Source organism: Peromyscus eremicus, chromosome 8b, assembly GCF_949786415.1.
Source record: "Peromyscus eremicus chromosome 8b, PerEre_H2_v1, whole genome shotgun sequence".
NCBI lineage: Eukaryota > Metazoa > Chordata > Mammalia > Rodentia > Cricetidae > Peromyscus > Peromyscus eremicus.
Window position 1 is genome coordinate 10,424,822 of NC_081424.1, and position 130,872 is coordinate 10,555,693.

The 130,872-nt window shown below is 47.7% G+C and overlaps 1 protein-coding gene across 1 annotated transcript; it reads left to right on the forward strand.

Annotated features, from left to right (window-relative positions):
* Positions 1–22,567: 22,567 nt before the first annotated feature.
* On the forward strand, positions 22,568–120,774 carry Foxo3 (forkhead box O3). Its single transcript, XM_059272466.1, has 3 exons — positions 22,568–23,186; positions 103,184–104,621; positions 117,733–120,774. The coding sequence occupies exons 1-2, from the start codon at positions 22,569–22,571 to the stop codon at positions 104,585–104,587; spliced, it is 2,022 nt and encodes a 673-aa protein (XP_059128449.1). The 5' UTR covers position 22,568; the 3' UTR covers positions 104,588–104,621; positions 117,733–120,774.
* Positions 120,775–130,872: the final 10,098 nt, after the last annotated feature.

The window sequence follows — 130,872 nt, forward strand, 5'->3', positions numbered from 1 at the left end:
AGTCAACATCAAACTAAATGAAGAAGAACTTACTGTAATTCCATTAAAATCAAGAACAAGACAAGGCTGTCCACTCTCTCCATATCTATTCAATACAGCACATGAAGTTTTAGCTAGAACAATAAGACAACTGAAGGAGATCAAAGGGATATAAATTGGAAAGGAAGAAGTAAAAGTATTATTAGTTGCAGATGATATGATAACATACATAAATGACCCCAAAAGTTCTACCAGGGAACTCCTACAGCTGATAAACACCTTTAGTGAAGTGGCTGGATACAAGATTAACTAAAAAAAAAAAAAATCAGAAGCCCTCCTGTATACACACGGTAAATGGGATGAGAAAGAATGTATGGTAACAACACCCTTCACAATAGCCACAAATAATATAATATATCTTGGGGGTAACTCTAACCAAGCAAATGAAAGACCTGTATGACAAGAACTTCAAATCTTTGAAGAAAGAAATTGAAGGAGATATCAGAAGATGGAAAGATCTCCTATGCTCATGGATCAGTAAGATTAATATAGTAAAAATGGCAATCTTACCAAAAGCAATCCACAGATTCAATGCAATCCCCATCAAAATCTTTTACAAACCTTGGAAGAACAATACTCAACTTCATATGGAAAAACAAAAAACCCAGGATAGCTAAAACAATCCTGTACCATAAAAGAACTCCCAGAGGTATCACCATCCCTGATCTCAAGCTCTACTACAGAGCCACAGTAAAAACAAAACAAAACAAAACAAAACAAAACCCTGCATGGTATTGGCATAAAAACAGACAGGTACATCAGTGGAACCTAATTGAAGACCCAGATATAAATCCACACACATATGGACACCTGATTATTGATTAAAAAAAAAACCAAAAAACCCAAAATTGTACAATGGAAAAAAGAAAGCATCTTCAACAAATGGTGCTGGCCTAACTGGATGTCACCATGTAGAAGGCTGCAAATAGATCCATATCTGTCACCGTGCACAAAACTCAAGTCCAAGTGGATCAAAGACCTCAACATGGATCCAGTTACACGGAACCTGATAGAAGAGAATGTAGGAAGTATCCTTGAATGCATTGACATAGGAGACCGCCTCCTGAGCATAACATTGATAGCACAGGTACTAAGATCAACAAGTACTAAGTGGGTCCTCATGAAACTGAAAAGCTTCTATAAGACAAAGGACACCATCAAAAGGACAAAATGGCAGCCTACAGAATGGAAAAAGATCTTCACCAACCTCACATATGACAGAGGGCTGATTTCCAAAATATATAATGAAATCAAGAAATTAGACATCGGGGTCAAGGTTAGGGGGATTAGGCGGGGGTAGAAGGAAGAGGAGGAGGGATGAGAGGGGAATCTGTGGTTGGTATGTAAAATGAATAAAAAAAATTTAAATAAAAAAGAAATTAGACATCAAAAAACAAATAATCCAATTTTAAAATGGGGTACAAATCTAAACAGAGAATTCTCAACAGAAGGATCTCAAATGGCTGAGATACACTTAAAGAAATGTTCAACATCCTTAGCCATCACGGAAATGCAAATCAAAATGACTCTGAGATTCCACCTTACAGTTGTCAGAATGGCTAAAATCAAAACACAAGTGACAGCTCATGCTGGTGAGGACATGGAGTGAGAAGAACCCTCCTCCACTGACAGTGAGAGTGCAAACTCGTACAGCCACTTTGGAAATAATTATGGCAGTTTCTCAGAAAATTGGGATTTGACCTACCTCAAGACCCAGCTACATTTCTCTTGGGCATATATCCAAAGGATTCTCCATCGTACCACAAGGACACTTGCTCACCTATGCTCATAGCAGCTTTATTTGTAATAGCCAGAAACTGAAAACAACCTAGATGTCCCTCAACAAAGGAATGGATAAAGAAAATGTGGTACAGTTACACAATGGAGTACTACTCAGCTGTTAAAAACAAGGACATCATGAAATTTGAAGGCAAATGGATGGATCTAGAAAAAGATCATCCTGAGTGAGGTAACCCGGACCCAGAAAGTCAAACATGGTATATACTCACTTATAGGTGGGTATTAGATGTAAAGTAAAGGATAATCATGCTAGAATGCACAGACCCAGAGAAGCTTAGTAACAAGAAAGGCTCAAGGTGGGGACACATGAATATCACTGTGAAAGCAAAATGGAATAGAAGTCACAGGTGGATGAGGAAGGGGTCTGGATGGGGGGGTGGGCATGGGAACAGGAGGGATCAGGTGAGGGGGGAATGGAGGTAGAGAGTACTGGGAAAGACAACTGGAATCAGGGGCATCTCTGGGATGAGCTAAAAGGCTAGTGCAATGGAAACTCCCAGAAATCTATGAGGGGGACCCTAGCTAAGACTTAGCAATAGGGGATATGGGGCCTGAACCGGCCATCTCCTGTAACCAGACAGGACTTCCAGTGGAGGGGCTGGGACCCCAACCCAGCCACATAACCTCTGACCTACAATTTGCTCTGCCTATAAGATCCACTGGGGTAAAGGTGGTGCAGAAATTATGGGAGTGGCCAACCAATGACTGGTCCAGCTTGAGACCTATACCATGAGAGGGAGCCTGACATTGCCTGGAGGGCCAGGACCCAGAGGCTGAACAGCCCAGAGACCTGGGATAGAACCAAACCTGGCTGGCAACAGAAAAGTCAATGGAATGATTCCTAATGATATTCTGCTGTACTCATAGACTGTTGCCTAACCCAATGATCCTCAGAGAGGCTTCACACAGCAACTGGTGGAAACAGATGCAGAGACCCACAAGCCAAACATTAGGTAGAGCTCTGTGGGAATCCTGTGGAAGAGGAGGAATGATCATAGGAGCCAGAGGGGCCAAGGACACCACAAGAAAACCCACAGAATCAACTAACCTGGGCTCATAGGAGCTCACAGAGACTGAACCAACAGCCAAGGAGCCTGCGTAGGACTGACCCAGGCTCTCTGCATATATGTTACAGTTGTGTAACTTGGTCTTCCTATGAGGCTCCTAACAGAGGGAGCAGGGGCTCCCTGACTCTGTTACCTGCTTTTGGGACCCTTCCCTCCTGCAGGGCTGCCTCGTCCAGCCTCAATAGGAGAGGAGGTGCCTAGTCTCACTGCACCTTGATATGCCGTGGCTGGCTGATGTACATGGGAGACCTGCCCTTTTCTGAAGAGAAAGGGGTGGATGGGGGGCAGAGGTTGAGGGAAGGGACTGGGAAAAGAGGAGGGAGGGAGGGAGGGAGGGAGGGAGGGAGGGAGGGAGGGAGGGAGGGGAAAACATGATCAGGATGGGAAAAATTAACTAATTAGTTAAAAAAAATGTTGTACCATTCTTAGTTCTCACTCTCAGCTTCCTGCCTTCAGCTTACAAGATCTCTGTTTGCCACAGTAGTCACCAATGCTGGCCGCCACACTTCTCTGCCACGATGGTGATGGACCCGTCACAACCATCTGGAACAGTAAGCCCAAATCCGTCTGTCCTTCTTTAAGTTGACGTGGTCACAGTGTTTGATCATGGCAGCAGACGAGTCACTAAGACAGAAAGAACTGTTGAGTACGGTGGCTGAGCCGGTGTTAACATCCCGGTGCTAAGGTGCTATCTTTCCCAAGATGCCAGCACTAGGGAAACTAGGTAAACTCAGACAAGCTCTCACAGCATTATCCGTCCTGTTGTACACCAACGAACACATCCCAAGAGTTTAATTTTAAAAATTATATTTAAAACAAATGTTTTCTAAAAGCCATATTTGAAACAGAAATGTTTGGTTCAGGAAGGTTTTGGGCCAGGCATAGTGGCACTCACATTTAATCCCATCACTCATGAGGCAGAGGCAGGAAGGTCTCTGTGAGTTCAAGGCCAGCTTGGTTTATGTAGAGAGTTCCAGGCCAGCCAGGGCTACATGGTGAGACCCTGTCTCCAAGAGTTGGGCTGGAAGAAGAAAACACGTTTTGTAGGTGTGTGGGGGTGTCAGTATAGGTGAATGAATTTTTGGTCCTGCTACAGACAGGGGAGATTGAGTGTGGAAATGCTAAGTTGTTTTGAAACAAGATCTCCTATTAGACGGGCTGGCCTGGACCTCTTCTTTCTCTTGCCTTGGCCTCTCCAGTGGTGCCAGCATTACAGGTGTGCGGTACCATGCCTATCAATTGATTCCTTGGGTTTGGGGGATAATAGTAATAGTAATGGGACATTATTGTAATCGGTAAAGTGCTTTGTTAACGTAGAGCCCTGGGTTCAATCCCCAGCACCAGAGACATGAGCAGTCTGGAGGTGGAGGCAGAAGGATCACAAGTTCAAGGTCATCCTCCACTGCATAGCTAGTCAACCCTCCTGGGGGACATAACACTCTGTCGATAATGATAGTGATAATAATAATAATAATAATAATATGATGATGATGATGATGATATGATGATGATATGATAAGCAATGTACATTTCAAAGTGAGTATTTCTGAGTGTGATGGCTTACACCTGTAACCCCAACACTGAGGAGGATGAATCAGGAGGATTGTTGTGAGTTCAAGGCCAGCTTGGACTATATGAGAAAACCCTGTCAATACACACACACACACACACACACACACACACACACACACACACACACACACATACATACTAATATTGATATATCTCTCTAGAGTGGTGGACAGGAGAGCCACAGGACTGCCACAAGAGCAGGAGTTTTCTCTCCCCTGCCTCTCCCTCTTTCCCACTTCCGGCATCAGGCCTTGCAAATCCCAGAGGCGGGGAGCTGAAAGCCGCACGCGATTGCTCGGCTCCCAGCCACAAGATGGCAGAAGCAGATCAGAAATTCAGGCCCGGACTCTCTCCTTGAGGAAACCTGTCCCAGCTAGCTACCTCGCCTGCTCGCTCTCCAGAGGGGCATTACCGTGTAGGAGACCTTCTCTCTTTTTCTGGCTTTCTTGGAAAAAGCCATCCGAGGTGCAGGCTAACGCGAGTGGGGCTGCGAAGGTGGATCATGGAAGCTGCGGACAGGAAACGGGCACCGTGTGGCCCTTCTCTGTCACTCTGCTGTGACCGGCCTCACTGTGATAAAGCCTGAGCCCGGCAGCTGTGTGTTTCTAGAAAGGCATGTCGTGTGCCATGCTGCCTGTCCCCACCCGCTACCACAGATGCAGGTGCCCTGGGATCTCAGTAGCTGTGACCTTGGGAGGAGTGCCAAGCATTCTTGGAATCCCAATGTCATCCCTAGCTGGTAACCCAGTGTCAACACTCAGACAAAGCCAGCCCTTGGCAGGTGCCAGTCAATTAAAAAACCTGCTTTCCAGGGAGAGCCATTGAGACCGGGGTGTGTGGCTGAGATTCCAGAGTGGCTTCCACCGAGCCTGGTCATCCGGACCTCTCCACTTCAGCCAGAAACAAGGCAACACCCACCTGGAGGACACACAGGCCGTGGGTTGGAGGGAGAAGCAGCTATTCGTCTGAGGGGACTTTCACATCATTATGTGGAAATAATGGGCTCCTTCACCCTGGTCCACTGGGATAAATTTAGTCCTGAGTATGTCTTGTGTGTCTCAGGGAGAGTTAGGGGTCCTGTTTTAGAGGCTACCCATTGCACCAGCAGGCGCTGAGAGGTGCTGCCTCTGGCTTTGACCTCCGTAACACGTGTCGTGGTTCCGTGGTGTCTTGAGCTATGCGGCGTAGCTGTATGTCTTCCTTTTAATCAGGCCGTTCTTGAGACTTCCCCAAAGGTCTTTCAGGACCCCCCACCCCCACCCCCGGCCCCTCTCAGGGCTTCATCGGTGGTGGGTAGGAGGTAGAAAACCATAGGAGCCCCTGCTTACCAGGATGGCACTAGAGAGGAGACAGAGTGCTCAGGGTTGATCTGGGGGATCCGGTGCTCCAGGGGCAGCCACGGTGTGGTCTCAGATGACTCTAGGACAGAGTACAAAACCCTGGACCGCCATCTGGGCTGTGTCTGTGGGCGCGGTTTCTGGAATGGGCATCTTGGGCGAGCCCAAGCTTTACAAGAAAAGGATTTGAGAACGAAAGAAGACAGCCACTGGCACAGCACTTTGGGACAAGTGCGGCATGTTCTGGAAGGCTGCAATCAAATGCAGAGAGACAGCACAGGCTGGTGGCCTGGACGTGTGGCTGAGTGTACACAGAGATCCCCTCGATGTTGGCCGTTTTACGAAGATCCAGAGGGTAGCGGCACTTGACGATCCACACGCACACAGAGATGGACATCAAGCAGCTCTCTAGAGGTTCCCTGCAAGGACGCCAGGGCCCATCGGCACTGGAAGTTTGAGAATCGCATTAGATGTTCTTGCAAAGCAGACCAACCCACCCTAGTTAATTGTAGGGCTCACGCAGGCAAAACAGCAGGGCAAATGCTTGCTGAGACCTCCACTGGCCGGCTCCGTTTCACCTCCCAAGATGGTTCTGAAGTTTTATGCTTTCTGGAGAAAAAGACCCAAATGGTGAGGCTCATCTGTCCCTGGAGTGAGGCATTGTTCAGTAACTATTCAACTTCTCAGAGTCATGCAAGGTTGGAACAGGGAGGTGGAACTGAGGTATAACCCAGAGTACATATTGGGGACTTCATAAAGCTCATCTGTTTCAAAAGGGCATTCTGCCAGTTGTGGTGGTACATGCCTCTAAGCTTAGAGTTGGAAGGGTGGCCTGAAGGAGGAGACAGCAAGGTGAAGTCAGCTTGGGTTACATAGTGAGACCCTGTCTTCAAAAATCAAAACAAACAAACAAACAAAGAAACAGGGATCTTCTCTAGCTTATTCTTTTTGGTGACAGTGGGTACATTTCAGTTAAGGCAGATGCACGGTGGCCACTGTCCACCTAAGGCTACTGTTCACTAAGGCAGATGCATGGTGGCCTGTGTCTTCTAAGGCTAGTGTCCTCTAAGGCTAGTGTCCCCTAAGGCAGAATTCCTTGCTAGTGAGGAGGTACTGACATTTTTTTCCTTACTTTGTTTCTAATGAAAAGGAAGCAAGGGATGTAGGAACAGAGAGACTTGGCAGTTAGACAGAAAATGACCTTTGGGATTTTTTCTGAGTCTTTTCACATATAAGGATCTCTTTTGGTGTTAAAGGTGCCCGCCACTCTCACAACACTGTTGTTTTACTTTATATCTGTTGAGAGAGGAAAACAAGCTGGGCTGTTAATAGAAGTCACTCCATTGTAACATTTTCTCCCCTCTGCACAGAGGCACACTTGGCATATTTTACCATGGCCGCGATTGCACTAGGCACTTGCAAAGGGCTTCATACAAGTAACACAACTTCCTATCATCTCCCATGACAGCACTAATTTGATAAAAGGTCATAGGGTGCTTTTAGTGCTATCTCTGTGGACTGGGCCCATGGCTTAACAGTGGACAATCTGTGCATCTGGTGATGTCACAGGTGTGGGGAGAGTCCAGGGATCAGCCTTCCCTCCTTTCTTCCCATTCTCCTCCTCTCATACTTACTCTGCACCTGCTGTGTGTGAGCCACACCAGGACAACCACGCACTGTCTCTGGCTGCACAGAGCTTCCAGTCCACAGGGAACAGCAAAGATGGCTCTTATCAAGGAGACCTCAAGGTCCTGATTAGAAACAGCTAAAGTATGAAGAGCCAGCGAGGACCTAGGAGCTTGAAAATGCTTGCTGAAGAAACTGACCAACACAGTCCCAGACTACCAGGGCTGGGATCCTCTAGTCCAGCCCCCACCTTTTTTTTAATCTTAATTTTTGAGAATTTCATACATGTATATTATGAAATCTGATCACATCCATCTTTAATTTCTCCTTGTTTTTTCTTCATTAAATTTGTTTTACTCACAACCACAGTTTCCCCTCCCTCCTTTCCTCTCATTCCCTCCCCTGAACCTCCCCTCTGCCCCCCCCATCCCCACCCATTTCACTCCTCCGTTTCTGTTCAGGAAAGGCAGGCCTCCCGTGGATATCAACAAAACATGGCATATCAAGTTGCAGTATAATACCTCCCCTCGTATTAAGGCCAGGCAAGGCGACCCATTACAAGGACTGGGTTCCCAAAAGCCAGCCAAAGACTTAGAGACAGCCCCTGTTCTCACTGTTAGGGATCCTATAAGAAGACCAATCTACACAGCTGTCACACATATGTAGAGGGCCAAGGTTGGTCTCAAGTAGGCTCCCTGATGTAGTGGGTAGCCATTCCAGCTTTGATCTGGAAGTTCCAACCCCCATTGAGACTTCAGCAACTGTCATGCCTACAAGGCGGGGCCAAGGGAGGCGCCTGGAGACTGGAGAGCTGGATCGGCTGGCTCGCTCTCGGTTCCGGGACCCTGGACGGGAGAGGTGGACCAAATACCGTTGGACTGCAATACACCTTCCCCAGACCCTGAGACCTACCTATCCCTTAATTTGTAAGTTATGCCATTAAATAAATCTTCTTTTAACTACGTGGAGTGGCCTTAATAATTTCACCAATATCTGGCGCCCAACGTGGGGCACGAACCCACGACCCTGGGATTAAGAGTCTCATGCTCTACTGACTGAGCTAGCTGGGCAGCTGAAACATTAGGTGACTGTCCAGGCTGCCAGCTGTCTCGGTCTACTCTTGCAAGATTCCCGAAAGTTGCTTGTATACATCTACTATTTCTCAGGTACCATTATATTCCTTCTCAAGTCTTTGATGGGATTGAAGACTAGCAGTTATAGTTACAACTTAGTAGATAGAACATATTAAGCATTAGATTCAGGTTCTTTAGGATAGGACAACTTTTGGAATGATCTTTGTAACATGCCATTTACCTATGCTCTATACTTCTTAGGATTTTAGTATGTGTTTCTTGCTTGATATTGTTTGCATTGGTTGTAGTTCCATCTTATCTAGGTCATTATCCCTCATTATTCCTGGACAATATTTGATAACCATTCCTTTGTATATAGTCTTGTATTAGGTTAGAACTTTCTTATTTAGACAAAAAGGGGGAGATGTAGTGGGTAGCCATTCCAGCTTTGATCTGGAAGTTCCAACCCCCATTGAGACTTCAGCAACTGTCACGCCTACAAGGCGGGGCCAAGGGAGGCACCTGGAGACTGGAGAGCTGGATCAGCGGGCTCGCTCTCGGTTCTGCAACCCTGGACGGGAGAGGTGGACTAAGCAGAGCTCCAGAGAACACCGCTGGACTGCAATACACCTTCCCCAGACCCTGAGACCTACCTATCCCTTAATTTGTAAGTTATGCCATTAAATAAATCTCCTTTTAACTATGTGGAGTGGCCTTAATAATTTCACCAATACCCTGGTTGTTGGTTCAGACTCTGTGAGCTCCTATGAGCCCAGGTTAGTTGATTCTGTGGGTTTTCTTGTGGTGTTCTTGACCACTCTGGGTCCTACAGTCCTTCCTCCTTCTCTTTAGCAGGATTCCCAAGCTCTACCTAATGTAGAGCTGTGGGTCTCTGCATCTGTTTCCGTCAGTTACTGGATGACAATTGGGCTAGGCACCAATCTATGAGTAGAGTATCATTAGGCATCATTATATTGACATTTTTTTTTCAGTCAGTTTGGTTCTATCCTAGGTCTCTGGGCCATCCAGCTTCTGCATCTTGGCACTCCAGGTAGTGTCAGGGGTGGGCTAACCCTCATGGCACAGGTCTCAGGCTGGACCAGGGTCTCAGGCTAGACCAGGGTCTCAGGCTGGACCAGTCATTAGTTGGCTATTCCCACAATCTCTGTGACACCCTTACCCCAGCACATCCCATAGGCAGGATAGACTGTAGGTTGAAGGTTATGTGGCTGGGTTGGTGTCCCAGTCCCTCCACTGGAAGTCTTGCCTGGTCACAGGCGATGGCCAGTTCAGGTTATGTGTCCACCGTTGCTAGGAGTCTTAGCTAGAGTCATCCTTGTAGATTCCTGGGAGTTTCCCTTGCACCAGGTTTCTAACTGACCCTGAAATGCCTCCCCTTTCTTGTCATCTCTTTCAATACTCTCCCCCTCCACAACACCCCCCAACCTGATCTCTCATGTTCCCTTACCCTCTTGTCCCCAGTCCACCCACAAAAATCTCTCTCATTTCTCCTTCCCAGGAAGATCCGAGCGTCCCCTCTTGAGCCCTCATTACCTAATCTCTCTGGGTCTGTGGACTGAAGCATGGTTATCCTTTACTTTACATCTAATATCCACCTATAAGTGAGTACATACCATGTTTGTCTTTCTGGGTCTGGGTTACCTCACACAGGATGACTTTTTTTCTAGTTCCATCCATTTGCCTGCAAACCTCATGATGTCTTTGTTTTCAACAGCTGAGTGGTACTCCATTGTGTAAATGTACCACATTTTCTTTATCCATTCTTCGTTTGTGGGATATCTAGGTTGTTTCTAGGTTCTGGTTATTACAAATAAAGCTGCTTTGAACATAGTTGAGCAAATGTCCTTGTGGTATGTTGGCGTGTCCTTTGGGTATATGCGCAGGAGTGGTATAGCTGTATCTTCAGGTAGGTAGATTCCCAATTTTCTGAGAAACTGCCATATTGATTACCAAAGTGGCTGTACAAATTTGTACTCCCACTAGCAATGGAGTAGTGTTCCCCCTGCTCCACATCCTCACCAGCATAAGCTGTCATTTGTGTTTTTGATCTTAGCTATTACAACAGCTGTAAGACAGAATCTCAGAATCTTTTTTATTGTAGTTCCCTGATGGCTACAAATGTTGAATATTTTTTAAGTGTATCTCAGCCATTTGAGTTTCTTCTGTTGAGAATTCTGTTCAGATTTGTACCCCATTTTTAATTGGATTATTTGGTTTGTTAATATCTAGTTTCTTCTTTATACATTTTGGAAATCAGTCCTCTATCAGATATGATGTTGGTGAAGACTTTTCTCCATTCTGTAGGCTGCCATTTTGTCCTTTTGATGCAGTCCTTTGCCTTACAGAAGCTTTTCAATTTCATGAGGTCCCATTTATTACTTGTCAATCTCAATGTCTGTGCTACTAGTGTTATACTCAGGAAGTAGTCTCCTGTGCCAATGTGTTGAAGGCCATTTCCCCACTTTTTCTTCTATCAAGTTGAGTATATCTGGATTTATGTTGAGGTCTTTGATCCATTTGGACTTGAGTTTTGTGTAGGGTGATAGATATGGATCGATTTGCAGTCTTCTACATACAGACATCCAGTTAGGCCAGCACTACTTGTTGAAGATGCTTTCTTTTTTCTATTGTATAATTTTGGCTTCTTTGTAAAAAATCAGATGTCCATATATGTGTGGCTTTACATCTGGGTCTTCAATTCAGTTCCATTGATCCACCTGTCTGCTTTTATGCCAATACTATGCAGTTTTTATTACTATAGCTCTGTAGTAGAGCTTGAAATCAGGGATGGTAATACCTCTGGAAGTTCTTTTATTGTACAGGATTGTTTTAGCTATCCTGAGTTTTTGTTTTTCCTGAGTATTGTTCTTTCAAGTTCTGTAAAGAACTGTGTTGGGATTTTAATGGGGATTGCATCTAATATGTAGATTGCTTCTGGTAAGATTGCAATTTTTACTATGTTAATCCTACTTATCCATGAGCATGGGAGATCCTTCCATCTTCTGATCCTTTCAAAGAGGAGGAAATTGAGACCCAGGAAAGGATGGACCAGGTGAGCCCAGGGTGAAGCAGGGTCCCAGCAAGTGTTCTGCTCCAGAGTTCTCTCCTGCAGCGAGGTCTCACATGGCCTCAACAGATGCTTTTAAACAGTGACTGCGAAAGCCATTGGCTTCAGGTAAGCCTGAGTGGGAGAGGGGATGCTGAAGGAGGAGCGGGGCTCTGAGAATAAAACAGAACTGGGTTAAGCACGAGGAAGCCTTTGGGAGAAACCCGTTATGACCAGAGGAGTATGGTGGCCTAGGTTAAGCAGGGTGCATATGAGGCCAGAGCCAGGCCTGGTCCCCAGGAAGGGGCTCGCTGGGCCACAGGCGACATGTTTCTGGCCAGAGGAGGGTGAAGGAAGCTGAAGGCAGGATGTAGCTGTGAGGTGGTGTGAGGAGAACCTTATCTCCTTTACAGGGATATTGGACTTCACCAAGATTGAAAACATACAGACACTTCTACAGGCTGCTTCGGTGCAGGTACTGAACACACGATGCTAAATGTGGAGTGTTTCAACCCATTGTTAGTACAAGAAGAAAATGCCAAAGTGAAACAATGCAATTTTGTGCAGTTTGTGTATGTGTCTGTGAGGTATGAGTGTGTGTGTGCAAATGTGTCTGTGTTTGTGATATGTGGGTTTGTGTGTGTGCAAATGTGTCTGTGTTTGTGATGTGTTTGTGATGTATGAGTGTATGTGTAAATGTGTCTGTGTTTATGATGTGTGTGCATGTGTTGGGTGCATGTGTATATGTGTTTGTGATGTGTGTATATGTTTGTGATGTGTGTGCATGTGTTGAGTGCATGTGTACATGTGTTTGTGATGTGTGTGTATGTTTGTGATGTGTGTGTGTATGTTTGTGATGTGTGTGTATGTTTGTGATGTGTGTGTATGTTTGTGAAGTATGTGGCATGTTTGTGATGTTTGTGTGTATGTTTGTGATGTGTGTGTGTGTTTGTGATGTGTGTGTATGTTTGTGATGTGTGTGGCATGTTTGTGATGTGTGTGTGCATGTGTTGAGTGCATGTGTACATGTGTTTGTGATGTGTGTGTGCATGTTTGTGATGTGTGGTATGCTTGTGATGTGTGTGTGTGTATGTTTGTGACGTGTGTGGATCAGACAACTTGGTGGAACTGGTTCTCTCCTTTCACCTTCCTCCTGAGTCAAGTCCCCAGGCTTTGCAGCAGGTGCCCTTACAAGCCAAGGCCCCCATGGCCCACTCACCTGTTTGCTTTACAGTCATTCATTGAGCTTAGCCACTGGCGTAAACTGAAAACTGGTCTGCAGTTTTCGGTGTGTATGTTATATTTCTTGATAAAAATAGGGGGGAGTATATATTGATGAAGACAAGAGGACCTTCCTCAAATGTAAAAACAAGTAAAAATGCATGTCTTAAAAAATAGCTTGATATCTTTGTTTTCTGTTAAGCCATTATTTAAGGTCAATAAAGTTGATTTATATCTAAGAGAAAGAAATCTCCTTGGGAAAGATGACATTATGGATTTTAGGAGGAATTTTCCAAGCTGCCTCACATTACCATCTATGAGTCTGTCTTGAATGCAGAAGTTAAAAAACATTGATATACCCTTTGGCCTGACCACTTTAATATAAACGTACAATTGTGACAGGGATGACGAGCCTAACTTAACACATATGTAGGCTAGTTTTTATTTTCTTTTGAGAAAGAAGTGCTGTTCTAATTGTTTGTTTGGGGAGTGATCAATTTAGAAGAACAATTTATCAATAGTATCACATTTATGGGGTGGGGAATCAAAGCGGCCATGTGAGTGTGGGCGGATGGGAAACTGTACTTTCATAAAATATCTCCAGTTTGGAGGACTCGACACTTCCTCCTCACGCAGGTCTTACTTGGTGACTGTCACCCATTCCAACGGTAGCTCTTCTCCTCACACTCCTGTGCCAGGGTCTGCTATCACATGGACATGGGGTTTGTCTGGTTAGCCTAACAACTTTAAACTGACGTTAACATCAGCCATACAGACTTGGTCAAACTTCACTTCTCCTCCACCACCTTCCGGTTTCTCAGGCTCACTCCATCTCAAGGTGTGGTTACAGGAGGAGCAACGGCCAGCTTTAATGTCCTCTGAGACTCAAATCACACCCCATGGGGGCTTTAGTCAGACAATTCCAGAAAACATGACATCAGTGCACACACCAAATTGTACCAAAGAGGCACAACTTACCCTGAAGAGCCATGGATATGTCCACATGGCCTTGAATTAAGTAGCACATAAAATCATTTGTATTTAAGGTTCCAATAGCTGGGAATTCTAATAGAGCTAACAAGTGGGCAGGGACACATACTCATTTCTCAAGTTTTCTCAAGAAATGGAATAGAAATGGACCACTTCCTTATAACAGCCCACTGCCTGCTGGTCCGCTCCCGAAACCTCACATTAAGGTTGACTTCACATCTTCTCAGCTCCTATCTTACACTAAGCCTTTTGACATTTACATTTCTAAGATGTACTTACAGACTCCGGATTTCAAAAGAAAACTTGAACACTTCATTTCTTTTCTTTAGTGGTCAGATGGTAACAAAACGTGTCGATCCTGGCTCCCTGTCTTCCAGGATCTAAAATCTAGGTGAGCATGTTGGGGTGTAAACAGCCCACAGTGTCCATTCCAGACTACAACACAACTGCATGAACTGCAATGTACCAAATCCACCCACAGCAGAACTTCAGGTCCAAGCTGGGGCGGGGGAGGGGGAGGGTTAAGTTAAAGCTCAGAGACCAGGGAGGAAAAAGGGCCTGATGAGTGAGCTAGGAAGCAGAGGCGACATGACCGTGGCCATGGGAGAGTAGGATGCTGCTGTTACTACACTTTCTAATAATTCAAGAGTTGTAAATCAGAGGCTACCTAGAAGGGAGGACCCTAGGATGACGGTGGCTTATAAGCTTTGGTTTTGACCAATCACTGGGCAAGCTTTAGTGAAAACATTTCACTATTAGGATAAGAATTTGTACCATATCAAGCTGATGAAAGGATATGCTGGCTGTACTTTCAGGAGGGGAGGCTAAAATCTTTCTAGATTATGGATTAGCCTATAGAAAAATGTCTGCTGTAAACCAAACAGTGAAGGGGAAGATGAATAGGAATCTCACTTACACAACTTAAGTAAAACATAGCTCTCTGAACAGATGAAGATAGGTTTCTTCTGTATCCCAGAATCTAATCAATATTTATATGTATAATTCAGCTATTATTTGGCTTTAAAAGGCTTATTGGGAAATGTTATCATTTTTACTATTTTCTACTGAGAAAATATTTTCCAGTTTCAAATAACCCTGGACTCTTGAATTATAACCTGTTTTTATGTTCAAGCTATCTGTGTATTATTTATCCTGCAGTTGTACATAAAATGTTTTTACATTAAAAAAGAACAAATACTATAGAATTTACATGAAATATATAGAATATACAAATTCATAGACAGAAAAACTAGACGTTATCTCAAGATGGAGAAGAAAGGAATATAGAGCAATGATTTTTTAAGTACAGAGTTTCTGTTTTGTGTGATAAAAAAGCCCCACAAACAGACAGTAGTATCAGGACATAATATCATGAATGTAATAAATCAATACAATAATGTAATTAATGAATATCATAAATATAGTTATTAAATGAATACTGTGAATGTAATCAATGAATATCACAAATGTAATTAATATCGTGAGTGTAATTAATACCATTATTACAATGTAATTCATGCCACTGAATTGTGAACTTAAAAATGGTTACAACTGCAAATATTATGTTCATTTAAAAAAATCAGGTGGAACGTACGTAATCACCATACACTATATGTGTGTGTGAAATTGAAGACAGCGATGTTCTAAAATAGAAAGTGGTGATTGCGTCATGGGCCTATGAGGATGCTGGACTGAAGTCTATCAAATTGTGTAAACAGGCGAATTGTATACTATGTGAATTACTTGTCAATAAAGATTTTATAAAGAGTAAAAAAGAGTTGTAAATCTGTCTTTCAAGTAAAACCTCCTTTCTTTAAAATACTCCAACAGTGTTAGAAAACACTTGAGAGGGCACCACACGGCCACATGGGGGCAGATTTGGTCAGACAACCCACAGCTCTGGGCTGGCTGTGGAAATGCTGGTTGGGAGGATGTCTGTGCTTCCTCCAGCTCCAGCTCCCTCAGTCAAGGCCAAGTGGCTGGGTCCCCCTCCTTTTCTCTGGGCCTGTGACGGGGGAAGCACCGCAAGGCTGAGACAGACCTGCCATGTGTTCCGACAGACACTGAACCAGATTCTGAGGCAGCTACTCACTGTGTGACCTGAGGCAAATTCCTGTAAGATGAGAGGGACATCTCTGTCCAGGCAGGTTGTTCTGGAGACAAACTGAGGTGGTCTGTGTGTGGACCCATCTCCCTGAGTGGAATCAGGTAATAACCCTGTTCTCATGCTTGGTAGGAGCCAGTCACTACGGAGAGTGAACACAGGAGCATGAGGCAGAGTGAGTGGTTCCTGTGTCAGGGGTCTCCAGCATCCCTGCTTTTGATTTGTCTGGCAAATGTTGAAAAAACCTTCAAAACCAGACTCTGCCCTCAGAATGTCAATGTCGTTAGCGTGTGGATACATCTATATGGGGGCACAAGCCTTTCATGGTGGGCATGTGGAGGTCAGAGGTCAGACAACGTGCAGAAGTCAGTTTCCTCTTTGATCACACAGCTCTAAGGGGCCAAAGGTCATCAGACTTGGCAGAAAGCGCCTCTCCAGGCTGAGCCATCTGACTGTGCCATCTTCATGTTACAACACTGCCTTAGTATAGTGTCAATTGAACCCAAACGCTCTTAGTCCATAACGTCATTAGCCCAATCTGAAACTGGGACTCTAGGGAGAAAAACATCCCCAAAGTCAAGAGCTGGCCAATGAAGGAGCCAGGCTGAGCTCCAGAGTTTGGACTCTCAATCGTCGTCTCGTCATTTTAGTGCTATTGAACCCATCTCATACGAACTCCGTGAGGCTTAACCTGCAGAGGAAGTGCTCAGCTCGGGGCCAGAGCACAGTAAGTAACAAATAAAGGTTAGCTGTTGTTACCTCCTAACACCAAAGTGGAATGCAGCTCAATTTATCATCCTCCCAATTTTTATCTAAGGTAGACACTTGCTGATGGTGTCCTGGCTCCCTGGCCCTCTTCTATCCATATCTGCCCTCCAGATGAACTACAGGCAGTCCCAAGCTAGGGAAGCTTTCTAAGGCATGTCATCAGGTCATGCCTGTGGGAGCACATGGGAAGCAAGAGGGCTCTCGGAGAGCAAGTGTTGACAAAGACCTTCTGGAATAACGGGACAACCACTACGTACTTCAGTCCATCTTCAACAACGACATTTCCCTATGACTGGTTTGCTGAGAGAATAGAGGAAGAGACAGGACCAGGGAGCAGCCATACACCTGAATGCTGGGGACTCTCCTTTCGAGCTGGGTCACATATTTGTTGAGATAACACAGAAGCCAACTCAGAAGGAAAGGGAGCACTTTCTGGAGTGCAGCATGCTCAGCACAAGAATTTGGGCTCTGGGGTTAGAGGAGCATCGTGGCCTGCCGACAGAGGACGGTACCAAATGGAAAGCAGGGGACCCCGAGGAAAGCGAGCCTGCACCTCTTCCCAGCCCCCTCACAGCTGGGTGGGTGCGCAAATGCTTTCATTCACCTTACTCAGGTTAAAATGTAAAATGTTCTTCCTCTAGTAGCTGAATTTACAGGAGAGAGGATAATCACCACCTTAAATCATTCACAGAAAGAAATATGAGGTGGGGAAAGTTTTGATTTTTTTTTTAACCTTAGCTGGGTATGGTGGCACATATCTGTAATCACCACTCAGGAGTTCAAGGCCAACCTTAACTACATAGTGAGTTCAAGGCCAGCCTGGACTAAAAGGGACCCTGTCTTAAAAGCAAAAACAGAAGATGTCTACCTTAAAGATAATGCTGGCATTTGACTAGGTCAACATTCACCATACTTCCTCAGCTTTCCTATAATAATAAAGTTTAAATGGAATCAAAGGTCCTTGGAGGAAATGGAGATAGGAGGGTTACAAAGGGCAGGTGAAGGGAAAGGTGTTACATAATATTTAACTATGTAAAGATGTGTTGCATTTGTTTAACTATGTAAAGATGTGTTGCATTTGTTTAACTATGTAAATATGTGTTGCATTTGTTTAACTATGTAAAGATGTGTTGCATTTGTTTCACTATGTAAAGATGTGTTGCATTTGTTTAACTATGTAAAGATGTGTTGCTGTTTCACCTTGCCTGCCTAAGGCACCTCACTGGTCTAATAAAAAGCTGAACAGCCAATGAGAAGGAGGAGGTATAGGCAGAATTTACCGGCAGGGGGAGTAAGTAGGAGGGGAAATTTAGGCTTGCGGAAGAAAAAGAGATGCCAGGGAGACACCAGTGGCCAGTCTGCCAGCCACAGAGGAAGCAGGAAAGTAGGACACATGGAACAAAAGAAAAGGTAAAACATAGAGGAATAGAAACAGGTTAAATTAAGTTAAAGGAGCTAGTGGGAAGCCTAAGCCAAAGCCGAGCATTCATAATTAATAATAATTCTCTGTGTTTTCATTTGGAAACTCGTTGACAGCCCAAAGAAAATTCCAGCTACAGAAAGGCAATACAAGGGAACAATGTCTGAGGTTCAGTGTGTGTGGTCCAAGTTTTTCCCACAGGGATACACTTCAGGGATGAATTCTCTGGGTGAACCACCCATCTGACACCCAACATATATGCTTGCCCTTGAGCTACCTTGCATTGATTCCAAACTCTTGAAATATTTAACATTTCTTATGGCACCAATTAAGACTGTAAGTCTTTGAGACAAATGGCATCGTGTGCCTGGTCCCTATTCCCTGCTCTGTGGGTCCGACTACTCTCAATGAATCCACAGACTCTTATAACATCCTAAAATTTTGGACGCCCTTAGGATATGCACTCTGTAAATGAACACTCAACATGCTTGTAATAAAAATCTAATGGCTCAGAGCCCGGCCAGTGTTAACACATTCTTTTTACTTTTCCAGGTTTGCACTCTAATGGGATGGACAGAAGCATGGATTTCTTTCAGGTTTTTTTTTTTTTTCCCTAATCAGTAAGTGAAATCTTTGGAGTTTGCGCTGTACACTGCAAAGCCGTCGGTGAGCTAACTTCTCCCTGGACCTGGGCAGAGAGCCCAACACCAGACTCTGGGTAATAAACACTAATCTCTCCACAAATCCCCACCTCCCATTTGGAGCACAGGCCCTATAAGCTGAATTTGAGACCCCACATCATTATCTACATTGCCATGCTGTCAATTAAAATCAACTTCGGGGCTTCTTAGTGGGACAGACTGGAAAGGACAGGGACGGATCCCAAGGTAGCTAGCAACCCTAGAAGGCAGAATTCCTTTCTTCAGCTTCCCTTTCGAAAGACAAGCCGAGGGGCGGAAATGCATTTATTTGTACATGAGCGACGCCACGCATTTCCGAAAACCTGCACTTAAAGACTGTGGATTTTCGGAGCAAGAGCACAGAGCACGCAGGGTGTCGGGTCCACCTCGTGGTGCAGGTGTGTGCACCAGTTTGCTCTCGTGAAGACAGGAGCCCGAACAGCACGCAAGGGCGACAGCGTTTCTCGGCTGGCACCCGTCGTCGTCTCCGCAGCTGCTGGGGTAGCGCGCAGACCTCGCCGCCCGGATGCGCGGCCGGAGCCTCTGGCGATGCGGGAAGAGCAAACCGGCCCGCCGGGCTGCCTCGCAAAGCTGCGCCCGCTGGAGGCCGCGGGGCGCGGGCCTCACCGCGTCCCTCCGCCGACGCGGGCGGCCCCACGCGCCAGCCGCGCCGCCAGCGCCACATTCCATTTCCAAAATAACACACACGTGTGCTGGTAAACAAGCGCGCCAGCCGCCGGGGCCGCGCATCGCGGGCGAGCCCGTGCAACGCGCCCCCTCCTCCCGCACGTGCCGCTCGGCTCCGCCTGCCAGCTTCTGCGCAGCTAGGCCCCGCCCCGGCCCCTCAGGCCCCGCCCCCGGCCCCGCCCAGCCCGCCCCTCCCTCCACCGGGGGCCCTAGCGCCCGCCGCGCTGGCAGGCTCTCCTCGCCCAGGTTCTGCAAGTTTCTTGCCCTGGCGGAGCGTGCCGCCCAGGTCCGCCGCGGTCCTCCTCTCCCTCCTCCCCGCACGATCTCCCTCTCGTCCTCTCGCCATCGGCGCGCCGAAGGCTGGCTGTCTCCCGGAGCGCCTTCGCTCTCCCTCTCCTCCCTCCCGCTCCGTCCTTCCGATTTTACTCGATTGTTTATTATTTGCTGGGGGCGGGGGCGAGGGGGGAAGAGAGGGGCGTCTGGGGCCCCCCGGAGACTGGCGGCGGCGGGCCAGTCAGCACGCGGCGTGGCTTGACGAGGAAGCGGCGCAGCGAATGGCGACGCGGCGCAGGGCTCCGGGGTCACGCGCGTGGAGAGACAATGACATCATCTGTTTGTACGCGTCGAACTAGCTTGGTGCAGGGGCGGGGCCGCACGTCACTTGAGTGACGGGTCGCGCGCAAAGCCCGGAGGCCGGAGTTCCAGGGTAGGCTGGCTGCCTTTTTGCAAGGCGCTTCTCCGCTGGTCGTTTGTGTGCACTGGGTTGTTGCGGCGAGCCCCGACTTTTTATCTGCTGTGACTTGAGAGGATTTTGCTTCGAAAGAGACACATGCATCCGAGTGGGTAGACTTTTGGTATGCATGTCGCATGTGGCGCCGGAAAGCACACACGTACGGTCTAGAGGCACGGATCGTGGGCTCAGGGCTCGTGAAGGTGCTATTTGAAGCCTAAAGACTTTAAAAAGTCACGCACGTAGCCAGCTGCTTTATTATAATAAAACTGTAGCCTGCTTCCAGTTCGCTATCTGCTCCCGCTCTTAGGACTGGGGCGCACTGCACTTTTCTTCTGAGTTACACTTTGGGAAATCCGTGAAAAGCTAAGCACGCGTGGGGTTGCGCGTCCCAGGTGAGCGTCCAGGACACACCTTTTGGTGCCTATTGCAAGGCAGCGCTCTCTTCGCTGGCTAGGCTTTCCACGCCAAGGTAACCTTTGTCACCTGCGCTTAGGGTCTTATCTCGGTTGTTACCTGGTGTCTGGTTCTCACCAGGAACCCGATACCAGGGCGGGCTCCTAACCCGGGCGCTCCGAGGCGCAGGCCGGGGACCCGCGAGCCAAACGCTGGCCCTGGAGCGGAGAGGGCACGCGACCGCGCACCGTGGTGCGCTCCAACTCGCCGGGGATCGCCCGTCCGTCCCCGGGCCAGCGTGCTGCTGTGGGTGACCGTTGACATTCCCGGGAGCTCGGAGGACCCCCGGGACCGAGGGCTGCGGGAGCGGGCCGAGTCCCAGCCCGCGGCGCGCACCAGCCCGCCCCCCCCCCCCCCCGCGCTCCGCAGCCCCGCGCAGGCGCGACCGAGCACACACGCGCACTCCCCCACGCACGCACGGCAGCACTCCGGGCCCCCGCCCCAGCCCTCCCCCTGGGCGGGGACCCGCCCCACCGTCAGCCTAGGTTGAGGCGCCCTGCGTGTGTCTATAACTTTGTGCTGCCGCCGCGGCCGCCCTGCTCGTGGAAGGGAGGAGGAGGAGGAGGAGGAATGTGGAAGACGGCGGCGGCGGCGGCGCGCAGGCTGACAGGAGCTTCCTCCGGCGGGCTGCGGCGGCGGCCCGAGCGCCCCCTCGTCGCGGTGCCCCGGGCTCGCTCGGAATCGTGCGTCCTCCCGCCTCGTCCCTGAAGGGAAGGAGCCGAGGTAGGCGCCGGAGCTGTGCCGTGGGCCGGCCGCCTTCCCAGTGACTCCGGATCTGTTTCCGAGCTGGGCCGGGCGCTTCCCTTTCCCTCCCCGTGACTCGGTGCACTCCCCCCCTTCCCTCCCGCTAGTGTCTTTAAAGGACTTGAGGGAAGGGGGGAACTGTCAAGATGGCAGCAGCGGGAGCAAGGAGGTGATGAACGTGCTGGTCCGGGTTTTCTGGCAGCCCGAGAGATTTGGCGCTTCCCGACCTGTTGGAAGATTTATGTTCCCACTTGCTTCCTCCCTCCCGTTTCTGACCGGGAAGGGGGCGGAGGGCCCCACGTCCCCCAGAAAACACACCCCAAGATCCTCTCGGCGGCCGCTCCTGCGGGGTCGGCCCCCTCTCTCTCTCTCTTGTTGGAAGTGACCCTGGCCAGTCTGCGCCCAGAACACCCCCCCCCCCCCCCACGCTCGCCCTGCTGGTCCTCGGGTGGAGAGGAAGAGACGGGAGTTGCCTGCGCCAGCCCTGGGCTCGGGCCACTGGTCTGGGAGGGGTGTGCGGGGGGCGGGGAGGAGGGAGGGGGAGAGTCGCAGGGCCCTGGAAGGACAGAAGAGCCCGGGACTCCGGTGACTTGGGCTGCGCCTCCGCGGGAGGCACTAGGGCGGGCCGGAGCGAAACATAAACAAACGCACGCCCGCCCTCCGCCCGCCGTGCGGCTGGGGTCTGCAGGCTGCCCACGGACGGGCGCGGGCGCCCCTCCCCTCCCCCCGCCCTCCCTCCCTCCCTCCCTCCCTCCCTCCGCCCCGTCCGCCCCCTCCGCCCCGCCACCTAGCCCGGGAGAGACCTGCGGATCTGGCGACGGCCGCGGGGGAGGGGGCTGCCCCGTGCGCGGCCGTCGATTCGCTCGCGTCTCCCGGGCGGCCTGGCCAGGGGGCGGCGTCTGCTGCGCCAGGTTCGCGGGACGCACGTCCCCAGGTCCGCCCGTTCCAGGAGGAGGAGGAGGAGGAGGAGGCGGCGGTGGTAGTGGTGGTGGCGGTGGTGGTGGCGGTGGCGGTGGTGGTGGCGGTGGCGGTGGCGGGCGAGGAGTCTCGGAGGACTAGGCTCCCGCACGGGATAACCAACTCTCTCTTCGCGCTTCCCTAGGCAGCCGGAGCCCGAGCCTTTGCGGCGCCCGGGTCTTCTCCCGCCGCACCCAGCCTGGGCGCGAGAGCCCGAGCCGCGGGCGGAGATGGCAGAGGCACCGGCCTCCCCGGTCCCGCTCTCTCCGCTGGAAGTGGAGCTGGACCCAGAGTTCGAGCCCCAGAGTCGGCCGCGCTCCTGTACGTGGCCCCTGCAGAGGCCGGAGCTGCAGGCGAGCCCGGCCAAGCCCTCGGGGGAGACGGCCGCGGACTCCATGATCCCCGAGGAGGACGACGATGAAGACGACGAGGTCGGCGGCGGCCCGGCCAGCTCGGCCATGGTGATCGGTGGCGGCTTGAGCAGCACGCTGGGCTCTGGGTTGCTCCTCGAGGACTCGGCCAGGCTGCTGGCTCCCGGAGGGCAGGACCTCGGGTCCGGGCCAGCGTCCGCCGCAGGCGCGCTGAGTGGGGGCACGCAGACGCCGCTGCAGCCTCAGCAGCCACTGCCACCGCCGCAGCCGGGGGCGGCTGGGGGCTCCGGGCAGCCGAGAAAATGCTCTTCGCGGCGGAATGCCTGGGGGAACCTGTCCTACGCCGACCTGATCACCCGCGCCATCGAGAGCTCCCCGGACAAACGACTCACTTTGTCCCAGATCTACGAGTGGATGGTGCGCTGTGTGCCCTACTTCAAGGATAAGGGCGACAGCAACAGCTCTGCTGGCTGGAAGGTGCGTACCTACCGGGGGCTGGCGGCCGGACCTGCCAGGCGCGTACTGAAGCGAGCCTTCCGCCCGCGCCCGGAGAGGGTTGGCAGGGAAGCCTCATTTGTAAGGCTTTTTTTTTTTTGGAGGGGAGGGGGGTTCTTTTCACCCCTGGAGGAGGAAAGCTTGGAAATGGTCTCAGAGTGGGAAAAGGAGTGTCCCGAGCAAGCCTTGGGCATGCCTAGGTGAGGAGGCTGTGGGCAGGGGACAGTAACGAGGGAAGGACGGGGACATTTGTATTTGCTGGGTTACCCCGATTGGGGCGAGGAGGTAGGTCCGCGGCCGACTTTGGAATAGAAGTAGGATCCAGCGAGGACAGTGTGGGTGGAGGGAAGGGGCATGTGTGGGGTTGTGTTTGGGACTGCGTTCAAGTCAGTGGCAGGAGCATGATCCTAGCAAACTGAATGTGGATCCTTGGGTCCAACTTGTGCCTGTGGGTGTTGACACTAACAGGCAAATCGATCCCATTAGAAAAAGCAATGATTGTAGACTGTTTCCCGGCCGGCTCTCATGCCTTTCCTGCTCACATACCTTAATTCTTTAGAATTGTCACTCCAGCAAGCCTGCCAGCAGGTAGCCTCTGAAATGCTCTGGGGCTTGGAACAGGCCAGGTTCGTCACCCCAAAGTGTACTGGCTACACCTGCTGTTCCTGTGGAGGCCCATGCTGCTGCAGGCAGTGTTTGAGGCCGGTGTCGAGCCTTGGAGACTGGAGTCTGAGCTTTACCTGTGTGGGAGGGAGGGGAGGGTTGATAGCAGGGTTGGGCCGTAATGGCTTCTACCTGTAAATGAGCCAGAGAGAGACTTCTGTTCCTTTTCGGCCTCTTGGGGCACCCGACACGTGGGAGGGGGAGAGGTGAGGAAAGGCTATGATGTAATGACTTCCTGCGGTTAGGCATCCAAAGAGATTAACTCCTGTTTCCCTGCTGGGCTGCCATGCTCTTCTGGGCACCTCCAGGCCCATTCCCCACGTCACTGGAGATGTCACTTAGCCTTGCTTTTGCTTACAGTTTTCTTCTTTTTCCTTACTTCGCTGTCATTGTGGAGCTCTGTGACTCCTGGGTTCTAGGTTTTTAGGTGTATAAAGTAAGAACAGTTCATCTTTGTGGAGAGCTGAAATAGAGCTTTAAAAGCCTTGCAGCTAAAATGTCTTCCAAAAAGTGACCTGTCCTGAAGAGGCCTTGCTTAGATGGCTTAGAAGCCAGACGTGTGCTTTGATATCATTCCACAAATCTGTCTCATTTCAGATGATTCCAATGCTGATGTTACAAGTCTTATATTTGATCTGATTTTATTGATTTCCGAAGGGATGACATAAGTGTGAGGTGAGGGTTGTTTCCAGAAGGGATGGGGCTTCTGTTTCCAAGTGTTGCAATGTGATAGCTTTGAACAGGGCTCTGGAGTGGATGGCAAGGGTTTATGTCTGTGTACGTTGTCTGGAAGGTGTGTGTGGAATTGGGCAAAGTGCTTTTGGGAGTTTGGAATGTTTCTCAAAAATTTCATACTTGAAATGAAATCCTACATATTTGAATTAGCTGTAGAGAATCTACTAGTTGAAGGTTACTTAACTGTAAAAATTAGCATAGGGTTTTTAACCTTCCTAATGAATGTCTGTATATGTATGTATTATTTACAGTTAGAGTGTGTGTGTGTGTGTGTGTGTGTGTGTGTGAGGGTGAGTGTGTGAGGAGAGAATGTGTGTGTGTGTGTGTGTGTGTGTGTGTGTGTGTCAGAGGCCAGCTCTGGGGAGTGGTTCTCTCCTTTCATCGTTGGGTCCTGGGGTTGAACTCAGGCCATTCGGTTGGTGGCAGGTGACTTCCCCCCTTGATCTGTCTTCACCAGCCCTGTCCACTGACTTTTAGGACTACAAAAGCAGTTTAGTTCCACAATAGTGTTTCTAGCTCTTGTGTCTGTAGAAGTAATACCAGTTTTGTATGTCTGAATTTTATTTTTTTTAGACTTACTTCAGAAAGTGGTTACCAAAAGTAGCCATGAATTGAGTTTGGTCCATATTTTCATAAAGATTTCAGGGTTTCAATAGAGCCAAGGGTGGGGGCATAGCCATGTGTGGTTTTATAACTGTGAATTTGTCTCACAGTCCCCCCTCCCCCACTGCTATCTCCCTCTGACTAAAACCATATGAAATATTGAAAATAGAATATTTCAAGGCTTATTATGTGTTTCAGGGCATATGTTTTCTAGTTATTTGTACTTTAATTCTGTATGTCAAGTAATCCTTGAAGACTGGAAGGAATGTAATTTAGTTGAAGTTTTTGTAAGTTGATCTTCATCAAAAGCAATGGCCAGGCAGGGACGTCCATGTCTTTAATGATGCAGAGAGAAGGCCCTTGACTTGAGGCTGGTTTTATGTACTAGGCAGCCTTGTTTTGTTTGCTGGTTTGGTGGGGCTGGAAGACGAGGTAAAGGGGAGAGAGGTCAGGAGCTAAGTGTGACCCACTTGCATGCATCGGAGTTTAGGAACCCACTCCTGTGATGAATAGTCATTTTGGAAACCTGCACTTTAACCACACTGCTTTCGTTGTGAGTTACTCTTTAGAGTGTTTGGCTTCTAAAATGGTCTAGAATTCAGGTTAACTTGCAGACACTTGCATACAGGGCAGGTATGCAGGGTCTTAAACTTACTTCTTTTGTGGCTTTTGGGGCCACACCATCATGTGACTCTATAACCAGAATTATCACTTTAAGATTACAGAATGAAGCTGGGGCATAATGGCACGTGCCTTTAATCACAGCTCTCGGGAGGCAGAGGCAGGCAGTCTCTGAGTGTGAGGCCAGCCTGGGCTACAGAGTGAGTTCCAGGACTACTTAATAGAAAGACTGTCTCAAAACAAACAAACAAACAAAAACCAAACAAAAACACCCCCCAAATTACAGGATTAAAGAATTAGAAAAGAGCCTTGGAAGCTGGAACGCAGACCAGTCATTTCCAGCACTGGCTGACTTTTTAGAGTCACCTGGGAACAATTGAAAACTACTAGCGCTCAGAGAATTGGATAGAATTTGGCTCATGTGTGACAGCATCAGCGCTTTTGTTTGCTTTGGTTCCTCAGGTGATCCTAATGTATAGACGAAGTTTGCTGATGTAGTTCGATCCTTTCACTGGAGAGGAACCTGGTATTTCCAGAGATTGGGAGCTATCCTCAGATCACAAGGAGTATGAGGCTAATTAGTAGCTACAGGTCTAGAGGTCCTGGTCACTGGGCTTTCTGGCACTGTTTTCTTGAAACTGGTCTTTTAAAAATTTGCTTTCCTGAGAAGCACAATTGCCCCTCCCGCCAGCCTGCAGACACTGGTGGTTATTTCAGCATCAGAAGGACACGGGGGTGGGGGGTGGGGGGTGGGGTGGGAGCAAAAGAGTCGTATTTGGGTAGCTGCATGATCTGTCATCTGTCCATTGCTTAGGAAGCCTGAAGTAGCACAAATGGCAGGAAAGATAGCATTTTAACAAAAGAGGAAGCCCTTGCCCAATGCGTGCTATGCCTAGGGGGATGATGGCTATCTCTCCCAGGCTCCCTTACCTCAGCCGTTACAGTAGAATAACAACCAGATGTAAGGGTAAAGTTCCTTTATTCAGATTAAGTTTACTTGAAGGGCACTGCAGTGAGTTCCCTCAGTTCCCCTTGTGTTGGGAGACCCCAAGGACTCTAGGGTTTACCAGGAACCCCTCTTCATCATTTACTCCCTTATCCAGATCCCCACACACAATCACTTCTCAGGGTTAGGGCAGGGTCATACTAAACAGCCCCGGGTTTCTGTGGGGTACCTACTGTGTGAAGACTTCTGCTCTAGTGCAGAGGGTGAGTCTTCCAAGTCTGAGCCTTTCATGGGAAAGTGTTGCCAAGGTTAAAAAAAAAAAATAAGATGGGTTGACCTGCCCACGGTGCCTCCAGGGAGGAACCCCAGACCTGAGGAGACTTCAACTGTATTTAAAAAAATGTTATTTTAATTTAGTTTTAAATTTCAAAGTGACATAGCCATAATCCCATGTTGGTTTGTAATCTTGGTGTTTGTCCCCTTTCAGCTGCCGAAGGACCAGTTACAGTTGAGTGTGAAGAATCTGTCTTCTGCCTGGCCTGGGTTCTTCTGTAATTTCCTCTGGCAGCGCTCTGTCAGTGATTCTCAATAACACACTTCCTCTTTCTGCAGCAGCCTGCACAGGGGACTGTTTTCCTCTTTTGCAGAGCTGTGTCATTGACCTATGAGTGAAGAAATTGGACCTCTTAGACTTTGATCTTTGAACCTCATGTAACAGAAAGGCACTTCAGAGAGAAGCTAAGTGTGTGTTTTCGTGTGTTTATCTCCTCGGAAAATGAAACTGTAGCGGGCTTATTTTTAGGAGACTTTAGGAGGGTTCTATTTTAGGGAAATGATACCATAGAACATGTTGAAGATAAACTTTTTAGGGCTTGCTTGTGATTTGTGTTTAAACATACCAGATAGTTTTATCTGGAAGATAATGAAAAGGCCTTGTCTACTAAAAAAAAAATCATTTACTTGGACTGGGAAAAAAAAAACCCAAAACTTAGCAGTCACCTTTGATGACAGTGCCAAGGTGAGCCGGGCAGGCCCGTGCATTTGGTGAGTTCCCACTTACCCATGGCTGCTGACCAGAGTGCAGATTTCTAGGGCTGGAGAGAAAATGGAGTTTATTTTGTTCTAATATCTCTTTCCTTTGGGAGACAAACTTGATCCTTTTCCTGATTATGTATTTCCTTTTTATGTGTCACAAACGAGGCGTCTAGGAGCCAGTTTGCCTTATGGCTACTTTCGGAAGAGCTGGGGAGCAGACCTCCACAAGTGTGTGACTTAGTATCCATTGATACGAACGACACTTGGGAGTAAGTGATGGAAGTGGCAGGATGAAAACTCTTCGTGCCCACCTCCATCAGTCCCTGTTTCGTTCATTCAGCATCTGTTTCTTAAAAGCATACTGTACACAGGACATTCTGCCCAGCCCCAGGGATACGGTGGTGGGATACGGCAGATAAAATTCCAGTTCACAGGAGTTTATGTTCTAGAGGGGAGACAGGCTACTTCCAGGAAGGCTGTGCTCTGTGAGTGTGTCCTTACTGTTCATGTGTCCTTACTGCTCTCGCTTGGCATTTTGCACACCTGTTTTTCCACCTCTCCCAGAGCCTCCCCTCTGCTGAATGGCTAGTGCAATGGCCAAGCAGGCATTGCCCTTGGGTTGCAGCCCTGTGGCTCTGGGCAGATGACTTTGAGCTTGCTATGATATGGGAGGCCTCTGCAGCCTGAGGCCTGGAGTTGGAGTGGGTTTGAGAGGAGCCTGAGTTTCCAAAGTCCACCTGTGTGGAGCACTGCACAGAGGTGAGCTCTTCAGTCCTCTGAGGCGCGTGGAACCTGACAGAGCTGAATCATCTGCAGGGCTTTTCATCGACAACGTTCCTAACCAGAGGGGGTCTTAAAAGCTGCGCTTCCATTTTCTGGTGAAGTACGAGGCCAGGGGCACACGCGTGACCGGGTCAGAGCTTCCCGGCCTGCTGGGGTGTGGTTGAAGTGTGTCCACAGGAGTTCAGGGCACCACTGCCAGGCTGTGTCTGCTGATAGCCACTGTGGTTTCGCAGCTGTTCTTGACGTGCAGGTTGCTTCCAGTTCTGCAAGCTCCTACTTCATTTGCTCTGCCTGGCTCCTCCTCCTCCTTCCTCCTCCGGGCTGACTCTCACAGGAGTGCCTGTTTCTTTCCTTCATTCTCCAGCAGCGCTCCAGCGCTCAGTTCGTCCTGCTGACTCTAGAAGTCCTCTAGGCTTCCTTGCCCAGCTCACGCCCCGACTCCTGCCTGGTTCTGACTCTCACACATCCACAGTGTTAGAGACAGGCCCGGATGTGCTGTGACACCAGGAGGTGTTTTTTGGTTCCTTGTGTCCTCGGCCCATGAGGGTGGCCTTCTTCTGAGATTCTTGTTGCTGAAAGTTGAAAGTGTGACTGAGGACCGAGCTGGTGAGGTGACCTGGATGCTTGCAGGTGTGAGGGTTTCAGCAGCCATTGTCCACCTGGCTTCGATGTTGACACGGTGTGAAGGGGAGGATCCCGTACTGTTTGTTCCTTCCTGTTAGAGTCTCGGAAAGCCACAGTTCACACCAGAAGTGGGAGGCAGCGCCATGGACGGCATTTCATTAAGGAAGGGGTGAAGTCAAGGTTGCCCGTCCGAGTACCATGCTGTCTTCAGCATCTGCGCTCTCTGGAGGGTCCCTGAGCAGTGCAAAGTTTCTACCTCTCTCACAGGAGCCAAGCTGGTCAGTGAAATGAGTTGTTTGGAATCTTCCGTATTTGGGGATGTAAGCCTCGGATGTACTTTTCAAGCTTCATATCTGTCTCCTAGGAAATAAGTCACCTGTGAAGGGCGAGGAGCTACCTACCGGTCAGTCCGCATGACCAGCCACGTCAGGGCCAGCCTGTAGCTTTTCTGAGTTGGGGATTTTCTGGAGAGGTGGTTAGGCAGGTGACTTAGATAGAAGACCCAGATTCTGATTACATCACTGCCAGAGAGTCTCGTTAACTTTAGTCCTTGTGTCCGTGACCCTGACCACCTTCATCCCCTTCCCCGCTTAGGAAAACCAAAAGAACCATCTGCACCTGTGGAGGGCTGTGCTGACCCGGCCTGGTCGGTGCAGAGGTGTGACTGGAGGGTAGTGCAAGCTAGGCTGCTTTAGAGTGTAAGTGTCCTATGTCTCAAGGGTGTTTGGGCTTTAATCTTGATCTTTGTTCTTTTTTCCCCTAGTGCCGGGTGGCTGTTAGGACCTAACGCTGCAGAGTGAACACAGACTAACTCCCCGGGTGGCTGTGGCCCCCCCAGCCTTTGTACTTTACCTGGCCTGTGGTGAAGAAGCCAGGAGGAGCCAGGTTATCCTGAGGCTCCCCATACCTGAGTTGTCAGATGCACCCTAGTCCAGTAGTGAGGAGCGATCGCAGGGCAAGAAAGGCGCACGGCACAGTTGGCATGGGCAGGGCCAGGGCAGGGACTCTGCACCCACGGCAACAGCCTGGACATTTGTTTCCCTTCGGAGTGAGCCGGTGACAGAGTCCGTGGGGATGTGTTTGGCAGTTTCTAGTGTGGGTTTTGAAGTGTACCGTTCACTTCTTTGAAGGCCTGTATGTGCGTGTGTAGGGAGAATCCATATTACAGTTCTTCTTGTAGTCTGTGTACCTCTTAAAGTGGTCATTTTGTTCCTGAAGCCGTGGGGAACCCAAGTTCAGAGCCAGCACAGGGAGCGCCCAGGTCCTGAAACTGGTCCTGACCTATCTTCCTCCGTGAAGCTAAGATGTCTTGATTTAAAGAACTCTAGTATATAGTGATTCCCTGACTAAACGTCATCATTTGAAAAGGGTAATTTGAGATGGAGATTAAAGACTAAAAGTAACTTTCTAAAAGAAAGCCTTGGTTTCCTGAGACCCGTGCTCACTTCCTACCTAAAATAGTTAAAATTTTCTGAGAGTCTCGCTTTGTATCCCAGGCTGTCCTTGAACTTGCAGTCTTCCTAACTCAGCTACTGAAGGCTGGGGTCATGTGATACTCCCCACAGGTATGCTTTTAACTGAAAGTGCTCTTGGCTGCCTTTTGTGCTTTAGCATATCTGGTCCTGATATTTGTAGGAATAATTATTTATACCTGACACCAAGGGGCTGGGGAGATGGCTTAATTGGTAAAGTGGTTTACCATGCATGCTCCAAGACTTGAGTTTGAGACCCAGAGTCTGCGGGAAGCTGGCATGGTAGCCTGGGGAGATGGCATGGGGTCATTGCTCTCGAGCGTGAGGATCTGAGTTCAAACCCCGGTAAAAGGCCAGGGCATGGCTGCCTGTGCTCCTAAAACTGTGAGGAGGAAGCAGGATTCCATGAGCTCCCTGGCCAGCTTAGCCCCAAATGGCAAGTGTCTAGTTCAGTGGCAGGCCCTGTCTTGAGGCAGGCAGAGCCGAAGAAAACTGGTACATTCCCCCGGCCTCCGCGTGTGCATTCCCAAGCACACACCCCTGCCCACTGGTGTGTGGTGCACACTGGTGTGTGGTGCACACTAGCAGCCTAGCCCCAATGGGTCAGCCCCAGACCACTGAGAGATCATGTCTCAACAAACAAGATAGGAAAAAGCAGGTAGAGTGCACCTGAAAAGTGACAAACTAATTTGGTTCTGGCCACCACACACACACACACACACACACACACACACACACACACACACACACGCTGAAGATTATAGATTGTGTTAAAATCAGTAGAATATTCTGTTTTAGTACTGTTTGGATTGTGGTCTAGGCCTTCCCCGAGTCCTGTGAGCCTGAACATGATTTCTAGTTGAGTCTTGTTGGCTGGGGATCTGGGGAGACTGTTAACTCTGAACTTCTTACTAAAACTCTGTGGTGCTGCAATCTCTCTTTGTTTTGTTCCCTGCCTTGCGATGATAGTTTTAGTTAGACTTGGTGGTTGTGGTGGGTTGAATCATGCATTTCCACGATTGATTCATGGCTACCTGGAACCTCTGAGTGTGACCTGATTGGAAGCAAGGTAATTGTGACTTGCTTAGCATTTACACTGTGTGGCAACTGCTCAACTATGTGATTTTGTTTTTCGTTTGTTTGTTTATGTTTAACATTGATCCTACAAGGTAAGTAAATCCCAGGAGAAGGAAATGATTTAAGATCACCGAAAGTAATTTGGGATGAAAACATAGCCTGACTCTGGAGCTCTTACCCTTTCTTTTATGCTCTACTGCCTCCTGGAGTGTGTGTGGGATACAGTGATTTAAAATTAAACAGCAGCCACCTAGGGAGTGTCTGCATGCTGTTTGCTGCATTCTTTATGTAGATTCCTAGTGGTGCTCACATTAATCCTGTGGAGTACTGTGGAGTACTGTGGATCTTTGGAGCTGCGGCTGGGGCGGCGTCTCTGAGCTGCTGTCTTAGTGACCAAGACAACTTAGAGAATAAAGCTTTTAATGGCTTACAGTTTCGGAGAGTCAGTCGTCCATGACCAACCTGGCAGGGAGCATGGCAGCAGACCAGAAGGAATGGCGCTGGAGAGCTTGTATCTTGAGACATCACTACAAGACAGAGCTAACTGGGAATGGCATGGGCTTTTGAAGCCTCACAGCCCACCCCAGTGACACACCTTTAGCAAGGCCACACCTCCTAATCCTTCCCCAACAGTTCTGCCAACTGGGAACCAAGCGTTCAAATAATATGTGAGTCTATGGGACCATTCTCATTCAAACCACCACAGTTGAGGAGTGAAATTGGGCCGTGATTTTGCCTCTTTCCCTGGATATTTTCATGGACTGAAGAAAACCAAGGAATCTGTGCACGTCTGGGCCTTTACTGGGAGACTAAGGAACTTGAGACTTATACTTTAAATCTGTAGATTTAGCAGTTCTGCCTTCTGGTTTACTGTGGGTCACATACAGAGTGCACTGTTTAGAAATGATAGAGTAATACGTAGTGTGTAGAAATTCTTTGGGCTGGGCTTTCATCTCTGAGGTGCTTGTGCCTCCCGACAACAGGACATCTGTGCTTTTGCAGCAGGTAGACAGGTAATGGCACAGTCCCAAGAAAAAGTAGGTTTCCAGAAAAAAAAAAAAAAGTTTGCAAGTTCCTGGCATAAGTTTGGCTGCAGAATCAGATTTCATAATTAAAGGTATTAAAAATATTTTTCTGAGGTGGCTGACTCTGTGCAGTGCCGTTCTGAGGTTCAGAGGCAGGCTGCCAAGGCAGAGTCCGAGGTGCCGCATGGCGCACATTGCCAGTCAGGTGAGTGTTCTCTCTACCGCAGAGCTGGCTGCTTTCATCTTCCGGGCCCTATGGCTGAGCAGGTCCCAGAGTGCTAGTTCCAGTTGGCCACAGCCATGGGTTAGCCATGTGCTAATAGAACAGGACGACAAGCAGAATGCTACATATCACATGCCACTCTGTGTGTGCCGGAGAAAACTCAGGCCGTGGCTTTCCTTCCAGTGAAGATAGGTGAGTGGAATCTGGAGACTTTCCAGATGATAGCCTGAGCCCCTTTGATAAGTGTGAGTGTGTGGGTCGGTCCTGCCCGATAACTCAAGCAGCCAGCGTGCAGACAGGGTGGGGTGAAGGGTGGAGGGCAGCTGAGCTGGCAGAACCAGTGCCCACGGTAGCCTTTTAAACGAGGGGACATAAAATCCCATTCCCTGGAGCTTGTTGGTGTCTCCTTGGAAACTGGTGGTGTGGTCCAATGGAGGGTTAGGATCTGGCGGTGCCAGAGTACTTTCCTAGCAGACCCCCAAAAAAAGGGCCTAGTGAAGATATTCATTCAGGTCACTCACATCTCAGAACGGCCTTTTTTCCTGAAGTACGTTTATTAAATTTAAAACTGCTGTTCTTTCATTATAACCTACCCAGATAAATTACCCTGGCTCTGTAGTTCACAGCAAGCTCGTGCTGAGTGATGTTTAAAGCCTCCTGCTTGCCACTTTCTCTTGATTTTTTTCATTTTAGTTCTCCTTAATATTATTTAATATTCCTTAAGTTTATTTAATATTCAGTTAAGTTTCTTTCTTGTTTTAACAGTTTTCCAAAGTAAAACACTTTGTCCTAGATGTCTGCATTTGAACTTTTGGGGTGTGTGTGTGTGTGTGTGTGTGTGTGTGTGTGTGTGTGAGAGAGGAGAGAGAGAGAGAGAGAGAGAGAGAGAGAGAGAGAGAGAGAGAGAGAGAGAGAGAGAAAGAAACAGGGTCTTACTATGTAGTTCAGTCTGGCCCTGAGTTGAGATCCTGCTCCTCCAGCCTCCTGAGTGCTAAGAGCATGGCCTGGTACCACCACTCCCAACTTGTATTTGAACTTTTCATCCCACTCTTTGAGTACATCCACACCGTAAAAATCCCCCAGTTAAAGAGTCAGTGTTGCCGTAAGACCTTTCAGCACTCAGGCCCTTAGCTAGTTGTTCTGGGGCTCTGAGCCAGTGTTCATCTCCAAGTTAATCTGCTTAGTCTCTCTGACTTTTCATACTTTTCAGTGGGTTCTGTGTTTTGTTTCCTCTGGCCGTCGGTTCCTTGGGTCGCTTGAGAAGGGCCGTCTCTCTTTGCTGGTTCTTTTTCTGTATAGCCCCATCAACAGCATTAGCCTGCTGCTGTGCTGATGTGGTATATCAGTGCATGTACTGTACAAATGAGTAGTAGCCCACAGGCTGACATGGTTTGAAGCAAGCCATTTTTGAGTAAAATTGAAGCTGTGAGTTCAAGCATCCATCTGAATTTCTTGAGAAAAGACAAAAAGATCAGACCATCTGCACCATTTATATAACCCATGAGGCAGGCCTGGAAATCTGGAAACAACCTGGTGCTGGTGCGTTTAGCGTGGTCTTCCCGTAGATGCTCTGGGGCGCTGCTTTAGCGTACGGGGGCTCTTAGCTCAGGTAGCTAACTCCCTGGGTGAGCTGGGATACTGTTTCTTGAAATTAGTGTCCTAGATCAGGCCTTCTATCTCCAGCCCCATCCAGCCAAGATAAGTTTACAGCCTCCTGTTTGAATGGGTGCATGTCCTCTGCTGAACTGAACTATCTCAATCAGTCCTAGTTAGTCTCTTCCTTTCCAAGAACGATCCTTACTTCAGATGGAAAGGTGCTGTGATTTTTGCCTGTATTTTTGGCTTTATCACACCCAGTTGCTAAGGTAATATTTGGCCCTCGCCTTGGACAAGGGTTAGTAGTTGTTCTTTGATACGTAGGGAGAGATTTATTCTAATAATCTCAAAAATCAGAGACTGCTTGTGATTAAGGGACATAGTTATGAGTTCAAGAATTTGTCTAGATACCTTTGGGGGGGGGGGATTAGATCAGGTACATCTTTTGTGTAGTTTGGAGAAAGAAGCCTGAATTGACCACCAAAGGTGTCCTTGGCCTGATTGTGAAGGCAGCCTGTGGCAGATGCCAATTCGAAGCTTGTGGGCGCCCTTCCTGACTCAGTGAGGCACTCACTGTGTGTTAAATTAGGGAGGCTATCTTGTGTTAGTGGAAACCATTGACTTCTAAAATAGGCTTAAAAAGATTACCAAGTGAATTTTTAAATAAAAAATTGCAATTCTCATTTGAAGATTTAAAGATGCCTATATTCTATAACCAAATTTTAATTGATCAGCCTGTTTTAGTTTTTCATGAAGTAAAAATATGCCTAGAATTTTGTTAGTGGACTTGGTTTTTGGAGACAGGGTCTATTGGGCTGGCCTTGAACTTGCTGGAGGTCCTTCTGCTTCAGGCTTTCCAAGTGTTGGATACAGGCGTGACCACACCTAGGGTTTTCTCTGTGGGCGTCTCTGGATCTGCCCTATGATCTCCTTCTTTCAGTCGGCCTGGCGTCTTGTTCTCAGAATAACGTTATTTTAGGCACATCATTCTGCCTCAAACAGACCATAAAGCTGACAAAAGACGTTCCCTTGCTTGTTATCTCGTGCATTTTTATTGCTCAAGAAGAAAATCTGTTGATTTTATTGTTTGCATCACATGATTTTACAACTTTGAAAACCTATTTATCAGAGCATTGCTGGATGATCGTTTGAACTACCGAGTGCTTGGAGAAAATCTATCTCCCCCTTAAACAAAACAAAACAGAGCTGTTTTGCTGAGGGAGGAAATTTATCGTTCTGGCACATGGTTTCAAGGTTGAACCTTTAGATAATTTGCAAACAGTTCAAGCTGCCTTGCCTTTAGTTTGTGACTATTAGCTCTTCTGGGGGAAAGTACACTTTGTTATAGAAACGTTTCCTGATAGGCTCTTGGACTGTTACCAAGTCTTTGGCAAATGAGGGCACACTCTAGCTGTGTTTTAGAATCAGGTGGAGAGCCTTAGAAACAACAGTGCTCAAGTCCCACTTAGGACAGGTCTGTAGGGATATCTGGCTGCAGGGCCTCAGCATCTCTCTCTCTCTCTCTCTTTTTTAAGCTTCCCAGGTGGCTATAATGTATAGCCAGAGTTGAGAACCATGGTCTTAGAGAAATGAGAGACACATTGTCTGTGGAAGTCATTGGCTATTTCAGTAATGACTTTTTGGACCCCCTTTACCCTCCCTTCTCTGTGGGAAGATTACAAGGTACAGTTCACCCCCTGGGAGCTCTGAAGGAAGAGAGATGTGGTGAGCTGATCTAAGGCTCTTGAGACAAGACATCATTCCTTAACAAGCTGTGTTTAACTCCACCCTCTTCTCCTTTCTTAGTCCAATTGTAAGTGGTTTATTTAAACTTCCACCTCCCACTTGTTTTCTAGTCTCTGTTGGACCCTACTTAACTTATTTTGAAGCCTGTAGGAACTTGTAAGGAGAGATGGTACTGTTTGGAGACATTGTATAAGACTGGAAAAGTGAGTTAACTTGTTTCTTTGGAGAAGGCTGCTGTGGCATACAGCGTTGGGCTCCGCCATACACTGTCCCTGAGCTCTTGGCGGTGGTAATATACACTCTCAGACCAGCAGTGCTGACGTCACACAGGCACGTGCTGGGACGTGCTGGGAATGCAGCTCCTCAGGCCCATCCCAGACCCACTAAATCAGAAATTCTGGACAGCAAGTCTGTGTTTTAACAAGCCCTCTGGCGGTTCTGCTGCAAGCTGAGGTCTCAGAACTAGACTTTTTTTAAATATGTCTATTTTAAGATTTATTTGTGAATTTTGCTTGTGTGTATATATGGGTACCACCCACGTTTCTGACAGGTGAGGGGGGGTTGTCAAATGCCCTGTAACTGGAGCTATAGACGGACGGCTGTGGGCTGCCAGGCGGGTTCTGGGAGTTGAACCTAGATCCTCTGGAGGAGTAGCCAACTCTATTAACTGCTGAACCATTTCTCCAGCCCCAGAAACAGTCTAAAGTCATTTGCTAAATTCATGGGATGCTTATGATGATTTAAGAAGTCAGAATCCTAGTTCTCATGCCACTTGGTTTATGAATCCTGGCATAGGGAAAAATGAACAGACATACTGTGGTCGAGTCTGTTGAGTGCAGTAAAGTCTGGTTCCCTGAGTATTGTAGACTAATCTTTCTTCCTTGTGTCGCTTTCTGTAAGAGGCTGGGACCAGGCTCCTTCCAGGACAACATTTACGGGAACAAAGGATCCTCCTAGGTTGTATAAGAAAACCTTCGTTCATCCTGAGACACACAACGTGTTCACAGGGCTTGTTCTAGATTGGATTCTTGTTTCATGGTCTTCCCTGTTTGTTTGTTTTCTTGCCTTTGGGGAAATGTCCCCAGTTTGAGGACCAGTATGAGTCCAGGGAGAAGCCTCTGACTCATCCCCAGACAGCCCTGAGATGTGTGGGAGAACGATAAGATTAAAATGTGCTGGGTGTAATCAGAGAGAGAAGGGGAGGAGAGTGGAGCAGCTCTAGCCTAGCCATGAAGTCAGGAGAGTGAGCAGATGACATCTGTCTTGGCTCAGGATCCTAAATGGTGCCTGGCCTACTTCACCACAAGGTGAAGCCAGGGGGAGATGGAGTTATTGCTGCCCGCCGGTATCATTGGATCTGTAGTCCATTAAGCAGGGCTGCCTCCTCGTCGGCCATATCAGAGGTAGCTGATGGCTTTGGGGTATAAATAGAGAACAGCGGGGTAGGCAGTTCATTTCAGGATCTGTTCCTTAGCAGCTGCCTCAGAATGTTGCGTGGCATTCATAAACACTCCATTTGATGCATCATGAGGGAAACGACCTATACTCGTTTGGATTATAAATCCTTCTGTGTTGTAGCACCCCAGGTCTCATAGCCCCGAGGATGCTGACCTTGAGCGCTGGCCTCCGGGGTGGCAGTGTGCTGGGCTCTAAGGGAGTGGGAAGGGCTGGCAGATCACCCCTCATTCCTCAGGGTCCTTGAGAGGGTCAGGAAGATGGCATTAGGTGTTGGAACACCACCAGGAGGGACATGCACAGGAAAGGCTTTCATCTGGGCTAGAGTTCGAGCAGTCTTCAGTAGTCCATTCTGAATCCTGCTGGCAGCATTTACACCTGCCTCCAGGAAAGTCCTGGGGGCGTCTAAAGATCAGAAGTCAGTTGGACATCGCTGGTGGGAACTTGAAGTGCTTGGAACAGTGGAGGCTTTCCTTCCAAAGCTACCACTGCTCACAGAAGAAATGTGTAAACATTGCTTCCATTTGGTTTCCCAAAACACAGACCTCTGTTGGCATGTTTTGAGAACAAGAAAATCAATGTGTTTTGAAAGGTTCTGGCACCAAGGATTCATTTACTGAGGAATTAGATTCCTTCAAAAACACCAGGCTCATAAGAGAACGCCTACCTGGCTGTAGTGTTGGAAGGTTGGCTCCATCCCACTGGGCCCTTGAGACTTTGGTTCCCATGGACTTATCTGAAGATGGCCGTGAGGGAAATTATCTACTCACACCTCTCTCAGAGGTCTCGGAGGAAGCCCTTGGTTTTGAGAGGGTCCCTGAATCCCTATCTCTACATGCTCCAAAGTTGTGGAGAGTCATAGGTGAAAGCTTTTATCTGTCCCCATTAAAAATGGGGGGTAAAACCATTATAAACCTTCAGTCTGAGTTGGTATGAACACGCGGTCACTGCCTTTTAGTTTATCCATCATCTCCATGACTGTAACTCAAAGGATCTGTTATTGAACACCTCATGGTGTTGTGCCCATGTGAAGAGCTTAATAACTCTTCTTCCAGATGAGGACTAAGGGAGAATAGGGACGAGACCAGGAGATGGTTGGAGGTGGGGTCGGCATAGTGTCTTTCTACTTTGATAGAACTCCAAAGTCAATAATTTATCCAAGTTTCAGAGATTTTGATTTCTTAAATATTGATCTCATGGTAACTGCCTGAGACCTCAGTGGGTGATCTTTTCTATCATAATTCTCTGGATAACAAGAAGGGAAAGGAGGGGAGTCTGCGGGGTCTGCTGGGATGGAGACAAATGTCTTCACCCTCAGAACCCGTAAGAAGAGTCTTGAGTGTTAGGGTGTAGACCAGTGTCTGCATGGAACACAAAAGGCTATTCAGGTGTGTCATCTGGTGATGTGTGGTTGATTATTCTTAGGCATGGCATTTTCCAATGTGCCCATTTTTCTTGAGGCTGCAATCCAAATGTAAGCGATGTAAGAAGAGTAGCCTGGTCGTCTCTGCAGGTTCAGAAACGAGGCGCAGAGATACTTTTATTCCAGATTGCATCCGAACTTGCTTTTGGTGGCTTTCTCATTCTCTCCATTTCCTTCATTCTGCGCTTCCTTCTCTCCCTTCCCCTGCTCTTCCCTGTAGCGGAGGCCTGTGTACCATCATTTGATGGTGAGGGGACATTTGGAGCCGTTAGATGTAGCTCTCATTCTTTTCCCTTGGCTCTCCGTCACACTGCAGGTCAGGACATTGTGTGTGGCGACTACAGTGAACGCTGTTGATGGAGGGAGGCCAAGGTGACTCCTGGACAGAAGAAGTCCAGGAGCATGGAAGACTTGGTCCACTATAAATTCCTGAAGAGGTAGAGGCTGAAGGGTTATCGCTGTGTGACTTTAACAAATTGTTAGGGGCAGTGGCTGGGTTTAGGAGAGTTAAACTGTTAGTAATTTCTTCAAAGAACATTGTCAGACAGTACATGTGTACTCATCCTTAGGTGTTAACATTAATGACCCCACTTCGTAACTAAAGTGCTGGTAGAATCCTCAGCCTCAGTGGAATCTTTGAGCCTAGGAGGAATGTGAACCGTTGCACATCTCCCATGGAAAGAAGAGGAAGCTAAGTTAGATTGTGGTTTGGGGAATAAATAGTAATAGTAAGGCCTGTTTTCAGAATTACCTTCCAAGGAGTTGAGAGTCGTGCATCACGCGGGTCATTCTTTGTCAAGGTGGGAGAAGCAGTCTTTGTATAAACTAAATCTCACGAAGTCCTTGGGGCTGGGCGGATGTCAGGACGAGAGGAGGGAAAGGGGATTGTTTGGGCTATCTCCCCCTTCTCATCCTCCCGTGAGGAATGATTGATAGCTTGCTGCCAACACGATGTTCAGAGAACACGCTTGTCTGCTGTTTCTCAGCTGTGTGAAAAATGAAAAGTATCTGTTTTTTCTGGGATTGAAAGAGAACTCTTTCTCAATATAATATATAGGTCCAAAGAAAAGCCCCAAAACAGAGCAAGCTGTTTTGGAGACGTTCTATAAGACTTTCAACAATTATGTGGGGGCAAGTAAATTTTGTAGCACCCCCAACTCTCTCAGGAGAGAGGAGAAATAACTTCTTTTCCCTTTGGGGAAGAGCTTGGGAACAAGCACCTGCCAGCCACCTGTAACTCGGATGCTGGGGTCCTGGCATCTTGCTTTTTTGATGGAGGCAGGCCCCACAAGCTTGAGTGCAGGTGAAGGTGAAGCCTGCACCAGGACACAGTCAGGGTGTCCTGTGAGGACTGCCTGCAGATCTTCATATCTAGTTACAAAATTTAGGAGCATCTTTTTCTCAGTCACAGACTAGTAGCATTTTTAGAAGTGGTTGAACTTTTTAAAATAAAAGGTGTGCTCCTTGTGAGTAAAACAGGAATGCCCCAAAGACCTAAGAGAAAACAAATAACCATTTGTCAAGTAATGCATCCATCCTGCTTTATTCTTTGAGAAGATAGTTTTTAGGGCAGCCTTGGTGTTTTGCTTTCTTCTGATGCCTTACAGCCAAATAGGAGCTAGGGAAGTCCAACCTGACCCAAAAAGGGTCACATTTGGCCAGCCTGCCTTTTAGCTGGCCACACAGATCAGGGTTAGATGTGAGGTTAGTATCATTCTCCTGACTCTTAGGGAACAAGCTTCTTCACACCTTGTGTTCCTGACACCCCATCCGTCCCACCTGGCCCTGTCCTGAGAGGGTTTCTGGGAGGACTGATCTGAGAATCAAATGATATTAAATTAATGATGAACCCCCTGAGCTGTGGCATGGGTGCCATCAACTTGCCCCCCCCCCCCCCATTAGGAAATTAAAGCTCACAGATGTGAAGAAGACCTTGTTCGAAACCACACAGTGAGGCTGCCCTTAACTATTCATTGATTAGGTGGGCATCAGCATTTTTATTTATGTGAGATAGTGCCTCACTGTGTATCCCATGGTCTTGAGGAGATAGCCTGCCTGTCTCATAAAGATGTGTAGCATGCCTGTACGTGTCAGGACACCATTCTCCTTGCAGACATCACCCACCGTCCTGTTCCCTAGGGAAGAACAAGACTCTTTTACTGTGCCCAGTGTGGAGGCCCTGTATAAAACGCACCTGAGGGAGACTTTGTCCTGGGGGGGTAACTCTTAAGTGGTGGCTTTAGACCTGTTAGACCCGAGGAATTCTTGCCTGGTATCAACTCTGTCATCCGGGATGAAGGGGCCTGAATTTCTCAAGTGGCTGTATCTTCAGGATTATGACTGAAAGAATTGCTGAGTGTAATGTTTACAAGAGTATCTGTACCCGAGATGTGGGCACAGTGACTTGGATTAATAGCTTTAACTGGTAGCATTTTGCCACAGAGGAAATTTACAGTTCCCCCGGTCTTGGTCCTGGGTAGCCTGTATAGTAAATATTTGGGGGAGACTTGGGTATCTTTGAGAATTTGACCCCCAGAAACAACTTCCTGTAACTTTTTTTTTTTTTTTTTTTTTTTTTTTTTGGTTTTTCGAGCCAGGGTTTCTCCGTGTAGTTTTGGTGCCTGTCCTGGATCTCGCTCTGTAGACCAGGCTGGCCTCCAACTCACAGAGATCCGCCTACCTCTGCCTCCCGAGTGCTGGGATTAAAGGCGTGTGCCACCACCGCCCAGCTAACTTTCTGTAACTCTTAAGTCTGATAAATAATGCTAAGCTATTCTTAGACACTGGGAAGTTTGTAATTTTTTGAACTGAGGGCTTTCTTTTGCGTTTGCTTTTTGCCTGAGAGCAACATTACCACCTCTAGTCAATGTTAGGAGGGATTTTGGTCTCAACACTGGTTATTAAGAGGCTTGTGGCAAACAAGATGTCTAATGCTGTGGTGAATGAACTCTATGTTTGAAGATACAGTGACAACATACCAGATTACCTGGGCTTAATTCCTGTGAATAGTTTTGTCAGTTCCACAGATGGTTAATGTTCTGGTCCCTCAGTAGTAGCTGGTGGCACTGGTGTTGAGTTCGGCAGGCCTGACTCAGGTCAAGGCCAAAGGAAAGTATCCATGTCCAGGGCTCTCGTGAGTTGGTCCTTGGGGACAGGATGGGCCACAGCTGTGGTCATTCACTTACTCACTTACCCCCTTCCTTCGCCTCACAAGCAGGAAGGTGTGGGGTGGGTGCAGACTCAGAAATGGGCACTTCTGGAGATGGGGCCTCTCTGTGTTGTCCAGGCTGTCCTTAACCTCCTGCATTTAAGTGGTGCTCCCACCTCAGCCTCCTGAGTAGCTGGAGCCGCTGTGTTCAGCTTCGCCTCCTTTTAAAATCCAGAATCTCACTACGTAGCCCTGGCTGGCTCGGAACTCACTATATGTAGACCAGGCTAGCCTCACACTCAACAGAGATGGTCTGCCTGCCTCCACTTCCTGAATGCTAGAATTAAAGGTGCGTCCGCTGTACCCAGCCTGCTTTGCGTTCTGACTGGTGCGGTCCTGTGAATGGCGGGTGTGTTGGCAGTTTCTCGGGAGACTGTTCTCACCGTGATTAGAAAGGGCAGTCGTGTTGAGTTTTCCATCGTGGCCTGACTCATTGGCTTCATTCATCATTTTAACCTCTGATAATAAAGTTTCTGACAACACAGTGTAGTGTTTTTCTTTTGTTGTTGAGAGCATTATAGTAATCAGAAAATTCCCACAGAACCTTCACCGCTCCCACGGAAGTGGCAGCAGAGCACAGACCTGCTTGGTAACTGGGGTTCTGGGAGCTGAGGGTTGCCCTCCGTTCACGTTGGCTCTGTAATTGGCTTGTGTAACTGTGAGAGAATCCTGAGTCTGCTTTTTTAAGCAGACATAGCTCATCCCTAACAGACGGTTTATTAGGTGAACCGGACACATCACACCACCAGACACCTTGTAGCATTTGGGAATGTCCACCTGTAGTCTTGCTGTCTGGAAACTTGCATTTATCAGGACACAGAGTCAGTTTTGGGTGATTCCAAGCCCGGTGTATATGTACAATGGTTTAGATTTTTGTCTGCTATAAAACCTAAGAGGCTGTAGGCTAGTAGAAGAATGGTAACTTTCCCAAGGAAGCCTGGCTGGCTGCAGAAGCCCTCCAGTGGGAGGCAGATGACACGGATCTTGCTCTGGTTAGTACAGAAGTTGAAGCATGCTCCCTGCACACAGTCCCTGAGCCAGGCCCTTTGGAAATGAGAAGTTGGGTCCCTGATCTGGGCTGTGGTCCTTGTTTGGCAGTTGTCTTTGCCAGAATGTTCAAACCCTGAAAATCTTGGCTAGATTACTGTCCCAGCTTTTGGAGAACAGAGGTTTTCCCTCTTGGGGGAACCGTTACAACCTAGGCCTCAAAGGTCTCAAAATAACCCTGTGCAGGGGTTTTCAGGCCACTTGATCTGTGCACACGCACACAATGCTGTTTAGAACCAAGTGGCAGTGGGGTCATGACCCCGTCACTCTGCAAGAGACTGTATGCCCCCTCCTTGGCACTTCAGCAGAATGAGGCTGACTGCTCTTCCCGAGACAGCTGGGAGCCTCTCAAGGTGTGCCCTGTGCATTTCTCCATCCAGAGATGTCTTTCACCTCCTATTAGAGTGCTTAGTGGCTATTCAGGCCACATTAAGAAAGGCTATCATTGTTATTCTGTTAGCCTGCAGCATCTCTGGTTTTAGTCCGATGAAAATCCAAACCACTTTAAATACACACTGGGCTCAGTATCATTTAAACTCCAGCGGCTACCGTGGGGGTGGGTGGGGTGGGGTGGGGTGGGGTGATGGCCCAGGCTTCAGTGCCCTTTGTGTGGCTACTGCCCTCAGGTGTCCTGGGGTGTGTAGCAGGAAGTTGAGGGGCAGATGTCTGGCTCTCATCCCCTCCCCATTTTCTTAGCAGCTTGCTTCAAACACTGACAGAGATCTGCCATTCCTGGGTGGATTCATCTGATGAGCAAGCAACGACACTTTTCCAAGGTTGACTTCAAACTTGATTTGTTGATGCTCCTTTGTGTGCCATGGTGGCAGCAGCTTGGACAAGTCTTCGCTGTTCAGTGACCAAGCCGGATAGTTACGGACTACATAGTCTTGAATTAGGCTAACAGGTTTGTCTCTCAGTAACAAAGCAGGATCTACCTGCTTTGAGTGACACGTTTCCCAGTGGCAGCCCAGCCTTCTCTTACAGAGATGTCCCTTGAAGATACCACGAGGAAAACATTGACATTGTAATAGATGCAGTTCTCATTTTAAAAGTTTGGTTTTCTGAGGTAGTGATCCAGTTCATTTGAGCGTTCGTTCCTCTGTGGTTTACATATTTTCCTTGTAATTCCTTTTCTGGCATCCCAAGAATTTGATTGGGTGTGTGTGGATCCGGACATCAGTGCCCAGCTCTTAACAGATGAAGAAGCAGCGTGGATGGGGGTGGGGAGGCTGGGGAGTGCTAATAGATGGGCAGACAGGAGCTGGAAGAGTTTGAGAACACACACACACACACACACACACACACACACACACACACACACACACGCGCGCGCACACATGCGCGCACAGCTGTACATTTGCTCTGACGTGGAGGCTCTGCCCGGCCTGCACTGTGGTTTTTCTCTGTTTTGACTGGAGTGTGTGTCTGCACACAGACGAGGCATTGTCTGTAGTAGTGCACTGTCATCAGAAACCCTTGATGAAACGTCACGTTTCTCTCTGACGTTATCTGTGCTTAGTTGACTTCTGATAGCACTGTGGGTTCTGGAACCTGGAACTTTGCCCTTGCCTACCTGTATTGTACCTGTCCGTGGGGCACTCCTGAGACTTTTATGGAAACCTTGAGGATTCCTGCACTCTGACTGACTCAGACCAGTCTTTCCAAACTCTTACCAGAAGGCCCCCGCTCTCCCTTCCTTCTCTCAGTACAGCTGTCCTTGCTAAGGGCTGCTGCTTACAGTGAGGTCAGGATATGTCTCATAACTTAAGATTTTTAAGCTACTCTGACCGGGAGAAAGGCTTGAAATTCTACCACAGTCGGCTCACCTGTTGCTGTGACCCCATTTAAAAATGAGTTGTAGCCGGGCGGTGGTGGCGCACGCCTTTAATCCCAGCACTCGGGAGGCAGAGCCAGGCGGATCTCTGTGAGTTCGAGGCCAGCCTGGGCTACCAAGTGAGTTCCAGGAAAGGTGCAGAGCTACACAGAGAAACCCTGTCTTGAAAAATCAAAAAAAAAAAAAAATGTGTTGTGTTGCTTTTAAACTGATAATTCAATAAAGGCAAAGAAAATGCCTAAAGAAAATCATTTTAAACTATTAATATTCATTGTATAGTCCATCTGGTGGCCAACATCTCTAACCCAGCACTCAAGAGGCTGAGGCAGAAAGTTTGTGGGTTCAAGGCCAGCCTGGGCTACATAAGTCAATTTCCAGTCAGTCTCGGCTACAGTGTGAGACTTTATCTCAAAGAAAAATGTATTCATTTTGTGAATTTCTCAGCACCTGGCTTGTTCCTTTTGCTAGTTTGTTTATTCATTTGCATTGACTGGATGTAGGTGGGGGGTTTTTGCCCCCATTAAACTATATGAAAAATTAAGATCTACAAAATGATAAATTGAGGTTTTTGAACAATTAGCTGTCTTTAATGAGCTGTTACATTTTATAACTTTTTAATGAATGGGTTAACTTACTATTTCATAAATTCAATTACAGATAACTTTACAAGCAGGAATTTGTTACACACAAAAATGAAGCGTGTGCCTAGACACAGACCATGCCTTCTCCTTTCTTCTTTCGGTCAGTCTGGCTTCTATTTTATATTGCCTGTAGCAGGGCCTCAGATGAAGCTTTGGCTGTCAAGACAAACTCCTCTGTTGGACTCTGCTGCAGCCCCTGGAGGGTGGAGAGGCCCTGCAGCTTGGCTGGGCCTTGCCCTCCCACCAAAGCCTCAGCAGGGTGCAGGGCTTTAGCGGGGCTTTCTGCTCTTCTGGGATTATTTTCTGAGGCTCAGAGGCCTGGGGGAGGGAGGTGAGCAGACTTGCCAGGCTATTCCACTGTGAAGGGATACTCAGCAGGTTTGCGGGGGGCTGACTAAGGTTTCATAGGCAAACAGAGGGTTGTGTGTGCATTGCATGTCCCCCAGGGCCCGCCCTTGGGTCTGCTTTGAGTTTGGGAGGACGGGAGAAGTGGATGGCTTCACGAGGCCGCTGTGGCCCATTCCACAAGGAGCTCTTTCCTCTGATCCAGCTTTGTTTCAGAAAATGGTGGCTTTTAATTTTTTTTTAAAGCCAACTAAATGGCAGAGAGAAATATAGGCTGTACTTTTTGCAATTTTTCTTGGTCACAGGCAGCCCACAGTTGAGAGCTTGGTGATGTAAGCAAGCACTTCTTGCCTCGGTGCTGGAAGTCTTGTCGAGGCCAGGCCTTGGCTGCCCTGGGCTGCATAGACACAGGCATGACCTGGATCTTTGTTTACTTCCTCTCCAAGTGCTGGGGACATTGCGTTCTAAGAAGGACCATGTGCCTGCACGAACACTCCTGCCAGCACCTCCTAGGCCTCGTCCCGCCTGTCTTGGAAAGCACCACATCCCTTAGGCAGTCTCTGCTCTGAGAGTGAGTGCCTTGTTCCCCTGCAGCGTCCTCTGTCCCAGGATTCCAGGGCGGGCTTGCAAGCTTCTCCCTGCTCTGCTCCGCTCCGCTCTGGGCTGGAACCTCCTGGAGCTGGGGAGGAGTCAGGCAGGGATGGGTGGCTGCTCCTCAGTGTGGGCTTCTGTGACTAACGTCTCCTGACGTGCTGGGGAGAGACTTAGAGGGCCCTGGGATTGTGCAGTGGCTGCTTCTCCACAAGGCTCTCCCAGTGGCTGGTGCTGGTGGAATTTAAGAATGATTCTTTGCAATTTCGTGATTAAAACAAAAGCATTGGCTGTTGCCAGGATGCTGTTAGAAAAGCAAGCAGGTTGTTTTTTTTTTTTTTTTTAACTTTCATTCTCTGTTGTGTTATTGGCATTTTGAGTTTTATTCTTTTTGTTTTGTTTTGTTTTCCCAAGACATGGTTTCTCTATGTAGCTTTTGGAGTCTATCCTATAGACCAGACTGGCCTTGAACTGCCTCTGCCTCCCCAGTGCTGGGATTAAAGGCGTGTGCCACCATTGCCTGGCAAGTTTTATTCTTAAAGGCTATCATGTTCTGTACAATGTCATAAGCCTTAAATATTAGTGTTCATACAGAATGGGCACATAGATGCATAAAGTTACTGTGAAGGCCAGGACTCATTATCAGGATTTAATTTAAATTCTTTTTTGAGGAATAATACTCATATTTGGGGAAAAGAAAGAAGGAAATTTATATAGAGAATAAATACAACAGCCAAGAGTTATGAGTGAAGAATCAAGACATATTTTGTCAGAATCTTAGATGTGTTGCTCACAGATTCAAATATGGTTTAAAAACCCTACGGCTTTGTTCAGTTTGGTATTGGAACTGTGGCTCATTTATGAATATCATGTTGCAGTAGTTAGCCTGCCGGGAACCTGGGAACTCAGTCTAACTCAGCCTTCATCGACAGAAGCTGCTGGTGGGCTCAGAAGGGTAGGCTGGCTCCCCGCATAACTGTCAGAAAGGAAGGCCTGCTTGGGTAAGGTTGGGGAAGTGGGCACTGGGGATGAAGACCTCCTTTGAAGCCCGGAGTATTAAATTGTCCTATTTAAAAACCTCAGGGAAGTTGGGACTCATGGTTAGAGTCACTAGGGCTCTTTCAAATAAAATCATTATCTTATTAATGGTGTAATAATTACAAATCAAATAGAAATTACCACTAAAATGTTTGGAGGAGAAAAGGCAAGTGTCACATTAAGTTAAAGGTGGTCCATATCCTTGAGCAGTGGTGCCTGTGTATACAGGCAGCCATCCTAAGACTAAGTATTGTGAGGCATATGGAGTAGCTTCTTCCCTTGGAAATCTTAGAGGTCCTGCGTGATATGGCAGTTAGATTAAACAGATTTACTTGGTTGTTTATTTTCTTTACTAAACAGGACTTCTCAGGGCAGTCCTGACTCAAAAGAAATTCCATCACATCCTTCTGTTGGTAATAAAGGAGTCAGTGAAATCCAAAATCCTGAGGAGTCGGGAAGAGTAGGAGGACCAAAACCCACACTAAACTGAGATCCCCAAGTTCACTTGTCGGTCAGGCATTCAGGGAGCAGCACATGAACATTACTTGGCTACAGTTTCCTCATAGTTCTCCAGCAGCTTGAAATAGCGTCTTGAGTTGGCAGTACACTAAACTTTCAGGTTATCGAGGTTTTTCCCATGATTGAGCAGATTATTCTTTAGGGAGGCGAAGCAAAACCAAACTCTGTTCCCAAAGCCCAGGTTTGAATTTGTGGTTGTGCAGAGTTACTTTTGGCTTCGGTTACCTTGAAAGAAAAACATAATGGTATCCTTAGAAACTGGTATGTACACCTTCTAAAGCACTGTCTTCTTTTTATTTAAAAAAAAAAAAAAGTTTGGGGAAATTATGGTTTGTTAATATTAAGAGAAGAGTTCTCAGCAGAGGAATAAAGGAACAAGCCACCGATGCGGAACATGGACAGATCTCAGAAATGTGCTCAGAGAGATGCCTCAGAGGGTGAAACACATGTTGCTGGGTCTTTTCCTGTGAGCTTCTAGAAAGGCAACACTAACCATGGTGAGGGCAGAGCTCAGTGACAGCCAGAGGTTGGGGTGGGGGATGGCTGGTTGCAGAAAAGGCGTTTTTGTGGGGAGACACGCAACTCTCGTGTGTTGTGGTGGGGGTAGCCGCCCTGACGTGTGTACACCTGCTGCCATTGTCTACAGGCCTACAGTGCGTTTCTGTTCATCTAAGTTATACTCCATAAAGCCAATTTAAAATGGAAAAAAGTTTAGAAGTGGAGCTTCTTTGTGTAACTTAAGAAAGAGCATGTTTTAGAACCGCGTTACAGCAAGGTCCTCAACACTTTGCTGCAGGGTCAGCTCGCTTGTGCCCGAAGTTCTGTTCTTCCTTTGTGATCATGAGACACTCTTTCCACCTTTTCCCTTCGTCTTCATTCCGTGACTTAAATAGTAGAAGTCTTTGCTGCGTACATTTACAGTCCTTAGTAGTAGGCAAGAATGTAGCTTACTGTAAATTGACACACACACACCCTTTGTTTAAGGATGGGGTTCTGATAGTGTTGGGGATTTTCTGGAGAGGACATGTAGTGCAAAGAGTGTGTGTTTTTCGGATCTCGGTGCTGTGGTCGCACACCTGTCTAAGCAACTGTGCATAGTGATAGAAAGTGTCGTGAGCTCAGCTGCTGGCACTTGTGTGCCACAGCTGGGGCCTCCGTTGCGCCCTGGCTGCGTGTGGTCTCCGTCTTGGAGAAGCCGTTTGTTGAAAGGCGTGGAGTATGACTGGCGTGGCGGCCGCTGGGGGAGCAGGAGGTGGTGGATTGCTCGTGCACGAGGCTCCCTCGTGCCTGGCCTCCATCTTTATGCCATTAGACTTCAGAGTCGTTCTGCAGTGCATCCACAGAGATGGATGTGTGCGGAGGAATGTATAATTTAGCGACCAATTTGAACATCCAGGTATTGGGAAGATTGTCATTAAGTGTTCATTTTAAAGTTTGGGTCCGCTGTGTCCTGTCAGCAGCAGCCTCCACAGAACCAGCTTGCTCTTAATGGACCGTGCTAGCTGGATCCAGAGCAGTGTGTTTTCTCAGAAGAGAGGATTATACACTCCAGTCACAAGATGTTCTTTTATTTCCTAGTTTATCAAAAGATGTCGATTGTGAAATCGGGTGTGTGGATAATTTAATCTTACTGGTTTTTAAATAGAGGCGAGTGAGGGGAGCTTGTTAGAAGGTTAACTGGCCTTAAGGAAAGTTAAATATTGGCAGGAGGTGGAAAAGTAAACAGTTTTCCCCTGCTGTCTCGTTTCTTCGGCCGTCCCCTGACTCGATTCTTCGTGCTGCTGGAGCTCTGTGGAGAGATGGCAACCCACCCTCCTCTTTCTTGTTCCTTCCTTCCCCGAGGTTGTTGAAAAGGTAGTTTTAAGTGGTGGGTCAGAGGGCAGCTCCTGGTTTCCAGTTGAAGTAGAATATTTGTTTACAAAAAGTTGAAAACAGGTGCAGTTTAAAAGACTTCAGAGAGAGGAAGAGGGAGAGATCTGTCTCTACCTCAGGAGAGCTGTGGAATGTGGGAAACCTCCAAGTAGGGAGACAAGGAAGCTGTAGTTGCTGGGCGCCCCTCCTGCCAGTCGCTGTAGGGGAGGGTCTCAGGGCGAAGGACCTTCCAGCCCCCGGCAGCCCTCCTCACTTGCCTTGCTTGGCCTGCCCCTGGTTTTAGCCCTTTGGGTTTGGGCTGTATTGTTTCTATCTTACTGCTTTTCTGAACTCGAAAGCTATACGTGGAGGATCCTTACTCTGTGTGGCAGCGGTGGGCCTTCCTTGGTCTTCCATGCCCATGAACCTGGCGTGCCTCAGTTGACTAAATTGGGGAGGGGCTAGGGCAGGACGGCCAGGCGCTAGCATGCCTGTTTGTCCCCACGTCAGCCTCTGTTGACTCTGGCAGAACTCTCGCGCTTTCCAAACATGACTGCTGCCAGCCCTATGCTGTGCGATAAGGATTGGCTATACCCGAGCCAAGTTTTGTAGGGCCGGGTTCTCGCCATGTCTTTGTGCCCTTATAAAACCTTCAAAGCATGTGCGTCGGACTCTGTCAGAGGAAGGTGTGGCTTGTTACAGGCACCTGTAATCTAAGGTGTTTTCATGGAGTTCTCCAGACGGCCCTAGCGAGAGCCGAGGGTGCAGCCCATTCCTCTTGATATTTGAAGGTTGTACTCAAGGGCAGACATCTCTTTCCCGGGCCACACCTCTGCCCACCCTCTTCCCCCCATGCAGCTGGGGTTTGCAAACCTTTGTCAAGCCACAAGTTGATGAGTCCAAAATTATTGACCCATTTCTGCTGAATCATGGGAAATGTGAGCACAGTGGTGTTGTAGGTAGAGTTGTGAAACACAGATCGATTTTCAGGAATACAGAAAGTATTTCTAAAGGAGAGTGACAAAATCCCCTTCATTCTAACAGTCACCTCTCCACTCTTGAACTGGAGCTAAACTTAAATCATCATATTTAAAAAGTTGGTGCTTATCATATTGCATTGATTTTTTTTTTTTCCCAAACACATCCATTGTTTCCCATGAAACACAACCCAAGGTTTTGTTTTCGAAGAACCCAACGAAAACCAGTAGGTGCCAGAGACTCCCTCACCCTTTCCCTGAAGCCGCTTACGTATGGCTGGTTGTAGTTCCCCTGACTTTCCCTGTTTGCTGTCGTCCCTTTCTCATGGAAGCGTGTTTTCCTAGAGGAAAAGCAGTTAGCAGTTTACTAGCAAACCCTAACGATGGAGACCCTGCCGCCCTGGGCAAGAGCAGTAACCGTGCAGCCTGAGCCTTCCTGTCTTCTGCAAGTCCACAGCAAAGCTTGTTCTTCTGTCTGAGCTGCGTCCCAGCACTGTCGTGGCCCCCGTTTGCAATGGGTGTGAGTGGTCTTCTAGTGGCCAGACAGCATGCTACTCACTGGCTTATCCCGCTCTCCACCCTGTCCCCACCCCCAGCCCTTGCAGATGGGATCTCTATGTGGCCAAGCTCACCTCAAACTCTTGATCTCCCGCCTCAACCTCCAGAGTGCCAGGATTATAGCCATACCCGACTGTGCTTGGCTTTTGTTGACTGTGCTAGGGATGGGACTCGGAGTCTGCCTCCTGCTGATTTAGAGTGTTAGTGATGAGCATCATCATTTGGCTAGGAATTGGTTGGTTTCGCATTAATGGGTCAAGTACTTGAAGATTCATGTAAGTATTTTTGTGGTGGCTCCTGGTTCCTTTCATGGGTCTGACTGCTTCTCTCTTTTCTGTTGAAGCCTCTCCTGTCCTCATTTTTCTTTCCTGAGATGGTCCTTTGTACTTTGAAGAAGGCCTTCCTAGTTTACAAGGCCAGTTTTAGTCTTTGCATTTCTCCCTTTTCCTCTTAGCCCTCAGCATCAAACTGTTTTATAATGTCATTGTGCTGTTACTTGCCAGTGATTCTGAAGAGTAATGGACCCATTTGAGAAAGTTGTACAGTTTTTAAAAACAAGATGACCACAAGCACGTTTTGTTTATGATTTGCCTATGATTCCAAGGGCTCCTGGTCAGTACATGAAATTTAAAAGAAAAATGTTCAAAGCGAACGCAGGAGTGTGGACTCCTGAACTGTAGTAGAAAATGTCCAGATTACTTGAAAAGTTAGGAGTGGGTGAATGAACAGCCCGTCAAGTATATTTTGTTAGCAGAGAAGAAAAATGTGTTGGCAAAGAGGATTGGAGACAGTGCTAAGAAGGGAGTTCAGAGAAAAGAAAGCTAAATGCGCCGCTTTCTGCAGGTACAGTGATGGAGTAGCACAGTGAGGGGCGCTCTGAGAATACTAGCCCCGTTACACCTTCCATTACAAAGTGATCTGTGTTTGAATGAGTTTGGATTGGAAAATCGCGCCTAGTCATGCTGCAGGAGCTTTGAGATGCGTGACCGCACACGGAAGCAAGTCCTTCAGCAAAGAAGTCTGTCTTTGCAAAATTTAGTGTAGCGTATTCCAGACAGCTTCAGGGATTTGAGGGTGGGTTGGGGCAGAAAAGTAGCAGAACACACTCTGGGAAATGATAACCTAGAGTCCTTTCCAACTGGAAGAGTCTTCCTGAAGTGTGAGTGATGTCCTGACACCACAAGAAGGGAAAAGCCCCAGGACCAGAGAGTGAGAACTCACGCGCATAGTCCTGCAGTTCGGTCTCTTCCTGGCCCCAAAGAGAGAGTGCAGGGATGTGAGTGGTGCCGCTGGGTTATGTAAGTGACCGCTCAGCTTTGGGCGGTGTGAATTTTTACTGTGCACAGAGGTGAAAGAGAACCAGTCCTTAGTGTGTTCCGTTGAGCGCGTAGAAGCCTGGTCAGTTTTCCGTGCCCGTTAAATCCAGAGGTGTAGGCTCTCAAAGCAGCTGTGGCTGAGCTTAGAAAGCACTTTCAGCCATGAGGATGCTCACTTCAGAGAAGTTGCCACCTTAAACAGAATGCTGTGCAGCTGTTAATTGTATGTGAGTTTCCAGGGGCTGCTTTGTGGGGCCCGTAGTCCCTCCGAATAATGGCTGTGTGGCGGTGTGGAGTTCCCAGGTTAAGCTTAAGCTAGCAAGACAAGGCGAAGGGAAGGGGGCTTGGAGTCCATCATGTCTTGTGTCACTAGGCTCCTGAGACCCAAAAGAGTTTTGATTAGGCACCCAATCTTTCATTTATTTGAAGATTTTTTTTTTAATGCAGATATCCTGCTGGGTTTTGTGACTGACACTATAGACCTGTGTGTAGCCCAGTCCAGCTGCAGCAATGTGAGGTAGCCAGTGAGCTATTTCAGGACCCAGCCTCATGTTCCTCTCGTTTTTAATAAGCTCTTAGGGCAGCCTGACTCTTGAGATGTATCCGACTCCATCACGTGCCATCCACTAGGGCACTAAAGAGCGACCAAAATTAGAATTCATACTTTAGTTTTTTTAAATAGTTATTTCTCCTTTGCTGACACTAAGAAGTTTTTTTTTATTAAATAATCTCTCCCAAACTCATCATTGCTAAAGCAAATTTACGAGTATTTAACCTAAAACAAGCCAGATGAATTTACTTAAAAAAATAAAACCCCTGCTGTTTGGTTCGGGGCAGCGCTCCTTACAGGACTCAGTTCTGTCTGGCCAAGGTTCCTGCTTTCTCCCACCTGACTCCCTCTGGATTCTGCCCCAGTGCAGGGTGGGAAACCTCTGCCTTCCTGTCTTAGAACTTCAGAAGCCTGAGTCACCCAGCCGGAGGTCTGGATTGGCCAGATTCTGCCCACACATTGCTACCCAGTTCTGCTGATACATTTGCCGCGTGGGGATGACAGGGGATTACCAAGCAGTTGCTAAGTGATAAACTCAACTGAGCCCCCCCAAAAAGAATGACTGGGACACACTGACCCATTACTCTGCACCAGCTGTCTGTGCTGAGGACTGCTGGAATGTAGGGATAAAAACAAGCTAGAGTTTTCTCCCAAAGTTTAATACAGCATGAGTTAGAAGTATAAGTCCAAAAAGTTTGGGGCTGTACAGATTTGAGGGGTGCACACTCCACATTCTGTGGTGATTGACTTACTGGAAATTCACTATGGAAACAGATTTAGGGAAAGGACTCTAAATGAGTTCTGGGAAGGCTCCCATTTATGGAATTGGTTCCATAGGCACATGGCTTCCAGGAATGCCCAGCTAGATTTATATAGTGAGATGTGGCTGGTTGACCATCTTATCCTGATACTACAGTCTGGGTAGTGGGTGGTGAGGACATAGCCTATGGCAAGCGCTTTCTCACACTGTGCCCGATGGCTGTGTACTCAGCTTGTTATGGTGGCCAGCAAGAGAGAACTCATTCCCATCTGTGTATGCTCTTACTCTCTTTCTGCTTTTCTTCTTCCCTACTCATGGTGCCATGTTAAGAGGGCTCGGGCTGATTTCCAGGAATGGTTATCGCTCTAACAGGAGATGGGAGACTTTAGGGGAGAGTGTGCCAAACTGATCCTATCCTATAACAAAGAAGGACCATTCATTCTTCCAAGTACAGCAACTGGTAGAATCTGGCACTTCCTCTTTCAAGTTTGTCTTTGAGACAGGATCTCAGAGCCCAGTCTGGCCTCAGTCTCCATATGTAGACAGAAAAAAAATGAGCTTAATCCTACCGCCTTTACCTCCCAAGTGGTAGGATTACAAGCACGCACCAGCATACCCTGTTTATGCAGAGCCAGGGATCCAACCCTGAACTGCATGCATACCAGGCACACACTTGACCCACACAGCTACACTCCCAGCTTCCCTTTTAAGGTTTACCCCACACTCTTCATTCCTCCAGCCACTTGGGTACCTTCTGTACATGTAGAGCTAAACACTCCATTGATGGTCGCAGTGACGGGGGCAGATGAAGTGAATCTCACCCTCAAGAACTGTTCCTTTGCTCAGGGACATCGCTTTCAATCTCTCATGACTCTCTTTAATAGCACTGGTTGGTCTGAACATTCTCTCATAGTTTTGGCCCAGAAAAGAAAATATGTATTGCGTATCAGGATGGTCATTCTTGAGTCTGATTTCCAAAACGTAATGTTTGATATGCAGAGGGTGCAGAGAAGAAACCACTGACGGGGAGAGGGATGGCCGTTTTAGCGGTTTCAGATAGTGCATTTTCTGTGAGCCTGGCCTGCATAGTTGGAGAGGGATGGCCGTTTTAGCAGTTTCAGATAGTGCATTTTCTGTGAGCCCGACATGCGTAGTCTTTCTCAGACCAACTGTACAATCACTTCCTTCAGGGCAATAGATGAGCCTTGAATGTTTAACTTTGAGGTTCATGTTTAGTCTCGATTTTGAAATAAAACTTTTCTGTGTTGCACGTTATAGTTTTTAAGTTTTAAAAAGAAGTAATTTTGCAATGGTCTTAAAAATGCCTATGGGTCCAAGAACTAGTTGACAAGACCTTGAGGTGGTAGGGTCTTACGCTGCTCTGGAAGAATGTGGTACCAAGGATGCCTGTGCTGGTTCGGGTCTGTCAACTCGACACAAACCTAGATGTGTCTGAAGAGAGGGAACTACAATTGAGAGAATGCCTCTGTTAGATTGGCCTTTGGGACATTTTCTTAGTGATTGATGTGGGAGGGCCTATCCTATTGTGGGCAGGTTCACCCCAGGGCAGGTGGTCCTGGGTTCTGTAAGAAAGCAGGTGCTAAGCTAGCCGTGAAGAGCAAGCCAGTAAGCAGCACTCCTCCATGGCCTCTGCATCAGCTCCTGCCTCCAGGTTCCTGCCCTGCTTGAGTTCCTGCCCAGCTTCCTTCTGAGATGGATGCTCTTGGTCCTGGTGTGTCCTTCCGGCAGTAGAAACCCTAGTTAAGACAGTATCCAATGGGAGTGAGAGCAGCATTGGAACTGGCTTGTGGATGGATGGTACCTGCCTTGAGTGATCACTAGGGATCAAGTCAGCATCTTGCAGAATTACTTTATTGAGGCAAGGAGGAAAGCTAGAAAAGTACTTTTTCTTTAGGTAAGATTTATTACACATTTTAGGAAAGGTTTGCCCATAAACTAGAAAATTATGATGGATGTTAAGGTTACTGCCTTAGGAGAGAAAGTAAATGTGATGGTATCAAGTCTGTTTCTTGGTGAACAACTGAGGATTGCTTTGCCCTCTGCACAGTGGCAAATGAAGCATCTGTGGGTTCCTATGCCTTTGTGTTCTTTTCTGGGTTTGGATGACATTTAACGGGTATGCTTTTGCTGAAGGGAGCGCGTGTGTTAAAGTGTAGAAACTTCTGTGACTTCTGTAACCATACCCTAAACGTGTATAGACTTTTTTTTCTTGTCAGTTTCCAGGCAGGCCAGTATAAAAACTATTTACATAGCATTTACGGTAGACATAATAAGTAATCTAGAGATGAGTAGCGTATACAGGAGGATGTGTGTAAGGTTACATGTAAATGGAATTTTATGTAAGAGGCTTGAGCATCTGCAGTTTTATTTGCCTGGGAGTGGGGGTCTTAGCTAGAAGGCTGTGTTAACTTTCGCACTGACTTGTTTGTGAACAAGGAATAATCAGTTCAGTTTCATTTCTCATTATTGTGTTTGAACAACAAATAGATGTTACAGTTGTAGAGTCTGTACTAGAACCAAAGTTGAACAACAGCTTTGTACTCATAGCCAAAGCAGCAGCTGCTCCGGCTGCCTTAGGCCCTCCAGGTTTTGAAGGTTGGTGTTGTTGCCATTGTTTCTGCTGGTTTGATCTGAGCGGATTTAGTTCTGGCCCATCCCTATGGAGATGCCCTTGTTGGCCAGATCTTAGTGCCGTGTGTGGGTGGTGTTTTCAGCCCTTTCCCATGTTATACCCGGCTTACCTGTGACTGTGATGGTGTAGTGGGAGAGGGCGAACCACATTCCAGTGGGTGTTCCTGTTTCTGTGGGACTTTCTTACCTTCTTCCACTACCATAACCGTGGCCGCTGCTTTACTAATTAATTAGTTTTTAGCTTGTTTTTGGCCAAAGTAAACTCTTAGTTGAAATCAGTGAAGTTCAGAGTCATATGGTTTATCACGGGATCCTTTGTGTTTATACTTAAAATGGGTTGGGCGCTCCTTTGTCGTTTGCGTATGCTCCGTACGATCCGCACCTTGAGAGCTGCGTGTTTCTCAGAGGAAGAAGCAGGCTTCGAACTCTGACATTTTTGCTTGAGATGATGCTTTGGGTAAATAAGTGTTGGACCACAGGTCAGATTTTTGTTAATTCATACATGGTTCAGAGATAGTTTGGGGCTTTTAGTGAAGGAAATATTGGGGTATGTTCTTTTTTGATTACCTGTCTAAAGTCACAAAGCCCTAAAGAAGGGGGGCTGTTTGTGGGGATGACTCCAAAGGAGGCAGATGAGCATGTGAGCCAGCAAACTAGACAAGAGGAAGGAAGAAGTCACAAGATCAGTGACACTGTGAAAGGAGAGGCCTTTGGGTCAGTTCAGAGACTGCGTGTGCGACACTTGGCAATTTACTGCATTGCAAGTTGTTGTTGGTACAAGAAAATGAAGAAGGTAGTGCCACAAAGAACTTCTTGTGAAGCACAGCAGTCATACATCTGCAAGGGTGGAGTGGGTGAGGAAAGAGCCAGACTGTCCTGCGTGTGAAGACTGGAGTTGTGTGTTACAGGCGCCTCAGCTTCATCCGCGGGTGTCAGTCATGTTCTTGGTGATAACACGTCTTACAGCTGCCTGCCTGCCAGTCCAGAAACTGGAGCTGAGGAATAACCTTCAAAACTCTCCACACCCTCACCTCTGCGTTCACCACTGCACGCTCCGCCTCACCTCTGCGTTCACCACTGCACGCACCGCCTCACCCCTGCGTTCACCACTGCACGCACCGCCTCACCCCTGCGTTCACCACTGCACGCACCGCCTCACCCCTGCGTTCACCACTGCACGCACCGCCTCACCCCTGCGTTCACCACTGCACGCACCGCCTCACCCCTGCGTTCACCACTGCACGCACCGCCTCACCCCTGCGTTCACCACTGCACGCACCGCCTCACCCCTGCGTTCACCACTGCACGCACCGCCTCACCCCTGCGTTCACCACTGCACGCACGGCCTCACCTCTGCGTTCACCACTGCACGCACCGCCTCACCCCTGCGTTCACCACTGCACGCACGGCCTCACCCCTGCGTTCACCACTGCACGCACGGCCTCACCCCTGCGTTCACCACTGCACGCACGGCCTCACCCCTGCGTTCACCACTGCACGCACGGCCTCACCCCTGCGTTCACCACTGCACGCACCCCCTCACCTCTGAGTTCACCACTGCACACTACCCTGGCTCCTCTTGGCAAGGGCAGTTCGTTGGCAAGGCTGTCTGGGAGGGTAGTGTTCTCTGCATAGTAATCAGGCCCCTGCAATTGTGATATTCCTGCCTCTTACCCTCTGGATTCTTGACACATAACGGCGTTGGCACAGGTAGTGCAGCATTCAGGAGAGGAAAGCCGTCTAGAATTTCACCAGCCTGCCCTACTTTAAGGCTTAGTGACCAGCTGCAAATTGAAAATTGTGGAAAAGTGTATTTTAACTACCTCAGCACCTCCGCTGCCTGTCTGGCTGTTGCATACGATTTTCATTTACGATGGGGTTGCGTAGACTTCTGGACTGAAGATGTGGCTCAGTCGGTAGAGGGCTTGGTGACATGCATTAAGCCCTGGGTTTGAGCCACAGCACCACATTAATTTGGGTGTGTTGACACACACTGGGGAGGTAGAGGCAGAAGGATTAGAAATTCAAAGTCACCCTTGGCTATATAGAGACTAGCCTGGACCCAGGAACCTACAGGAGATAAAAGAAAGTTCAAGTCCCCATGGAAGACAGTGCTGATGTTACCAGCAGGTGTCTGTGTTGGTTTTTAAAATTTGTTTTGTTTTGCTGAAAACAAAACAAAACAAAAAAACAGTTGAATCTGGGGCTACTAGAGTTTTCAGAAACCGGGAGGTATCATCATTGGTTCCTGGAATCACAGAACTTAGAATTCATGGATGTTTTTGTCTTTTGTACCTAACAGGGCATAAGGAATGAAGGAATGTCTGTTTTTACTGAATTCCTGCAGGCTGCTGTCTGCCTTCCCTTCCTGAGAAGCGTGCCTTTCTGATACCATTTTTTCTGACTTGTGGAAAGGCTGCACATCTTAAAATCTAGCTTAATATGTCTCTGTTTGGATGCTTAGATGGCTGTGGGCAAACTCTACTCATCTTGTAAAGTACAGGGGTATGGTCTCTTTTTTTTCTATTAACTGACAATAGTGGTATATAAGCACAATCCCTTCAGGACCCATGGATTAAATGTACAGTGCCTCACCTTAGGAGCTAATTAGAAAATGTATTTACTTAATAAATATCTGTTGATAGGCAGGGCGGTGGTGGTGTACGTCTTTAATCCCAGCACTCAGGAGGCAGAGGCAGGCAGATCTGAGTTCTAGGTCAGCCTGGTCTGCAGAGTGAGTTCCAGGACAGCCAGGGCTACACAGAGAAATCCAGTCTCAAAACAAGCAAACAAAAAACCAAAACAGAAATGAGTGAATGAATGAGTGAATGAATGAATGAAAGGGAAGAAAATCTCCTGCCCGCAAGCCCCCAGCACAGTGCGTTGGTTAGTGGAAACAGTTTACAGCTTCTCTTTCAGCTCCAGTGCTTCCATAGGTTTAGCGTTTCTAATAGTGAGCTCTTTGTGGAGAGAAATGGAATCGGCCCCTCCCTCTCATTAATTGCTGGAATAGTTTATGCACAGCAGTATTGAGCATGGCTTTTTTTTTTTTTTTTTTTTTTTTTTTTGTTTTGTTTTTCGAGACAGGGTTTCTCTGTGTAGCTTTGCGCCTTTCCTGGGACTCACTTGGTAGTCCAGGCTGGCCTCGAACTCACAGAGATCCGCCTGGCTCTGCCTCCCGAGTGCTGGGATTAAAGGCGTGCGCCACCACCGCCCGGCTGAGCATGGCTTTTTGTTAAAACTAAGGTAGCCAGGGGTTGGGCAGATGGCTCAGCAGCTGACAGTACTTGTTCTTGCAAAGGACCCAAGTTCAGTTCCCAGCACCCACCCACATGGTGACCCACAACCAGCCGTAACCCAGCGCCTCCTTCGACCTTTGTGGGCACTAGGGATGCACGTGGTGCACATACACACATCTGGGCAGAACACTTGTGTACATAAAATACAATCTGAAACAACATCAGCAGAAGCCTGCCATACAGGCAGTGTGCTGCAGCCATTTCCCAAGGTTTGTTAGCCGGACTTGAGGCTGTGGAGAAATGCCTGGTTGGTTTCACCTTAATCCAAATGCACAGCTACGTGATGCAGAAGAGGTTGCTAGAGATTAGTTCTTAAATGTCTTTAAGATCAGCTCGTGGTCATCCACATTCTATAGGGCTATGCTGATAACTAGTAAGCTGAGTAAATGGATTATCTCTAAGCCTTGCTATTTTTAGCCTTACTCCGCCCAAAATGAGTGATGAATCCTCAAAACACTTCTAAAAGGCGTTTTGGCCCCCAAGTGCCAATTTCGAGGCTGCAAGCTCCCAGGAGTTGTTCCTAGGAGGTGGCAGAGGGTGCAGATGGTTTTGGGGGCCACTGGAGTACTGTCCACCATGGATGGAGAGGCACCAAGAATCTGATGGGTTCTAGTCCAGTTTTAGCTGTTTCATAGCTGGGCGTCCTCGGGCCAAGTTCCAAAGTACTGATCGCCTTAGCTGTTGCTTTTCAAGGTGTGGGTGCAAAGCACAGAGATCACAGGTGATGGTAAGAAGGGAGGTGGCCAGGAGTTCGAGACTTTCCACATCACTGTAGTGCATCACTGCGCAAAGGCATTGGTGTTTCTGGGTCAGCCTCATGGCCAGCGTGGACTCTCTTAAACTGGAATGTAGTTTGATCTTTTCACCTGCTTGCTTCAGGTCACACTTCTCTAGTGGGCATGTCATTTCTGGTCCTTCAGCTGTAACTTTGGGCTTAACAACACACATATGGATATGCTCCTTAACATGATGACTCTAGGGGACTTAGTGTTAACACAGGACTGACTCCTTCTTGGCTAGGTCAGAGTCCTTTCATTAAATTTAGGAGATTGAAATCAATCAATCAATATCTCTCTCTCTCTCTCCCTCCCCCTCTCCCTCTCTCCCTCCCTCCCCCTCTCTCCTAAAAGGAAGTTGAGAAACTTCTTAACTTCCTTGATTTCTTAATTTGTTGAAGGCGGGCTTGTTTGTCTGTACATATTTACTTAGCTGTAGTGAGAGTTTCTGCTCTTTGCTATGTGTCTCTCCCTTATAAAGACAATACTGGATATTTTAAATGAATTGCTGTAGTAGGGCAAGGATTAGATGGATTTGTGATTTATTGGTTATTCTATTGGAGAACTCTATTCTTAAATAATCTTTGCTATCATAGTTAGTATATATACATATATATATACATATATATATATATATATATATATATATATGAGATATCTATATATATCTCATACATACAGTTTTACAGTAGAGGGCTGAATCAAGAGGCCTACTGAGTGACTTTCCTTCTAACTGCTCTCCAGTCCTGGAATTCACAGTGAGTAACCACAGAAAACCTGCCACACAAGAGACTCAATGGAATCAGAAGTGTTCTTGAGTATAAAGGAGAGTCATGAGACCCAGTCTTCTCAGCTTAATGGGCTGAGCCTCCTCACCTTTGTGCTCTGAGTCAGGGGAAAGAATGGGGTCTGTGTGTGGTGGTTTGTTTTGAAAGGAAGAATACATTCTCTGTCTTTGCAAGAAGGTATCAGTTGAGTGACTGCTGAATCCTGTAAGAGCAGTTTCAAGAGCTGGAGAGCAGTCTGGACATGTGTCTAGTGCTCCCTCAAGTCACGGCTTCCCTCCCCCATCTCATGGGAAGGTGAGACTTTTCCTCAACGAGCCTGCTGGATAGTGTTCTGAGATAAAATGGCCTTGCTTTTTAAAGATAATAATCTGTTTGGAAGTCCACCTGTGGCAAAAATTGTAATCAGATTTATTAAGTTGTAATTTGAAAGCAGCCAAGTCAAGGATACAATTTGAGTCTTTTGTCTGTTTTGTTTTTGTTTTTTGAGACAAAGTTTCTCTGTGTGGCTCTGGCTGTCCTGGAACTCTATAGATTATGCTGGCCTGGAACTCAAAGAGATCCCCCTGCCTCTGCCTCCCAAGTGCTGTGCCACCACACCCAGCTACAATGGGAGTTTTTAAGAGCACACAGTGGCGTCACTAAGGGTACAGTTAATGTTATAAACATAGCACACATTTCTGTCTGCCTGGCGTTTGCTGTGAGTCTCTCCTGCTGCTCCCTGACCCTGGCAGCTGCTGAGCTGCTGTGGTGCCTTTCTAGAATTTCACACAAATGGAGTCATACCCTGTGTAGCTGTTTGTGGTAACAGCTTTCACTTAGCACAGAGCTTTTGAGAGTCACCCACGCCTATTATCAGTAGATCACTCTTCTTAATGGCTAAGGAATATGCCATCTTATGGCTGTTCCATTATATAACTCACCACAGTGTTGTGTCCATTCATCAGTAGATGGACACTGGACTGGTCCCTAGCTTTTTATTGTTATGAGTAAGTTGCCACGAATACTTAGGGGTATTTATTCATTTGGGGGGATAAGACTCTAACTGTAAGATTGCTGAGCCATAGGCACAGTGTGTTCTTAAGCTATCACCAGACTCTTCCACAGTGGATGGACTGTCTTACACTTTGACCAGCAATGCAGAGTTCCGTTTACCCTCCATCTTTCCACATTTACCATCCCAATGCAGGCCTTTGTGGAACGGAGTGTTTGAAGTGGTAGATAACCTTGCTGTAGTTTTAGTCTGCATTTGCTTAATGTGTATTAAAGTTAAATATCTTCTACATTTGTTTATTTCTTTGTTTATTGTGTGTGCATTTATGGAAGTCTGAGGACAGTTGGTGGGAATTGGTTCTCTCCTCCTGCGTGGGTTCCGGAGGTCGAATTCAGGTCAACAGCCTTGGCAGCAAGCACCTTTAGCCATGGAGCCATCTCACTGGCCCCCCCCCCCTTCATCCTTATTTGTAATTTATCGATCTCCCTTACAGTGAAGAGGCTGTCGAAGCTTTTTACTTTCTTGTTGTTATTTTGTTTTTGTTTTTTTATGTGCTTTGGTGTTTTGCCTGCATACATGTCCATGTGAGGGTGTCGGATCACTTGAGCTGGATTACAGACAGTCGTGAGCTGCTGTGTGTGCTGGGAAGAGTAGCCAGTGCTCTTAACCCCTGGGCCGTCTCTCCAGACCCTCTTTTGTTATTTTTATAAGGAAGGTCTCACTATGTAGCTCAGACTGATATTGAAATTCAGTCCTCATGCCTCAGCCTCCCAATTGCTTGGATTATGTAAATCTAAAGCCTTTTAAAAATGGTGTTAGTTCACAGGATTTTAGTTATTAGCAATTCTTTATTCCTTATTTTGAACACATTTTTGTCAAAGGTAGGTTTTGTCCTCTTTGGTCTGGATTACCTGTTTTGTTGTTACGGAGTTTGAAATAGGGTCTCATGTAACTCAAGTATCCAGAGAATGGCCTTGAACCTCTGATCCTTCTGCCCCAGCTCCACCTCTCAAGTGCTGGGACTACGGGCTTGTCCATCACACCTGGCCTGCTTGTTCATTTTTAAAAGGGCTTTTTTTGTTTTTGAACAAATTTCGGGTTATGCCACTTTGTCCTTTGCTCTTCTGTTTCCGAAATCTTTGACTAATCTTTGATCACACTTTTATCTTTTTCCTCTGCATCCAGCTCTTGAATGTAAGTCTCTGTCCCACTTAAGCTAACTTTAGTATGTAACTACAAGTACAGATTCACTTAACCAAGGAAACTTTGTTTTTACATGGAGTATAGCTCTTACACATATTTGCTAAGATGTATCCAAAGACTGTTACAATTTTTATTGTTTGTGTGTATGTCGGTGTGGGTGCGGGTGCTCTACAGCACGTGTGAAGGTCAGAGAGTAACTTTTGGGCGTTCCTTCTCCTTCCACCAAGTAGGTCCGGGATGGAACTGGGGTGGGGTGGTGGTGGTGGTGTGTCAGGCTTGGCAGCAGGCACCTTCACCCACGGAACCATCTTACTGGCCCGGAACTTTGTTTACATTTTCGGGCTGTTATACATGCTATTTGAAAATTGTAGTTTCCAGTCATTTAGCTGCTCAGGCAATGTATTTCATAGATAGAGTAGTGAGTGCTGTGTACTTAGTTTCTTTTGTAGTGAATTTTGATAGTTCTCACTTTTAAAGGGATTATTCCATATCATCTGTTACCAAATTTATAAGCATATACAGAGCCTGGCATGGTGGCGCACGCCTTTAATCCCAGCACTTAGGGAGGCAGAGGCAGGCGGATCTCTGAGTTCAAGGCCAGCCTGGTCTACATAGTAAATTCTAGCCAGGATATCTAGGGCTATCCATGTAGAGACCCTGCCTCAATAAATAAGTAAATAAATAAACAAATAAATATGTATGAAGTTTTTAATAGTCCCAAATTACCTTTTTTTCATTTCTCATCTGTAGTGGTTTTACTTTCATTAGTTGATAATTTGGTTTAACTCTTCCACTCCCCTCCCCCTTTTAGTCTGGCTGGTACCTTATAATTTTGCATATCTTCCTTTGAATAAACATTGGTTTTCACTGATTGTTTTCTTTTGTTGCGTTTGTGTTTCTAGTTACATGATTTTATGTACATCATGGTCTCAGTCAGCGTTCTCTTGCTGTGTAGAGACACCATGACCACAGCAACTCTTCTAAAGGAAAGTATTTCATTGGGGGCTGGCTTACAGTTCAAAGGTTTAGTCCATTGTCGTCATGGTGGGAAGCATGGTGGCAGGCAGGCAGATACAGTGCTGGAGAGGGAGCCGAGAGTTCTACATCAGGAGCCACAGGCAGCAGGAAGAGAGAGACACTGGGTTTGGCGGGAGCATTTCAAACTCCAAAGCCCACCCCCAGTGACACACTTCCTTCAACAGGCCACACCTACCCCAACAAGGCCACCCCTCCTAATGCTACACTCCCTAAGCATTCAAATATATGAGCCTGTGGGGGCCATTCTTATTCAAACTACCAGAGTCATCGTCATTAATATTACTGTTATCAGACTGGAACTTATTTTGTAGTTCAGGCTGGCCTTAAACTCGTTCTGGTCCCACCTCAGCCTCCCGGGTGCTAGGACTACAGGTCTGCACCACACCTGCTCGTTGCCATAGGTTTGAAATGCCAGAGGATCCAGCTCAGCCGTCTAAGTGCTGAGCAAGCTCTTTGTCACCCAGCCACACCCTCAGCAAGTTTGGTTTTTTTTTTTTTTTTTTTTTTTTTTTTTTTTTTTTTTTTTTTTTTTTTTTTTTGCATTCAGTTCAAAATTATTTCTAACTTACCTGTGATTTTTTTTTTCTTTAATCCATGAATTTTTCTCAAGTGAATTATTAAATTACTATGTGGAGATTTTTTTCAAATACCTTTTATTTATGTTTTCTAGCTTAATTCTTCTGTGGTTAAAGAACCTATTTATGTGTCATTTCAGTATTTTTGAATTTATGGAGACTTGTTTTGTGGGTTGTGATGTGGTCTGTCATGGTGAATGTTTAGTGTGTCAGGTTGTCCAGGTTCATTTCTGAGACATTTTTCTCTATAACTGCAGGTACCGCTATTTTACCTCTTAGACGTTATCTGTGTGTGTGTCCGTATTTAAAGTGGTGATGGCTGAGTCTACCTGCTTTCATTCTGGCCATATATCCAGTTAGCAATCTCTGCCTGCTTTGAGGGGCTGTACTTTCCAGCTTGATACACTGTAACCGGAGTCTGTCTGGCCCCTGGTTCACCCGCTAGCAGTTACTACTCTCCTTGTCTGTTCTTTGTGTTCTCCCCTCCCTCTTCCTGCTTTCTTTTGAGTTATTTTTGTTTTCTTTCATTTTAGTGAGTCCGTGCTGTCCACCCCGGAACCCCAGCTTTTGATACGTTTCTGTTACTTTTTAAAAGGTTATTCCAAGGTTTACATGTCTTTAACTGATCCTAGTCAATCTTCAAATCCTTGAGACCATATATACGGCTTTCTCTCCCTTTTTTTCTACTATGGGTTTATAACCCAAGTCACTATATTATTTTGTTTTAAATAGTCATCATATCTTCAAAAGGTTAAAAATGAGGAAATGTTTCACTGCCCATGTACTGAATGTTTCTAGTTCTTCATCCCTTTTTTAAAATTTCATGTTGTATTATAGTCTGTCTACTTAATAAGCATTTTTTTCTTTTGGTCTCTTTGAGACAGGGTCTCCTATAGTCCATGCTGGCCTTAAATGTGCCATGTGGCCAAGTCTGGCATTCCTCCTCCTGATCCTCCTGCAGAGTGTTGGGATTATAGCCATGGACGACCCTCCCACCCCCACCCCCGGCACTGAATTCTCAGTTCCGTGTGTCTGAAGGGAGTCTTTTGTGTGTGTGACAGGATCTTGCCTACAGCACAGGCTGGCCTCAGGCTCACTGTGGCCCTCCTCTCTGTGCCCCTGAGCATGGGGATTACATGTGCGATTATCTTCATTTTTGCTTCTTAGCGATGTCTAATTTGATAGCTTAGGGATGTGCTTCTGTTGTCTTTTCAACTCACACACTCTGCTAGTTTGTGTTTTCTGTTGCTTCTATGATAGGCGTCTGTAATTTTCCTTATTTACGTGGGAGTTACTGACTTTTCCTGGATCTGAGCATATATAGTTTTAGCAAAAATTTTAAAATGTAGTCATAATTTAAAATCCATTTTAGGGACTGGAATGATGGCTCAGCAGTTAAGAGTACACATTGCTCTTGCAGAGACCTGGGTCCACTTTCCAGCACCCCCATGATGGCTCACAACCACCCGTAACTCCGGTTCCAGGGGAATCTGATTCCCTCTTCTGGCCTCTTCAAGTACCAGGCATTCACTTAGTGAGTGCACGAGCATACCTACAGGCCAGATACTCATACACATAACATTAATTTTTAAAAGTTTTCTTAAAAATCCATGTTATCAGTTGGTGGACATTTGCACTGTGTCCATGTTTTGACTGTTAATGAATATTATAAACATTTACTACAACTTTGTGTGTATGTGGTTCGTGTCTGTGACTCTTAGGTGGAATTATTGGTTGAGTTCCTCTTCTTGCTGCTGGGGCAAGGCAGTCCATCCCAGCCAGCAGAGGACCTGCTTCATTTGTCCCAGGTCTCTTAGGAATCAGGTTCCACGTTGCCTGATGGACAGTGTAGCAACAATTATTTCGTGTATTTTTATCTCATTTTTCTAACTCGTCCTAAGTGTGAGGCCAGTATTAAATTCTTCAACTATACTAATTCTTCAGGGCAGGAAAAGAGTTCCGGGTTCTGCTTGCATAGCATCACGGTTGGTTTGCTTTCTGACTGAGGGTGTTTGTGATCTGGAGACGCAACACCTTGAGTTTTCAGTATTAATTGTTCCATTCCATTTGTTTAGTCATCCAAGAAATGTTTATTAACTACCCTTGAGTACTTCATGTCCAGGCAAACGGCACTTCTCTTTATTACTGCTTTTTAGCATTTGGAATATGCTAAACAAATACAATAAAAATAGTTTTGCTTTTCTGGTTACAAGGTAGGATTCTTAAATTCTTGGCTCCAGCTCCGACATTCAGAAACAGAAGGTAGAGGACAGAATAAGTTGATCTCGTTTCCCTCACTGGCCCTCTGTTTATTTGTGTTCAAGAATAACAAAACTTGCAGTCACTTGTATTTACAAGCTTTTTGAAAAGTTAAAATTGAAGATTAATTTTTTGTGTGTATGTGTGGGAGTGTGTATGCCATGGTGTGCGTGTACCCATCTGAAGATGGTCTGCGGGAATTGGTTCTCCTACCACGCTGAGTCCTGGAGCCTGAGCTCAGCTCAGGTCAACACTCGATGACAGCAAGTGCCTGTACCTGCCGAGCCGAGCCATCCTGCCAGTCCAGTTTGGTTTTTTTTAATTACTAAAAAGAATTAATGGGCAGAAGCATACTTGCCCCACTTTTGAGATAAATCTTCCTGTAGTCAGTTGCAGTAGGAAGTAATACCCCTGATTAAGAATAAAGAGCTAGACCTACATAAGCATATGCTGTATTGCTATGTCTGAAGTCATGAGGGTGTGATTAATAGTCCGTAAGAGTTTTGTTCGGGCGGGTCTTGCTCTTAGATTCCCCCGAAGATTGGTTTCAAGGCCTGATAAATAGTCTTCTGTGTATGCAAAGCTCAGACATTGGCATTGCTTCTCAAGGCCTCATTTCCTAAACTTGCCTGGGATCTTACAGACTAGAGTCACAGGGTAGGGCTAACTTGCCTTGAGTCAAAGGGAGTCTCCACCAGGCTTTCTTAGTGTCTAGTTAAATAACTCGTGTTGGCTGGGAATGTGTTTCATTCCAAACCATATTTAACAGGGACCCCTGTTAGACCTTTAAGCTAATAACGCCTTTGATTATAAGTTTTGGGTCAGAAAAGCAGACCATTCTTGAATTCAGGAACTCAGACTTATGAACTCAGACTTATCCCTGCCTTAAAGGCCTGTTTCATGGTACCTTTTGATTTATTTTTATATGTGGCATATTGGTCCTTAACATTTTAATAGTGTGTAGTAGTTGTTTTTTTGTTCTTTTACCCTTTTCTTTAAAAAGGAGAATTTCTTCAGAAGTAAAATGTGTTTGTAATGGCGTCATTTAATTCTGTGTTGGATAGAGAGATTTTCCCCTAAAACCTAAAGTTAGCTGCTTTGTGCAAGCTTTCTCCTGTGTGCCTGTGGCCTGCCCTGGTAGGCCTGGACATGAAGAGTCTCAGGACAGTATGGTGTTTGCCGAGTGAGCTGGGTCGTTTATGGTAGGAAACCACACTTCTTTCCGAGTCTGAGAACATCAAGGCATTATTTATTGTGGAAAGAACTAATAATTTGTTTATAGTAATAACAATTTTTTTTCTTTTTCTCAGTCAATAGCAGCTGCTACAGGCGACTTATTGCTAAAAGACTTCAAGTTGTAGTTTTTAATTGGGGTGGGAGTGAAGGAAAGCCAAGTCAATGTTGTGAATGTTTGCACTTGACATAGTAGTTTTATTTGATTCAGGCCTAATCAAATATCCTTATCGTGTGATGCTTTTTTCTGACCCTCAGTACTCTGCCTACAGCCCTCCACAGTGTCTAATATGTGTGTACTTCTTGGATGTTCAAATGAATGACAACCAAAAAGATCAAAATGCCTATTAAAATGTTTTGTTCATATTTCCACCTCCAAAAGGAATTTTGAGGACAACCACTGTTTTAATTGTTAAAGTTGGATTACTTTGTTTGGATAGAGAATCTGTGTTCTTGTGAAATTGGGTTTATGAAATTGGATTGGAAAAAATAGGGTATATAATTGGGCACATCCTGTGCTGCTTAATGAGTCACCAAACTGGTGTATGGCCATTAGCACTTTGGAAGCCAGGCTTGTGTGCCCTTGCTCTGCCTGAAAAACTAGGAGTTGCCCGTGAGGAACAGCAGTTCATCTGGATGCTCGTCACCCGGCGACTCTGGGAGCTCCCTGCTCCTGAGTTGCCATGCTGGCTGCTTGCTGTTTTGTGTCACAGAGGCACCCGATGTCATCAGGTCAAACCAAGGACTCCTTTGGTCATTCTTAAGGCCATGGAGAAGGCACAGTTCAAAATGTGACAAGGCAACCTCCAGAATAGATTTATTGTGCACACAGTCTAGGCTGTGTGCACGTCAGCTCCTGCACTGAAAATTTTCTGGGGTGAATCTTTGATCCCATTGATGAGTTTTCTTCAGCCCAGTACAGACCTCTTAGAAGTAAATTGTAGAATTAAAAATCAGGGGAAAAGTAAAACCTGAACCTAGGGCCAAAGTCGGGGTTCACGTTGGCTCAACCTCATAAAATGTGAAAGTCTTTTAAATGTCCCGAGGAGATGTGGACAGTGCTTAGGGTGTGGATCTGTAGCGTCCTCTGCACTCTAAGCAGAGTCTGTGACTCCTGGAGATGCAGACCTGCTCACAGGAGAGATAAGGTAGCTCAGGGGAGCTCTGCAGAAGGGTGCTGTGCCCTCCTGCTTCACCCCGATCGTTCCAACCGAGTCCCAGTCCCTGAAAGACTCGGATTTCCCTTGTTGGCAGAAATTTTACAGTAGCTGGGTGAGTGGCTCTGGGACAGAGGACCAATTTCTGAACACCTTTTGGCCATAGACACAGTTTGGTTGGTTGGTTGGTTTCTGGTGTTTTGTTTTTGTTTTATTTGAGACAGGGTCTCACCATGTAGCTCACACTGTCCTGGAACTCACTCTGTAGACCAGGTTGGCCTCAAAAATCACCGAGATCACCTGCCTCTGCCTCTCACGTGCTGAGATTAAAGGTGCCCGGCTTCGTGGAAACGCTTGCTTCTCTGCCGATCCCAATCTTTAGTTCTGCTCTGAGGTCCAGCCTCAGCTCTCAGGCGTTTGCACTGTGTCAGCTTTGGTGTGTGTCTCTTATATAATGTTGCCCAGTGGCCGTTGGCATGGAATTAAAGTGCCATTTATCAGCTGTGTGACCTTGGACAAGTCAGTCTCTTTGGCACCTCCTCCCCCTTTAAATAGCACAGGGCGAGAGCTAGCTCCCTCTATTAGGAGGTTGATGGGAGGATTAAAAGAAGATCATGGTTATAAAGTGCATGGTATAAAGCCTGGCAAATTATAACCTTCCCATAAACTTCAGCTGCTGCCATTAGGTGATGAGTGTGTCATTAACCTTTTCTCCTCCAGCTTGATGATCTGCAATCCTGCGATCCAGGGCAGGAATGCCTTAACCCTTTGTGTATCAGCCAGATCTTGAATCATAATTGGCTGGTGCTTTGTAGATGTGATGCCGAGTCCTTACAGGGCTGCCTGCGGAGTCTCTTCCCCTCGGGGTACTGCAAACTTGGTCTAACCCACTCTGGTCTTTCTGTGGGGAACCAGGCTGCTTGGCCAGGGCCAGAAGTGCTGGGATTCTCAGCTTCATCTCAGCTCTGAGGTGCAGTGTGACCCTTTGGCTTCAGGTGTTGGGTGGGTGTGGCATTTGGAGGGTCTGTCAGCTCTGAGTGACAAGTCTCTAGTCGGACTCAGACGGGCTTGGATTCCATTCTCCTTCCCCATAACTGGGGACAGGGGCAGCATCAGGTCTGAGTGGGAGCTGCTGAGTTTACTCCTGTCCCAGGTCTCCATTCTCTTCTCCCACCACAACCCTGCCCAGACAGCAACCTCAGTTTACTCTTGTTCTTGAAGACTGTTCCTTTTTGGAGTATAGATGAATTCACACCAAGACTTACTAGTTAGAAGTACAGGTCTTCCTCCTGTCAGACTCTTACAGAGATGCTGCTGTTCAGGGTCATAAGCCAGCGACTCTCAGGGGACACTGGGCACTTTGTCGGCCACACTAACAAGTGTTGCTGTCACTGAAGTGCCGCGTGGAGAGCCTGGGGTTCCTCTGATGACAGGATCGTCCAACAGCAGAATTACCTGACTCAGCGGTCTGTACATCAGGCTCCAGACCCGCCAAGGCTACATGGTGAGACTGTCTCAAAAATAAACAGACAAACATGGGCAACCTGGTGGCCAGTCTCACAGTATGTGGGGGAGAAAGGAGGGGGTGACTCCTGACTGGCCCTTTGGTGCTTACAGGCAGGCAGTACCTACCAGTGTGCAGTGGAAAGAGCTTCCCCAGAATCTGCCTGCAGGCTTCATGCAGGCTTCATGCGGGCCTGTCTGCTGGGGGCGGCCTGATACAGTTCAGGAGTAAATCACCTGCTCTGTGTTGGCCTTGCAGGTAGATGCTGGGAGATCAGCGGGCTCTCCATAGCCTTCTCTTGGAGAGGAAGCTGTCTGTCCTGTGAGGATGGGGAAGGGAGATAAGACTCCTCCACAGTGGTTTCCCTGGGGATCGCATCAGAGGAAGGAGCCTGTCCCCCGAGAATCATTATGTGGGTGTGCTTGAGCTCAGCTTCAACCCCACCATTTTTTTTCTTTTAACATCTCTGCTCCTTTCGATTTTATATTATCCTGTTGTTCCCTTGCCTCGCTCACTCCTTACCTGTTCCCACACACTAACAGAGCCGAGCAAGGAGGCTCCTTGTCTCCTGCTGCTGGGAGAATCTTAGACACCCAGTTCCCTCCGAGCTCACGCCGATCCTCCGTGTGTCTTACTTGCTTTCTCCAAGCCAGAGTGGCAGTAGCAACAGCAGCAGGCGCAGATTAAATGACTCACGTTGCCTGATGTCTGTGAGCGCAGGGACACCTGTGAGCTGTCGCGCTCTCTCGTGTGGCATTCTTTAGATCCCTTTAACAAGATCGGAAGCGCTGCCCTCCGTGAGTGGCAGTGGCGGCAGCAGGAAGAAGGAAGTACGGAAGCAGTCTAAGTTGAGGGGGGTGTGGTGCGTCTGCCCCAGTTCTGTGGCTGTGTGGATATCCCGGAGGACGGGAGCATGCTCAGAAACCTACCAGAATAGGTTCCAGTTTTGTGTTCGTGTGCGCACTCACGTGTGTGCACGCTGACAGAGGTCAGAAGACAGCGTGACAATTGTTTCTTTCCTCCCCTGTGGGTCCCGGGGATCTGAGTCTGTCAGCCTTAGCAGCCAGGGCCTTTACCCACCGAACCATCTTGCCAGCAGCAGACTCTTTTTAGCCTCTGAGGTTGGGAAGGCTCTGATGGATCTCCAGGGCTAGCTCTTGGGAAGTGGCAGGGCAGACGTGGAAGAGCCCTGCCTGTCTTTGGGGCCTTCTCTGGTGAACTTGTGGGCTGGCCTCCTTTCTTGATTTCTGGGTCATTGGTGACTGGAGTTACAGGATATTTTGTGAGTAAGAAGAAAATGCTTGGGCAGGTTGAGTTTAGGGAGCCCATCTGCACAAGCAAGCCCCCCTTCTTGGTTTCTGACTTCTCCATCTGTCCCTCCACAGTGTCCCAGGCTCAGACCGACAGGCCCTGGCACGACTCCTGGGGGCACTGACTTAGCTCCTTCAGTATCGGAAGAGCTTGTTCTTTCCTGCGGGAAACTTTGTTCTGCTTTTCTGCCCTGGGCCATTTGCTTATGGGTGTCTACTCTACTGAAAGTACACTCTTCCTTTCAGGGAGACAAACAACAACAACAACAACAACAACAACAACAACAAAAATAGATGGCCTATGATCTCTGTGGAAAGTCGTGTCAAAGTAAATGCCATTTATATGTTTGTGTCCCTAAGGAGTAAATCAACTCAACTGTTAGAATGGAAGAGGGGGAAGGGATTGAGCCATGGGTCACAACTGGGCTTCACAGCAAGGGTCTTCCTCTTTGGCTTGATGCCTGTTAATTTCAGTGGTTTCCCTGGGCAGTTGACACGAGAGTTTCTTTCCCCAGTTTAAAAAACAAAGAACCTGGAAGGTTTTGTTCTCTGTTGACTAGATCTGGAAGTGATAGAGAAAAAGAAAATCCCTGTGTGAAAATAGCTGAAGCTGTTGGATAGGTTGGAATAATTGCTAGTACCAGGATTCTGCCATCTGGATTATATACCGACTGATGAGGACGTCATAAAATAGTGTGAGCAGTGGAGATCCATGTTCTCCAAGAGCCCAGTGATGGAGACCCATGTTCTTCATGAACCCAGCTGATGTTTTCAGAATGTTCTAGGGGAGAAATTATTTCACTGCCTTGGTGAGTAAAGTTCAAGTTTGTATACCCAAGCCATGAGGAAGGAGCCAAGCCAGTAAATAGCATCCTTCATGACCTCTGTATCAGCTCCTGCCTCCAGCTTCCTGCCCTGTTTGAGTTCTTGCCCTGACTTCTTCTATGGTGAACAGTGATGTGGAAGTGTAAGCCGAATAATCCCTCTCCTCCCAAGTTGTTTTTGGTCCTGGCATTTCATTGCAGCCGTGGTAACCTAACTACAGGGCCTTTAGGTGAAGAAGGTGGATGAGCTTCGTGGGGTCAGAGATTATGTCTTTATATTGCCCTGTATTTCTAATCCCTAACAAGGAGCCTGGACGTTGGAGGGCATTTAGATATTTGTGAAATAAGGCACAAGAGAGGGAGCTCCAGGTGATAGCAAACAGCGGAAGGCAGAGGGACCCATCCTGAGAAGGTAGACAGGAGTCCGGGTGATAGCAAACAGCGGAAGGCAGAGGAACCCGTCCTGAGAAGGTAGACAGGAGTCCGGGAGAGGTTACCAAGGGCTTGCTCCCTGTTTTGCAGAGCAGCAGTGGTTGCAGATGGCCATGCTTTCTGGTGTGCTGACTGATGAGGGCTCCTCAGGTCCTTCCCAAGCCAAGACCAGGGAGGCCTTGTAGCCTGTGGACACTGGGCAGGGGGTGGAGCAAGGCATGTCTTAGTCTAGTTGCTTTAGGTGCGGTCTGGTGGTCTGGAAATGAAGATCAAAGGAATCTGAACTTCCCGGTAGACGGTTTTCAATCTAGCCGTCTGTCTTCACACGCTCCGACACAGGCATGCCCACTCTGGTCCGTGTTCTCTTGTGGCTCTGCTGTGGTATTGGCTGGTGGCCTGGGCAGAAGAAGCAAGGGTGGACACTGGGTAGTTCATGGAAGCTGGGGCACTAGAGATTTGGGGAAAGGGACCAGGAGCAGATGGACGGTGTCTTGCTATTGAGTTTCTTTGTTTGGTTACACCTCCTTCAAGTCCGTTTGCTGCGTTCAGCCCATGAAGAAGGAGGCTCCATCACCACCATGCTAGGCAGACCAGTGAAGTTGAGTACAGCCCGGGAGGGAGGGGCAGCAGCCTGCTGGGTAGGTGGAAAGGACACCTCTTCCCTCCCTCGCTCGCTTGGCATTGACAGTGAAAGGCAAGACGTGGGACGAGTCTTGGGTTCCAGTGCTCCTCCGGCATCTGGTGGCCTTCGGACTGGGGAAGTCCTTTTGGTGAAGAGTTGGGCTTTGGACTTAGACCTCGTCTGCAGCGTGAACTTGGTACCCTTTAGGGGGACCTTGAACATGTTCTGTGACTTGGCTTCTGCCTCCGTTTCTCACTGGTAACGTCTGAATGAAGGATGGAGTAGAGGTTGTGCACAGTTAGGAAAAGGGCTGTGTAATTTTCTGGTACCTTCTTCCCGCGGGTCTGTTGTTTCTGTTGTAACCGGCACAGGTTGTGCTTTGTTGGATTTGAAAGTCAGAGACCTGAGAGAAGCAAATGCCCGGTCTTTTTGGAAGGTTAGGAGGAAGCAGAAGCTTCAGTTAGGTAATACTTCTCAGAGCAGAACTTCTCTTTTAGGATTATTGTTTCATAATCTTTCAACGCCCCTTCTTTTTGCAGGCGGCATTAAGTAAGTGAGGTATCCACTTTTTAATGTGGTTTGCTCAGCTTTTTTTTTTTTTTTTTTTCTTAATGATTAAAGTAGCACTTGTCTGTAAGTACCTCTGATAGGAATTTAGTTAATAAACTAGCAAAAAGGCTTTCTCATTTGGAATCAGATATATTTTTTTGGGCTATATCCATTCCTCCTCGCCAGTGTCTATATTATATATCAAAGGCCTCTAAGACTGCTAGGGGGGCTCCATAGTCCTTTGAAGATCTTAAATTTTACAAGCATGATCAATTATTTTACATCATATTGCTCTAAACCCTGGCTTCCTTTTCCTCTTCCCTTGCCACCAAAATCGTATTCTTTCTGAAGGAATCTTTACCCAAAACTTGCTAATTGGTTAGAACGCAAAAAGCAATCTTGGCTTGTGTGTGATCTTTTTATGTTTTCATTAGATGGGGGGTTTTGTTGTTGCTTTCACACACACACACACACACACACACACTCACGCACACACAGTCTCTCACACACACAGACACACACTCACACAGTCTCACACACTCACACAGTCTCACACACACACACAGTCTCACACACGCACACTCTTACACACAGACACACTCTTACAAACACACACTCTCTCACACACAGTCTCACACACACAGTCTCTCACACTCACACACTCTCTTACACAGACACACACACACACACACACACACACACACACACACACGGTTAGTTGGTTGGTTGGTTGATTACGGGATCTCATCAAGCAGACCCTCAAATGTCGATCCTCCTGCCTCCATCTCCTGAGGGCTAGAATTACAGGTATGCACCACCATGTCTGGCTTAGACATTTTAATGACATTCTAAAATTATAATACGATAGTGTGACTTCCTTAAAGTAAATCTGCATCCTAGTTTCCTACCATGAGCCTTTTTCTTTTCTGAAGACTGCCTTCAGAATGAGAGTCAAGTTCTCACATCCATCCGTTCTAACCGTGGCTGGCTAGGGTAGAATATCACTTTCTTTAGGACCTTAAAGGGCTTTCCACTTCTGGCTTACAAATGTCCAGCCCCATGAGCCACATGCAGTTTTGGGTTTTGGTTTCTCAGTGGGTTACAGGAGAGGAAGAGACATAGGAAAAGGGCACATGTTGATTAGCATGAAGGTAGGCTGGCCTTAGTCTGGGATATTTGTATGTTTGTAATGCTTATCCTATAATCCTTAAAGGGAATTCTTTCCCCACTCCTGTCAGGAGGCGTGAAATGTGTGGAAAGCCAGTCCTTGTATGTGGCTTCTTCAGGCTTTAAAAACACTAAGTAGCACTTTAATTTTTTTAAAGTAGACACCTTGAAGTGTCTGTAAGAGAAATTCAGATACTCATCCTGTGAAGCGGATGGTCTGCCCAGGGTAAAGAGCCTTCCGGGCCCTCCGGTCCTGCATCTCTCCTTTGCTCTTCTTACAGTATTTTTGGAGGCTTGCCTGAAGGGGCCTGGGCCTACGTGCTGTCCTTCCTGCCGGACTTCTGCAGAATAGCACAGGGCTCTGTGAGAGTGCAGCCCTGCCTTATAGAGTCACTGTTTACCACCGGCCGGCATTATGGACGAGGGCTTGTCCTCGTGAAAAACAGGCAGAAAAGAAAGTTGGATTTTATCGTTCGTCTAGTGAGCTGGCCCTGAAGCAAATATGGTGCCATTTTATCATGACGGTTTTTTAGCAGTGCACCCATCTCCCAGTGCTGACCCGGCTTCGGACAGGCTCTGTGGTCTGCCCGTGTACCGGTCTCTCCTTCCCCAGGTCTCAGAAGCAAGGTGCTACGTACGATGTGAGCTCTTTGCCAGTTTTAACCTACCCCACTGACAAATAGGAGTGTGTGGTCAGCTTTGGAAGAGTGCACTTACTTCGTGCATAAGTATTTTTCGAGCTTCCTTGAAACATTCAAGCGTAATACAAAATCTAACAGCAGTCAAAATTTGGCCCCTTGTGCTTAAATCACCCACCTCTTGTTGTCTTAGCTTTATTGGGGATTTTACAGTAAATGTTAGACAGAGTTACTTCACCCTCTTTTTGTACACCTGAAAAAAACATGGTTGTGTTGTTCAATGGCCACGTCGCCATTGTACAACTAACCATAGTTACTTTTTTTTTATCAGTATAATCTAATACTTAATGTATAATTTTTAAAACTTAAATTTGGGCCAGATATAGTGACACTAGGCACTCAGGAGGCAGAGGCAGGTGGAGCTCTGAGTTCAAGGCCAGTGTGGTCTCTGGTCTACATAGTGAGTTCCAGGACAGCCAGGACTAGATATCGAGACCCTGTCTCAAGCTGTAATTTTTTCACTTGTGTTTTTGAGACAGAGTCTCACTCTATAGCCCTGGTTGTCCTAGAAGTCACTAGACCAGGCTGACCTTGAAATCAGAGATGGACCTCCCTCTGCCTCCCAAGTGCCGGGGTTAAAGGCCTGTGCCACTACACCTGGCCAAGAAATTCTTTAAAAATTTTAAAATCACAGCTGTTTAAAGAAAAAGGATTAATCAAAAGCCACTTTTAGTGTGGGATAGTGCACCTCTTCTAATCAAGAACAATTCCCAGCCACACACATACCCATCTCCTCCTTGCTACTCCATTGACGAGTGTCGGAAACCAGGTGAGTTGTCCTGTAGAATGCCCCACATTCTGGATGTATCTGTTTTCTTGTGGTGATCATGTTTCTCTCTCACCTGAATTTCCTGAAACTGGAAATGGACTCTGGAAGCCTGATTACATTCGAGTTCAGCCTTTTTAATTACAAGTGCTGCATATCCCCCGTCGTATCCCAATAGGAAAAACATCCTTGGTTTACGTAAATAAAAGGAACAAATCTTCCCGAACGCTGAATTTGTAGTCCCGAGTGGAGCACTCGGGACTACAGAGACAAACTATGTAGTCTTAGCTGCCTTGATGGGCCACCTGAGGGACAGAGGGACAGTGAGACAGAGTGGGGCAGTGGCTCAGTAGTTAACCAGGGGACAGGAGCCCTTGGTATCAAGAGTGGTGGCCCAAGAAGCCTTTGGGAAGTTGGCAGTCTGAAAAAGATGGTGTAGACATGCACTTTCCCAGACTGCAGCACGCTGCTGTTTCCCTGCGCCCGGTTTTCTCCCATGCAGCATTTTGTTGAGGAATCCTTCTCTTTTTACCCACTGGGCGTCTCCTAGCTTCAGAGTGGGCCTGCAGAGCTCTGTAGCGTCCTGTGTCTCCTGAGTGAGGCTCCCGGTAGAAGAGGCGGCTGGCACCACTCCTGACCTCGTGACCCTGGTGTCCTGTTTCCCTGACAGTCTTCTAAGCAGATAGCTTCAGGCAGGCAGGGAACTCGCACATCCTGGGGGACAGTTCACCTCATGGTTTTGTTGTTGTTGTTGTTTTTATAAGCAATAACCAGGAAGAGGATTCCACATCTCACCAGCAATGAAGCTGGAACTTAAAAATGGCTGTGGGTGCTTTATTAAAGTAGCCTGGAACACCTTTGGAAGGGTGTGGTGGCGTGTTAGGACTTTTTCCTCCTGTCTCTTCCCTATCCAACTAGCATCTCCTGGGAATCACCTTTTCCCATAAGAAGGTAAAATCTCAACTGGAGAGTGGTCTCTCGAGGTCACAAGGGGGAATTTAAACAAGGGGGGAAGTTCTTGGATGTGTTGGGGATGCGGCATCCATCCGCTGAGCACGATGTTTGCTGCTGTGGTTCAGGTTTTACTGTGGTACCGTGCGCTCTGTGCGCACAAAGGCTGACGGAAGAACCAGAGCGAGCAGTCGTAACATTGTTATTCTTGAGAAGACAGAAGTAAAACAAAATAATCAGTGAGTAATCCTGAGCCCGACTTTGGAAGAAACTGACTTAAGTACAAGAGATGGGAGAGAGAAGAGGAATTCATCTTATTAGCTGATATTTAGGAAAGATTTTATGTTTACTGTAAACAAAATTGTACTTAAGATACATAGAGCCTAGGAGCTGCTGAGCGAACTGGATTTTGTTTAAAAGGAAAAACATTCCATTTTTTTTCTATAAAAAACTATTTCTGCTATAAGTAATAAAAAGTATTGGGGCAACAAATGATGTATTTGCTGTCTGAAGGTCACATAGTTGCATCGTTACAACTCTGTCCCTTTTGTGTGTACAGTACAATGCACTCTTTGATACAGAGCACCACACTCCCCTGTCGAGGACAGTCACGTGTTGCCTTTCCTTTTTTCAGACATTAAGAACATGATCCTTTCTCTGTTGCCAGGTCTAAATGGCTGTTGAGGGGAGAGATTAGGCTAATGAATGGCTTTTGTCTATACCTTTGTGCTATTTTTTGCTTTTCTTACAGGGGAGTCAATTTGGTTGCAGCCTCTTAAGTGGAAAAACTGAATGTCATAGATCTGAGAAGCAGCTGGCCAGAGCAGACTGCACACAGCCCTCCCTCTGACTAGGTCGCTGGGATTTTCATCACATAGGGAATTTTGACTACCAGGAAGCCTGTGGCTTTTTACATACCCCTGGAGTGGGTCCTGCTGTTCAGTTGCTGTGTGGGCCTTGGAGTGGATCCACCCAGGCTCAACACATGGCTCTGTGTATTAGCCATTTGACCTTGGGGAATAATGTCTCTTCTCTGGGCCACAGTTTCTTCCTCAATAAAATTAGTCAATAGCATAGTAAAGAGACATGGAGAAGTACGTACTAACGAGTTGTGATGTGAGTCCATTTAGAGACAGTTGAGGTATTGAGGAAGGAGGACGGGGAGACAGTTCTTTCTGGGTGACAAGAGGGTGTTGTTCCAGGTGACTCCAGATTCTAGAGGTACAACTGAGCAGAGGGTAAAGGAAGTGGTAACCTCATGCCAGTCAAAGCCCGTGAGAAAGAAGGAGCTCTGCCCGGTACCGCGGGCCTGACCGTGCCCGGGACCGCAGGCCTGGCCATGCTGCATTCCCTTTTGCCCTGCGCGTCCGTCTACCAATCTGAGCTGTTCAGGGATGGTTGAGGTTGTGCACCAGGTTTCCTCCCCTTCTGCTACGTCTTCTCCATAGAGAACAGCCAGCCCTAGTAGACTTTGAAAAGAAAGTTCTGTATGCAGGGAAGACCGCGAGGGGGTCCGGAGTGGAATAGGAATCTGAATGTAAGTTACACAGCCGTGGGGGACGCAGGGAGGCTGGGTGATGAGCATCTGAGTTTAGTCTGCTTCCTCTACATTTGCCAATGCCGGAAGCTTTCCACTAAAAACAATTAAACATTGAATAAACAGGTAAACAGCAAGACTACTGACAGTATGTATGGTATGTGTAAATAAAGGATCTGAAATAGGCATTAGTGTTCTTATGGATGTTATACTCTGTAAACATTTAGCACTTAACCTGAGGGCAGTGACCAAGTGTAAGGGGGTTAGAAATTCGGGGAACAGGGACTAGATGGGGTGTTCTCACCTGAATCTAGTATTTGAAGTATTTGAAGCAAATGTAGCAAAAGACTTTGACTTGTTGAAGTTGAGCTTGGGTACTTGAGTGTGATACCGTGCAGTTATTTTGTTTGTTTAAACTGTGTCGCAAGAAACCTATAAGATTCTATAAGATCTCTATAAGATCTCTATAAGGAGGATTTTTAGGCAGGTCAGGAGCTGAACTGTGGGAGGTGCTCAGGGTGATTTCCTTTCTCTCTGCCCAACACTTCTCCCTGCAACTGGGCATAGAAATGCCCAGCCACTCGTGCAGTGGGTGATTTGAGGGGCAGATCTTGGGGGTCAGGAGAAGGCAGATTAAAGGTTAGAGACAGCAGAGTGGTTTTGTTTTTTTCTAGAACATCATAACGTATCACCTTTAGCAGAGATTGAGCTGGGTCGTGGGGTGAATTGGTTATAATAACTCAGTCCTTTGAGATAAGGAAAGGGGACTTTTTTTTTTTTTTTTTTTTTTTTTTTAAAGCACAGCTTCTATGTATAATACCTGGTTCCATTGATGAGACTTCCCCAGTGAAGAAAGCTGTGTCCACTCTTACTTGGCTGTCTGTGTTGTGTGCTAACCATGTCAGCTTCTCTGCAGGGCCTTAAGTTCATTTAACGGGGGCAGCCCTCAGCCCGGCACTCAAAAAGATCCTTCTGAGCCGGGCGTGGTGGCGCACGCCTTTAATCCCAGCACTCGGGAGGCAGAGCCAGGCGGATCTCTGTGAGTTCGAGGCCAGCCTGGGCTACCAAGTGAGTTCCAGGAAAGGCGCAAAGCTACACAGAGAAACCCTGTCTCGAAAAACCAAAAAAAAAAATTAAAAAAAAAAAAAAAAAGATCCTTCTGATTCTGCGTGCATAGGCTGCCTCTAAAATGTGACGGGCACCTGGTTTCCTCGCCCTGTTTCTGAGGAGGAATACCCAGAGACCGAAGTGTTCCGTGTGCCCAGGTCCCATTCTGTGTGTGACTTAATGCGGTTAGGGGCAGGCAAGCACCAGCACACATATAAAGTGTCATTCTGTCACACGGGGAACACAGACATGAGTTAGCTCGGCTGTCTGTTCACTAGAGCTGTCAAAAGAAGCTCTAAGAGGAGGAGTTGGAGGGAAAACGGCGTGCTTGCCCCATAGTCTCAACATTGCCCTGGGCAGAGCCGCTCCCGTGTTGAGCCTGCCTAGGGTCAGGGAGTGGAGGGTACATTAAGCCTCCGAAGACCTTGTGTCTTTATTTTTCTTTATTAGAAAGAATTTATTAATTTTTAGTTATGTGTGTGTGGATGCGTGCACATGAGTACAGGTGTCTGTGGAAGCCAGAGGTGACTTATCCCCCCGGAGCTAGAGTTACAGGCAGTTGTGAGCTGCTCAGCATGGGTGCTTCGAGCCGAACCATCTCTCCAGCCCAACCTTGTCTTTTTAATACCTGGATTCTCTGATCTTGGGAAGTGGCCTCCGTGGTTAAGTGTGCGTGGACATCTCTGGAGTGTATAGGATGGGAATTGGAGTGGGGGACACTGGTACCTCCCGCTGGTCAAACCCCAGGAAGCAGCTGTGTCCCACCCCCACCCCCACCCCCACGAGCCTCACTTCAAAGTGTATTCTCCCAGCCTAGTGTTCCCTGGAAGAAGTTGAGAGCTTACAGGACCTAGACAACCTCAACCTGACGGCTCTGCAGTGTCCTCCTGGACACTTGGAAGAGGAACCACCTGGGGGTGACCCACATGTTCAGAATGAGCACAGAATGGGGGGTTCTGGGTGTGGAGAGGGCTCTGCCGCATGCTTTGTCCTTTGTTTTAGTTTATAGTTTTCTGCCTTCCCTTAGGCTGTAAGCTGAAGTGTTGGGCCGTACATCCGTATAATTGAGCTTACTGGTACCTGTTTTTTAATTTATATAATGTATGTGAGTGTTTGTCTGCATGGTATGTCTGTCTACCTATGTGCCTGGTGCCCACCAGAGGCAGAGGAAGGCATCAGATCCCCAGGAACTAGAGTTACAGATGGTTGTGAGCCACCATGTGGGTACTGGGAACCAAAGCCAGGTCCTCTGCAAGAGCAGCCAGTGCTCTTAACCACTGAGCATCTCTTGCACCTCTGTTACCTGTTTTTATGGTCATTTGTTGTTGAATTTTACATTTAAGTTTGATGCATTCCCTGGACTCATTCGGCATAGTTTCTTGAGGTTCCTCTAGGCAAATGGTGTAGGACACAGTGAGAGCGTAAGTCTGGACCGAGCACAGGGCTGGTCCCGAAGTCCTACTTCCTGATTCCACACTGTGGACAGAAAGTCCTCTAATCTAGAGTCAGGCTTGGCTGATGGTGCATGCCTGTGATTCCAGCATTTAAGATGCAGAGGCATGAGCCTACAAGTCCAAAGCCAACCTGGATAGCAGAATAATGAGTTCTAGGCCCGCCAGGGCTATATAATGAGATTTAATAATAATGGTAGTGATAATAATAATAATAAAAACAAACAAAAAACCAAAAACCAACAATACAAGAGCTAAATCTAGTTCTTGATTCTCTTCCTCAGAATAGGAGGTGAGCAAAGCTGGTTAATAATCAGATGGTGTAACTGGTTCTGACCATTACATGCATGTACACATAAACATAATACTCAGAGGAGCAACCCTGTGCATGTTTATTGTACAGATCAAGACTCCGGATGTACAGAGGTGAGATTTTGCCTCCCTGCCTGACAGTATGTTCCTGTTGTCTTGCTGCTCACCCCCGCCCGCCACCAATCCTTTCATCTTCCTCCACTAATGTTGTCTTCATTTATTTTTTTTCTCAATTCGGTTGAATGATTATAATGCTAAAATTTCGTTGTGTATTTCAGAAGTTATCAAAAAGAGCATTCTGACATCTTTATAATAAAATGTTATTTGCTAAGTAAATACATGTCGAACGTAAAACCAATGAACGGAAGATTGTGTTTTAAGCATATGAAGTTAATATACTGCAGAGATGTAAGTGGTAAATGATTAGGGAGCTGGGGAGGTAGCTCTTCCAAGAAGGATGGCCTGAATCCAGTCCTCAGTGCCCACGTAAATGCCATGTGTGAAGATGTGAGGCTGTAATCCCAGTGTCGGGGACACGGAGACGGGCAGACCCTGGAGCTCTCTGGCCAGCCAGTCTAGCCCAGTCGGTGCACTCGATGCCAGTAATAGACTCTGTCTCAAGAAAGAGAGTGCATACCTGCGGGTGATATCCCAGGTTGTCCTCTGACCTCCATGCGCACATGCACACATACATGCGCGCGCGCACATACATACACACACACACACACACACACACACACACACACACACACACACCCCATCCACACGTAAAAATGTCATAAGGAAGTGGAATGTGAGTAACTTTTACCTTGTTTTCCACAGTTTGAGTAATGCCACCCTCCGCATGCTTCTGGTCGTGTTTTGCACACATCCACACAGCATCTGTAGATGTGGAGGAAGGGAGGGTAGAGGAATGTGGGATGGACTGGAATTCTGATGCAATCCTCTTGCCTGATGGTGGGAGTGTAGGCTGTGCTCAGAGGAACATGTCTCCTTGGAGAAGAAAGGCAGGGATGATACTGTGAGGTAACGAGGATTGCGCCCTTGAGACAGGCAGGCAGGAGAATTTGCAGGTAGCATATTTAGGATAGAAGCATATGTGGGCTGAGTTGAAATGGGAATCCCTACCCTGGTTAGCCATGTGCTTCCTCCTGGAGGCACCTATGTTAGGGTGTGGAGTGCTGTAGCAGCAGCAACATTCAATTTGGGTCACACATGCTGAACCATATGCTTCTATGATTACTAAGTACAAACAAAATAAAACTTCACTAGTAACAAATATCAGCTTCTCATATAAATGTATTTTTCATTTATTTGGATATTAGAAAAATATGCATCATTTTCAGTTATTATGAACTTTTTATTATCCATTAGGTAGCATATGTAGGGCATTTACAATTTCATATACAATTGGCATGTATGAGATTTGGCTGATACACACTACATATGTGTGTAGTAGGGCTGTAGCTATACAACAACCAACAGAATAAGGAACATTCAACAATCAAAATCGCTTGTGTTTTCTTGTAAAAAGGCGCGCTTTGGTGCTTTAAGAAAAAGAAAAAAGTATATGTACCATGAATTCATATATTATTCATCACGTTAAGACCTGCCAAGCCAGGCTTCATGGCACAAGCCTGTAATCTCAGCCACTCCAGAGGCAGAAGCAGAAACATCACAAGTTCAAGGGCAGCCTGGAAAAGTTAAAGAGAGCTTGTCTACAAAGTAAATAGAATAATGGCGGTACAGATGCTGGCTTAGCCCTAGGCCCATCCTCTGTTCCCATCAAATCAAAACGAAGACCCAGGACGCACACGGGTGGGCTGACAACAGGGAGAACATGTTTAGGGAGAAGAACACAAGAGTACACAGCACTTGATGTCTTAAATCCTTAATGACTTAGGGTTGGAAGCACCATCCAGCCAAACAGTAGTACCATTTGTTGACTTTTTAGAAATAAGAAGGTAGAACTGCTTGTAACATCACATTTATTTGGGGGACATTGGTTCAGGTCAGCACATGGTATCCTTGTTGAAATAAACAAGAATTACAGAAAGTCAGCAGCAAAACCCAATGTTCCCAGAGGGCGATTGATACAGTATTTGTTCTGCTTCTCACGATGAAGACAGACCTTCAGCGTCTCTCCCCAGTGCAAAGCTCACAAATGACTGTCTTGAAAAATGAGAAATGCTTGTGCGTGGTAACAGATAAAGCTATAAATTTAACTTGGGTGGTGATGGGACAAGCCGTGGGGGGAGTGGTTCTAATCCTGTCCACCGAGTCTGTCGATGCATCAGTCCCGGTTAAGGTCTCAGCTTGGTGGTTTGGGTCTCTGCAGACAGTGTGAGTTCATCTGCAGGAGTCCAGAACAGAATGTGAATTTTAGTGTCTTAACAAGCACGCCTGCTCCTAGCTTTAAGAACCTCTATGTCGGGGCTGGAGAGAGAGGCCAGTGGTTAAGAGTACTCCTTAACTGGCTCCTCTTGCAGAGCACCCGGGTTCACTTCCTAGCTCTTACATGCCGGCTCACCACTGTCTGCAACTCCAGGTCTGACATCCTCTTCTGGCCTCTGCAGGCACCAGGCACGTGCAAATATTGCAAAGACGTAATGCAAGCAAAACACCCAGACACTGAAAGTAAATGCGTGAATAAAAAAACCTGTTTTAAAAGAACTGTGTGCCCTTTTCATTCTGAATCCAAAGGCACCAGGTCAACAATGTCAACAGATTTATTTTATTTTATTTTATTTTTAGATTCTCTTTCCATGCTTAGCATGGTGGTGCATGCCTTTAATCTGTGTGAGTTCAAGACCAGCCCTGTCAACATATTGGGGTCCAAGGCTACACAGTGAGACCCTGTCTCAACACAAAGCACTCATTTCCCCACATTCTTTGGCAGTCTGTCTATTAATGGAAACCTTGCCCTAGGAATTCTGCTACAGTCCAGTTTTTTATAGTGCTGTTCCACAGAGTATGACTTCAGCTTTAGCTCACTTGTAATGTCATTGTGCAAACAATAAGTTCTTCATTCCCTAGCCAGCTTGGCCTTTCCAGATTTAATGTAAAGTCAGCTGGCCAGAGGCAGAATGGACTGATGTCACTGTTTGGGAGTTTTGAGATCCCCTCAGAACCAGCTCCCACTCTCCAGCGTGCCTACCAACTGTCCTTAGATTGGCGTGATGCTAGGGGACTGCTGGGTTGGCAGGACTCCTAAGAAACGGTCACCCTGGGGTTTGTCTCCCTGCCTGTGACTTCCAAGTATGCCGATGCTGTCTCAGTGGCTTCCCTGTCAGAACCTGTGAAGCCACCGTTAGGGTTACAGCATATCCTGCTGCTTGTACCATTAGAAGACAAGTTCAGCACTCACACAATCATTCCCTCAAGGCCCCTCCCTTTTTGTTTAAAGTTTATTTATTTTAGAATTTTAATTTTTTTTATTTTATGTGTGTGTGTGTTTTGCCTGCGTGCATGTATGTGCACCATATGTGTCTGTGGAGAGGGTATGGATCCCCTGGAGCTGGAGTTTAAGGAGCAGCGTGTGGGTGCTGGGAACCAAACCTGGGTCTCCTGCAAGAGCAGTGAGTACTCTTTACCGCCAAGCCATTCAACTAAGCCGTGAATGCCCGGTGTGTAGGTGGGAGTTCAGCACAGAAGGGCCTTTTCTGCTTGGTGTTTCTGTTGTGTTATCTTAATGTGAACACCTCCAGTCACTGTTATAAACACTTAGACTTTTATAATTTTTTGAACTTTTATAACAATATATTTTATAACTTTTATAACAATAGCTATCTTGTTATAAAAGTATTTGCAAGAGAATATGCACAGAGAAATTATATGTGTCTATGTCACACGCAGAAGTGTGTCAGTATGGGTCACTCCCAACAGTAGAGTTGCTAGGCCTGTCCGTTAGTTAGGTTTGGGCATGCACCTTTATTTTTTCATTTTATTTTGTATATGTTCATGCATGTGGAGTCCAGAAGTCAGCCTTAGCTGTCATTCTTCAGGAATTTAGTTTTTGAGACACAGTCTCTCCTCTAAGATCTGGGGCTCACCAATGAGGCTAACGGCCTGGCCCGTGAGCTAAGAGGTCCCTCTCTGCTTCCCGCACCTCTGGGATTACAGGTGAGTGTTACCAAGACCTGCTGCTCCCACAGCAAGCACTCAATCATTGAGCTCTCCAGCCCCAGACCACCCCACTGTAGCAGTGAATTCCTTCCACATAAAAGGTTGTTTTAGCTTGGGTGTGGTAGAGCACAGCTTCAGTTCCAGCTACTCAGAAGGCTGAGGCAAAAGGCTCACTTGAGCTCAGGGGTTCAAAACTTGCTGGGCAATGCAACAAAATACCATCTGAAAAATAGGAAGTGATTGGAAACTCCTTATGTAGTGTAGTGCCCTTCCATCTCAGCAAGTGGCTTCCTCCTTCTGGCCATCCAGATACAGGTCAAAAAGAGGAAGAAAGATAGGCCAAAGGGGACTTCACTCTGGGACAAGTCGGCTCCCATATACTCCCTTCTTGACGAGTTCCACAAACTCTTCCTGGAACTCAGGTAGATGGTTACATGTCACTTCAAGGAAAGCTGGAGAACAGAGTCTTCTGGGCCCAGCTCAGAATCGGCATTCTGTTAGTAAAGAAAAGGAAAGTGGAGTGGTCTGTTCTACCAAAAGCAATTAGTTTTTCAGTATTACTGATATAATGGCCCCCTAAAAGGATTTGCATCCCCTCCCTAACCCTCTCATCGTCAAATCCAGTGCTGTCTTAATTGGCTATCAGGAAATTCTCAATCTTAATCAAGAACACTTTTCCTGCTGTATTTGGATTGTGTGGTTGACTTGAAGCATGAGAATGGCTTGTAAGGGAACTCACGTATCTGAGTTGAATGTGTAAATGCTTCCGAAGTGTAAGGTAACAAACTATTTAATCTGATTATTTGTTACTGACTCCATTGCAAAAGGTAGCTTTCATTGACCCTGGAGAATCTGCTCAAGTCTAGTGGGCTAACCCTAGTCTCTCCTGGATGCCTGCTTTCTTTTCCATGCATGTCCACAAATAGCATCACAGCAAATTAAAGTAATTTTCTGATTGATGTAAGGAGCAACCAAAGAAAGCTTGGATTTGGTGCCAGAATATCTCACAGTACAAGCAGAGTGCAAGTACTGGCCCATTTTGTGGCATTTTAGTTGATAATTATTTCTCCAAGAGCACATTATTTGGCTATATGGCAGCAATCCAGTGTCATTCCAGAGGCATTGGACAAGCAGATGCGAACGATCACTATAGTAAATGTACTCTTCTTTTTGCCAAGTGGAAGTAGGCTATTCAGGAGGAAAGGGAAGAAACGGAAGAATACCAATTTTCTCTGAACCAGAACACGTCTGGCGTAACTTAGTTTAAAACTGTGGTGCATAAAATCATGAGGTTTTTCTCTTGTGCGTGGCAAAGGTTCTCATGGTTCATAGAAAATTAATCTTTTAGAAACTTGCAGTGAGTATATAATGTGTATTACATGTCATTGTTACTGGTTTATAAAAACTTCCTCGTGCATTTTTCTTTAGATCCCAAACTGCTAAATTCTATCAGAAGAATGAAAAGGAATTTTCTGGGAGGTCTAATTGTGTGAAAGAAAAAGGGAATCCTAGGTTTCCATATTCATGACATGTTTTAGGGACATGGTCACTGTGCCTGGGGGAGAGATGGGTGTTAAGTAGAGAACAGCCTGTGGGTAAATCAAGGACAAAAGAGATTCCCTTCAGAATGGCCCAATGCTCCAGGATGGACATCTGAACCCTGTAGAAACTTGATAAATGAATGTGGCACTTTAAATGAGATCCCCCCATAGGCTCATCTATTTGAATGCTGAGGCACCAGGGAGTGGCACTATCTGAAAGGATTAGAAGGGTGAGGAGGTGGGGCCTTGTTGGAGGAAATGCGCACTGGGGGTGCCTTTGAGGTTTCAGAAGCCCAGGCCAAGGCCAGAGTCTCTCTCTCAGCCTGCTGATCAGGATGTAGCTCTCAGCTATGCTCCAGCACCACGTGTGCCGCCATGCTTCCCGCCATGACGGTGATGGACGAAACTTTGAAACTGTGAGCCAGCCCCCAGCTAAGTGCTTTCCTTTATAAGAGCTGCCTTGGTCTTGGTGTCCTTTCACGGCGACAGAACCGGGACTAAGGCAGGTGAGATGTTCCCTGAGATGGAGTGTCCAGTTCAGGACTTGGGTGGGCTGCTCTCGTATCCCGTAGTAGAGGAAGGAAAGGAGTGAACTCAGCAGATGTGTCTGTACAAGAGGACTGCAACATGGAGCAGCAGCCGACTGAGACAGTGAGCAGTTCAGATTGACTGCATCAGCAGGATGATATCTGAGGAGTCTTCTTTCTCCTGCCCTTTATTCACGGCTCATTGTCACAGAGCCTAAAGTATCCTCAGGAGAGCCGGGCTAGAACATCACAAAGTGCTGGAGCCATGTCTGTCTCCTTCTGCTCTGGCTGTAGGGATTGTGTCTCATGAAAAGGTGGAGAAGAAAGCGGGCTAGAAAAGTTCTGTCCCGTGCCATCTCTTGCAGTTAAGGACTTGTGAGTAGTTTATTCGTTGAAATAGTGGGCTGTCGAGAACTGCAGGGACCTCAGATGGGGCTTTCTCATCCATAAGCCTCTGGGATCAGAGGCATGGGAGCTTCCTATCCCAGCAGCGGCAGCGGCAGCGGCAGCTCCCTCTTTGCCTGCCCTTCCAGATGGGATGTTGCTTATAGCTGTGGCTGCTCTGGAATTCATTACATAGCCCAGCCTGGCCATGAACTCCTGGTTCTTCTGCTTCAGCTCCCCAGGTGCTGTGGTTACTGCCTGGCAACAGTGTGTTTTGCATCAGTTCCCCCTCTGTCCCTTGTTCTCCTAGTTGGGACAGTGAGGAGTAGAGCGTGCTGCTACCACCAGTAAGCTCAAGTTAATGACTGCACATTCGGTAGGCTGTCCAGAAACCTTGAGTTAGCGCTCCTACGGCTTTAGAATAGGCAGTACGCATGTCTTCCTTTCAAGTGGTTTATTGCGAAGATACAGTTTTCCTTGAGTGATGGTCTGGAACAGGGTTGCTGTAATTTGTCTGCAAGACTTGCAGAGACAAGACAGCTGGGGTGGGGGCGGGTCTTCTAGACTAGATTGTTACATTTTTAAGAAGCCTGTACCTTGCTTCTCTGTCCAAAAGTTACTGTTTCCAGGGCCTGGCCATCTTCTTACTTGGGAAGACATAGATGTACTCCGATTCTGAGGTCATAGCTGTTTAGGAGAACCAGATAGACTTGTTTCTGTAGAAATGGCTAATAGTATGGGGTAATACTGTTTCACATGATGCCTCCGAGAGCTGAAAGTACATTGCTTTAAGAAGATGCCATTGAACCTGAAAATGCCTGGGCAGTATCTATTCCTGTGTATTTCTCTTCCTTTGTTTTGATGTAAAGGGATTAACCTTACCTTTCCACACATGCAGTAATTTGTTAAATCTTAGTAAAGACCCAGTATTTGGTTGTTCTGTGAGTTCAATGCATTTCCCATTAGCAAGTGAACAACCTAGTCAGAAAGAGCTGGAATGTCAGGTGACCCAGATGATGGACTTTAAGGACGTGAAGAAAAGAATTTCCCAGCTAACCTTGCCAAGTTAGAGTCTACCATGGCAGCTGTTGTCAGCCAGGGGCTCCTGTGTCAGCCCATGTGTGGGACTAGTGACCCCTGGAGAACTGTAAGACCTGCTGGCTGAGCCCTGGTTCCGTCCCCAGCTCCTGTGCTCTGTCCTCCTCCTCTCAGACGCTTCTTTCACCTGCAGTAACAAGCAGGGTCTGAAAAAAGCTTCCTAGCCGGGCGGTGGTGGCGCACGCCTGTAATCCCAGCACTCGGGAGGCAGAGCCAGGCGGATCTCTGTGAGTTCGAGGCCAGCCTGGTCTACAGAGCAAGATCCAGGAAAAGGCGCAAAGCTACACAGAGAAACCCTGTCTCAAAAAACAAAAAAACAAAACAAACAAAAAAAAAGCTTCCTGAATCCCTTTACTCTTTCAAGTACCCAGTTACCGGAATTTTCCATTCCTACTATGTGTTTACCTTTCTTTTAAAAAAATACTTGTTTTTGAGATTATGATTACATCATTTCTTCCCTCCACACCTTCCCATATACCCCCCAATTCATAGTGTCTTCTTCTTTCATTTTTATTACGGGGGGGGGGGGTATTAAATTCCTAGATACATAAATAAAACCTGCTCAGTCTGTATAGTGTTGCTTGTATATATGTCTTCAGGGCTGACCATTTGATATTAGATAACCAGTCGGTCTGCCCTTTCCTGGGGAAGACTCTTTCTGCTCTCAGTATTCCTTAGTTGCCTGGAGTTCTTGGTGTGTGGCTGAGGCCTCGTGGGCTTTTCCCTTCCACATTTGCATGTCCGTAGCGCTTGTTCAGCGCATGTTTAGGCAGAGCCATCTTGGTGAGACTTCATGGGTGGAGCACCTGACACTTGTTGGAGACACAGTATCATAGCAGACCCCCTGTTCTGGCTCTTACGGTCTTTCTGCCCCCTCTTCTGGAATATTCCCTGAGTATGGGATCTGTGTTGTCGGTGTGTCATTTGGGCCTGGGCTTTACAACTCTGCATTTTGATTGGTTGTGGTTTTCTGTAAAGGACTTCATCTGCCCCAAAGAGACGTTTCCTTGGTGAGGGGTGAGAAGGATACTTACCCGGGTGGATCCAAGAGAAGGATGTGCAGGATCGTGGTTAGCTCTTACAGATTCTCTTACGACAGTCCTGGGTTCCCCTTGGGTTTCCTTTGGACAATAGGTGTTACACTACCACTGATGCCTTGTTCTAGGAGCTTGAACCTGGTATAACTACTAAAACGACACACTCCTGTTGTATGTAGTCTTTAGAAAAGCTGATTTATCCTGTGTGTACTCAACCTCCTTAACTCATCATAGCACAGGGAGCAGTCTGATATTATATAATCTAGATTTTAAGTTTAAATGAGTGGCCCAGTGGAAGCTTTTCCAGAAAATGCAGTGTTGGTGTGTGAGGTTGTGTTTAGTCTGTGGAAGAACCTTTTCTCATCGGATCATTTGATGTGGATGTTGGAGCTGGCTGGTGCTCGTCTGTCTGTGTAATTGGTACCCAGCCAGTGTCCTGGAGTCACTGGTTGATTCATTTCAATGTTTAGCGGTATCATTATGTTGGTCGTCAGCCGCTTTTGCATCCTGTGGTTTTTGAATCCTGTGGAACCAGTATAGTGAAGCATGGCGCGTACAGTGTGCGGGGGGAGGGAGGGGGGATGGCTGCACACACACGTGAGGTGATAGTATGGGAGGGGGCTCCCCAGAGGCTCCACGTTAGCTGAGCCTCAGTGGTGTGTGGAGAGACTGGGGTGCTCCTGGCCTGAATCTCCACAGAACTGGCATTGTCGCACTCTCCGTTCCTAGGAGGAAAAACCCAGCAGTTACTTTGTTTGGAGTTGTCAGCTTTAGGTGTTGGTATGTGGTGGCGGCCCCCTTCATGGCTCCTTTCACCCTGACTCACGGTGTTAGCATAATCAACACAGACACTTGAAAGAGCGCCTGTTTCCAGATGCACACACTTGTCCAAACTTCTTTCTTTAGTTCAGGAAGGTGTCTTCTCCCTTCCCAGCCTCTCGGTGTATGTCACTGTTTCATTGTGCCTACGCACTGGCATGGCTTTCAGACCTACCAAAAAAAATGTTACTTTTGAAATAGCAAGACAACAGAGAACAGGCTTTCTGAGTTGTAGCATCCAGAGAGCTGGAAACAGTTGCGTTTGTGGATGCTGAAGCCGGTAAGGTCCTCCGGGATCTCAGCTGCGGATCTCAGCTGGATCTCAGCTGCCAGCTGTCAGGTGGACCCCACCTCCGGACACCTCCACAGCCAGCCCTTGGTTTTGTTGTGCTCACTCTCCGTGGTTCCTGTGGCTGCAGGTTTGGGTGTCAAGAGAGGAGTCGCTGCATCTGCGGCACTCATGCAGCGTCCTCCCGGAGTCTCTGGTTGAGGTTGAACAGAAGCCTCGACTGTTGTCACTTGGCAGGCAGAGGACATCATATTTGAAGAGTCACGTAATCTTAAAGCAGGCTAATCTTTTTCTGGCTTAATAATGGGCTCATTACATGTTTGAAATAGTATAAAGTGGAGCCCCTGTTTCAGATTAAGCCTCATCCTAGCAGTCCAGGGCCCTAGCAGACATTCGCCTGATGTGTCTGGGTGAGGATCTGTGGCATACTGCCAGTTCTTTGAGGACCTGGTTTCAGGCCTCCCAAGGAGGGCCAGGTCCTTCTGCCTTGACTCAGTCAGGGACTGCTTTTCCCTCAGCACAGAAGCCACCCAACATGAGAATTGTACGTCAAGTTCCTTGGTCCCAGGTAGTACAGCCTCCCTGTTAGTACAGCTGCTGTGAGAACTTAACTGAGACAGCACATAGTAGAAGAGCTTTGGAGTTAGCCAACAGGCTGGATTGGCAGCACCAACCTTACTGGACAGGTTCTTAACCTTTCCACATGTGGCTCAGCTTCCTGTGTGTGAGGAAGAGAAAATGAGATAGGATTGGCCAGGCACAGAGCGGTGGTCCTGGGAGTCAGCGAACACCGTCATTGACTTCAGATTGCGGGTGAAACAGACACTGTTCTGAATTTCCTTTCTTGTGTGCTTGCTTGGAGTAGTCTTGGATCCAGGGTTTGTTGTTTGTGATTGTGAGTGAGTAATGAAGCCCCTGAGATACCTCCTGAGATAGACTTAAGAGACCACTCTCATCCCAGGTAGGTCTTAGCTGCCCTCTGCCAAGGCCTTGCTCCGTTGACCAGTCTACACACACTCGTTCTGTTCCTCTCGTCCCTCTAACAGAACCTTCGGTCCATGTTAGAGTGGGTTGGCATCTCTACCTCCCCTGGGTGAGACTCGTGAACTGGAAAGTAGCCTAAATGCTGCTTCAGACTTAGTGGAAGCTTCCTCCCAGCCCCAGGAAGGCTCTGGCCTTGGTCATCATCACATCTCATCCTAAAGTGCAATTCAGATCCATTTTGTGGCTCCAGCAGGGCCCTTCCCACCAATTCAGTGATTAAATGGGAGTGCTTTGAGTACTCAAAACTATAAACCAGGCCCTGTATCAGGGTGCGCGTGCATGCGTGTGCGTGCATGTGTGTACGCACGCGTGTGTTTTAGGCTTTTCAGCTGGTGTGGATATCTACACCGCTGACTTGAGATTGTGTCTCTGGGTGACACTACCTGTATGCCTCAAGGCCAGGAGGTCTGACTTTGCCTCATCCCTGTTGCCGCTCACCGGCTGATTGGATTTAGCTGTGGCCTCTGGTTTGTTCTTTCTTTCTTTCACTGTAAAGTTGTGGCCACTATTTCCCAGGCCACCTTTTCCCCATATCCCTTCATACCAAGCTTCCTGCCCTGATTGCTTGTCTAGAGTTATGAAAGTGATTCTCAATGTTCTGGCATTTTCCTGAGTTATGGATGTGTATTTCTAATGCCCATTTTTCCTTTTTCTATACGAACTGTTTTCAAACTGGAAAATGATGCTGCCTTTTTTTTTTTTTTAAATCTCAGATAAAGATTGGGTTGATAAAATTATTTTGTTGTACATTGCAAAATAAATGTCAGAAATGTTCTGTAATTCCTTGGCTTTTAACTCTCTGACACGTTGATTTTATATGGCTAGATGAACATGGTTTTTAAAGGGGAATTTCAGCAGCGTATATTTAAAACATCCCATGGGAGAGGGAAACAGTTTGAAAACCTTGGGAGAAATGCCTGGAAGCGTTGGCCAAATGCCACCATTTAACCTGCCTTGTGGAGACTCGTGGACAGTGTACCTGTGGCTGCTTCCTCTGTCTGGGTCTAGACTGGAGTGGGAAGTAGGCAGCCTGGGGGGAGGGAGGTGCTGCAAGGGGTGGGTGTGGGCAGTGGCTGCAAGGCTGCCAGGGTTCTGTGTGTGCCGGAAGTGCAAGTTTGGCTGGGAGGAATGGAATGTTCCCTCTTTCCCTCCAAGAGCAGAAACAGCTGTGGAATAGCTTGAAAAGACAATTGCTCAGTGAAAAACTAATATATATATATTATGATATTAAAATAAAGTCCACACTAGAAAACCCACCGCCACTGTGGTCGTGTGCTGGCTCTCTCTCTACAAGATTAAGGAGAGCTCGCTTCCCAACTAGGAGTTCCAGAGTGAAAATGGACTGTCCTTCTGCTCATCGGACACCTATTTTATTTCCCGTCACTGGCTCACTGCATGAAAACTTTAAAAAATGTTTCCAGGGGACATCTGTGGGTAGAGAATTACTGTCAGCAAATTTAACGGGAAATCTTGTTTCTAGCTGGAAATACAATCCTTCAGCCAAGTTCCCAACAATATTTATTTTAGAACATCGTTGTTTTTTAAGGTCCTTTAATGGTTTAAACTTTGAAGGCTTTGGACAAGAGCAAGGGTAGAAACAGACGAACTTGTCTTACACATCAGAGTCGATTGCGCAAACCTTTTAGGGAAGGGTTATTTATGTTTTTATCAAGCCGAAAGGCTTGGGTTTTGGCCACTGTAGATAGTACGTATGAAATACTGTTTTTCTATGTTCAGGCCTGCCGCCACACTTCAGGGTTTTGCCCTGATACTTGGTTCGTTTTCACTGATCGTGTTAGTTAGTCCCAAGGAGACGGATTCTGGAGAGTAGACAGCTGACGGCTGGTGCCCAGCAGTCTGCGCCGGGAGAGGTGAGGGTCTACCCCGGGGGCTTCCCTCTGCTTCCTGCTGGGGACTGAGCAGAAGGGAAGCTGCCCACATAGAATGAGGTCGAGGATCCTTGCCCAGCGGTTTGTCATGAAGAGCTGCTAGAACTGGGTGTTGGTTTTCAAATAATTACCTTAACCCCCTGCTTTACTCTGACCCCAGTTCTTACCCGTAACCTCCTAAGTCTTGGAGACTTGGACTCAAAGGATGTCGCTACACTGTTACCAAACCTGGGACGCTGGGAGTCAGTAAGCTGAACTGCTGAATCAGTCATCAAAATGCTAAAGAGGGGAGATTCGGTGGTTCTTAGTCCTGATTACAAGTTAGGATAAGGGGGGGGGGGGCAGCGCTAAAATGTCCACACCTCGACGCAACTGCTGGAGCTCTGGGGATGGGACGTGGGTGAGGAAAGTCTCCCCGGGGGACTCAAATAGACAGCCAGGGTGGAGAATTGCTACAGAGTAAAGCCAAGAGTCTTGTCTGAAACTGCCTTTGAGAGGCCCTTTCAGGCCAGCCATGGCACTTCCCAGGCAGTTCTTCTTCCTGTGGCTGACCTGCATGCTCTGCTGTGGCTCACCAGCCTCCGTGGCTCTCTGTGACTCACCCTTTACGTTGAACTGTCCCTGCGACCCTAGCCACCTGTGGTTCAGCAGGAGCAAGTATTGGAATCCAGGCACTGAGCAACTTTGTTCCAGATCGTCAGCGCCCACAAGACAAGCCCTGAGACCGCCTTAAGAGACGTGCTCTGTGTAAGAGCCAGATGAGCACTTCTGGAAACTAGCCGTTGGCAGTGTCTCCCGAGTCCCTCCTAAAGACCAGCGGGCTCCTAAGTTGGTGACCATAACACACTTTCTTACTTTATAGGCAGCCCAGAATAGGGAGAGGACGAGGAGGGGGGGGGGAGGGAGAGAGAGGAGGGGGAGGAGGAGGAGGAGGGCAAGGAACTGTCGTCTTTGCAAAAAAGGCAGGGCTTTTAAAAGTTAAATTACACAACTTTTTTTATTTTTAAAGTGAGTAGATTTCTCTTTGCTGTTGCTGAGAAAGATAAATTGATACCACATGTTGCTTCCAGACAAGCCCTCTCTGTGTTCCAGGGAAAGCACATGCAGCTGGTGTCTGGGTTAGTGGAGTCTCCACAAGGTAAACATGGCATGGAAGGAGCTGAAACAGATGCAGAGTAGCAGCAGTTCAGAAATGTCCCGTTACTGGCACAGCACCTTAGAAGCTTTTCAAAGTTTGTAACCCTTTCTTGGAGGGCGCCACCCTCTCCCGTTCTGACTTAACGCACACGCAAACAGTGAGGTTCAGGACGTTGCTGCTTCTGTATATGGGGTCTGACAGTTGAGGAGAGCTGTGCTTGGCGCCCGGCTGGGGAGTGTTGCATGCTGAGCTTCACAGAACCCTCACAAGGATCCTGGCTCCTCCACAGAGGCAGCTGAGGTTCAGATCGCAGGCCAGTGTCATCGCCCGCCCCGACAGACAGGCTGAGCTCAGCGCTCTGGGGCCTGGCTGGGCTTTGCCGACTTCCACCGTGACCACCCTGTAAACGAGTGGTCGATACTCTGCCATTCCACGCAGCTTCTCTCTGACTCCCGTTCTGTTTTGAGTCCCCCTGTCTTCATAATGATGTGGTATCTGTTGAAGGGTCATGGGCACCTTCCCATCAGCACTGAGTGTATTTGGCGACAGAGAGCTGCTGGTTACATCGAGAGAGGAACGATCAGATTCTAACCAGTCATCTTTGTGCCGATGTCTTTTAGGTGGGCCGGCAACAGGCTCTTTAGGCAGCGGCCCACATAGTGTGTGTGCTCTGCGTGACTGTGACCTGCCACTCCCAACACGGTGCCTCCCCCACGAACCTTTTGCACGTGCCTCCTGGAACAGTAGGCCACGAACTGTAGCCACAGTCAAGGGACCAGGCTTGGCCCCAGTACAGGCCTGTTCGGTGTAAGCTATTTCATAGAACTGAAGGCTGGCGCAGAATGAGATGGGCGTTATTCTTAGCTTTGCTCCCAGACTGGAGACGTACGTCTCTTGAGGTTTTCTAAATCTCGGCGTTCCAACTGGAGGAAGAGCTGGCGTGTTTGCCTGTGGTACTCACTTTCTTGTAACTCATCAGAATCTTGAGTTTTCAGTAACTGGAGCTGCTCACAAGGTCTTTATGGGGTGGCCCCTGGGCAACTGTAGTGATGTGATAGAATGGCCCAGGAAATCATCGCCCTAGTTTTCTGGCCAAGTGAACTTCACAGTGTACTGAATTGTGTATATGAGTAGGCTTTGTAGGCTTAGAAAAATCACACGTGATAGAACTAGAGTTTAGCAAACCATGTCTTAGTTACCTTCAGCTGCCATCCCCACACTACAGTAAAACCTTGGAAATTTAGGTCATTTCTTAGGGTGATACATAAATTAATGGAAAACCATAGGGTGGTGGTGGTGGTGGTGGTGGTGGTGGTGGTGGTGGTGGTGATGTGTTTTTGGGTTGGGAATTTTTGAGGGTTTTTTTTGGTTTGTTTGTTTTGGGGTTTTGTTTTGTTTTGCAAGACAGGGTTTCTCTGTATAGGCCTGGCTATCCTGAAATGTTCTATAGACCAAGCTGGCTTTGAATTTTTGAGCTTTACCTGCCTCTACCTCCTGAGTGCAGGGATTAAAGGCGTGGGCATTACCACTGCCAGGCACAATAGAGTTTTTTGTTTTGTTTTGTTTTGTTTTGTTTTTCGAGACAGGGTTTCTCTGTGTAGCTTTGCGCCTTTCCTGGAACTCGCTTTGGAGACCAGGCTGGCCTCGAACTCACAGAGATCCGCCTGGCTCTGCCTCCCGAGTGCTGGGATTAAAGGCGTGCGCCACCACCGCCTGGCCAATAGAGTTTTTTTAATGGTAGTTTTCCTGAGATTAAAGTGGAGGAGACTCTTATAGAACCTCATTTTTCACCTTTTTTTTTTTTAATCTTTCTTGTTTGGATAAAACTGAGGTGGAAAGCTAATCATTAGACCTCTGACCTCTGAGGAAAATACATCTGTGGCATCTAGCCTTGGCAGGGCAAGGGCATTTGAACAGTGATGGACAGGTGAGCTATGTTTATTGGCTTTTGTCAGTGCCCCACCTTCAGACTGTGGATATTATAAATGCAAGTTGTCCAGACTGCATGGAGAGGCTGCTGGGACTGGCCTGTCAGGGTGGTGTGGCCCAGTTCTGGTTGGCGTTGCCTTAGTAGTAAAGGAGCTAGAAAAACCTGTCTGAGCACCGTAGATAATGACCTCAGGGAATGTATTCTGCTATTAGTGAACCTCTAAAATGAGAGGCCAGTGAAGGCTGGCCGCTAAAGCCAGTCTCTGTGTGTAGGAACCCGGTGGACGGTCTCATTGGTTAGTGTGGGCATACTGCCTCCCCTCCAGAAGGGAACTCCACAACAACAGAAGGCCTTTTTACAAAGACTAGGAAAAGGCCTCTACATTTCAAAGTATTTCATAAAGAAAATCACAGTAAGATGATATTCTATGTGTTTCCCTTTTTTCTTAAAGCAGAGTTATTCTGGGTGCTTTTCTGAACTGTCGGTACAAGCACATTACATGAGGACTTCTCGTTAACCTGAAGGGCCAGAGGAAAAGCATGGCTTGAAAGTTGGCAAACCTGCCTCTGGTTTTGGTTTCTGTGCGTTGGCTGGTAGGCTATTTCCTATCTCTGAGCCTGGCCTTCGTGTGCAGAGTCAGGGGCCCTGATAACTGCCGCAGCCTTGACATGAAGATTGGAGGCCGTGACTACGTTCAGTAGCCAGAGGTGACCTGGCAGATCTTCTTCAGAGCTTCGCTTTGTAATTAGGGACCAGGACAGGAGGCCAGTCTTCATGACCCACCCTGCTCTGACACCCAAGGCACTGGCCTCCCTTGCCAGGTGTCCAGGCCCTTACAGAAGCTTGCTGTCTCTCTAATTTTAGCCACTGGTAATTGCAGAAAATTATAATATACATCATTGGGGGTTAGAGTCATAGATGGCTGTCAGAAAAATCCATAAAATGTTTCATTGGTCTTTTGGTAGGTTTTGGAATTGGTAGCAGTAAAATACATTTTAAAAAATACTGTTCCCTATTACACAGGATCACTGAATGTCTTAAGATGGCTCATTTTTGTAAATGTTTGGTGTTCATGTGAACTCTTCCCAGAATTCACAGCAGTGAAGCTGACAGGTAGGAATGATGGGGGGGTGTCTGCATTGCACCCCTAAAGCCTCAGGACCAGCTTACTTTTCACCCTGAAGTTTGTGTTTACATTTTTACTGAATGAGCTGAATTACCCATGTACTCAAAGAGGGACTGCTGTGTTCTTCTCCGCAAGCGTGTGCCAGGAATGCACTTCATAGAGAAGGCATCCTGTTTCAAAGAAATAAAATTCCCAACCGTTAGTACACTTGCCATTATTCTTTTTAAAAAGCAGTGGAGTGTGGAAAGGGAGCAGGGTCTGTAGTCTCCTGGGCAAGGCCTGCTTCTCTGGGTCCTCGGGTGATGCCTGCTGTCTGCCCATCCTGGTGGCAGTTGTGGAGATGGCGCTGTGACTGTAAGTGCTGGTGTGCTTTACCCAGCCTGGACTGCGGTCGCTTCTTGGATAGGATCGTGCATTAGGAATACTGTGGATTTTCAGTTATTTACTTGTGACAAAATCCTGTTGACTTTCTGTGTTTTAAAAACAATCTGGTAGAACACATGTATTTGTATCTTCTACATAAATACAGTTGATGGTTGCCAAGTTCTTTTTAAATGTGACTTTTAGAATTGTTCATAATTTAATATGCAGTATTATTAGGCAATGTCTTTCGTCTTTAACTTGCCAGTAAAAACTCATCTGGCCTGCAGGTGCTCTTCCAGATGTGGGGAACACCATCAGCTCTTTCCCTGTTGCATGCATAGAAGGCATTTTACAGATTAGAGTGAGCTTCCCCCAGGCTCTGAGCACTCTTCACTATGAACCTGTACTTCATAAGAGGAGGGGAAAAAAACCCTGAAAGCATAGCGTGACTGGTGTCTGCAGTGCATTATCATCTGTCATTGTTCTGTCGTCCATGGCAGGGAGGGGTGGCTGGATGTTATCATGGCCCTGATGAAGATGGGAACCCGCTGTGGTTGCAGACAGATGAAATGATTTGTTTGGGGTCACATGCTTGGCCAGTGGCAGAGAGATGGCTGGGCCTGGTGATCTTTGACAACTGGGTGTATCCACTAAGCCAGGAGGGAGATTCTTGCAGTGAGTTCAAATCATTGGGACTTTAAAGGGGTTCACCCTACATTAAAAGGGGGGCAGGGAGATTTTGTCTTAGATATATAGAAAACTTGTGAAAATAAAACAATCCGCATGTATCCACCATTGAGTGTCCCCTCTTAACACCCTACAGTGTACAAGTGTCACAGTGGATGAACCAATATTTATCATTATTATGAACTGAAGTCTGTACATGCTAATCAGACTTCCCAGGTTATTTTATAATTTTTTTTTTTTTTTCTGTGATGTGATCCCACCCAGCTCTAGTTCCCATGTCCCTTTGTCTCTCTGGCTGCTATGGTTCTGGGAGCACTAAGCAGACTTTTGTCCCTTAAAGTGGGATTCATGTTTTTCTTATGATTAGTCTGGGGTTTAGGTTTTGGGAAAAGACTGATGAAAAGCTGCATTTTCAGTGCATTTTATCTAGGATGCACACTAGCAGTGTGCTGGTCCCTGTTAATGGAGGCCTCGGCCACCCAGCGGACACAGCGTCTGTCAGATTTCTCCACTACAAATTACTTTTTCCCCCTTTCATACTGTACTCTTTGGAAGGAAGTCACTCAACCCACACTTCCTGAGGCTGCAGAATGTATAAATGAGGCAAATTCTTCTAAATGAGAGACTTACTCCTTCACTGTCCCTGAAAAACCCTGCCCTGCCCTTCCCATGGCTGCAGGACTTACGTGGTGAGTTGTGAAATTGTGGCAGGATGGACCCTGTTTCACACTCTCTGGCAGAAGTGCTTCAGAAGTAACTGCTGGCCCTGCACTTGTGCAGCCAAGGACTGCAAGAGAACAAAATAGCCACCAAGGTGACTAGTTTCCCAGAGAGCTGGGAGGTTTATTGACAATTATGGCGAGGGAGTGATGTGGTAATAAATTATCAGTGTGAACTGTAGTCTAAGAGATGTAATTATAGGCTGGGTGGCGCACGCACTCTGGCGTGAACACTCTGGCAGAGGCAGGGGCAGGTAGATCTCTGAGTCTGAGGCCAGACGGATCTACAGAGCTAGTTCTAGGACAGCCAGGGCTATACAGAGAAACACCCTGTCTCGAGAAATGAAATATAATTAAAGAAAATGCAACAGAATTTGAGAATCTGGAAAAGCCGTGTCGAGGAGTTCCATGCTTCCAGCGCCTCCCCAGCACGAAAGCTTCCCATTTAGCCGGATGCTTTGTTCCAAGTCACAAAGATGTTTGTTATTTAATAAAAGTAAAAATGCTAGCCTATGAAATGGAAGCTGACCTTCAAGATGGCGGGCGCAGTGGGTAAAAGCCTTGGCTGCTGAACCCGATGGCCTGAGTTCGTTCCCTGGGCCCACGTGGTGCGAGGAGAGAGCCTTCACCACACTTGTCCTGCGATGTCCACGTGCATATGTGGTACCCTCCTCTCTCCCCCAAAAATGATATTAAAACAAAACAAAACAAAACAAAACAACTTGAGAGGTCTTTATGAATGTCGCTTTGGACTGGACCGTCCTGGCTCACACTGTCCCCTTTCCCTTCTGTCTCTACAGAACTCCATCCGGCACAACCTGTCACTGCACAGCCGGTTCATGCGAGTGCAGAACGAAGGAACCGGCAAGAGCTCCTGGTGGATCATCAACCCTGATGGCGGCAAGAGCGGGAAGGCCCCCCGGCGACGGGCCGTCTCCATGGACAACAGCAACAAGTACACCAAGAGCCGCGGCCGGGCGGCCAAGAAGAAGGCGGCCCTGCAGGCCGCCCCAGAGTCGGCGGCCGACGACAGCCCTGCCCAGCTCTCCAAGTGGCCTGGCAGCCCCACGTCCCGCAGCAGCGACGAGCTGGATGCATGGACAGACTTCCGCTCGCGCACCAATTCCAACGCCAGCACAGTCAGTGGCCGCCTGTCGCCCATCCTGGCAAGCACAGAGTTGGACGACGTCCAGGACGATGACGCCCCCCTCTCGCCCATGCTCTACAGCAGCTCTGCCAGCCTGTCGCCTTCTGTGAGCAAGCCGTGCACCGTGGAGCTCCCGCGGCTGACGGACATGGCGGGCACCATGAATCTGAACGACGGCCTGACCGACAACCTCATGGACGACTTGCTCGATAACATCTCGCTCCCGCCCTCCCAGCCATCGCCCCCCGGGGGGCTTATGCAGCGGAGCTCCAGCTTCCCATACACCGCCAAGAGCTCCGGCCTGGGTTCCCCAACCAGCTCCTTCAACAGTACGGTGTTTGGACCCTCGTCTCTGAACTCCTTACGCCAGTCGCCCATGCAGACCATCCAAGAGAACAAGCCAGCCACCTTCTCTTCCATGGCACACTATGGTAACCAGACACTCCAAGACCTGCTCACGTCAGACTCCCTCAGCCACAGCGATGTCATGATGACTCAGTCGGACCCCTTGATGTCTCAGGCTAGCACTGCTGTGTCTGCCCAGAACGCCCGCCGGAATGTGATGCTCCGCAATGACCCCATGATGTCCTTCGCTGCCCAGCCTACCCAGGGGAGTTTGGTCAGTCAGAACTTGCTCCACCACCAGCACCAAACCCAGGGCGCTCTTGGTGGCAGCCGTGCCTTGTCCAATCCTGTCAGCAGCATGGGCTTGAGTGACTCCAGCAGCCTTGGGTCAGCCAAACACCAGCAGCAGTCCCACGTCAGCCAGTCTATGCAAACCCTCTCGGACTCTCTCTCAGGCTCCTCACTGTACTCAGCTAGTGCAAACCTTCCCGTCTTGGGCCATGACAGGTTCCCCAGTGACTTGGACCTGGACATATTCAATGGGAGCTTGGAATGTGACATGGAGTCCATTATCCGTAGCGAACTCATGGATGCTGACGGGTTGGATTTTAACTTTGACTCCCTCATCTCCTCACAGAACGTTGTTGGTTTGAACGTGGGGAACTTCACTGGTGCTAAGCAGGCCTCATCTCAGAGCTGGGTGCCAGGCTGAAGGATCACTGAGGAAAGGGAAGTGGGTAAAGCAGGTCAGTGCCCGGTGCCATGCGTACGTAAGAACCGCAGGTGGGGGTGGCGAGGGCCCGGGAAGCACCGGGAAGCAGTCGTGACTCCCAGACGGTTCTTCGGTTTCAGCTGCAGACTAGACAGGCCTCACAGCTGTCGTTAGTAAGAAGAGCACCCGTATATTCAAAGAGAGCTAGGACACAGGTTCTCCTACCTCTGTGGGTGGATGGAGGGAAGGGGAGGAAGGAACATGCTTAGGTCGTAGGCCGTAGGTCATAGGTCAAGGTAAAGCATACCAGCCCAAGGAGTTTCTTACAAAACTCCCATCCAGCTCCGGCTCTGTCTTCTGTGTGGTGGTTCTTTACCCCCTAGAAAAGCAGTGTTTTGCATGACTTCCGATTAACTGTAGCTGTACTTGTGGACTCAGTGACTATGAAGCAGGATCTGTCAGATTATCCTTCTCAGTATAGGACATCGTTTGGTGCCCAGAGTTAAATCATTTTAAAAAGCAAGTTAGGTTGAAAATACATGTTTTTCATGGGAGTTTTTTTTTTGTGCATCTCTTTGTTTCTCAACCTATAAATGATGTCAGGTGCAGGTGATGTAGTTATGGATGGTGACAGCTTTTTATTCTATTTTATTTCATTCTTTTTTTTTTTTTTTAACTGTATTTGACACTCAGCAACTAGTTCTCCTCAGCATTGACTGTAAGTTTTTAAGGTCGTTAACAGAGGTAGAGGTTACCACCAAGTAGGTGCCACAGTGTACACAGAGGGAGTGTTCTCCAGACGGCTTTGTTGAGCTGGGGTGGGTGCTCACGTCTGGAGCCCCGTCTCCTTCATGTCAAGTTTCGGTCTTTCTCTGACTGCCCAGGGGTCCCGCTTCGTGCAGCCCACTCGCCGCATGGATGCGCTTGGGAGTGTTAATGGTGTGTTCTTAGGTCACCACCTCGCTGACGTCAGAGGCCCTTCTCACCAGCCGTTGCTGGAGCCATTCCGCCAGGCCCACATTGGGGCCGTGGGAGGAGCGCGGGGCCGTGGGAGGAGCGCGGGGCCGTGGGAGGAGCGTGGCAGCTTTCCTTAAACGGCAGTGTTTCCAGGCTGCTGCACTAGAACCGGCTGTGGCGCAGTGAGAAGAGCAATGGACGTGGGCAGGCGGGACACACCTGCAATCCCAGCCCTGGGGAGGCAGAGAAGAGAGGCATGCATCTGAAGCTAGCCTGGGCTACATGAGGCCCTGAAGGCCCAGTCCCACCTTACCATTCCAGCTGCAGTGATGGGGTGGTCTCTTAGCTCCTGAACCTCACTCTCCCAGTTTATACTAGGAAGATAGGGTCCTGCTGATCACAGGAGAGTGTGAAGGGGCTTTGTAAAACTACAAAGGTTGAAGTGTGCCGAGTGCAGTTGGTGAGCATGCTGACGGACAGATGAGCAGGCAGGGATCACAAAGGCTGATCACTTTGCCCAGGTCGTATGGTTAGTCCCAGAGACTGTTTTCTTAAGTGGCTTGATCTGTAACAGTTCTTATTTTTTGTAAATGGTTAAAAAGGAAAAAACAAAACAAAAAAACAAAAAACACCAAAGGCACTCTAGACTGGGCCAGAGTGTGAATAATAGACAAAACTTCCCTGGAACTCTTCTGCTGGATTAGGGAGGGGCATCTAGCTATTTCTGCCAACTGGTTTGTTTCAGTCTGTGCCTCCAATGCCCAGTGTTAAAGGGCCCTGGACCCTCAGCTCCCTGTTTTCTTCTTTCTGTAATTTCCATCTCAGCAAGCTGCTTACCACCTCCTTCAAGAGAGAAAAGAAACTCAAAGCCCTAACCCCAGCCTTGTTAACCCTCCTCCCTGGGGCAGGAATTACAAGGATCTCCTATGGTGAGCTCACTGAAGCCTCCCTGGGTAGCTGTCAAGGGGGATGTCAGTCCGTTCTGAGTCTAAAGAGGCTCAGTTTTCCCAGGCACAAGCAGGCTCCCGATGGAAGCCCAGACGTCTGCTACAGTCATTCAGTAGCCTCGAGCTGGTGAAAAGGCTGTAATGGTAGCTAAGGAGAATGGTATTGCAGCCGGTTACTACCAGACCTGAACTTGGGCCGGAGGATCGACTTTAGAGATGCAGGTATTTTACTGGACTTTAGAGATGGAGATGTTCAGATTTTGGAAGAGTAAATGCTTGTTTTCCTTGAAGAGGAGTGTGGCTTCTGAAGACACAAGGAAGTTTAATTTGTTCATCATTGTGAGAAGGTTACTTCCTAGTTCACCAGGAAGCGTTTATGAGCAAATGTGCTTTCAGTTTTTGTCTGTTTCCAGTGCGGATTGCTCTTCTAGACTGAGTAGCATGCTGTGTGTGTTCATACAAAGTTGTATGAAAATCTGTAAAGGGAGATTTAAATGTATGATGCACTTTAATTTTATTAGTGATACATTTCAGTTTTGGAGACCATGCATTTCGTCATTATACCCCAAAGAAACTTCAGGTGGTTAGTTAGCTTTTTAGAACATTTTTAAGGGGGGTAGATTTGAGGTGTGTGTGTTTGTTTGTTTTTTCCTGTTAAAAATAGTGAGGGCTGGCAAGATGGCTTGGCAGGTAAAAGGGCCTACCCAACAAGGTGGGAGCTGAGCTGGATCCCCAGAATCCACAGAAGGAGAGAACCAACTCCCAAAAGTTGTCCTCTGACTTCCACACTACAGTGGCCTGCGCATGCCCACACCTGCACATATTATCACTCAATAATAAAGGAAAAGTCAGAGCTGGGCACAGCACACTGGCAATCCCTGCCTCAGTCTCTCAAGTGCTAGAAGATAAGAGCTTAGCATCAGCATGGGATACACATAGTGAAGACCCCTTCTAAAAACAGAACAAAACAGACCATAGAAAAATTGACTCAGTTTTCCTGAGAACAGTCTATCTTGGCATGACCACAGGACGAGAGAAGGAACATCCTAAGGGGGTGATGGGGAGGGACTTGGGGGAGTCTGGTTTCCTGGTGGAGAATTTCCATCCTGTTTTAGAATGAATTCTGTCAACCATCAGGAACATGGTGTGACCCAAAACGGGGGGTTGTTTTTTGCTTTTTTTTTTTTTTTTTAAACTTTTAAGCTTAATTTGTTTCCACTTTATTAAAGGTTTATCTTATATTTGGGAAATAGGCCTAAAGGCAGACTCTCAGCTTCACCCCTCCCCATTGGTCACCCCAGCTCCCTGAGCCCCCTTCTTCCTGGCTTGCCTCTGCTTTATTTCTTCCGACTGGTGTACCAGTACAAGGTCACATGGCCCCACTGTGGCTAATGGAGCAGCTCTGGCCAGGTGACATCTTACTGGAGAACCTCTGTGACAGGCATCCCTAGAGATCTGGGAGTCTCACCTACAGCATTCATTTTAGGGCCTGGAGAAAAGCCTTCCACCTCCTGGGCTGTGTGTTCTGTGAGTGTCGGCTTCTGGGTGGTTAGAGCACTGTCTTCCAGGTGCTTGAGGACTTGGAAGTATGTACAGGTGTGGAGAAGGCGGTGTGCTGGCTGGCTATCATCTGAGCTTCCAGTGAACCCTCTTGAGTCAGGCAGGCATCCTCTCACACAAGAAAGCTACTTAAATCTCACCATTGTCTTGATATCGGATCCTAAGTTCACAAGGTCTTCTGCTGTTCTTCCTCTTTTTGTATTTGGAGACCCCTCTGGGGAGAATTCAGAATGTAGTTTTATATTTAAACTACTTTATGATAAAAACTGGAAAACACCCATTAGCAGAAGCTAGATGGAAATGGGAGGGATCGCTCTCCTCCTTGCTCTGCTGTTAGCTACGTGAGTGATAAATCTCTAAGACTGTTGGGCTTCTGTCTGTCCATGGGAAGCCTTTTAAATGTGTGTGACATGCGTGGTTTAAACTTGAATCCTACCCAGTCTGTAAAATGGTCCTACTGGGATGAACAGTCAGGGGCAGAACTAGAAGGAACTGGCGGTATACATGTGTAGACTTAGAATTTAGGGTTGATGCCCGGGCTGCTTGCCCAAAGAGGAAAATCTGTGATGCCAGTTTGACTAACGTTTGAGCATTGTGATTCTATCATGTTTATATTGGGGGATAATTCTAACAAAATGCAGGAATATTGGCTATCTGTGTTACGTTTTTCTTGACGTCGATCACTTCATTTGAGGGCCTGTAACATGGGGTAAACAGAGATTGCGGTGTGCTGTGTGGAGAACGAACCCTCCTCTCTGCCTCTGGTTAGAGTCCACCAGCCCACGGAGTTCCGTCTCTCAGTTTGCTAAAAAGCTGAAAGGCTGGCCTGTCATCCATGCTGAGACTGACTGGATTTTTGTTGTTGTTGTTTTTCTGTTTTGACACAGTTTCTCTCTGTAGCCCTTGGCTGTCCTGGAACTCACTCTAGAGCAGGCTGGCCTTGAACTCAGAGATCCACCTGCCTCTGCCTCTGGAGGTGTGCGCCACCAGTCAGATCAGGCTGGATCTTTTTAGTGTTGATGACAGTAAAGGAAAATTGATAACGAGTCAGTGTTTCCCAAGTTTCTTCAGTGTCTTGACTCAAATCTTTCTTGAGGAAACCACAGCACCAGAAACCCTCCCCCGGGTGTTTCCTATAGAGGCAGCAGCCCTCTGGAGGACCGTGGGCTCTCCTGACTTTTGCTGGGTGTTTCATATGCCTTGGCATACAGCGAGCACTTCTCAGCCCCAAAGTGTGGCCAACCCCACGTGGGTGGACATGCTCCAGAGCAGCCAGAATCATTGAATGCAGTTTGTCTGGGTACCCACTGGCATGGGAGAGAAAGGCGAACCGAACTGTGTCTGTCCCTCGAGGGGTGCATGGCCTAGATGGGAAGGAGGTGGCAGTGGTAGCAGCCATTTATCCTGTTGCAAGAATGACTTCCATGGGAATGTGAATCACAGGCCCGTGCAGTATGACTACCTTAGCGTGCTGGAGTTTCTTGGTCAACCCTGCAGACAGTTCCATTGTTACATGTTTTCCATGTATTCTTCCTGTGAGCATAAAAATAAAGGCCCTATGACTACAGGAGCTCCATGCAGATAGGTCAGTTCAGGCCGAGCCCAGGTGCTGGCTTCTTGTTTTAAAAACCAACAGGACCTTTCCTTTCATTCATGCTTGGCTTCTAGGGCCAGTTCCTCGGATTGGACATGAGCATCCGCTTCAGCACATTGTCACAGACTCCACTCTGAGGGGAATTAAAACACCTCTCTGCAGCTCACTCAGGGTTGCATGAGGTCCTTGAGATGGCGGAGACTGACCTTGGAGGGGTCTGTGTGGCATCCAGTCTCACCAGGCTTTACTTAGACAGTGGGGCGAACGTTTGTACTTCTCGTACAGAGCCAGCTTTTCTAAGAGCTGTCATGTGGGATACTGTGTTTCGTCACTGTTTTAAGAAGTTATTTGATGTTTATTGTGATTTTGATGATCCTGTAATTTCTCACGCAGACTCTGAAGCAACTGAGCCGTTCTTACACTGTTGGCAGAACGCAGCTGCTTCCCTTGACGCTAGTTTCGGTCTCTTTTCGTGCCTGTTTGGCGAAACTTGCTTTCTTCATCTGTACCTTCCAAGTCCTGCCTGCCACTTTGGGGATACACGTTAGAGAGGCTGGTGCTTTCTGTGTTGAAAGGGAACTTCTGCCACAGATGGACTGGCGAGGTTTTAGGCTTTACCAAAGCATTCCATTAGCATCTCCGAAGGAGGGCTCCAGGGACCCCACCTTTCCCTAGGCTGTTGTTCTTCACTGGAGCCAGGACCAGGCTACTGGGAGAAGCTTTGCCTTCCTCTGCTCAGAAGCCAGAGCCTAGGGAACCTGGACCTCCCATCCTCACCAGGCTTCTCAGACCGCTCAGAGATGCAGAGGTACTCCCAGCCTCCTGGGGCTTTTGTGGAAGCAGAAAGAAATATGCAGATGGGCAGATGCTCACAGTGGTCTGGCCTCTAAAAGCTGGTGGTTACTGGTTTGGCACAACACAGTTTTGGGGGGGTCAGGAAATCAGTCAGGACCCAGGGAACTGGGCTGCAGGGATTATATCTGGTCCGCTTTTGTTCCCTTCTCTCCCAGCAGGAGATGCGGACCTTACTCTGTAATTCTAGACTTTCCATTTGGTTGGTGACCTTTCAGTGCATGATGGTCATTTGTTGAAGGATGAGAATCTTTGGTCATGAAGTCTCAGGGTAATTCCAGCATTTCTTTCTGGAGGACAGGCTCTAATCGTCGGTCCCGAGTGATTGAGGGTTTGTCTGCCTCTGTGTCCCCTTTCCTCTCCTCCTTTTCCCCCCTGCTAGTCTTCCACCCTCTTCCTCTCTGGTGAAAGCAATCCAGGCCATACATCTTTTTTCAGTGAAATATTTAGATCCCTGTGGAATGTTTGATTTGGTTCCCTAGGGGAGTTAATAGCCAAGGAGACCCCAGCCAGAGGCATTCTTAGACTTAGGTTTCAAGTCAAAATCTTTCTACTGGTCCTCCCATTGTAAACGTGGCCCAGTGGCTCACTGGAACATCTGTTGATCATTTGTATGTTCATAAAATGATCCCAAAGCCATACAGACCAAGTTATAAATAATCAAAAAATGTGATAGTGGAGCTGTTAGAAGGCGGAGCTAAAACACTGCCTGCCACTGAGTGTCTCAGCCAAAGCACAGCTTGCCAGAGGCAGCTGGGTTCCCGTCAGGCTTCCCTGTGTGGTGCAGGTGGACAGTGGACTGCACTGAGATCAGGGCCACGTGAGCACAAGACTTCCCTCCCTACTGGAATCGGCACACCGGCAACACCGCCGACCTGTCAGGAGACGCTCTGTCTCCTTCAGACTTGGTGTCAGCTTCCTTCTGCTCCCTCTTGGTTTCCCTCCTCGGTTGGTTGTTGGCTACCGTCTGTTACCTGCAAGTCCTGGTGGTACCTTGCAGGTGGATGGGTAGTTTGAAGTCTGAGAAACCTGAAGAACTGAATTGTTGTTGTTGTTGGAAACAGTAGTCTCTCAAGATCTTGTGTATGTCTGGAACAGGAAAGGAGGACTTTGGTGGACCCTGCCCTGTGTGCCTGGCACCTGGACCCTCAGGTGGGGTGGTGTCTACACTCCTCCTGCCCTCAGGAGATCTAGAGCATCCCCAGCCTTCATGCCGCCGTTGTAATTTACCCACCTCGCCCAGGTTCACACCCGCTGAAGGTAAACAGGACTATTCAGGTCATGGCTTGTGTCTGTAAGCATTTCTTCAAGGCTCCTGTTCTCTCCCGTAGATGGTGGATCACTTCGTTGTGACAGCAGCTTGAGACAGAGTAGCAAGACTCTTTTTTAAAATAATTTATTTTTATTTTATGTTCATTGGTGTTTTGCTGGCATATATGTCTTTGGGAGGGTGTCAGAAGCCCTGGAACTGGAGTTACAGACAGAATGTCGGAATTTGAGGGCTTTTCATGGTGGGGTGTACAGAAACAAACGAAGGCTAATTATTACGTAGTTGAGAATCTATTGAATGTTAAAATGTGCCTTGTATCAATTTCATCTTATAAGAAACAGGAATTTTAGAAACTTATCTGAAAACCCCCCTCCCTGGGAAGCATTACCAATCTTAGATTCTGTTCCACAAGCAGTAGGTTCTGCTTGAGTGCCAGTGAGCCTCACTGGGCAGATGTGAAGAAGTCCTAGAAGCAAAGGGCACTGGGTGCTGGAATGGACAGGGGTAAGGGCCCCTCCAGTTTAATCGGCTAACATGTATTGCAAACCTTTTTTTTTTTTTTTTAACTTTAAGCTTTCCAGGCTACTTGGAACATCAAGACAATTTATTTCACTCACATTTGCTGCTTGAGGGCAAATACTATGTCTAAGATGGTGCTCTTAAAATAGCAGGCGTTCCCTGGTGCTTGAATTGTTGCAGAGACTTTGTCCTGCTTTCAAGGAATTCAGTGTATTGAGAGCTCAGAGTGTGGTAGGCATTCTGGACACCAAATGCTTCAGTGCTACGTACAAGGCGTAGGGAACATCTGGGGAAGGCAGAGTGGAGGGCTGGCTGGTGAGTCACCTGGGTAGGAGGAGGACAGGCTGGGTCAGTGTGTGGTTTATGCTCAGCACGCTGGTGAGTGTGTGGAGGATGGCAGGACTTGATACCACAGGTCTTTGCCAGTTAAACTTTGGGGTATTGTAGTTGAGGGTCATTAACCACAGTCTGGAGAGGATCTTAACCCCCCCCCCAAAAAAAAAAAAAAAGCAGTTCTTTTTGTTTGGCTGGTTTGGTTTGGATTTTTTTGGTTGGTTGATTTGGGTTTTGTTTGCTTTGTTTATTTATTTTTGTTTTGTTTTGTTTTTTGAGACAGTATCTCACTACGTAGCCCTAGCTGGCCTGGAACTTGCTATGTAGACCAGGTTGGCTTTGAACTCACGATGTTCTGCATTCCACTCTCTCCCTAGTACTGGAATTAAAGGCATGTGTCACCACACTTGGCAAAAATGGTTCTTTTGAAAGAATAGAACCCCAAACTGCATAATCTATGAGTCGGAAGCATCCAAGACTCAAGAGCATGTGCAGGAGAGCAGACTGCATGGAGGATTCTCGCCTTCTTCCAAGGCGGAGACCGGCTGTTGTCTGTTGTCCTTAGCTGTCAGTAATTCCTGGCACCACTCTGTCCTCAGCTGGGGAGTGTGAAGATTGTTGCTCCTCTTAGTTCCCCTGCATTTTGTCAGCACAGCACAAAGGCTGGCCAAGAGGGCAGACAGACAAGTCTAGGCGTCAAAGTGTCCTGGAAGTGAAAGGCTCTTGCGAGTACTGTCTCCAGCCTTCCAAGCCAGGCCTTGGAGGCTTTCCCTGACACTTGAAAAGCTTCAGCGTGCTCCTGAGGAAAGAGAGCACGTCACAGCCCAGCCCGGCACGTCACGGGTCTCACCTGCTTTTCTGCAAGCTGAACTTTTTGTCTTTAAGCAATGTGTGTAGGTTGGTGCCTTTCCACCTTACCCCAAGTGTTATCTCTTCCGTGTTTACTCACTTGGTGGGAAGAGCTCATGTTACCAGACTGGAGGGGCCACAGCCTGGTTCGGTCACCTGTCCGCAATACCCATCTAAAGGAGACAGTGGTAAACAGCAGAACGGGGAGAGTTATCCATTGTGGCCATATGGGCAGAGGGACACGGGATCCAGAGACTCCCCAAGGCTGTCTTTGGGGATCCTGACATGGTGGTGGGTTCAAATAGAAAGGAAGAAGTGCTTTGCTGGGCAGCCCGGGGAATAGTGGTCCCTGCCCACCACCAGCTCATGCCAAGTGTCCCCTGCCAGGTCATCCCTAGTTGTACATTTTTCTCCTGGAGATAAGTTCCTCCCCTGACCAACCTCAAGGGCGTCACCCATTTCCTCTCCCGCGGGAGATTTCTGGGGAGATCCTAGTTCTTAGGGTCCATTCTTCCAGCAGAGCACAGACCTCTCTTTAGAACACACTCACTCATTGCTCCAGACAGGTGGGTTACACAAGGTCCAGGTTTCCTTCTGGGAGGCTTTGTCACCAAATAAAAACTTGCCCTCCAGTGCCTAGCACGGCTCCTAGATGGCATTTGCCTCGATGGGTCTTTACACAGACGGCTCCTCCCCAGCCCATTTCTGGCCAGCTTTGTGTAGCCAGCGTAGGCCCATCGGTGATGTGCGTGGGCAAAGCGCTAATACCACCACCTGTGTTTAGACTTCCTCGCCTGTTAAGAGCCTGCTCTTCCAGAGGACCCAGGTTCAATTCCCAGCACCCGCCTGGCAGCTCACAACTCTCTGAAACTCCAGTTCCAGGGGATCTGATGCCCTCAAACAGACACACGTGCAGACAAAACACCAATGCACATAAAATAAAATAAATCTTTTTTTTTTTAAAGCCTGACCAAAATGTTTTGCCTAGGATGGCACCAGCACCAGAGGCTTTATTGAGTGTGACAGGTCACTGATGAGTGGGGCAGGCAGGCCTTGCTTTGCTTTGTGCTCCAGCAAAAAAACACTGAAACTCGGAAACGCACTGCTGTTCTCTGAGCTCCGGGAGAGGCTGCCTGTCAGTCAAAGGATCCCTTCCTTATCCATCCTGAATGTTGCGTATGGTCCCCAGCTTGACCTTGGAGTTGCAGGTTGACTTAAAATTTTTATCTGTTTCAAAGCACGAAGGTCGGAGTGTTTCACTTTAACTTTGCTTTTTTCCAGGCAGACATTCTTGCAGACAATTAAAATTCTAGCCAAGAAATAGTTGTTAACTGACTTGCATGGGTTTGTGAACGTGAGAGTCTCCTCTCGCTCTCCCTTGCCTCTCAGGCTGGATGTAGTTATTGGGGTCGTCCTTCCTCCTCACAGGAAGATAGACACGCTGCTGACAAACGCATGCTCTCCACGGTGGAGTCGGCTGTGGGAGGACAGCAGTGGGAACCGCTGTGCTCCGTGTCCAAATCCAAGTTGACTGGGTGCTTCTGTTTGATGTCATTTTGGAGGCATCTTCCTTTCTTAGAACATCGTGTGAGTTGGTGATAATTAGGCAGAAACCTGTCTTCCCCATGGATGCCAGGATCACAGAGGGAGTACCTCTCAGCAGATATTTTTAGAATGGACCACTTGATTGTCCTTGATCCAACAGCCTGGTTTCAAACTTAGCGAGGAGAGAGGAGGCCTCTTCTTCCTCCCCATGGCAGTCAGCGGTGAAACAGAACAGCCTTTTTGTATTGTTAATTGGTATATGGCTTAGTAACTGCAGAGTAACGTCGGTAAAGTTTGTCGGCTGTCTGCTTCCTTCTAAAGTCTGGGATTTTTAAGCTGCAAAGGCGTCAGCACATACACATGCCTCAGAGTTCGCTAAATCAGTGTGAACTCCCACAAACCCCACAAAACTCCCACTAATCCAGTCAAGCGCCATTGAACCCCCAGTTAGTGGCTGGTCCTGTCACGTTGCCCCCCTCAGTTCTTGTTTGATGGAGAGGCACCAGCAGTGAGCTGCAGAAGCTGTTGGGACGTTCAAGGGTGCTCTCTCCAGGATTCCTTTGTTCATCTGAGTGCTCATTGCTGTCCCTTTCCGGATAGTTGGGTTTCTCTTCAGTGTTTGTCTGCTTCCTTTACACACTGCTTTCCTTCTGCCACAGAAAAGAAGAACTAGAAGCAGTGGCCTCCCAGAGGGCTGAAGCGAGGGGTTTTTGTGAAGCGGGCCTCTGCAGGAGCTACCTCTGGCCCTCCTGGCTCAGCTGGTAGGCAGGGAGGCAGCTTCCTGCATAGGCCTCCCCAGGAGGCCTTGCGGAGACCCTGGGGGGAACTCCAGCACATAGTGTCACAGGTGGCCCCACCCCAGTCTGCAGAAAGGGGAGAGTGATGATTAGTGCCTCTTCTTTTTAATGATGACATTCCCAGAGGATGCTGGGCCTTTGCTGAGGGAACGGGGGTGTGGCAGCCTGGGGATTGTTGCTGGTGTGACTTTGGACTACGGTGGTGAGGCTCATGTCCCAGTTTCAGGGCCCGTGGCCGGTCCTAACTAGATGATGACATGTTGGGTGCCTAGGTGCACTCTGTTCCAGCCTCAGTATCAAAGCAGGCCACGTGCTCAGCCTCCGTTCTGGGGGAATGAAGTATGTCATCTTCCCATCATGCACTGGTTTTCACTGCAGAGTAATTAACACCGAAGGGGACCAGGGAGGGTCTGAATTAGGTAATACCTTGCCACTTCTCCCTAGACACTTCAGAAAGGCAAGATTGGGACCTGGGGAACTTAGTCTCCTGGTGATTAATGTCATAGTGATGTTAGACTGTGATTTGTTAGCTCTCATTGTGAAGGAAAAAAGCCTAGTCCTTTTCAAAGGACTTCATCTGCTGCTCATGTTGGGTCATGCTTTCAGGACCCACGTAGAAGACTCAGAACAGTGTCTCTACCAGGCCGAGTTAAGTTACTTGCAGATAATGGGGTCTGGGTTTATGTTAGCTTTTTCTCCCTCTGGAGCTAAGAAGCCATTGTTTTGTAGGCTGAAATAAAAGTGTCCAGTGGCTTTACAAAACAGAATGCCCCCAGGAAAGGTCCTCAGCCAAACCAGGGGTCCACAGGAAGAGAGGGGCCTTCTTTTCCTAATTTATTGTCTTTGTCTCCACTGAAAAACAGCCTTCCTTCTGCTCTCCAGAGCCGTCACCAAGGAAAATATGGCCAGGGTGCTCAGTCCCACAGAGACGCCCTACTGACGGTCTCTGAAATGATCGAAGCTCCGGAGTAGTCTTAACAGGGAAGAGGTGGGGTGCCCCGCACTGTGTGAGAGGTCACTGTGTTCTATTGCTCAGTCACATGCCTGGGAAGATGGCTGGACCGCGTCGAGCTCCTGGTGCCTTGCCCTGCTCCACTCACCAGGACCACCAGCCACATCCCCACAGACAACAGAGTTTATGTCCCGAGGCCTGTGTGGAGCCTGTAGGGACCAGAAGAGGACGTCAGGTCCCCTGGAACTGGAGTTACAGACAGTCGCGAGCTGCCATGAGGGAGCTGGGAAGTGAGCCCAGGTCCTCTGGAAGAGCAGCCAGTGCTCTTAACTGGGCTCCCTGGACTCCAGTGCTCTGGGAAGAACTCCACTGATGACTGTGGAGACAGAATAATGTTAACAAGCTGTTCTGTAGGAGGCAGGGCGGTGGTGGCGCACACCTTTAATCCTGGCACTCAGGAGGCAGAGGCAGGTGGATGTGTGTGTGTGTGTGTGTGTGTGTGTGTGTGTAGATTACCCATGGAATCTCACTAAATTCGCCCCTGGGCTGACAGAGAGAACCCCAGAAGTACTGCTGTCTGCTTCAGGTGACCAGCTTGCTTGTCTTAAGCTTGCTACATCCTAAAACCTAGACCAGACCCCAGTCCATTCCCTGGCTGCCCCTAACTTAACAACAAGACCCACAAAAAACCCGTGTGCCTTTGTTCGGTATCCTCCCACAGTGCATGATCCCTTCCCCTTGGGCTGTTTAACTTCAGGATACTGTAGTAAGACCAAGTAAGAGCTAAGGTAAGGAGTTCTCTGCATTGTCCTTCGGTTGCAGACCTGAGATGCTTAGCCGAGCAGCTTTATTGCACAGAGCCTGGGCTCTGCAGTCGGTCGGACAAGCAGGTGGGGTGATGAAGGCACCCCATCTTGCTTCCTGTTGTTTTCGGAATGGCCTTAATAACTCTGGATTTCTTTTCTTTTAGACCCTCCAACTGACAGAAGACCTACAGAGAAAACCCTTTGCCAAATCTGCTCTCAGCAAGTGGACAGTGATACCGTTTACAGCTTTGTGAATCCCACGCCATTCTCCTAACCCAGCAGAGACTGTTAGCAGCCGTGGCCCTGGGTGAAGCCCTGACCCGTGGAACAGAACTCTATAATGTATGCAAAATCTAGCTCCTGAGTGACCTGCCGGCGAGGACAGCACCCTTCCACCCCACCCACTCTCCTTCAGAGCACACCGGGAGCCCCTGGCGATCCTGTCGAGCTTCATATCATGATGGTTTATGGGATGTTTTGAGTGTTGTGTGTTTCCCTTTGGCCCTCTGAGTCTTCTACACATAGTCACTTCAGTATTTTTAACGTTAACTGCCCTTCCCCTCGCACACTTCAAGGCAGAAGGGCAGTGCTGTACCAGTTCCCGGTCTGGCTTTGAGCGTCACAAGCTTCCCAGCCCGTGGAACTCCACAAACTTAACCCATTACATAAACTAAAGGGGGATTTTCTTTCTTCTTTTGTTTGGTAGAGAATTATCCTTTTCTAAAAACTGAACAATGGCACAATTGTTTGCCCTACGCACCCGTCCAGGACTGAACTGTGCGTAGGCGGAGCAAACGGAGGCAGGCATCTGACCCAGTAGTTTCCAGGTCTGAGTCGGGGTGGTCTGTGGACGGGGACCCCAGTGCCCACCCTCCAGCTGCCTGCTCAGCAGGGCTTGCGGTCCCGTCATTCTCCTCAGCTAATGCTGTAGACAGTGTCTGCTCTTAGGAACTAGGACCTCTTCGGGAAAGCTCAGCTACCACTCATTGCCAAATGCCACTAATGGGTTGAGTTTTAAGGAGAAAAGGAAAAAGATGTGCGCTGTTTGGCGTAATAGAAGATGTGGGATTACTGGTGAGCCGTTAAGCGTGCGGTGAGAAATGTGTGAAATAGATAAACTAAGTCTGTGCTAAGGCAGGTCCAACTTCACTGTTTTTGAAACATACACATCTTTTGATTATTTTCAACCTTGCTGTGTATACTCTGATCTTTGTAGAAGTGTATGAGTGACAGGCAATAGCGTACAAGGTGATATATAGAAGATTAGATTGTAATTGTACAAGTGACACTTGGAAATACAAGATAAGGCAGTTTAAACTTTTTTTCTTAAAACTCTCTGCTTCTATGGATCTCATTTTTCTGTTTTGTTTTCCAACAGTTATGGTGCTGTACAGGTGCTTTCTGTTTAACCTGCAAAGTGTGAGTGCGTTCATGACTCCTTTGAGAGACAGCGTGGTTGGGGACACCTTTGGTACATACAGAACTGGTGTGACGATGCCCTGGTTAGCACAGCATATACATACTCCTCCAAAGTGATACACGGAGACTCTTTTCTTTGCATAAAAAGCATTAGGCACATAAGGGTATAAATATATTTTATCATGTACAGTACAGAAGTGGAGCTTTGTGCATGGCGTTGGGAATGTGGGCTGATGTTCCAGCATGGGTTCCTGCTCGAGTTCCCGCCGTTGCATGCACTGTGGCAGCAGACACCAACACGGGCGTGCCCCCCAGTCCCCTGCACCCACCACCTTGTGCACCTTTGCTTTCTAGCTCCTCTGGGGGTGGTGTTGGTGGCAGTCACGGCTCCTAGCGTAATGAGAGTTCCGTTTGGTGTTGTCCCACGTCTTTCTTGCCTCGCTTGGGTTATCATGTCAGAGCAATGGCCCTGTTGATTGCACTCAGCCTTTTCCAGAATCTGTACATGGTCACGCAGTTAGGGCTCTCGTAGGCTTATAGCACATTGCCTTTTCCAAACTGCTACGTTTATAGTCTTCATTTTTAAAGTCTAATTTTGAAAATGTGTATAATATTCACGTGGTCTGCTTGTCCGTGAGCCCTACCTGCTTGCTTCATTCCTTGATGGTGATACTAGCCACTCCCTGTTCTTCCGTAGTCAGCTGTCCACATGCCCTGTGTCATTTCAGCAGAGGGCTGGCGGGCTGGCTTCCCAGAGTGCTGCTTCCTCGGTGGGTGACGGTCGAGGGGATGGAGAGAGCTCAGGTACAAGGGAGGACCCAAGTGCTTCCAACAGGGGGGCCCTGAGAATTCTCTCCTGAGTTTAAAGAAATGAGCAGACTAACTCACAGGCCAGCCGCTTGGCTGTGCAGTTTCCAGGCCCTGGGAGCGGGAAAGGCAATCCTCCAGTGTATTCCCCTAGTTTTAAAATGTCGAGTTCCTTTTAGACACGTAACTTCTCATTTGTTTCCTTTCCCAGTGTTTGTTGGATTTCAGGCACTAAGTTTCACAGAATGTCCTAGAAACAGATTATAAGCTGAAGCAAAGACAGTGTGAGGCCAGGGCGGCCTCAGCAGATCAGAAAAGCAGAGGCAAAATGCCTTGATGTACTTTACTTTTTAAAATAATACAGAGTCCACACATAGGATGTGTGGAGAGCTGGGGCCTTCCAGGCCCAGAACTCTTACACACCCACCCTCAGGGGCCCCACACAGAGAGGCCACGCTCCTGTAAGAAGCCCAGTTCTCTGGCGGTCGTACTCCGCAGAGGTGACACCTGGGCCCTCTGTACCTTCTGTTAAAACCACGCTTTCGGGGTAGGCTGGCCATTGTCCACCAAGTAGCAGTCCCAATGTCTTAAACCCGTAACAATGAAGTGCTCTGTAGAGACATCTGAGCAGATGCCCTCATGACCTCCGAGGCTAGGGCCAGCTGCTGTGGTGGAGTCCTGATGAGACATGCCTGCGTGAACCTTCTCAGGGCACCCCGCACACTTGTGACAGGACATAGAGAGCAGAGTGCCCGATGCTGAGGACTGAGGCGCTCTTGAGCACCGTGGTTCTCTTCGGGCTCTAGAATCTGCTGTCTTTGACCAAAGCTAGAGAAGAGCGTTATGGCAAGCCTACCCCGTCCTGGCGTTGGGACTGGCGGGGCTCAGCATACCCTGTTCACTGTGAGTGCGTCTGAGGCGGTGACCCTCCTTGTGTCCTCTGCAGCTGCTGGAGCACATAGGACGTTTTCCTGCGTCTCCTGCCAAGGAGGCTCATGTAGCACAAAACGGATGTTGTCTTTAGGGTGATGATCAGCATCATGTGTGTTCCTTTCCCAGCCAGGGGAGAGGTACATCCCATCTCAGGTGTGACTTCAGCCAACTTCCAGGCCGCCCGGGTACAGGTTAAAGGTCACAGGGATAGAGAACTTGGCCTTTTCCTAAGGAGCGCCATCCACTGAACGAGCAAGCAGCATTGGAATCTTTTGGAAAAAAGACCTTGAGGAGTAAAGCAGAGAAAGGAAGCCTTCCATCTGTCTCTTAGACTGATGGGGACACAGAAACAAATCCTTTTCTCTCTAAAAACAAAGGAAAGGTGGTATAGACTAGTTTTCCTTTAACTTCAGGTATTTGGGGAACATATGGTTAGGCACAATAATTTTTTTTTTTTTAATTAAAAGCAGATCTTTTGTAGAAAAGCATTCACTGGTACAGAGGTACAGAGAAGCCACTTGCAGGGTGGGAGCAGCAAGGGACCAGGGCATGGGGGGGAGAGGTGGCTTGTGGGATTGTGTCTGTCAAACAAGGCCTTAGAGCAGATGCCCAGGTCACTGACAGGAGCGTGTGGTATTTGAACTAAATTTTGAGTGTGTAAGACGCAGATTAAGTGGATGCAGCATTTTCTCTTGTTGAGTTTTATGCATTTATATTTTTCTTTTGTGAGTTAATGATGACAAGCCTGCCACACTCCAGGAATTCTTGTGCAGCTGGTTTAAAAAAAAGAAAAAGTGTGTGTGTGTCTGGTCACTTATTTCTCTAAAATTATCTCATTGCCTGGCAATCGGCCTTCTCTTGTGTACTTGTCCTAGCACATTATGTACGTGGGTAATGTAAACAGATGTGAAGGAGACCAGAGGAATTAGTGAAATATTGAAAAATGTCTGGTGCAGTTGAGCTTCACATGTTTAACTTTTTTTTTTTTTTAAAAGGGGAAAAAAAAGTTGCATGAATGAAAAAACATTCTGTATACAGTTTCTATAAAAATGGCCTATCTGTTTTGATTTCTTGCTTCTGCCCCACACAAACTAGAATTTAGTATGGCACATGGCCATATTCCGACACCTAAGAAGTCGTTCCTCATTCGGTGTGAAGCAGCTCACCCTTGCAAAGCAAACACTATTGTGCTGCATTCTGAGTCCTGAGGACCTCGTCTAACCAGACATTGCCATGAATCAGCCCTGCGCCTTTCTTCTTTCTCAAGGATCGAAACCAGTTTGATTTGGGAACCTGCCCCTTTCCGGTGACGTGGAGATGCTTCCCTCCCTTGGTGTTTGTAGATATTGCCTGTGTATTCCATTTAAACCCATAATCTAGTTTGTAAAAGCGGTGGTGACGCATGTAAATAAAGCATTGATGACACTCTATTCCATGGCCAGAAGTCTCTGTCCTCGTCTCTGTCCTGTGACCCCCGGAAGTGAAGTGGTTGGGTTTCTGTGACACTCTTCCTGTGGGATCGCTTCCCAGGCTGGGAGAGGCAAAGACCTGCGAGGCCATTACATCCCACTTCTGACCTCCATAGACAACCAGACAATTTACCACAGCGCGTTTACTGAGTTGCCCATGCTGGCTAATGGCTGGCTGGGCTTGGTGTGCGCTGAGTCATGAAGCCCCAGAGAAGCTGTTAAACATGAAGGCAGGGATCAGAGAGATTAACGGAGTGCCTGGTCCTAAAGAAGTCCTCCAGTGAGTAACCACATCAGGGCCCGCCTGCACACTGAAGGTCAAACAATCTCCAGACTTGAGGTAGCAACAGAACCAACACTGACTTGGTCTGCACTCACTCCTGGCCTTGTCAGTGCCTTTGGGAGGAACAGAACAGTGCAGAACTATCCTTAGTTGTCTCAATCATTTCTTTAATACGTGTTATAAAAATTACTGCACTTAGAGAAACCCCCAGGAACTAGTTTAAAGGTTTTAAGACACAGGCTGCTTCATGTTTCACTTTAAGGAGGTGGAAGATTTGCAAGTCGGGCTCTTGGGGTAAGTTGTGTCTTAGAAAACAGGCCTGCCCTGCCTTCAGTCTGTTTCTCTCCTGTTGTTGAACCTTTACAAAAGGAAAGCCATTAGCATCTGGCATCCAGCTGGGAGAGGTAGTCTCACTGATACCGCATCCTGATTCTGTTCCCAGAAGATGAAAGAGACCTCTAACGCCAGTTGCTGCAAGCCTGAGTTCTCAAAGCTGGGTGAACATAGGGCCAGCAGTAAGTTAAAATCCCTTTACTGATGGCCAAGTCTGTGTGGCAGTAGCCAAGCCCTGTGACTGCCTCAAGAGAACTATGACCTGGTCCCAGCCTTGGCTGTGATACGCACCAGGCGTGATGTGTCCCAGCCATGCCCCAAAGCAGAGCCAGGCCTGGGTGCCTGGCCCTGCTTCCACATCTGATTTAAAAGGAAAGTCTGTATGAATCTCTAATTTGAAAGCAAGGCTTTCAGCCATCAAAGGCCCTGTGGACACATACCGTCCAAATCATACTCCACAGCTGCAGTTCAGTGGCCAGTAGGGGAAAGTGGAATTCCTAGCCAGTAACCAAGCTCGAGAACACACAGCCATCCCTGGGAAGCACGGGGAAGTAGGGCAGCAGCTTGTCTGGTGGGGAGCTACCCATGGTGCTCTGGGTGTCTTTCAGCTGGGTGGTGGAAATGATCAGGCATGGGGTGAAGAGGGCACACTCATGGGACCTGTTCCACTGAAGAGAGCCATGGTCCTGGCCCAGAAGCCTGTGCACTTTCAGGGCTGGGGGAACCATTTCTTCTAGATTTTCCATATTAAGAACATAGAAGTTGAGGGCTGGAGAGATGGCTCGGGAGTTAGGAGCACTGGCTGCTCTTCCAAAGGACCTGCTTTGAGTCCCAGCACCCATGTGATAACTCCCGTTCCAGGGGATCCAACACCTAGCCTCTTCAGGTACCAAATATGCATGTGGTGCACAGACAGGCATTCAAGGAGAGCACCCATACACCAAAGTAACAGGTTTTAAAAAGAATGTAGGAGCCTAATGCTGTCATTAAAGAATAGGTTGTGTGCACGTGAGGTTCTTCCTAAGGTCTGGCACGTGGCAGTGGCTCCGCTCTTTTTACCTTGTTCTCTGAAGATTTCGTGCAGTAAACGTGCTTCCGTGCTTCTGAGGAGAAGATCTTGGTGCCTCTCTTGGGTTGTTACGGGCTCTGTGATGGTTCGTTGATCCACAGCGCCTCTTATGCGTCAGACATCCTGCTTTCCGTAGTAGTAAGATGGGCTAAAGAGGCCGAACTGAAATGTTCAGGCCCAGCCCCGGCTGATTCCCTCAGTGAATGAGTTCCATAAATGATGCACAGGAGTGGGGCATGATGGGCTGAGAGCTGGAGCAGCAGAGGAGGTTAATAACCAGCTGGAAGGACAGAGGGCTGGAAAGACAGAGGGCTGGGCTTCCTAACTGATATCAGAACTCAAGCAACAAGTGAAGGTTAAGTCTGCTCAGGAGACAGTGTGTAGTGGGCATATTTGGGACTCGGTGTACTCCAAGAAACAGGAACTCCAGCAAGAAAAGTAGGCTGCCAGAAATTCCAGACCAAGGAGCTCCGCCTTGTCAATGGAGTGGAAACCAGCAGGATGGTGACCTGAACAAGGTGATCTTTAGACAGGCAGGCCCCGGGAGTGCTCTGGCGGAGTCTAAGAGGGTATTGAAGAAATGAGAAGCCATAGTAATTGGCGGACTGTTTCAACGTGGCACCCACAGGACTACTGTATCTGTGGCCTGTCAAAGTGGTGGAGAAAGCCACCCCAGGTCTCAAATGGCTGCACCACCAATGTCTCACAGCCGAGTTGAACACCATGACGGAGAAGTTAGTAGCCTCATCCCAATGGCCAAGTCTGGGGGAGGGAGGCGAGAGGGTTTTGTGATCAGTAGTTCGTCTGATATGCTACTGTAACTTGGTGAAGGAGGAGGGTGTTCTTACTTGTATAAAGATAGCTTCAAAAACATGGAGGTGGACCGGCTTTGCCTCCTAAGACTGGAGAGAGAATACCGTGGAGAAGGGTACGGGAGGACCGGAAGTGGGATTAATGAGATAAAGTGCCGTGACTGGCACATGACTGGTGCGGTTGCCACTCGGTGTCCTCAGAGCTTCAAGTTTCCTTCACTTCTCCCTGCCTGATGAGAACAAAGGAATATTATACAGCCGTTAAAACAATAATCATGAAAACCATCCATCTACAGAGAAAATGCTCTTACCAGCTGCTCTTACAAATGTTATCTTTATAACCTTACATATTTATGTAAGAAAAATAAAATACAGAATTCAAGTGGTATGCACTGGTATAAAGTTAGCTGGCGAGAAATAATGCAAGGTAAAATATAAAAATAGAAGTAGTGTCTGCTCTGGGCACGACACCGGGCAGGATTCTGCTGTGTGACTACACCATCATTAACTTAGCCCAGACTCTCCTGTCGACAGGCGTGACCCTGGATCCAGCCATTTGTTGTTCTCAACAACTTTGCAACAAATAATTTTACACAGATGTTCTGTCACACGTGTTCCAGGAATTCTGAAGAACTGGTGCCCAAATGTGGAATTCTTGAACCAAGGGATAGATGCATAGGTAATTTTGACAGAAGTTAGCCCTACCTCTCCTCCAGTGGACCAACCAGTTCACAAGACGCAATGAGAATCTGTTTTCTCACCAACTCATAATTTTAGTACTTTAAAGATACAGTTGCGGGGCTGGAGAGACGGCTCAGCGGTTAAGAGCACTGGCTGCTCTTCCGGAGGATCCGGGTTCAATTCCCAGCACCCACGTGGCAGCTCACAACTGTCTGTAACTCCAGTTCCAGGGGATCTGACACCTTCACACCAATGCATATAAAATAAAGTTAAATTTAAAAAAAAAAAAAAGTACAGTTGCAAATTGTGTTTCCCTCTCCACTGGAAGTCCACACCTAAGGCAAGGCAAGGGTCAAGTGGGTCTCAAGGGACAAGTGAGGTAAGGGTGGAGGACTCAGGGAAGCTCCAGAGCCCACTGACACTGCTGGGAAGGGGAAGGGAAGCCTTCCTGAGCGCTCAGGGGATCTCTGTACCACACCAGGAAGTCTTGCTGCCAACCTGTCCATCCAGTCTGGCCACAGTCTCCTCCCCTCACGCCACCAGCTTGGACTGCATTGCCTCAGGGTCGGCAGCCTAACCTCCCAGCTGGGTTCCCTCGTCTCCCAGAATTCCAGAGGGACGCTATCACCCCAAAAGCAACAAGTCTGGTCTCTTTGGCTCCACACCGCACACGCAGACCTATTCACAGTGAGATTGCACAAGCCGACGGAAGATTACTCAGCTGTGCTTGAGAGAGGAGCGCTGCTGGGGGCCTGCCTGCCAGCCTTCTAAGCAAGCCTATTTCCAAAGGTTCTGCAAGGTATTCCCAAGGCTGGGAGCCCTCAGGAGCTCACTGGGGCATTGCTATCCAAAGGAAAAATTCTCACACTCTCCCACTGCCTACCCTGCGGGTTGCCAACACCAAGGAAAAGGAGCTGGGGTAGGAATAAGCCACACACACCTCTGGAGACTGCAAAACTAGAGTCAGCAGGGAGGTCTGCCTTGAAATGGAACCACATCCGCTTGAGCCTGGCCCTACCAAGCTCCAGCAGAATGATAATTAATGTCCTCAGTGAAATGGAAGCGAGGCTGCAGGGCTATGCACATGGTGTGAGTGTGTCCAGATGTGTCTACATACCCTTCCAGAAAGTTCGGAGCAAACACTTCATCCAGGTCTGCAGATCCACCCTCCAGGAGCGATTGATAATTTTTACTATATAAAATTATACAATGCAGAGGCAGGCAGAGCTCTATGAGTTCAAGGCCAACCTGGTCTACAGAGGAAATTCCAGGACAGCCAAGGCTACACAGAGAAACCCTGTCTTGAAAATGAAAAAAACAAACAAACAAAACAACCATACAGCAAAATAAATCAAACATTAATGAATCCATTAGAATAATTTGACTACACACTAATGAAGAGTGAAAGTTGTAAGATCTCTCCACTCGCCTTTTCTTTGATACTCTCTGGGATGTTGGTGAGAGCCATATCCACAGTTGGCTTCCTCCATGCTGTGTACCATTGAATCATAGCCAAGATCTAAGAGACTCAAACGTCCAGGAAAAAGAACATCCAACGATGTGTTAACCACCCTGGCTCTGCCGCCACAACTGTGTTCCCTGAGTGTGCTGACTAGTCTTATGTCAACTTGACACAAGTTAGAGTCACTGGAGAGGAAGAAGCCTCAGTTGAGAAAATGCCTCCATAAGATCAGGCTGTAGGCAGGCCTGTAGAAAATTTTGTTAATTAGTGATGGATGGGGGAGGGCCCAGGCCATTGTGAGCAGTGTGCCCCTGGGCTGGTGGTCCTGGGTTTTATAAGAAAGCGGGCTGAGCATGCCGTAAGGAGCAAACCAGTAGGCAGCACTCCTCCATGACCTCGGCATCAGCTCCTGACTGCAGGCTCCTACTCTGAGTTCATGCCTTAGTTTCCTTCAGTGATGAACAATGCTGTGGAAGTGTGAGCCAGAGAAACCCTCTCCTCCCAGGTAGCTTTGGTCATGGCGCTTCATCACAGCACCAGTGACACTAGGACACTGGGAAACCATGTCAACGTCCCCGGGAGCCAGTGTCTCCATCCGCAAAGATGTCTGCTCCATGAACATCTGCTTCATGGGGTGTCACGATGAGTCACAGGGGGAGCACACACAGGGGGAGCACACACAGGTGAGCACACACACAGATGGAGCACACACAGGTGGAGCACACACACAGATGGAGCACACACAGGTGGAGCACACACACAGATGGAGCACACACAGATGGAGCACACACACAGATGGAGCACACACAGGTGGAGCACACACACAGATGGAGCACACACAGGTGGAGCACACACACAGATGGAGCACACACAGGGGGAGCACACACACAGATGGAGCACACACACAGGTAGAGCACACACACAGATGGAGCACACACAGGTGGAACACACACAGGTGGAGCACACACAGGTGGAGCACACACACACACACAGATTGAGCACACACAGGTGGAGCACACACACAGGTGGAGCACACACACAGGTGGAGCACACACACACAGATGGAGCACACACACAGATGGAGCACACACACAGATGGAGCACACACAGGTAGAGCACACACACAGATGGAGCACACACAGATGGAGCACACACAGGTGGAGCACACACACAGGTAGAGCACACACACAGGTGGAGCACACACAGGTGGAGCACACACACAGATGGAGCACACACACAGGTGGAGCACACACAGAGATGGAGCACATACAGGTGGAGCACACACAAAGATGGAGCACACACAGGTGGAGCACACACACACAGGTGGAGCACACACACACAGGTAGAGCACACACACAGGTGGAGCACACACAGATGGAGCACACACACAGGTGGAGCACACACACAGATGGAGCACACACAGGTGGAGCACACACAGATGTAGCACATACAGAGATGGAGCACACACACAAATGTAACACACACACAGATGGAGCACACACACAAATGTAACACACACACAGATGGAGCACACACAGATGGAGCACATACAGAGATGGAACACACACAGATGGAGCACACACACAGGTGGAGCACACACACAAATGTAACACACACAGGTGGAGCACACACACAGGTGGAGCACACACACACAGGTGGAGCACACACACCAGTGGAGCACACACACAGGTAGAGCACACACACAAATGTAACACACACAGGTGGAGCACACACACAGGTGGAGCACACACACACAGGTGGAGCACACACAGATGGAGCACATACAGATGGAGCACACGCACAGGTGGAGCGCACACACAGATGTAACACACACACATAGGTGGAGCACACACAGACTTGTATCCAAGTCACAGACACTGCTTTGAGTGAGGTAGTTGTTGAATGACAATATATTAGATTTCCAGAAGGAAACTGGGGCAGATTTGAATAGGAGGATGGAGTTGAGGATGGGGACAAAGATGGAGACCAGGGTAGCAGAGATAGAGTTGAGGAGGGTAGAGGAAATGGAGACGGGGTGAAGACAGAGATGGAGACAGGGAGGAGGAGGGAGAAGATGAGATGGGGATGCGAATGGAGATGGGGATGGAGAAGATGGGGACGTGGGTGGAGATGAGGATGGAGATGATGGAGATGAGGATGGAGATGATGGAGATGAGGATGGAGAAGATGGAGATGAGGATGGAGATGATGGAGATGAGGATGGAGAAGATGAAGATGAGGATGGAGATGATGGAGAAGATGGAGATGAGGATGGAGATGATGGAGATGAGGATGAAGATGGAGATGAGGATGGAGATGATGGAGAAGATGGAGATGAGGATGGAGATGATGGAGATGAGGATGAAGATGGAGATGAGGATGGAGATGATGGAGAAGATGGAGATGAGGATGGAGAAGATGGAGATGAGGATGGAGATGAGGATGGAGAAGATGAGGATAGAGATGAGGATGGAGAAGATGAGGATGGAGATGCGGATGGAGATGAAGATGGAGATGAGGATGGAGATGAGGATGGAGATGAGGATGGAGAAGATGGAGAAGAGGATAGAGAAGATGAGGATGAAGATGAGGATGGAGATGAGGATAGAGAAGATGGAGATGAGGATGGAGAAGATGAGGATGAAGATGCGGATGGAGATGAAGATGGAGATGAGGATGGAGATGAGGATGGAGATGAGGATGGAGAAGATGAGGATGGAGATGAGGATGGAGAAGATGAGGATGGAGATGAGGATGGAGAAGATGAGGATGGAGATGAGGATGGAGAAGATGAGGATGGAGATGAGGATGGAGAAGATGAGGATGGAGATGAGGATGGAGAAGATGAGAATGGAGAAGATGAGGATGGAGAAGATGAGGATGGAGATGAGGATAGAGAAGATGGAGATGAGGATGGAGAAGATGAGGATGGAGATGAAGATGGAGATGAGGATGGAGATGAGGATGGAGATGAGGATGGAGAAGACAGGAGTGGAGGTAGGAAGGAGGTAGAGGAGGCCAGGTGGGGAGGAGAGGAGTAGAGGTTAAATGGAGATGGACAGAGCAGGTGTGTCATTGAGAACGGGAGAGCGCTTGTCCATGGCATCTGTTTCAGAGGAGGTGACGTGCTCTGCCCCAATCTCAAGCCCTGTGACATGCCTGTCAATGCATGAAGTCTCTCCAGTCTCAGTATCAAAGAAGTGAGATAAAATGGGGCGCCATGGTGGCTATATCATTTATTTTTTCCTCACTATGACGAAATACCTTCCCAAAGCAACCTAACAAAAGAAGCATGGCGGCAGGACCCTGAGGCAGCTGGTCACATCGCATCTGCAGTCAGGAAGCAGAAAGATGAACGCTGGTGTGCAGCTCACTTTCTCTCTTTTATTTAGTCTGGGGTTGGGACCACCCACATTTAGGATGGGTCTTCCCACCTTAATTTGCTTGATCTAGATAACCCTCCACAGGAGTGTGCAGAGTTTATCTGCTAGGTGACTCAAGGTCCTGTCAAGTTAACAACATTAATCATGCAGTGGCCCAAATGGATTATCTGCCTGATGCAGAGAGGAAGCCAGAGAGATTTTTTTCACTAGTCTGATGGAGGCAGGGAAGGGCACAGCCTGAAACACGCCCATGTAATGAAGGGAAACTGTCCTCATGTGTGTGTGTGTGTGTGTGTGTGTGTGTGTGTGTGTGTGTGTGTGTGTGTCCCTCTGATGTTGCTGTCTCCGGGATGGGTCCTGATGGACCACTTCCTGCCCACAGCACTGCTGGCCCTGCTGGTGTTTAAGGAAGAATGTAATTAAAGAGGGCTCCTGGGGTGGCTTAAGCTTTAATTGCTGTGTTTATGCTTCCCTGAGCATAAGGGTTCAGGCCTCCTCCCTGAGGCCTGGCCCTGCCCAAGGCTGGCTCCGCCTCTGGAGGAATAAGGACATCTTCCCTGAGTGGTGCACACCACACACACCTCATTTAGTACAAGTAAGCTCTTCACCATGCAAGCTAGAGAATCTGTTAACTAGAGAATTCTAACCAAAGG

What these genes read in the sequence shown, in the direction of transcription:
- Foxo3 (XM_059272466.1), top strand. Translation starts at nt 22,569, where the DNA reads ATGGCAGAGGCACCGGCCTCCCCGGTCCCGCTCTCTCCGCTGGAAGTG. An exon ending in ACAGCTCTGCTGGCTGGAAG is followed by an intron (nt 23,187 to 103,183) that starts GTGCGTACCTAC and finishes CTGTCTCTACAG; the next exon opens with AACTCCATCCGGCACAACCT.